This window comes from Engystomops pustulosus, chromosome 2 (assembly GCF_040894005.1).
Source record: "Engystomops pustulosus chromosome 2, aEngPut4.maternal, whole genome shotgun sequence".
In the NCBI taxonomy this organism is placed as follows: domain Eukaryota; kingdom Metazoa; phylum Chordata; class Amphibia; order Anura; family Leptodactylidae; genus Engystomops; species Engystomops pustulosus.
In genome coordinates, this window is record NC_092412.1 from 56,563,098 (window position 1) to 56,707,276 (window position 144,179).

Consider the following 144,179-nt stretch of genomic DNA (forward strand, 5'->3'; position numbering starts at 1 on the left):
TTTCTAAACTTGGGACAACGCCTTTAAGGTGGCAGTCATCACATTGATTTTGGTAGAGTGATCAGGTCAGAGTCATGGAATCATTTGGGGTGCAATATAAACCTGGGACAATTTCTTCACACTGTAGAAACACATGTCACCATGTTGAACATTGAGACTGGTAATAAGCAATTTTGCCTATTGAAAAATCTGGGTTCTTGTGCATTGATATTGTTTGTACCATGAAAAGTTATATAATTTTCCAATATACTTTCTATATCAATTCCTCACAGTTTTATAAAACTGTGCTTGCTGTCATATTACAGAAAGCACCATTGTTAATGCGAACCGGTTGCAGGGGCAGCCAAAAGGGGGAGGAGGGAGTAAGGCAGACCCCACGCGTATCGTCACCCGAACTGTGACTTCCTCAGGGGTAAGTGTCCACTTACCCCTGAGGAAGTGTACACTTACCCCTGAGAAAGTCACCAGTTCGGGTGACGATACGCGTGGGGTCTGCCTTACTCCCTCATCCCCCTTTTGGCTGCCTCTGCAACCGGTTCGCATTAACCTGTTCCTCTTCTACTCTGGGACCACCTTTGGTATTGTATGACCAGGTTCAGGGACAACTTCATTCATGCACCATATCTGCACAGGCCACTTTATGTACCTTGTTTACTGATTGTTTATACATGAATTATTATTGAGTATTGTACCTGTGTGCGGATATTAGATTGACCAACTTGGGATGGGGAGTATTTGGGCATCACTTGCCCTTGGTAGCTGTATACATCCGTTGGATGTATTTTTTAAGTGTTTTTAATCTTTTGATTGTCCTGTATGTATAGTTACTTTATGAATTAATAAACTTTGTTATTGTTATATCCTGTATACGCATCCACCTTTGTCTTTTGTTGTGGTTACATCATGGTCATATTTATGTCCACCAGAAGTTGTCATAGAAGCTTTCTATAGAAGCATAGCAAGCGGAGATCTTGAAATCTGTAAGGAATTGATACAGTATATTGGAAAATTGTATCCATTCAAGTCCCAGGGTCAACATCTGCAAAAAGTTTGTATGTTCTCTCTGTGTTTGCATGGGTTTCCTCCAGGTCCTCCGGTTTCCTCCCACACTCAAAAACCTACTGTTAGCTGTTTAGATAGGACTTGCTAAAAAACGATTTGGGAAACCGATCTATAAGGTCCTGTGGGTCTATTAGTGCCCCAAGTTATCTTTACAGGTCCTCTTATAGTATCTTAAATATTTAAACCAACAGAAATTTGTCAGAAAGAAATATGGTTTGTGCAAATATTTTATGCTTTAGCTTTCACATTCCATGAAAAAAACGAAGTAAAAATCCTTATTACATGTAAAGCTTTTCCAGAGATATTGGGGCACATTTACTAAGGGTCCGTGGAACGCATTTCCATCGGATTTCCCAATTTTTTCTTTTTTGCACCGCATTTAACTGGGGTTTTTGGTGCACGCAATCGGATTTTGGCGCATCGGCACAGGCTTTCACGAGATACAAATCGGGGGGCGAGGCCGTCGTACGATCCGATGGATTCGGACAACACACGGGATTTAGCAATTCAAATTGTGTCGAAAGCCATGCACTCACATACACCAGAAAGAAAAGGGTGAAACGACAGATGCAGCATCTCGGGCACACAATCTTGGTGAATCGCGCTGGACTTCATCCAGATAGAATGTAAATTACTTGTATTTATGGACAAATTTGTTGCATGGACTTTGTGTTGAAGTTGGACAATACCATTTTAAAATCACCCTCATAACCTTTGGTTTCCCACTTCTTTATTTTCATGGGGTGAAAAATTTGATCAATTACTAAAGAATTCCATTTCCTTTGGGGAATATCAACCTGAAGTGACCACTGGTCTCTTTAAAGGACATCTACCACCAAGATAAAGGATTGTAAACCAAGAACACTGACATACTGGTGTGTGTCCCCTCTGCCAGGATCTGCTCTTCTTTTAGCTTCTTAAGTCCTGTTTTTTTACAAAAAAAGGCTTTTAAAATTATGCAAACAAGTCTGAGATGCTCCAGGTTCCATAGGTGTTAAAGGAGCCTGGAGCCCCTCAGGCTCATTTCCATAACATTTAAAGAGCTTTTTTCCTTAAGCAAAAGGGCGTAACAAGCTATAAGAAGAGCACATCCGGCCAGAGGGGGCACACGCCAATATGTCAGTTTTCTTGGTTTACAACCCTTCATCCTGGTGGTAGATGTCCTTAATGCCAAAGACTTGTCTCACACACAATACGTTTTTCAGTATGTGAAACATGTCCCATTTGATGGGGTAGTTTCACAGACTAATCCATGTGTAGTATAGCTATATATGATGTGTGGAGTCCAATCCCATATCTACTGTTTTGTTCTGTGAATTGCATCCGCCACACGCTTCCTATTTCACAGAGAAGTCTTTGCCAGGAAATTTAGGATGAACCCTTTTACTACTCAAAGTTCGAAATGCTTGTTTCCTATACCCCCATTTAGGCAAACAGGATTTAACTATTTCGCTGGAGGATTTCGGAAGGTATACTTCCAATACATGCCTGTGTAGGCACATGGCGTATATAACCCAATGGTTCCTATGTACACAAATGATATTCTGCATGGTACTACAGTAGATACTAGGACAATATATTGGAGTGTGGTCACGATTATTAAGCATCATTGCTGCCATCCGCATGTCTAGGATGTTTACTACCTGTTTTTCATTCATATCCATTACATATTTTTACAGGGCACGGGAGCTCAGCGGTGTAATCCTCGCTGTATAAAGTAGCAGCAGATGAGTTGGAGCGGTATAGGAAGGCTTGCCGGCTTTGTGGGATTATGGCTGGGTTTAATCTTGTCGGAGCAGGGTTTTGGGGAGATTTTAATCAGAATTTCCACAGTAATAATCCTGTATAAACTCATCTGAAAAGCCTTCAATCCCTTGCAAAGTTGTAATCAGGCAGCAAAGAATCTGATTAAAAGTTACACTGTGGTTTTGTTAGCAGGGGAAGCACCACATTATCCATGTCCTGCTTATCTCTATCACCGCTGGACACAGCGCCATCACCGGAAGGGTCAGTCCACAAACAAAAGGGAGCCGGGATCTGATGTGCTTACTTATATTCATCATCAGTCAGTGAGGACAAATAACTTGTTATGTTCTATGTATAACGTATTACATTATACCTGTAGTTGATGGAATTATAGTCATAAATACAGTAGACGTAATACACTATGACTATACACAAGTATTCAGTAGGAATATAAAGTACAGGTAGTTCCCGGGTTTGGTGCAAGATAGGGTCTGGAGGTTTGTTCTTAAGATGAATTTGTATGTAAGTCAAAACTGTATATTTTATAATTGTATATCCAGACAAAAAAAATTTGGCCCAAGTAAAAATTGGAGTTTTTTACTGTAATGGGACCAAGTATTATCAATAAAGCTTCATTACACACACCTCACAGCTGATCATTGTAGTCTGGGACTATAGTAAAGCATTCAGAAAGCTTCACCAGAGGTCAGAGGGGTCTGTCTGTAACTATGTGTTGTCTGTAAGTCGGGTGTCCTTAAGTAGGGGACCGCCTGTATACTGACTACAAAATCCACACTGTACTCCACAGCTCTATATCTTATTATTCATGTTAGTACAATATCATCATTTGAAGGACATCTACCATTAAAATCCATCATGATAAACCAGTGTCACTCACTCACTGACCACCGCTGTAATCTGCCACATCAGTGAACTTCTGTCCTACTTACTACCAAGACAGTATTTGGCCAAAATTTCTGAGAAGTCAAGTTATCATGGGATACAGGGGCATAGAAAGTGAAAAGTAAGCAGAGAAAAAAAAGCACATTTCACTGATGGGATAAACCTATGGATAAAACGTAACTAAACATTTTTAAAAATTGCATACGTGAATAGTGCAGATCATAATAGTAAGCTTTGTAATATACTTTATTAAATAAATCTGTGTCCTTTTTTTTCCCCGTGCCTTTCATAAATATTTAAAGGAGTTGTCTTGAATTAGAAAAAAGTTGATATACTAGTGGGTGGTGTATGTAAACACTAAACTGCGTATACTCATTGCTATTCTAACTCCCATCCACCCGGGGTACTGCCTGTTACTAGTGTTGTTTGCGAACAAGCCGGCACAAAGACTAGGCTCTTGTTAATGAATGACCTGAACCGACACCCGTCAGTGAGCTGATGGCTCACTAAACCCCACCCCTAAATGGCTCACCACGACCCCTTTAACCTGATAAAATTGGGTTAAAAGTGGTGTGATGTGTGGTGACTGATTGGCCGTTCAGGAGCCAGAAGAGCCGGCTCTTTTTAGTGAGCAGAGCCTAATGAGCCAGTTCACTAAGAAGAGCCGTAATTCCCATCACTACCTGTTACCTCCAACCTCTGTAAACAAACTTCCATCCCAACCACTGCAGTAGTAATCAAGCAGAAGAAGGCGCATGGATGTGGTCAGGACAGTTCTGCCACCCTCTGTATAAAAACACAGACTGAGCAGTGATGGGTGGTGCCACGGCTGAAGTATAACAGTTTTAGTGTTATAATGCAGCCATATATAATCTTTATTCTAATCCAGGGGGACCCCAGAAAGCAGTTTGTGTAAATCAGTAAGTCTCTAATGACTAAACGCTTTACAGACAGCCCCTGGATAGATTGATCTCCTCCGAGAGCTGTATCAAGGGAAATATTCTCTATGGATGGAATAGATAATCTTTAGTCTCCTTTCTCTATGCTATGTACTGGACTTCAGATTACTCATTACAGGAGAAAGAAGGAGCAGAAAAAAATGTACATAGAATTTATTTATTCCTATTTATTCCTGCAACAAAAAAAATGGATTCAAATGTTTAGTTAAAATTTAATGAGCGAATATTGAAGTCTGCCATGTACTGTTTATACTCAAGTATGAGCTAAGGGTTTCAGTGCTTGCTTTGTGCTGAAAAATCCCCCTTGCCTTGTACTCTGTCGCTCCCACAGGTTATCTTCTCCCGGCTTTTTGTTCTCATGGCTCCCAGCGTGGGAAGATGCATGGCGAGGCACTCTGCCCCCACACATGTTATGACATCACATGGCAGAGACACCACCACGTCATACAATGTGTGCGCGGGCAGAGCACATACATGTGCCTCTACTTGCACTGCCAGAAAGACACTAGGAGCCATGAGAAGCAAGGAGAATATGAGCTGTTAAGAGCACCAGAGGGTTAGTAGTAAGTTTATTATGTTTAAGGGCATCATTTTACTGAGGGGGGTGTGCTGGGCATTTTATTACTGAGGGGGTGTGCTGGTCATTTTATTACTAAGGGGGGTTTGCTGGGCATTTTATTACTGAGGGGTGTGCTGGTCATTTTTTTTTACTGAGCGAGCTGTGCAGGACACCATTTTATTGAGGGTGGTTGTGCTGGGCATAATTTTACTGGGGGAGTCTGTGCTTGGCATCTTTTTTGTGGGGGCTGTGCTGGGAACTTGTTACTGAAGGGGGCTGTGTGGGTATTTTATTACTGAGGGAGCCTATGTGGGGCATTTTATTACCGAGGGTGGCTGTGCTGGGAACTTGTTACTGAGGGGGGCTGTGCTGGGCATTTTATTACTGAGGGTGCCTATGTGGGGCATTTTATTTCCGAGGGTGCCTATGTGGGGCATTTTATTTCCGAGGGTGGCTGTGCTGGGCATTTTATTACTGAGGGTGCCTATGTGGGGCATTTTATTTCCGAGGGTGCCTATGTGGGGCATTTTATTTCCGAGGGTGGCTGTGCTGGGCATTTTATTACTGAGGGTGCCTATGTGGGGCATTTTATTACCGAGGGTGGCTGTGCTGGGAATTTTATTACTGAGGGTGCCCATGTGGGGCATTTTATTACCGAGGGTGGCTGTGCTGGAAATTTTATTACTGAGGGGGGCTGTGCTGGGCATTTTTACTGAGGGGGGCTCTGCTGACCATCTTTTTACTGAGGGGGCTGTACTTTGTAACTTTTTACTGAAATGGCTGTGCTGGGCATTACTGAGGCGACTGTACTGGGCATTTTATTACTATGGGGGCTGTGCTTGGAATCTTTTTCCTGAAGGGGTTGTGCTGTGAATTTTATTACTGAGGGGGGCTCTGCTGGGCATTTATTAAATATTAGCAGCTGCATTTCCCATCCTAGGGATATACTGGAGTCAAAAGGTTTTCCAAGTTTATTGTGGTGAAAGTAGGGGCCTTTGCTTATACTCGAGTATATACTGCATACCGCCTGGTAGCTTCAGCTGCTTTTTTGTAACTACATATATACTGTACATAATGAACAATACCTTAGAGTTGTGGCACAAAGTTTTAGAACCATTCTTAGTTTTTCAGATTTATTACATTTTTTGAAGTGTAAGCACTGAGAAAATCTACAACTGAGAACAAGTGCACCAATGGCAATGAACTACAGTACATCCCGGCATCAGCAGCCAACGCATCCAGAGACCTTGTCTGCTCTTTAGTTTTTTCCATATACATCAGCTGCTTTTTGTTCTTGCTCTAAAGGAGACGTTGACCCTGAACAGAATACAAAAGCACCAGTCAACAGGCAAATCATGCGCTACGCCCCAATAGAATGCCTAAAGGGGATTGAATCGCAGAATAATGTAAATTCAATAGAAAGGCTTTTCCTCACACCCTCGTTGCTTTCTGTGGAGCTGTGGTCTGGCACTTGCTCTTGAGAAATAGCCATGGTGATACTTTCTATAGAAACATCTGTGGTACAACTGTCCATCACTGATGCATAGACCTTTTTTGTTGTGGGGGGGGGGGTCCTTATGATACACACTTTGGTGACTGCAGAGTCTCTTTTTAAAGAGCAACTTTTAAACTGCAATAAATGGATCTATATAAAATATCTTCATTTGTTTTCATTGATTTGTAAAGCGCTATGGAATTTTATGGCGCTATATAAATAAAGATTATTATTATTATGAGAAAGCTCATAATGAAAGATTTTCCCATGTTATATAAAACTGTACAAGCTGTAAAAAGAATTTGTATTTTTAAAGAGTTTCTGCAATTTCGTGATGTGTTTCTAGTGTATTTGCTGTGTTTCTGACACCTAAAGGTAGAATCTACAGAAGTTTTGTTTTATATTATTATGAGAAAGGTTAGGAAAGGCAGAGCTCTACAGAGGTCTTCATATATCAGTTCACCCATTATTCAATGTCCTGACACTTATTTTATATTGTATAGTACACGTAAAGACAGTAGCAGCCTCTGCATCTTCTGACACTGTGGGGCACATTTACTTTCTCGTCCTGATGCGTTCCCCGAAGGTGCATTGTCCGACCAGAGTGCACTCTCCCGTGATTCACTAAGATTGTGTGCCCGATATCCTGCATGTATCATTTCCCGCTCAGGTCTGCCGGAGTTCCCCTTCTTCTTCCTGGTGTATGTAAGTGCATTAGATTGTGACACAATTTGAAAGTTAAATCCCACGCTCAGTCCGAATCAGTTGGCACCCCCCCCTGATTTCGGTCGCATGAAAGCCAGCACAGCCACGCCACAATACGATTGTGTGCGACACAATCCCCAGTTAAATACCTGCCACAGCGGCGCAAATCCCAAAAACGTCAGAAAATCAGACAAAAGTGTGGCCGTGGACCCTTAGTAAATAAGCCCTGTGTGTCGAACATAGCATTGGATTATGTCATATGTAATATCAGGCATAGCCATACAAGAAGTCTCCACATGACTACACGGCGACTACACGACTACAATTGGTGAAGTCTCTGTAAGTCTCCCTGACCCTAGTCAAAAGCCTCTAAATCAGCTAAACCAGTTCCCTACACCAGTGATTTTCAATCTTTTATGAGCCGCGGCACACTTTTTATACTTAGAAAATCCTGGGGCACACCACCACCAAAATAGCACAAAATGACACAAAAATAGTCATATTATACATATAGTTAATATAGATTCTAAATTTATTTTACTCACTCAGTGTGAAACCTGGGTCTGTTTCGATAAACACAAAAGGGATATCCTGGCAGGAATGGTGGAAAGACACACACAAAGCTCTTCCTCAACAGTTCTCAGTTTCTCCCTGTTTTTAGTATATGGTGCTGATTATTATGTGGCTCATATACTGCAACATAAAGTGGTACAATGAGAAGTACTATGGCCATGAGGCCAGAGTACAAGTGCCAGCTCGTATACTCAGCAAATGAGCTGGTACTTGTAATACTCCAGCCTCATGACTATAGTATTTCTCATTTTACATTTCTCTGGGAAACAAAATACAGGGGGCACTATAGTTTGGGGAACTTACCCCGCGGCACACCCGAACATGTGTCGCGGCACACTAGTGTGCCACGGCACACTGGTTGAAAATCACTGCCCTACACTGTACTAAAGAGATGCAACCACATTGATACAGTGCTGTCTACAGCTGGAAATCTGTGGCTACTGGAATAGATCTACTGATCTGGCTTAAGTCCCACATCATGCCATTAGGCTTCCTGAAACTCTTGCTTGATGTTAAGGAGGCTTCCATACATGGTAACTAAGAGACAATGGGGCTTATTTACTAAGGGTCCGTGGATCGCACTTTTGTCGAATTTAACTGGGTGCTTAACTGGGGATTGTGTTGCAATTACGCTAGCTTTTATGGCCAGAAATCGGGGGAAGTGTCGTCCCGAGGATCCGACTGATTCGGACTGAGCACGGGATTTAAGATTACATACACCGGGAAGAAGATGGTGAACTCCGGGGGACCTGAGCGGGCAAGCAACACATGCAGGAAATCGGGCGCACAATCTTTGTGAATTGCGGCACAGTGCATTGATGACGGACAATGCACTTCGGGTGAACTCCGTCGGCCGGGAAAGTTAATGTGCCCCAATGTTTTCCTTATCCCATCCTGGAAAACATATTTGCATATTTCCCAGAATTCCCTAATGGAGCATATGACTATAAGTCTCCACACATTTTAACTCATGTAAGCTAAAATGAGAAAATGTGGTGCCCAGCAGTAATTAACCATAATATATATTTATATACCTACGGCATCAAATATAGAGAAAGATGTACAGCTTTAATTGCTACTAAGTGTAATATAAAGATGAGACACAGCACATTTTTTACTAAATGTCTAAGTCCGTGATTAAGTGCCTTTAAGTTGACAGAAAGAAAACAAGCAATTCTCTGCCATGTGAAATGCCATCTGGACGGTGGAGTCTTGAGGAATGCATACGGCTGAGAAGCAAATCCTAACTAGATAAATAGATGATGTCCTCACATATGACATTAATTAATGCTGGAGGCTTTACAGACTGCAGCGCATGAATGGCAGCAAATCCCAACATCTGTTTTAAGATATTCCATAGGTGAAGAGGAGAGCGGCACCCTGTTTGGTAAACACTGCACATTTTAACCATTTATTCAGCTGACAGATAATTGAAATATTGGGTAAAATCTCAGATAGTATTGCCAGAGATGACAGAATCTATTTACCAGGTCTAATATTTGTAAAAACTTTATTTCTTATTGGATTCTTAAAGGAAATCAACCATTTAAAAAAAACAAAAATACTTCTAAGGATACTCACCTACGCTCCTCTACATTCCGATCCTGGCGCTGGCCACCGCTAATCTTGACACACCGGGATCACCTAGAAAATAAAGTTATAAAAAGCAGCACGGGGATGTCCAGTGCTTTGGGCTGATAATTATGCATGCCCTCACCACCTCCCTCTACCATGCTGGGAGCATGGGAGAGCGAGGTGACGTCACGCGGCGTAATGTCATTAGCTGAATTCACATCTCTCATGTGCCGAGGACGGGCATAATTTTCAGCACAGAGTGCCGGTCATCATGCACTTCGTGCTGCTAACTATAAGTTTCTTTTCTAGGTCATGCCGGCGTGTCAAGCTTAGTGGAGGTCAGCACTGGGATTGGAATGAAGAGGAGCGGAGGTGAGTATCCTTAGATTGTTCTTTGCCTACTTTAATGGTTGATTTCCATTAATGATTTATGAACTGCTTATGAACTGCTCTACAGCCAAGGAAAGGCCATGGTAGGGCTACCCGCAGTCCATAGTAACTGGCCCAAGTGGCAAACTGGGACAGGAATAAGACCTCCTCCAAAATTTGTAGCTCAGAGTCGTCTTACACACAGAGACAAGTCGAAGGTAAACTGATGCTTGAATGAATTTTGTAGTTTTCTGTGGGCTCCATTCTGTCCCAATGGACACCCACCCAGCACACAATTCATTAGTTGTGTCTGGATCCATCATGAAACTGAAACAAAACAATGTGATCCATCCCTAAGACATGGTCAGCACAATATATAACATGGGGATCAAGATGTGGGGTGTCCATACCAAATCCGCACAAATGTATCCAAAAGAAATACTCACTATGTAATTGTAATAACAAGGGGCATTCGTGATCTACTCATGTGAAAGAGGGACCAACACATCAACGACAATGTTACAAATAAACAAATAAAATCCACACAAAGTCTGTGGTGAACCTGTGTGTACAAACTGAATAAAAACATCAATTTCTTCAAGATTTTGATGCCTATTTCTCTTCTCCCAAATTGACACATCGTGGATTGGTAAATGCCAATGTCAAGTGCCTAGCTGAGTGTCCTGACGAACAATCCATTCACTTCTATCCACTTAGTGATCTCCATCATTCCCATTGAAGTGAATAGACCAGCGGCTGGACATGCACACCACAACTCCATTCCCACCAGCAAGTCATTGTTATATTTTATAACTTTTATTATTCTGTGATTGTGGTGAATAGACTAGGACTTGATTTTATTATGATGTTTTTTACTTCTTCTTGAAGGTAAGAATGAAGCCTAGAAGAATCTGATATGGTGTGCATATTGCTCGAAATCTATATGAGCAATAATTATGGGTAGAAAAGAAGGGATGGATTTCATCAAAGGCCTGGGAAAACTAGAGACCCAGCCTGTGAAAATAGATGTGCCAGCCTGAGTATTCAACACACCATCTGTCTCTCTTCAGCCACAGTGACAGTCAGCTTTTGTTTCCCCGCACAGCCTGGGAGGGACTGACAAGACATCAGATACACAGTCCCAATCCCACCCCTCCTTTCCCTGCCACCTACATAACAAGGTTAATACCACACCTGAGGTGCAACCAATGGGGGAGGCCACTACTGATGCCCCAGCCTTATTTAAAATGATCATTTGCCACTCCCTCCCGATGTGAGACAGCTAATTATTAATTTTCTTAATTGCAATATCATATACGCCTGTGGCACTGCTGTCACTTGATCTCCTAATCTGCATAGAATTAGTCTGAGAGCTTTCTACTAGTTTAATGCATCATATTTTATTGGACAAGTTATTAAAACGGGGCAATAAGAAATATCAAATTAATCTAATTAGATATGGAAGTATTATTTTTATACAACCTGCTAATTACTTACATTGTATACAGATTCATGGTTTGACTGACTTGCCTGTAGTGAGACTAAGAACCTAGCAGCTTCAAAGTTTTTTACTGTTTTTTTTAATTATAATTTAACATCTTACCACTTTTTATAGCTTATAATACCCCCTTTAATGGGAATATACCAGTTCTGAAATCACTAAACAAGCAAAAACAGCATAGTGCTGAGAACCTTGTATGAGCACTTTCCAGTCATATTAGTGCACATTCAGGTTTTATAATTATGTAAATGATCTTCTTAGAGCACTATGGGAGGGGATGTTCTTTTTTCACAACCACCAGCAACACACAGCGCCACCCCCTAGTGCACTAAAAAGTCCATTTGCATAGAGATAAAAAAATGAATTTTTCTACGTATTCAGAGAGAACTTCAATAAAGCAATCATTTCTACATTTAAGAAAGCCTAGTGAAGTGACATTGGATAACAGCCAAACCAATACAACCAGTCTGCACGACCCCCTTTAGTCCCAAGTCCTGCTGCCTAGGATCATGTGACCAGTGGCTCCTGGCAGCAAAGGGGAAACTTTATCATGGTAAGTATAATATGGGTTGACCCTATTAGAGTATATTTACCCTTATTATTAACAGCATATTCAAGCATTAATGTTATTGGGATGAGTCCATACTCAAGAAACCCCCCCCCCCCCTATCTTCCAAATAACAAAATATTCCCAATGAATAATGTTCCTACACAATTTGAATCAATACTGCCATTATATAAAACTGGAAGTTATGGAGAAAATGGAACTGTAAGAGTGTTAAAAAGTGGCCACAGATCCCATTCACTACAAATTCCTCCAATATATACAAAAGTGTAGTGATATAGTTATTATGGTGGGCTTGTATTTAGCACAACATGACGTTATCCAATGTCATGGAGATGGTACACGCTCAGGAGGAGAGCCCGTGCGATCCATGCACAAGGCCGGCTGTATGTGACGATAGCTGTGATACCAGGTGTTTAACCTTTTGGGCGCCGTGGTCAAATATGACTGCGGCACCCAAAGGGGTCACTCAACTTTCCTCCTGGCGATCGGCACCCCCACACTGGGTAAGGGGATGCCGATTGTGTCCATGGCAATCCTGGGTTCCAATTAAGGACCCCAGTTCTGCCCAGCTGGACTGCCTGCTGCAAGCAGTGCCAGTGTCAGCTTATGCATGTGTATAGACTGACTGTTATAATACAATGCCATACATCAGTATAGACATGTATTAATTTGATAAAATTAAACTGATTAAATAATCGCTTGTTCAAGACCCACAGGGACAAAAAGAAAAGTGCAAAAATTCTGACTGTAAAAAGTCAAAATAGTGAAAAAAAAGTTTCAAAATCAAAAAATCAAAAGTCCCCAAATGCCCCATACAGTCTAAAACTCCCAAACACAATAAAAAGTGGAAATCACCACACAAACAACACATATAGGCTATTGCCAGGTCCGTAACAACCTGTACCATAAAATAAAATCATTACTGAACCTGTAAGGTAAACGCCTAAAAACAATAGAAATAAAAAACACAGCAAAAATCATGATTTTTGCTCATCCAACCAAACAAAAAACACCACAACCCTAATACCAATAAAAAGTACAACTCGTCCTGTAAAAAAATAAGCCCTAGAACAGGTAAATCAACAAAATTATACATTAAACCGCTTAGTAGACGGTAATGCAAAATGAAGGGATTTTTCTCCCCAAATGAGTTTTAATTCTATAGAACAAATCAAACATATAAATGTTTTATATAAAGCTATATAAATGGGATATCACCGTAACCATGCTGACCTATAAAACATAAGTAACATGTTGCTGTGCTATTTGTTGTGTTGAAGAGTTAACAAGCTTACCAAAGGCTGTTTTAAATTGTTTGAAGGGTACAGTTTTAAAATGAGGAGATTTGTTGGGAATTTTTAATAAACAGAACTTTGAAAACCCTTATGAATATGAATTGTGCTCCAAAAATTTTAAACTGAAGTTTACATAAAAAATTTGGAAAATCGCTGTTCGAACAGTAAGCCTCCTAACATCCTAATAAAATAAAATAACATAAAAAACTATGTCAAATTTATGTCAACATAAAGCAGACATATGGTTAAGGTTAGTTAACCAATTTGGGCATTTAGACTAACTGTATGATAAGCATAACATTTAGAAATCCAAAAATCGCTAATATTTTACAAATATTCACCAAATTTTCAACTAAAATTTTTATTATTGTGAAGTACAACATGTCATAAAAAATTCAAATAAACTTAGATAAACCGTTCCAAAGTTATTACTGCATATCATGACACAGACAGATTTAAAGAATAGGGCTGCGTACTAAAATTTGAAATGAGCTGTGTCCTTAAAGGGATTTTCCCATGAAAGAAAATTCTCAAATTTCAATCCCCTTGTGATGTTTACACAATAAAGATTATTTCTAACCTTTTACTTTAAAATTTTACTGTATTGCTGTTGTAGCTCCTATCACTCAGTGAGGGTCAGTGTAGGATTCCAGGGTGTCTCTAAGCAGACACTTCATGATTCCTCTGTGCTATAAGATGCTGTGTGCTGACAATGTGGTTAGATTATCAGGGTACATGTTTATCTACACCTTCATTTAGCTTCTAAACATTGTACTAGTATCTGGCACATAGAAAGACAGATGAGAAAGATCAGATATGACATGATGAGATCCATGAGATGCCTATTACACACAATGACACAGTCAGCTATCCTACATCTCTGTGTCTTCCTTCTCTGTCCCCCCTGATAAATAAGTTATCTGTCTGTAGCTTGTAGTTCTCCTCACGCTGCTGTTGGCAGAATGCCTTTGTCTGTGTCAGTGTGAGCTTTGAACTGGACTGCGGGGGACAGGGCTAGAGTGCAGAGAGCAGAGAGAGAGAAACTCAGCTCCAGGCCATCACAGAGAAATCCAAGATGGTGCCCGACCCTAAGTTTGAAGTTACAGGGTCGTGTGTAGGCCTATCTGTGTACACCAGGACTGATAGAGACAGGTTGGACTTATATCTGTAAAATGTTGCATTTTTGTTAATATAAGTGAATTAGACAATGGGGCAGATTTACTTACCTGGTCCATTCGCGATCCAGCGGCGCGTTCTCTGCGCCACAATCCGATCGCGTGTGCCAAAAACCCGGGACAATTCAGGGAAAAATTGTTGCAAAACGGAAAAATTTGGGTAAATTTGCCGTAAAAACGAGATTCAGGCCCTTAGTAAATGACCCCCAATGTGTTCTTTTGTTATCCTGAGTACATATAAGAAACTTCGTGGGAATACCCCTTTAAGAGGTTAATGTGGGTAAGGAAGAAATCATTCTCCTTATGGAGATCACCTTTGCAGGCACCTTAGCAAGATGCATAGTTCTTTGTCTAATCCTGGACAACTTTATTTCTTGCCTAGAATGCTCAGTGGAGTAACCTTGAACACTACTTATACGCATGTAAAATTGCCCTGTTGTGAGAAGTGGGGATTAGGCAATGTCCAAAGGCCTTGTAATATTGGAGCACATTTACTTAACCAGTCCCGTGGAGTTCACGAAAGTGCATTGTCTGAAGATAGTGTATCGCGGCACAGTGCATTAAGATCGTGCACCTGATATCCTGCATGTGTCGCTTCCCTGCTCAGGTCCGCCAGAGTTCACCTTCTTCTTCCTGGTGCATGTAAGTGCTTGAGCTTGCGACACAATTTGAAAGTTAAATCCCGTGCTCAGCCCGAATCGGCACCCATCCCCCCCTATTTCTGTCGCAATCCCCAGCTAAATACCTGTCCCAGCCGCGCAATCCCCAAAAATGTTGGAAAATCTGACGAAAGTGTGGCCACGGACCCTTAGTAGGGCAGGGACAGGGGCGACACCTCTGCTCTGCCTGCGGCTGCCGGGGTTGCTAGCTTGATCGCCTGACAAACCTCCTAAACAACATGAAGCCCTTATTCCACAGCATGGCTGCTTACTCCAGAGAGACAGCAGGTAGAGAGGAGACATGAAGTGTCTACACATTTAATGGATATTTGTGGATATTTTAGTTTTGATTCACCAGTTTTTAAAACCAAATTTAGCAGTACAGATTGGAAATGTTTGTAACTTTAGATATAATATGTGGGGTCTGTCTGATAGTGATGTAATATATGCACTCTGTCTGATTGCGGGCACACCAGTGCCCCTCTCGGTGCCGCGGTCCCCAGTGACGCTGTCCCGCTCCCAGTCCTATACTCACCATTCCACGCTCCCGCTCCGGATCCAACTAGGCCGTGTGCGTCCCCGCTCCTAGGGCACGTGTGCACAGGCTCTTTAAGACTTAAAGGGCCATTGTCCTCCTGATTGGCGCTGGTTAATTATGCCTTATAATCCACCACCGCCTTTCCTGCCTCGCCGAATCTTCAGCATCATTTCCTGCTAAGTAAAAGCCCTCCAGTGTTGCTGTTTCCAGTGTTCCTCCATGTTCCTGTGTTACCAGTATTCCTCTGTGTTTCATCTTCCGTTCCTGGCTGCCTGTTCTGTGTACCAGTTCCTGCCTTCCTGTACCGGGTGCCGGCTCTTATGTTCCTGCCGTAAGTCCCAGCTCATCCTTCCATGCTGTTCACCTGCTGTCATCCCAGGCTCGGACTGTGTCCTGCATCTCCCATCATACTATCTTGGCTGCCAAGTCGCACCCAGGGAACGACCTAGTGGTACCCCGCCACAGCAAGATCATCCTGCTTTGCAGCGGGCTCTGGTGAAGACCAGGTGCCACTTAAACTCTGTTCCCGGGTGTCGGCTAGTACCATGATCTCCCGCTGTGGTCCAGATGGTCCACAGACTCATTCTGACCTCTCCTGTGACTAGGTCTCCCGGTTATTGTGACATCACCTGTATGTCACCTTAAGCAACCCCGAAATATTGTCTATTGATCAGCCCAGAATCTGAAAGTGTGGTTAGACTCCATTGCTGTGTCTTGCTGTGGATTCTTGTGATGGCATACAATCATGTTAACGATCTGCTCCTGGACTGACATGTGCAAAAACTTATACAAACCCATGGCAGAAAGTTCCTCGCACAAGTGTGGGTCTCCTCGGAGACCCCATTGAAAAACGTATATGGCCCGTTTTTTTACTGTCCCATAGACTTTTATGAAAACAACGCGCAATAAAAACAACAAAAAATAGGACATGTTCTATCCCTTATGTTGCAGTCTCACATAACATTCATGGTACATTGAGAAATACAGTTATCATTTAAGTTGACATATTGCCATATATTTCTGCAATAAATCATCATATTTCCTATGGGTTGTAGGAGGATGGGCCATGGAACCCCAGCCTGGCACTGATGGACATTATGATATTATATTGCAATGTTCATACATCCCAAATTTGTGAAGGAGGAAAGATAGACAAATGTGGTTTGCATAGCCCCCCATAGTAAACTTATTTGCCCCTCACCCACTTCCTAGTATTCCCAAAAAGTATAATACCATCTTAATGCCCCCATGTGGTATAATACCCTCCTTCCTTCAGCCTCCACTCTTGATAAGGACCCCACTGTATATATCTCCCCTAAATTGTTGGCCCCACTTATAATGTCCCCATTCTGTGCTTTGGTCTTCCGCACCCACCACCACATTACACCAGCCAAAGAGCCCCAGACAGAAGCAGAGTTGAATTCAGGACACATCCCCTGCTGCCTAGTACAGCGAAATAGACCCCAAAATCTGGGACAGATATATGGTCAATTATAAGTACTCTAATACCTCTCATAAACCTTACTATCAGGGCTGGCACCAGCACTGGGCATACCTGGGCAAGTGCTAGGGACCAGGGCTCCTGTGGGGGGTCCACATAAGGCTGTACATAAGGAATGCATGGGGGGGAGGGTGCTGTATATAATGATTCCATAGGGTATGAGGGGGGCTTATATAAAATAACTATAACTATGTTTGGGATGACAAACTAGAGAATATTTTTGGGAACAGGAGACTGTTTTAGTTTCTGAATTTTGAATGCTGCCACGTGAGTTCACTGCAAAGGGGCCTACTGAGGCTCTGTCACCCAGGGGCCTACTGAAATCTGGAGCTGACGCTGCAAACTATACCAGGTCCTTAATCCTTTTTGTATTCAATAAAGAGAATCCTATATGTTTCATATAAACATGTTGAATTTGCTAATGTGGATATACAGGAGCTGTGAACGACTGTTGGATATGTTTTATCCAGAAATGTACAAATCTGGACTTCCTGTAGGTTATGTAAGAAACCGGTGGTAAACTTGTCTCTTTCTACATTATCAAGATCTGTTCACTGTAATGGTGCTGTAATTGGTGGCCGCAGGCAATGGCTGTGTGCTATTCCCAGTGGGAGGGGGCGTGAGCTTTCATGTTCAGTAGGGACTGAAACACCCCCTCCTCATTCAGATACATACACAAACACACTGCCTACAACTGATTTCACAGTGCACCTGTCCAGGAGGGTTAGGTTACAAGCTTTTTTTTAATGTTTTTTTTTTTATTGATTTACTTATTTCTTTAAATTTCTGAAGCAGGATAATACATTTATATAGTCAGATAAAACTATAGGAATGAGGGTCTTGCTCACAAGAGCTTACAATTGATAGACAGATATTTTAACCCCTTATCTGTTTTCCATGTTAATGCCCAGGCTATTGTTCTGCATTTTTTTTTTTGGCAATTCCTTTGACAAGTTATAACTTTTATATTCTTCTGTCACGACTTTTTTTTGTGGAGTGAAATGTAGTTATTAAAGCACAATTTTGGGTTTTATACACCTTACTGGTGAACAATTATTAACTCTTTCTGTGCAGTATATTTAAATAAGAACATAAATCTGACAAGTTTTTTTCTATTCCAAATTTTCTGCTTATATCATTGAACCTAAATACGGTAACATAATAACCTTTTTCACTGGGTCAATGCGCATACAATGATACCAAATTCATAGGTTTTAGTTTGTTTTTTTTTAACTTACCTTCTTTTGCATAGTTAACTTTTTTTTGGAGGGAAAATAACTTTTTGCCACGCCTTTGAAATTTTTTGTTAATGTAACTATGTGAGGGCTTAGTTTTTGCAAAAAGGACTGTCAATTTAATTTGTACACATTTTGGATTCAAAAGGCGTTTTGATTGCTATTGATGGAAGATTAAAAAATGTCAACTTGGGCACATATTTTCCTTTATTTTTCTTTATTTAAGTCCTACTGGATAAAAACAATTATAGTTTTGTAGCTTGGGTTGCTCTGGGTGTGGAGGTACAAAATTAGTGTTTTTACTGTTTTTTTTAAGGTAGGGCCATACTCGTGTGTTTGGGGTTTTTTTACAACTTTTTTTTGTCAAACATTTTTTTTAAGAATACAGTGGTCATTAAGAAGTTAAAAGTCACATGCTGCAATATGCAACAAAACTACTTTTATCTGACATCTAATAATTCAGCACGTTTGATAATCTGGCACTTGTTTCCAGAACAGAATTGTGGAAAACTATCAGACCAGAAGCAGAAGACAGAACAGATGCAACCAATCACAATTGTCCCTCAATTAAAAGAAAACATAATATAACAGCATATTACTGTGACTCATTTCATCTTGGATTATTTCCTTAAGGTTCGTAACTCTTGACAAATGAGCTGCATCTAATTTATTTGATTGAATGATTGTCTGGCCATTTAGGGAGCCACCCTCATTACAAGCATGTCAAGTATTGCTGCAAGTTCATACACAGATTGCAACGTTTGAACCTTGTGCCTGACAGGTTGTGGTTAAAGCCATGGAGAAGATCAGTCATTATTATGGCCAACACTGTGGACATTCCAGTACACATCCCTCCACCATAAGCAGGGGCATGACTACAGCGGTATCAGCCATAGCAGCTGCTATGGGGCCCACAGTGTCCACAGGGGCCCACAGATTGCGCAGCATAATACATATACTGTATAACAGTACCCATCTTCCACACTATGCAGAATGAATTGGCAGCTCTGATAAGAAATGTTGGGGGAGAGAGAAGGACAGCAGAACAATAGGACTAGGAATCTCTCATCTCTAATTATTGCCATCTACTTCCCCATGTGGTCAGCAGATAGTGGGACAGATCTGTATAAGTGTATAAATGTATTTGTGCGTAAATGTGTGCGCGTAAGTGTATAAATGTTTGTAATAGTGTATAAATGTGTGGATCAAATCGATGGGGATCAGAAATCTGGACATCTCACCAATTAGATATTGAAGAGACAGACACATTATAGAGAACACCCCGCCCACTTTCACGGTCATTATGGTGACATCATGGATTTCATATTGGTGACCTTTTATAAAGCCAGGTTTTCAGTATCTGTATTCAGATTAACCCCCGCACCTGCAGAAAGCCTGACTTTAGCTGACTGATAAATCACAGACTCGTCTTGCCGCACAATGATAAAGAAATTAACATTTTATGACTACTATCATTAAAGTTTTCCCCTACCCAAATTAATAATACTGGGGCAGATTTATCAAGCTGTCTAATAATAAGAATGTTTTTAGTTGCCCATGGCAACCAATCACAGATCCCCTTTAAAATATTCATGTGCACTGTTAAAATGAAAGCTGAGCTGTAATTAGTTGCCATGGGCAACTAAGAGCATTCTTACTGTATAGCATCCCAAACATGCTCTATAACATGGAATACATGGATTTAAACATTTATGTGCTCTCATCCATGTATGTTTTAAACATTTTCTTTGGGATTTAATTATGAAAACTTAAGATGAGCGATAACATAAAGCAGTTTGCACCATGTCGAGAGTTATTTAAAGGAATGCACCAGTCAAAGCTGATTCATTGAATTTTTGAAAACTTTTGAAACTTTGTGTGGGGCCTGGAGGGAGGAGCATGGCTTTAGGTTTTAGAAAGGTTCTAGGAATACATTGAAAGTCATGAGTCATGCTACTCCCTTTAAGCCCGCAACATGCATTATTCATCGAATTAAACAGAATCAAGTTAAAAATGCCAAAAGTTTGTGAAAAATTATTGACATCATCGGAATTATGAGGTAAAGTAAAATGATCTGGATTAACTGATTATGAGCAAGTGTGACCACCTCTATAAAGTTAAAATTTGTGTAAGTATGCTGGTCTGGAGAATTCAGACATATATTAAAACAATCAATAAAATGAACCTGTTACCAAAAATGTAATTTTTAGCTGGGGACAATAACCTATATTATGATGATTTAAAAAAAATGCCTTTGTCAACATTCTGGATCATTTCAGTAGTTTATATAAATTAAATTCACATGACCTGCCTTCCTGCAGCATGTGGTGAGTCCCTAGGGTTGGGCAGCTGCAGCCTGTTTTTGCCTGTGTCAGTCTTCTCTCCACCACAATCATCCAACTTCCTGCCTTCCCACTTCCTTTCATTTGCATTGAGCAGGCAGGGGAGGGAGGGGGATGGTGTGGAGGAGAGGAATAAAGTATGAGGAGACACAAAGACACACACAGGCTGCAGCTGCCCCCTCCCCTAGGACTCACCACATGCGACTGGCAAGGAGCCAGGTAATGTGAACCACATAGGCTATTGGAACTTGTCAGCAGCTAAACATGACATTCCTAGTGACAGGTTCACTTTTAAGTCCATCATTGAGAAAAAATTCCACAAATGGAAAACATTCAAGAAAATCTTCCTTGAAGTCGATGTCCCCGCAAATTCAATGTTAGCTCAGAGCATGAAATTGTAAAATACCAAAGATCTACATGTAATGCTCCACAGGACACAGTTAACATGTTAAAGGGAATCTATCACCATATTTTCCTAAAATACAGCTAGTGACAGGTTCCCAGTTAACTAACTGACACCATTCTTTTAGCTAAAAATTGTTTTCCTCACATCCCTATAAAATAAACTCCATTATTTTAGCTGTCATAAAGCCGATCTTGATCTAAGCTGCAAGTCATAGGGGGAATGTCCTGCTTAGCCGAGTCCAGTGGCTCCTTCTGAAACACCGAGCCTCCTTCTCACCATTCAGTACTAAGGTCCTTTACCCCCTAACATTTGCAAAACGTACCCCATGGATTTGTTCACATGAAATCACAGCAGGCCTCCATGGAGGCATTGGGAGGAGTAGAACTCTATGGTGGCCTACTGTGATTTCATGTGATCAGATACATACATCATTCTCATAGACTGTAAGCTCTTGCTTGCAAGGTCCTCACTCATATTATTACATATGACTGGCTGTACTCAGTAATGTAGTATTATATTTGTATATGTCCCCTATGATTTGTAAAGCGCTGCAGACTTTGATGCCACTATATAAGTAAAGATTATTATAGTTATTATACATACATGGGGTAACAAACAAATTTCAGCTGAAGCCTGCAGGTGATATGCAGCAACTAGAACAGAGGAGGGTAGGAGTAAGCTTCTTTCCCTTCTTTAGCACTTAAAGTAAAATTTTTAACTAGACAAAAACGGATCCTATTAGTGCGCTTGTGTAATACACATATTAACATACAATTAAGGTTTTGCTATAGGACTCTCTCATAAGCTGCGATGCCCCCAGATATTGCCTTAGTTTAAGATCTAATGTCCAGGTGCGCCCTTTTTACTATGTTTTTCTAGGCACATCAATTAACATGGTCTGATTTCTATAAGGTTATATAGGTATAACGTGCACTGAGGATAGGGCTGCCCTCAGATGCAGTGATGGCACTCATCCCATATTCACATGAAGGAAGAATACAGCGTCCCCTTTTCTCTTGGGGGTGTACAACAGTGCTCAGGTGTGGCCTATGCCGGGATATTTCCTGAGAGGTCTAAATCTCTCCCCTTATGATCGCAGCCATAGGTCTAGAGTTCTCCACTGAGTTTTAGAAAACTAGACAGATGGCAGAGAATCAGCTTGGTCCCACCTGACCCATCCTCTTAATGCTCTCCTCTCATAGTGAAGCGCACACATGCCCACATTTCTCTATTCCATGTAGACACCTTTGTATGCTTTATTTTCGTGTCATTAACACAAATTATTGTGTCTGCCGTACAGGGAATGTTTAGTCTTATGGAGATTGCTGTTTGAATGTACATGGGGCATCATGTGCACTTTATGCAGTAAGCATTTATAATATGAGAAGTATTATTTAGGCTTGATTTATTCCTTAGCTATGAATTTCACATTTGTTTAAATCAATAAATCAATGCTCAATAAACATTAACTGATGTATATATTGTTGTATATTGTTCCCCACTAGAGATGAGTGGAACCCAACTTCATATTTGGGTTTAGAGTTTGGGTGCGCCCCATGCAACCCAGACATATTGCCGTACAAATGATCCAGCAAATTAGCGCCCCTAGCTTGCCAATTAAAGCCATGGCTAGTTGCTAGCGAATCCTCCAATATGTCCTGGTGCGCACCTGAATCTAAACGGGTCCACTAATTTCTATTCTCCACCTCTCCGCAGGTGATCACTGTACTAACTAGTGTTATAATATATCTTGAAAATTAAATAAAAACTATTGTAAAAAGAAAAAAATGAATGAAAGAAGAATAGCAATGGTCCCTACTAGATCCCATTGAACTATAATAGGGCCCTTTGTTGCCTACCATGACTTCTGCAACGGATCCTCAGTCTATTGGAAGGAGCAAGAGCCTTAGAACAATGCCAACATACAGTAGTAAAGGGGATAAAACTGTAAGCTTAGTCATTGGTATTAGAATTAATGATGATTGCAAACCTCAGGGTTTAGATCAGCATCAAAGGAAAATGAGTTTGTAGAATAACTTGGGATAGGTGCAAGTTATTGAAATTGTCCAACCTTCCAAATTATTATTTTTCAAAAACGTATTTAACTGTTTAAAACTAACTGAGTAATACTTCTATTACTGATCCCCTGGTACCACTTCAGAAGTAACAACCCTCTTCCAATAGTCTCTGTATACCGTCCCTCAGCAATAAGGTTTCTACATGGTGTAACTACTGTAGGAATTTAAGGTCCACATTAAAACACCATCATTGGGGGCCAGTTGACCAACTGGGGACCTAGAAGTGGAAGCCTTAGGCTAAATTCCCACGAAGTGTGCCCGCTGTACCATAGCATGGTGGGCACACGACGACGGCCAGGAGAGGAGGGTGCTGCTCACCCCAGCCCCTCTTCATAGCGATATATATGGCCGCATCGCCATATTTCGTGGAAAGATAGGACATGCCCTATCTTTCCCCCCATATGGTCGTGTGAATATAGCTGAATATAGTGAATATATTTAGTTGGTCTACTGCCCTGAAATGATAATGCTTTAAATGGACCCTTAATTTGTGCAATAGTTACTTCCTTGCTGAAAATTTAAGGCGACTGCAAAATTTTGGCAAAAAAGGGAGCTTACGTGAAAAGCCTTGTCAGCAAAGCCCGGAGTATGTTCACCTTGTGGCTCCATCAGAAGCATCAGCCACCTATGTCATAAGGGGTAGCCAGAAAATGGTGTCCCACTGCCACCCTTACACACAAGAATGTTAATATTAATTTGATAAATATAATATGTATATATTGTGTAGACTATTATGTGACTGCTTTATTTATGGAGCTATTTCTTAAATGGCTGAACTTAGGTGCCCTAACATAGACAACCATTACTTACCTTTCTTTGCAATCACTGCACTGTATGTAAGAAAACAACAGGTTATCTGCTGAAGTGGAGTTTCACGACTGCTGTTGCTAAGTATCAGGCTCCATCTGATCTGATATTGATTACCTATAGACTGTAATTGGAGATGAGCTAATCATGCAGGATTCAATTTGCCGAAGCTTCACTAGAATTTATAATAAGATTCAATTCAGGTTCGGATCGAATCAGTCTTAACCGATGTTGTTCCATGTGTCCTGAATATTGCTACATAACCCCCTCTAGTCTTCTAAAACACAGACTTTTCTATCTTGTTTCATAAATTTTTTTACCATTTTTTTAAATGCTATTCACCATTTAAGAAGACTCATCCTAATTGAATGAGAAATTATTTGGATTTGATTCGGTGCTGGGAAAATGTCAGGTTTGTACCGAATCTATGAATTGCTAGTTTTGCTGATCTCTAAAAGTAATAGCACCCATTGTATTATAGTCTGAACACTCCATACAGAATACATATAAATACATGTGATAATAAATGACTTATTAATATACTATAAAGTTTTATTTCTTATAAAACATGCATAGACATCCACTTATTATTATTATTATTTTTATTATTATGGGTATTGAATTTTACGTTAAATGTTTTCATTAAAATATATTTGAGAAATACCATATAATCTATACATATTCACCAATCCTAGAAAATCACTTCAATATCCACAAAAGGAGTTGTACTATTAATTTCTTAGTTATATGGGAAAATATTAGTTTCTGCACCTCTTGACTATCACATCCCCTACGAGCCCGGCAGCCCTAACAGGACACACAGAACAGATGGCTTAGCTGCAACAGTTTGAGAGGGGGGTGGGCTCCCTGCCATCTGTCAGAGAGGAGGCACAGGTGACTGGGGGCTAGGTTCTGGGCAGGAGAAAGTTGAAGTGTAAATGCCAGAAGTTGATTTTATTTTATAACATCTAGTGACTCTTTGATGACTGTCCAGAATCACAGCCTAGCAGATCCAGAGCACATTACGCCAAGACCGCTCCTTTAAGAGTTTGGGTCAGTAGCTGAAGCAAAAATAGGGTTATATTGGGAGACAAAAGTGTAACATCCACAGAATACAGAGTATATACAGGGATGTTGCTAAAGGATATTGTATGTGTATTCTTCTCCATATAAAAGAGATGTGAATATACATCCATATACTGTATAGATAAGATCTGCCCCAAATGAACAGTAACTCATTCTAAGCAATGCGCTTTTTCATTTTTGTGCTCATTTTTTGCTCGTCCTTCTTTAAAAATCCATAACTTTTCATTGTAAGAAGCTTTATACGGACTTGTTTTCATGCACTTGTGCTTCCTAATGGCATATTTTATTTTCAATGCTGTGTACTGGGAACCGGGAAAAAATCCCAATTGAGGAGAATTTGATGAAAAATTTGTTGACGCCATTTTCTTGTGTGCTGTTTTTTATGGCTTTCTGTGTTACAAATGACACTTCCCCTTCCCATCTTTTGATTGGGAGGGTACCAAATAAATATAGGTTTTATTAGGTTTTAATAGATCTGAAGAAATAAAAACCTTTTGTATGAACAAAAATGTCTTCATTTTGCTATATTCCAATGCTTATAACTTTTTCATACTTTGGATATGGAGCTGTGTAAGGTGTCATTTTTTTGCAGGACTTGATGATTGTCAGGATCATTGGATCCTCTGTACCACCGCGGGAGATGGAACTAGCCGACACCTGGGACCGGAGCCCAAGCGGCACCTGGTTTTCACCAGAGCCCGCCGCAAAGCGGGTTGGACTTGCTGCGGCAGGATACCACTAGGTCGTTCCACAGGTGCGACCAGCCCGCGGTTGCAGCCGAGGTCGAGGTACCTTAGCGATTGACAGTCTCGTAGTCAGGTCCAGGCACAGGGTCAGGGCAGGCGGCAGAGATGCAACGTCAAGTCCAAGTCCAAGGTCAGCAACGGGAGGTCCAGGCAGGTGGGAACGGGAACACAGGCACACGGAACACAGCAACACGGAGGAACTCGGGTAACACAGGACACAGGAGCGGGAACACACAGGAATACACAGGAACGCAGGAATAATCGCTTGGAAGCTTTCTCTAAGGCTATGAGGCACAATGATCCGGCAAGGGTAACAGGAAGAGGCAGGCTTATGAAGAATTGGGCAATATGGCCAGCGCCAATTAATGGCGCGCTGGCCCTTTAAATTTGGAGAAGGTGCCGCACGCGCGCCCTAGCAGTCGGGGACGCGCCCGCACAGCGGAGGGGAGCGAGCCAGGAGCCGGGACGGTCGAGATGCGCTGGCGGCGGCAGGGCGGCATGGGTGAGCCCGCGATGTGGGTCGCGGGACCACCCGTGACAATGATGTTTACATTCATACCATATTGTTATATTGCTATATACCATTTGTAGAACTGTACAACCTTTCAATCACTTGTTTTTTAAATTTTGATTGTGTTGCAAAAAGACAAAAGTGGTGTTTTGAACATTTGTGCTCTATTTATCATCACCGGGAATAACTGTTTTTACATATTGATAGATGAGGATTATTCCACAGGCACATTGTAACATATCTACTTAAATGACAATGCCTGTAGTCTCATACAAACTCCAGGCTTTCATGGCCATGGAGGACATCAATCGGAACACTGATCACAGCCAAGATGGCGCCGCCGGCTGTTACATACTGCTGCCAGCTTTGCCAACAGCATGTAAAAGGTTTCAATTTTAAATACAATTGAAATTATATTTTTAACCTAAAATGTTCGCCACTTATCGGGCAGATTTAAAATTACTGCAAAAGCAATAGCATGATGAACAGCTCTGAACGTGAAGCTAATATCACAATCGGCGGTAGTTTTTTACCTGTTAGTAGAAGCTTTTCATCAATATATATTTGAATATACTATATATTCATGTACTGCAAAAAAATGACAAAAACTGACAAAAAATGTATTTCATTACCAACCCCAATCCATCAGTTATCAACCTGTGCACAATGCAATAAGAGGATAGAACCACAACTGCACAAATTTCCTGTACACATTGGAGGAGATGTTTTAATACGTTGGTTGTATTAATGCGACCAGTGCAGAGTAGAACTAGACCGTTCTCTGCTGCATCTGATTAATTCCAGTGTTTGATGCTAGATGACTAATCTGGTGCAGTATAAGACTGGCGAGTTCCACTGTCAAGATCAGTAGATCCTCTGGACCACTGCGGGAACTGGTACTAGCCGACACCTGGGACCGTAGTCTAAGTGGCACCTGGTTTTCACCAGAGCCTGCTGCAAAGCGGGATGGTCTGCAGCAGGATACCACCAGGTCGTTCGACAGGTGCAACTAGCCTGCGGTGGCAGCCCAGGTCGAGGTACCTTAGCGGAAGACAGTCTCGTGGTCAGTTCCAGGGACAGGGTCAGGGCAGGCGGCAGAGATGCAGACTCAAGTCCAATCCGGGATCAGCAATGGGAGGTCCAGGCACATGGGAACGGGAACACAGGAACACGGGATACAGGCATGCAGGAACACAGGAATGCAGGACACGGGAACCCAGGAGCAGGAACACAGAGGTACGCAGGAACACGGGAACCCAGGAGCAGGAACACAGAGGTACGCAGGAACACGGGAACACAGGAGCAGGAACACACAGGAACACGAGAACTCAGAAACACACAGGATCGCAGGGGAGCTTTATCTATGGTGTAGACACTCAAAGATTTGGCAAAGCAGGAAGGGAGGTGCCGGATTATAAGGAGATGAATTCAGGTAGCAAACCCATCGGTGGTGCGCTGGCCCTTTCTGACAGCCGACGTGAGCTCCCTAGGCAGACCACCGGGGAGAAGGAGCCGGGACAGGCGAGTCCATAGTGGCGGCCGGAGCAGGGGCACACAGAGGAACACGGGTTTGCCCGCGATCCGAGACAGGGATCAAGGGAGCACCCGTGACATCTTCTTTGCACCTCCTAATAGTTGGTTCAGTTTCCTGTTCAACAATAATGAATTTTTTGTCGCACTGACAGTTTTCCCACTAAATCACACCCCTGTTCCCCAGACCACAACCCTTTGTTTGCAAGTTTGAAAGTTGCCTTTAAAAAGTCTTAAAACCATTAATAAGTGGGGTAAAATTAATTTCAGACCGTTTTTTTTACTGCAGAATTCTGGTGCAGATCTCCCCCAAAGTTCTATACAGAAAGACAAGGTCCATCATGTTCTCTTTTTTTTTAGTTTTAAAGAATGTACTAAGACAAACAGGATAACAAAAAAAATGCCAAGTACTAACATGGTAGCATGTATATCGTCCAAAGCAGACTTTATATATGTATTTGTAGCTTAAGTCCATCTTCTGCTGTTGAGTGGTGTCCGCTTTAGAGAACTCGGAGTTATCTAGATTATTGAGCAATCTATTACAGGAATTGTGCCACAGAAATTCCGTGGTTCAAAACCAATAAAGAATACAAAGTAGAACATTGAAAACAGTTCAAACAACAGTTCACACAATGACCTGAGGCAGCCTTGGGGTTATGTAGTTTTACACTTGGTAGTTAGGGCTGTTAGGGCTATCCATGTGTCCCAAGCTAATTTAAATTTAGGGTACCTGTTTTCTTGTAGGGAGATATGCTTATGCAGTTAGTGTAAAGGTCCATCATGTTCAACCTTCTTGATTAGTCGTATGTAAGTCCTCGCTAGAATAATTGTCATTTATTATTAGGAAAGCATCATGCCCTCATTTTAAATTGTCATTGGATAATATCTCCCATAACTACCTGTAGGATGAGGAATTCTATAGTTTGACTGTTCTAAAGAACCATCAAGTAGAAATCATGTCCAAGTCAGGGACGTAACTTGAGGGAGTGCAGAGGTTGCGGTCGCACCAGGGCCCAAGAGGTTTAGGGGGCCCTTATGGTGTCGCTTTCCCATATTAGAAGACTATTACTATAAACCATACATTATATTCAGGGGCCTGGCACAGACTTTGCACTGGGGCCCATCAGCTTCTAGTTACGCCACTGGTCCAAGTCCTGGTCGTTTGTACTGACCACTACTATATTATGTCAATGATTCCCAATTACTTCTAGTTCTGCATAAGAAATCCCTTATATCTCACCTAATAACTGGATAACTTTTTTGCGGTGAACTAAAGATGTTGCAACCCAAACAAAATCTGGAATCATTTTATAAAATGTCAATATAAAATAAACCTGACCCATTTTGGGACATTAAACAGCCACAGGTTCTGCTTTAGAGTCCCAAATCGCACTATATGATCTCTGTAAGGGGTTACAATAGAAAAAACACTTGTTTTTAGCTGACAAGTTGGAAGCAGTTTGTGTGGTTATGCAACTATTGTGTTTGTAGATACTTTGCAGCACCCCAGTGATTTACTGCTCCGGTATATATGTTCATTTATTGCATCTAATGCTCAGGGTCCATACTGTACTGCACTGTACACTTTACTGCAGATTTCATATTTCCATTGAGAGGCTAGAGGACCCCCATGTACAATTTATAAAGACATGAATTGAAGGAAATCTACTATCAAAATCAAGCAAGATGAACCAGGGACATTTACTCATAGTCCCAGGCAGTGTGACCGTGGTAATCTTCTTATATTTGTTATCCATGGCCTTCCTTCCTTCCTTCTAAAATCAACCTTTAAATCTATTCTAATGAGCTACACGGGTTCAGAGTGGTGTTACCAGAGCCCCTCTGTGTTGAAGAGTCACAGATTGTTTCACTGTGCAGGAGCACTTTCCCCTCCCACTGTGTAATATTGTATCAGACAGAGGGATGGGGGAAGTGCAGAGCGGGTAGGGAGAGACAGTGTAATAGCCTGTAAAGCTGCAGCACGGAGGGGCTCAGGTAGGATTTCCATAGTCACAGTACCTGGAAGTATCCCTGGTTTATCATGCTACCATTTTGATGGTAGATTTCCTTTAAATGTGTAAACACATACATTATGTGGGTTCGTGGACATTGCCCTCCCAAGGTAAATTACATTTTATTTTTTATACTTTGTTGTAATTGGATGTTCATATTCATAGTGGGCAAAAAGTTATGCTCAAGTTTAAAAAAATCCATCTTTTTGAATACCAATAGTTTATCCATTGCATGTCATAAATAGATGAGAGATGTCCTACTGGGGGGGGGGGGGGGGTCAGGTTCTTCAATTTTTCTTGTCTGCATTGTAGGTGTGTTAGGGTGGCATGCCAGGTGGGAATTTCAATGATTTTGATGTTGGAATTTTGGCACCAACCACTATATAGCTCCACTTGTACAAGTTTTACGCCTTCAGTCCATTGATACATCACAAAGCTATAAATGTAGTCATTTCTGGTCGATTACTTATTTGTAATGCAGAGTAAATCTGTGAAGTCTGAATAAGGGCTAAGCTGTGATCCTCTGTGAGCTAAACAGCCTATAATCCAAGAGGTGCATTAAAGCAGGAAAGAAAGATTTTTTGGTTGAAATCTACTCATCTGAGGATTCCATACAATGGATATAGTCATTTCCTCCTCTCTACTGTGAGATGCTCTTTAGGAGTTTTTAGCTTCTGGTTATTATAAACTATTTCCTTTATTCACTGACAGCAAGAAGGTTTAGTGACGGAATGAAAATATTTAAAAAATCCCCTAAAAACTTTTTCACTATTATGAAGCTACCGGTACCAATATTTAGCACTAGCCAAAGCATTTGGGAGAGTCACAGATCTGCTACATAGGAGAATCAGGTCTAAAAGTTTGGAGAGACATAAATTATGGTTTTCACAAAGTTTGCTTCTTCAGTGGTTTTTTCATTTGATTTATATTGAAGTACAATTATAAAAAGTTTACATTCTAAAAAAAAAAATCTGCAAAATTAATTTATTTATGCCGTGTTGACCCTTCTTATTTAGGATGTTGGCAAATTGCCTTGGCATGCTGAATGTGAGCCTCTGGGCTAAATCCTGACTGTCAGCAACCCATCATTTCCTTATCGCTGCTTGGAGTGTAGCAGTTTCTTATATCATGAATATTACTATGGTAGAACCACATTGAAGGACATACTGATACGCTGAAAACCATCAAAATTTCACTTATAAAATCTTACTTCTACAAGGATTAGAGCTACAGCGACACCTAGTGGAAATGATGTAATAATAAAACCTGGGATATAGGTTTTCTCTACGTTGAAAGATTGAAAGATTTGTGAGCAGCAACTTTACAATGTAATTACTGTTGTGTGTCCAAAAATGTAATATTCCTAAGTATTTAACCAAAATCCTACAATAAGATATAACGATATCATTATAACGATTATGAAAGCAAAAGAAAAATTTAGTTCACACAGAATGTAGATTTTTTTGTTTATCTATACTGGGCAGATAATTGTTCCCACTATTAAAGACATTTGTGATTTTAGGGCTCCACCAGCTTAAAGAGCTTAATGTAAAAATTGTACATTAAAAAGGCCTGCATATATTTCAAGCATACTTCACAATTTAACAACCTTTGCAGAACTTTGTAGTCCAGTATGTGAACATGAGGAATAACACCTTTTATGACTTGCACATTACATTTTCTCTCAGCTCTATGAGGTCTGTGGAGAGGTGGGCAGAGACCTAGCTGCTGTGACTCACTGCTAGATTTCATCAGACAGCTCAGAGTTTATGTCCCTCTTGGTAGAAAGACCAAATTCAGGTAGAAAGAAAGGAGAAAGCAGGAGAATTAAGAACTAAAAGTAGAGAGGACTTTTAATGTTAAGATAATAGTTTTTTTTCAGTGTTGGATTAAGGCAGCCAAGGACCCTGGGTAGTGTAAACACTAGCTGGTCTTTGAGTGTTATATACATAGATACAGTCCATTACTCCTGATCCCTTGCCACATTTAGTCCTCTTAATTTATAGGGAAATCTTAAAAAAGTGAACACACTGATTAGAAAAAGCTGACAACATTGCTAACAAGTGATAAAAGCTCCGCTCCGTGTCGCCAGTGCACATTCAGATGGCAGTCCTGTCTCATTGTCACTTACTGGATAACAACACTGTGCTCCTAAATAACATATATCCCACACAATACAACTGACTACTCTCATCCCCATGTATAAAACATGCACAGGGTGGCTGTAATGTATTATAATACACACTATATACCCCCTGAATAAATCATACAGTATAATAGCCCCACTAATATGAGTTATATTTATAGGGCTTCATACATTTATTATCCTATATACAGTCCTTCAATATAAACTGCAGTTACTACAAGCGCATGAACTCGCACCAATCTGATATTAAAAAATGAAAGGAAAGATCTCCCAGTGGCTGCACATTTCTCCAGAGAGGACCGCACTATGGAAGACTCGCAGATTACTATTTTAATGGAACATTTTAAGACAGAGGGATAGGAAAGAATGGGAGTATAAATTAATGAGGAGATTCAACACCTTACAAAGTGGCCTTAACATTCATGCCAGCTTCATGACCTCATACCTCTGACCTGGAGGCCACAAGCAGATAAGAGCCAGGTCTCTCTTGTCTCGCCTCACAGATTTTTAGTGTGTTTATTGCTGTCCTGTCATAAATAAGATGTCCCTGTATTTATCAATCTAAAAAAAATTTAATATCCTTTAATGATCACCGTTTAGTGTCTATAAAATGCTGTACATTTTCAGTTTCATGCATAACATCATGTCTGACGAAGAGAACTAGTATTCTCAAAAGCTCACCATCAAATATAATCAGCCTGAAAAAGGTATCGCCTGATTTCTTCACTCTTCTTCTGCCCTCCATGGCTAACACAGTACAAATCTACACTACTAGCCAGGGGAGTTGCTAAAGTGGAAAAAGATCCGGGGCACGGGCCCCAATGTATGTCTATCGCACTTTCAGTAATGGCCCCCCCTGTACATAACCCCTCACATGTGGCTGTGCCAATAACAAGGTTACTGAGGGTGTATACAGCTACAGACAACACAGGAGAAATCCCTACTTGTTACATCCAGTGACTGCTGGTGACATGTCCACTTCACTATTAGGGTGGTGGCACACGTGCCGTTTTGAACCTGCTGTTAGTCCGGTTTTAGTCATGCGTTTTCAGTCCATTACTTAAAAACGGGCCAAAAACGTGTTTAAAACGCTACGTGTAACATCACCCTAAGGTTGCGCTCACACCAGACGCTCGTTATCCATCACATAACCATCACTGGAAACTCATGTGAGATCAAACCTAGGCCCTTCCTGCTGCCACGTGTGAACACACCCCAAGGAATGTGCCCCACACAGATCACCCCCCCCCCCCTGTAATGTGCCCCACACAGATCACCCCCCCCCCTGTAATGTGCCCCACACAGATCACCCCCCCCCCCTGTAATGTGCCCCACACAGATCACCCCCCCCCCTGTAATGTGCCCCACACAGATCACCCCCCCCCCTGTAATGTGCCCCACACAGATCACCCCCCCCCCCCCCTGTAATGTGCCCCACACAGATCACCCCCCCCTGTAATGTGCCCCACACAGATCACCCCCCCCTGTAATGTGCCCCACACAGATCCCCCTGCTATGTGCCCATATAGATCTTCCCATGTTCTCCCTCTCACCTCACTCCTGCAGATCCGTGCACTGCCGCTCCCTGCAGGTCATGTGATCGTGACATCATCACAGGTCCTGCAGGGAAAGCAGTGAACACTGTGCCTGTCTCATCACGATCTATGTCCGGAGGACTTGGATCGTGAAGAGAGAGGAGATCCGGGGCACGGGCCCCGGATCTTTTGACCTAGCAACGCCCCTGCTACTAGCATCATGCATGTGCAGTCAAGAGTGCTGCTGCCCACATGTGTTAACAGCACCACTGACTTAACCCCTTAACGCTCTGCGCCGTAGCTCTACGGCGCAGAGGTATAAGGGATGTATGAAGAGGGCTCACGGGCTGAGTCCTCTTCATACAGAGGTGGGGGTTTTTGCATTTTGCACAAAACCCCCACCGCTAATAACCGCGGTCGGTGCTTGCACCGATCGCGGCTATTAACCCTCTAAACGCCGCCCGCAAAGTCGCGGGCGGCGTTTAAAAGACGGCGGCGCGCGGGCGCCGCCATCTTTTTTTCGATCGCCACGCCCCCGAACGTCATCGGGGGGGCGGCGATCGGTTACCATGGTAGCCTCGGGTCTTCTCTTGACACGAGGCTACATGGTTTATGCAGGTTCGTTACAATGAGCCAGTGGCTCATTGTAATGTAAGACCTGCAAAAACGCCATATATTGCAATACTGTAGCATTGCAGTATATGGTAGGAGCGATCTGATCATCTAGGGTTAATGTACCCTAGATGGTCTAAAAAATAGTGAAAAAAAAAAGAAAAAAAAAGTTTAAAAAATAAAAAAAATTAATAAAATATTAAAAGTTCAAATCACCCCCCTTTCCCTAGAACGGATATAAAACATAACAAACAGTAAAAATCACAGACATATTAGGTATCGCCGCGTCCCAAAATGCCCGATCTATCAAAATATAAAAACGGTTACGGCCGGCGGTGACCTCCGAGGCGGGAAATGGCGCCCAAATGTCCGAAATGCGACTTTTACACCTTTTTACATAACATAAAAAATGAAATAAAAAATGATCAAAATGTCGCACAGACCTCAAAATGGTAGCAATGAAAACGTCGCCTCATTTCGCAAAAAATGACCCCTCACACATTTCCGTGCGCCAAAGTATGAAAAAGTTATTAGCGTCAGAAGATGGCAAAAAAATTTTTTTCTTTTTTGTACACATTCGTTTAATTTTTGAAAATGTATTAAAACACAATAAAACCTATATAAATTTGGTATCACCGCGATCGCACCGAACCAAAGAATAAAGTAGGCGTGTTATTTGGAGCGAAGAGTGAAAGTCGTAAAAACTGAGCCCACAAGAACGTGACGCACGTGCGGGTTTTTTTTCAATTTTTCCACATTTGGAATTTTTTTTCAGCTTCGCAGTACACGGCATGTTAAAATAAATAACATTACGGGAAAGTAAAATTTGTTACGCACAAAATAAGCCCTCACACAGGTCTGTACACGTAAAAATGAAAAAGTTATGGATTTTTGAAGTTGGAGAGCGAGAAATTAGCCGAAAAACCCTCCGTCCTTAAGGGGTTAAATACCAGAACCAAGAGTCTCAAGTGCTGGATAATGGTAATGCAGCCGATAATACTCTGCCGATAAAGGAATAGGTAATATTGTTGACCAATAGAATGTGTTTTAACACTTGTAAAAGAGGAGCGAGAGAGATTGTTGGATAACAAGCTGCCAGCTCAAAATGAGTTTATAAAACCCATTGTGGCAGGAAAGTGTCTGTGGCATGTTGCCCGGACACACCAAGCCTGTGAGAAAACACCAGGCCCAGACAGACCTCAATGATCAGGAAACTGTCCTACCTGCTGCTGAAGCAGCCAACCATTTCCTCCAGCTACCTTACCTGTGACAGTGCTCCCGAGAACCAAGATCCAACTAGCCATCAGCTGAAGTTTTCTGCTGCTATAGCCGTTGCTCAGTCTACAATAAAAGGATCAAGTTGAATGTTTAACTAAACATTGCCTCTGAGTGATCCCTGAGCCAGGCTGTATACCACCAAGGGCACCCCATCCTCCATCACCAGGGATCCCCATCTACACATTGGGTTGCCCCAGGGAGAAACCTGCGCTGGAGAGCTGCACTCCATGATACAAAGTAACAGCGCAAGCCACCCACTAACGTATTCAGGGCTAGGATTCAAAAAAAAAAAAAAAAGTGGGAGACTAAGAATACTCCTCAGTACTTGTATTTTAAGTGCATCAAAAAAGCAAAGAACAGTTTTTTTGATTCTACTTATCTCTATGAAAAATGTGGACATTTGGTTGGAGCTCCTTGATTACTACACCATTAAATAGAAAAACCATTTGGGATTACTGTATCAAATATTTAGTTGCTTTTGCACCATTGCCCCAGACTTGTGATGACTACAATTCATGGTCTAAACACTGCCCCAGAGATGGGACTCCAGACATCCTAGTTATAGATCTGCCCCATTTTTTTCAGTACACTGCAGATGTGCCATAGCAATGTGGAGACTCCCTGCATCATCAGCTACAACAGTATGAAGCTTGGAGTCCCCTCCCATGGGTCTACAGTCTGTGGAATGTAGCCACCACCTAATTTTTCATGGAATAAACACTCATCTGGGATTAGCATTACTTGCAGTTGCAAAAACTACCAGTTATGCAGCTTGGCCTGTTACAGGTAACCAATCCTTCTTGTACTGACTCCACCTACAACATGGGGCCACTTTTAAAGTGGCTCTGCGTAAGAGATACAAGTGGCCAGTACACCCCTGTTGATGTAGAGAATGATTGAAAAGACTAAATACCTATAAAAAAGGTGAAACCCTTTTTGGGTTTTGCAGATAAATGGTACAAGAATCAGCTTCTTGGAGAATGCAGCCCTTCCACAGTTCCCCCCCCCCCCCATCTACGGTTTCAGGGCCTTTGGAGGACCTTCCAATGTTCTGAAATGGCTCTTGTGTACACAAGAGCAGGAATAAGTGTATGGGGATTTTATGGGCAAAGATCCCTCTCTATAAAATTTGGTTTGTGGTTTGAGTGGCCATGGGCCACCACATATAATATAGTCTATTGAGAGCCATTGATGTTCAAGTAGGGAATTCTGGGAAATATGCAAATGAGTCATTTTACCTTTCCGGAAGCCCAAATACAGAACTAATAAGAAATACACTTGATATTTTGAAAAAATAAGTTTATTAATCATCTGCTTTTTATAAGTTATTCCAATAAGAACATTTGAACGATCAAAAATTAAAAGCATCTAGTTAAGACAAAACCCACATTTTCTGAGAAACTAAATCCTCAGCGTTCCAAATCCATTTCTAGAGAACAGTTGTGTTGATTGGCAAAGTATTCCACAAGTCTCCTGGTCGTAGCAGTCATTTCCTCATCTAGATACTCTGCAACAACGGTGGAAAACTTGCGCTAGGGAAAAAAAAAAAAAGTAAAAATATTTTATCCATTTATAATACCAATTATTACTTATCTCTGCAAGACAATTTTATATATGGGAACGTGCAAGGGTCCTTACATAGAACGTCTTAATGCGGAAAACTTCCAACCGCAGGAACTCTTCCATGGTCAGCTCATCCGTGTTCTTATTCAATGAGAGGAAGCCACAGGTAACAGAACGTTTGGAGTGTTCAGTCCTATAGAAAATATAGAAACTTGTACAATACAAAGCCCTATAATTTGGAGCAAGATTTGGGGTTTACAACTTAAAATTAAGTTTGACAGGACTCCTAGGAGGGACTGCAAGTGCTCCATTTGCTCCACCCACACACAGTGATTGACAGCTCTCCATGTATCAGTGCAATTACACAGCAAAAATAAAAATTTAGGAAGTGTTAAGCAAATATATTCCTCTATAAGTGCTTCAAATACAAAATCCAGTAAGATTTGCTACTAGTTGATACCACTCAAATCCAAATGCCTCATTCATGCCTGTGCTCTCATCTGGACCAGATCCAGGGTAGAAGCACATAGCTGGTTGAAGAAGAGGGGGAAGTGTGCGCTCCTCACCCCTCCCTTCTCATTGACAGCCAAGCTTCAAAGCAAGAGAAATATAGACATGTCAGATTTCTTGCGGCATGGCCTCTCTGCTCTGACTGAGTGCCATAGACTGTGGGTTACGGTAGACTACAACACTTCTTACCCAGTGTTTGGATAATTGTAGATATAAAATTATATCTGTATGTGACAAGTAACCACCCAATTGATAAACTCACAAGGGGTCATCTTCCGGCTCCCAGCCCTCCAGCTCCTTCAGGCAGAAGAAACAGCAGGCGACATCAGGCTCATTCTCTGTCGGGCAGTGCACAAAACCAGCTTTGGCCATCTAGACAGACAGTGATAAAACCACAGGGTAACAGGAAAGAAGTTTGCCATGTTCCATAGAACATTTTCAGTACAAACCATTTCTGGCAAATAGCAAGGAGTCACTGTGCCTGGTGCATCATAATGGATTTTGATGGTAGAATTATTTTAACTAGGTCCCCAAGAAGCATATTGTATTGCTGTAAAAGCATGTCAAGAAAAAAAATAAAATAAAATTAATATTATTATATGTATCTTTTGTATGTATTATAGGGTATGAAGAGGATCCAAACATTTCTTTCCTTTCTCTGAAACTGGAAAAGTCGCTGGCTTTGTAACAACCACAGTTCGGATCACATTCAGCATTTGTCTCGCATTAAGACACCTGGTTTTAACACCCTGCTTTTGCCCACTCGTGTGCCTGCACCCAAAGTATGAGTCTCCTAGCATCATAGAAATATATACGTAGTCCCTGCTTCTCCACAAAACATTGACTAATGTCTATCATAGCCTCGCTTCATGCAAAATCCCACATGCCTAAGAACGCATTCACACGGGTTTACATTGCTAAATTTAACGCACACACTTTTCCTACAATCACCTATTGAAGTAACATTGTATTTGCAAACTCATGTGAACACGGCCTAAGGGTGATGCCACACATGGAGTTTTTGTCCGTTTTTCCGAAATTGCGCAATGAAAAACCGACAAAAACGCATGCGTTTTCAAAAAACGGATGCATTTAACAATCTGAAAACGCACTTAGTAAAAACGGACCAAAAACGCCATGTGTGTCTTCACCCTAAGGGTGATGCCACAAATGGCATTTTGAACCCGTTTTTTTAAGCAAAACACATGCTTTTTCTGGATTCAAAACACACACCAAAGTGGCGCCCACCGGGCGGGCCTCGGCGTTTCTATGGAACCAATCCGCCGGTGTTTTGCGTTAGGCGTTTCCATAGAAGTATGCGATCGGGCCGAGGCCCACCCCGGTGGGCGCCACTTTGTCTGCATTTGCAAGCGCAGACAAAGCGCTACGTGTGGCACCAGCCTAAGGCTTGGATCCATAATATGGGCACAATATCATCTGCATTTTTATACACCAGGTACAAATATCCAGCATTGTCCCAAGCGTTGACACAGATTCAGAGTACATGGAAGCGATACCACGGTCCGAAAAAATTATTTTTCAGCCACAATACCACAGGTAAAAACTTAAAATCTAATTATAATATGTAGGGTGTCATTCATGAAGGATTGTGAGAAAAGAGACCAGACCGGCTACTACTATCGCTATCCTGCGCTCCCTTTCTCACATAATCCACTCCATTCCAGTTTTTAACCTTAAACACAACAATGGCTCCCCCCAGCACACACTCACGTTCTCCGGCGTGCACTTGCAGTTCTCTGTGAAGGGCCAGTCCGTGAATGAACTCAGACGTTTGTTATAGTCGTACATTATCCGGAAGTCCATCAGATGCTGCACTACTTGCATAAACCTTTTCTTGGAGCCATGCATGACTGCTACCACAACCCTCAACTTCCTAGACGGATTTTATGGGGATGGTCACCTGATGCAGCTTAAGTAAAGAAGCTGACAATTAACCCTTGTAGTGGCTCACACCCTGCTATCATGACTGCATCCTGGGGGTACGTTCACACGTTCAGTTTTTCAGATGCAGTGTTTGATGTCCAAACAAGGAGTGGAGTTAAAAAAGAGGAGGAGCAGCATCTCAACCATTATGATCCACACCTGCTTTTGGCTACAAAAGCTGCAACTGATGTAAACACTTATGTTAATACGATGTAAACACAATTAACCCCTTATCACCGACACTACTTTTCAGCTCAATGACCAGACTCGATTTTTCAAATCTGACGTGTCTCACGATAATTGGTTATAAGTTCGGAACGCTTTAACATATCCCGGTGATTTTGAGAATGTTTTCTCGTGACACATTGTACTTCATGTTAGTTATAAAATTTAAGTGATACGTTTTGCGATTCGTTCTGAAAAAAAGAGAAAATTTGGCAAAAGTTTGTAAAAATTCTTCATTTTCCAAGTTTGAAACGTTCTGCTTTCCAGACAGGAAGTAAAACTACCCAAAAAGCTTGATAAATTACATTTCCGGAATGTCTGCTTTATGTTGGGATGATATTTTATGCATCCTCTCATTTTTCTAGGATGTTATGAGGTGCAGAACTTTAGGTGCCATTTGTCTCATTTTCATGAAAATCCCCAAAACTCACATTTTGAGGGACAAGTCAGCTTCCAAGTGACTTTGAGGGCGCTGTCACACGTTGCGTTTGCAAACGCAGACGCAGACCAAACCGCGCCCACCGGGGCGGTCCGCGGTCCAATCGCATCGGCGTTTCTCTATGTTTCTATGGAAATCGCCGATGCGATCGGACCGCGGACCGCCCCAGTGGGCGTGGTTTGGTCTGCGTCTGCGTCTGCAAACGCAACGTGGGACAGCGCCCTCAAAGGCCTAAATAATAGTAAAACCCCATAAATTACCCCACTATAGAAACTTCACCCCTCAACGTATGTAAAACAACTTCTATTAAGTCCATTAACCCTTTAAGTGTTTCACATGGGTTAAAACAATATGGACCTGCGATTTAGAAACTATGGAATTTTTTTGGAAAATACATTCATTTTGGCCAAACTGACAGTTTCAGAATAAATTAAATGATGAAACGCACTGCAACGTTTGATGCCCAATTCCTCCCGAGTGTACTGGTTGCGTTTTTATTGTGTTTTGCAATGCATTACAACAGCTGAGATGTGGTGATTTGCCTAATTAGCTTACTGTTGACATTTGCATTTACAAAACGCAGTGTAAACATGATGTTAACGCATGCGCTAACAATGTATTTACATTTGTGTTTTGTTAACGTAATATTTACACTGCGTTTTGTAAACGCAAATCTCAGGGCGCGTTCACACGTTGCGTTTTGACCTGCGTTTTCATTGCGTTTCAAATGCATATACAACAGCTGAGGAGGGGTGATTTTCCTAATTACATCACTGTTATCATTTCCATTTACAAAACGCATCGTAAATGCGCGGTCTGTAAACGCAATGTTAACGCATGTGTTAACAGAACGCATGCGTAAGGCCGCGGTCACATGTACCGCTTGACGTCCGTTCATAACGCGACGCTAGCGCACAGGGAGAGGTCCTCGGCCCGAACGCACATCAGCTTAAGGCCGGCGCCACACAGGGCGCTTTGTCTGCGCTTGCAAACGCAAACGCAGACAAAGTCGCGCCCACCGGGGCGGGCCTCGGCCCGATCGCATCGGCGTTTCTATGGAAACGCCTGCGATCGGGAACGAGCCGCCGGTGTTTCGCGTTAATTTAACACGAAACACCGGCATCTCGTTCCCGTTCCCATAGAAACGCCGATGCGATCGGGCCGAGGCCCGCCCCGGTGGGCGCGACTTTGTCTGCGTTTGCGTTTGCAAGCGCAGACAAAGCGCCCTGTGTGGCGCCGGCCTAACAATCGCATGCGTTTCCCTGGAAACGCATGTGCGTTCGGGCCGAGGACCTCCCCCTGTGCGCTAGCATCGCGTTATGACGGACGCTTAGCGGTACGTGTGACCGCGGCCTAACAAAGCGTTAACGTATGCGTTTTGTTAACACATGCGTTAACATGGTGTTTACAGACGTAAACGGTAATGTAATTAGGCAAATTACCTCTCATCAGCTGTTGTATATGCGTTTCAAACGCAATGAAAACGCAACCAAAACGCAACGTGTGAACGCGCCCTCAATATTAATGTAATTACGCAAATCACCTCATCTCAGCTGCATTTCAAAACGCAATGGAAACGCAACCAAAACGCACCATGCGACCGCGCCCTCATTGTGTTTTTGCATCCTTGAAAAACGCTTTGTATTTTCCTATTGGTTTTTTAAATGGGCTTTAGGTTAAAGTGTCTAAACTTGGTGTTTTCTCCCCTGTGTTTTATCTTTGTGTGCGTTTTTTTTAGGTGAATTTTCATTGCGTTTTTTTCAAAGTGGTTGCGTTTTTTGAAAACACATGCATTTGTGGTCTGCGTTTTGAAATGCATGTGATTACTTGCACAAACAGCAGGGAGAAGAGCACTGTGTTTTAACAAATTCCAAGAGACACCGCTGCCTGCAATTACCACACATCAAGTGTTGCGTTTTTTAAAACGCAAACGCAAGCAAACATTTGAAAAATGCACGCGTTTTCAATGCGTTTTGAAATTGCAGCAGTAAAAAGCCACGTGTGTCACCAGCATTAAATGGTTTTTTGGATAAAGTGTTTAACTTTGCATTTTGTTCCTTGCGTTTTTTTATGTCTGCGCATTTGTGTTTACAAAACGCAATCTTTTCAGCCCAAGAAGTCACTTCTTATGGACGCTTATATCAGACGGGCCACAAGCAACGTTCGTGTGCATGAAGCCTTAAACCGTAACTGTAAAGTTATAATGATTTCACCAAATTATTATATGTGAGCCTGTCTTTGAAAACAAACAGAGCAATGCCCATATGGTGCTGCTCATACTTTTCTTTCCAAAGTTATGAAAATTTCTGTTCTGAAAGTGTCACAAAAATCTTTCTTGCCAGAGGTGAAGTGGGTGGAGACTAATGTCTGTCAGTCTATGCCCTCAAGCTGAGGCCAGTTAGCTTGCCCACAGATCCCATGATGCCTTGTCTTCTCTCTCAAAGTAATTTAGCATTAAAGGGGTTATCCGAGTTCCGGAATAACTTAGGGCTGGGGAACACTATTTAAAAATAATAAACGTGTACTTACCTCCTCCGACGCTGCTAATGTCCCGCACCACTGTCCGTCTGAACTGTGCACCAGTTTGATTACACGGGTGCACAGGGGGCCTCTGGCCGTCCGGAAGCTCCCATCTGACACTATCTCCCAGAGCTTACAATGCTGAGAGATAGGAACGGATGGGAGTAGCTGGCTGTGCGCGGCTTCTGTGCCCCTGTAAACAAACAGGGGCACGGATCAGATGGACCACGGCATGGGACCTCAGCGGCGCCGGAGGAGGTAAGTACAAGTTTATTATTTTTAAATAGCCCGTCCCAGCTCAGACCTAAGTTATTCAGGAACTCAGATAACCCCTTTAAATCTATGTAGTTTCCCACAATTAAATCCACTGAACACTGCACTTACAGGATGTAAATGATGACAGTCTGACAGCTTCCATCACACGGAGGAGCAGGGAACATGTAATGAGCTGTAGAAATCATTAGTACATGAAGTTTCTGCCTGTGATGTGTGAGCACTAAGGGTTAATAGCTCATCTGCACAGAGCTGATGCCGATGACAAGGTAGGGGAAGGGAGCAACATGAGAAGAGGAGAGAGACAGATAAAGTTCTGAAGAAGCACAGATTGGGGTGGAGGGATCTTTTACCTCACTATTCTGTGCAGGAGAAATCTGTATTCACAGTCTGGAACACATACAGCTCTGCTACATACATAGAGAGAGCTCTGTCACATGACCTCCCCCTCTATGAGCAGGGAACAGAAGCCCCTCCCCTCCCAGGAGTCCCTAATGTTTGCAGAGTTTGTTTATAATACAGACTCCAGGACTTATCAGCACATGGAGAGGAAGCAGCTACTGCAGCACTGAGATAATCTGAGGTGGATAGCAAAGGAACTGCTGGATATAGGCAACACAGATAATAGGAAAAGTTGTTTTGCATCCCAAGAGCTATTGTTTTGTGGCGTGAAAAAAAACTTTACAGTTGCTCTTTAAACTTAAAGTTATAGAATTGTAGAGTTGTAGAATTTAGCTTTGAATTATTACAACTTTCTAGATGATAATGATAATACGTTTGTCAGGCCATGGTCCTATCATCCATAGTACATACAGTCTTTGGAAATAAATTGTGAAAGTATTAGAAAATGCCAAAAAACTTACAGCATTTTATGCCTTCTTGAAGCGAGTACAGAGGAACCAAAGGAAAAACATGAGGTGGTACAAGAAGCCCGGGTGGGTGGATCCACGAAGTATCTCTTCTCTATAGAAGAAGACTATTATTATAAACAATACATTACATAGTTGGGAGCTTGGTACAGATTTTACATTGGGGTCCGGCGGCTTTAAATTACGCCTCTGGCAGGGCTGATGGGTGTAAGATGTCCTTTCATTTCATATTCAATTGTTGAGTGTTATGGATTTGGAGCTGATGAGACTTTACTTTTGTCACCAGGTGTCCAATCCATTTAGGTCACTACTAAGATGCAAAAAGTGTTTTTTTTAAAGCTGTGTCCGTGGATTTTTGCCTTTCCTGTGTTAAGAGGGCAAAGTGATAGTAACTTGAGCCTATACGCAGCCATCTGGAGAACAACAGAGCCCCCCAGGCCTAATATCATTGTGGCCTTCCCACCGTCATCAGGTGGTCAGACATATGTCATTCACTGCCAGACAATCTGCTCGCACCAAGTCCTGGAGCTCCCTCAGGTTCTGTATGTGGAAAATGATCCAGTTGCTCTCCAGAACGGTCTGAGCACCAGATAATGTGCTCTTATGGAGTTTGTAATATTTCTGAAATGTTTTATACAGAAACCTAACTTGGCTGCTGGATTTTCCCAAGTACAGCAAGAAAAGATGTGATCAGTATCAGTAAGTACCGGAACGTATGAATATCTGTCATTGTATGTGGGACATATTGAGTGAAATGGGACATATTAATGAGGATTGTGTTTAGAGTAATGATGATTGATTTGGCATGTATTGTCTATATACCATATATCTGTATAATATATATATATATGACTGAATAGTGAAAAATAAATAAATGTATTTGATATTTGTTTCCATGCGTATTCCATCAAATTTATGTAATGGACTACACGACATTTAGGGTTTATTCCGATGGCCGTATCCTGGTCAGGAGACAAGATCTGTGTCTTCTGCCCCAATTACAATTTTGCTGCAGGGATTGAGCAAAACCTTTTGTACTGGAAAGAATAATTATTTTTTTTTAGATCATGTGGTTGAAATTGTATAGATACAATACATTTTCGGCCACTGTAAATTTCAGCAGGTTAGCCAAAGACATTTCCGCTGTGGCTTAGCCTCAGATTTCAGCTTGTGTATACCAGGCTTTAAGGGGACTTGTCAGGACAATTTGGGACACTATACACCACCTACAGGACCGGTTTAGTGTCCAAAATTGCCCTGATGGATCGGTTTAGTGTCCAAATAGAATGGGTTAGCAAAAATATTGTCCTCGTCACTGATGGTCACTGACTGTCACCGTCAGTCTCAGTCACTGATTTTCTACATCAGTCTCTGTCACTGTCTCCCTGCCTCTATCCATATTACCTCACACATAAGAGTCTTATATTCAATGCCTATAGTAGCCAATCACAGCTCAGAGCTCATATTAATAACCTGTGGCAGAACAGCAACCAATCACTGCTCAGCCTCTAACTGCCACAGAAGCGGCAGCCGACAATGGCTCCTGGATATGTTGATTAATTACTGTATTTTGGGAAGCGCAGGATGAAAATTTTGGCTCAAAACCTATGACGTTCCCTAAGTCATAAAGAGTTACTGTGCAAACTGTCAGACTGTCTCTGTGTCTCTGTGTCTCTGATTGTCACTGTGAACGTCTCTGACCGTCTGTCACTGACCATCTCTGTCTGTGACTGTCTCTAACCATCTCTGTCAGTAACTGTCTCTGACTGTCACCGTGATTATCTCTGACCGTCTTTGTTTATGACTGTCTCTGATTGTCTCTGTGATTGGTTCTGTCACTGACAGTCTCTATTATACACCAAAAAAAGGAGGGCGGGAGTGTAGTAATCATACAAACAAAATATAAAATTTCAAAATTTTATTTGATATAAAGACATAAAAAATATATAAATGTACAAATTCCAAAGACAAATTATCATATGGAGAAACCAGAAGACATATCACATATAAGTATGACTGGCTACAAAGTGGGTAGATATAGAAGCTGCCGCAGCGTGAGTGTGCACCAGGCAAGGGACTGATGTCAGAAAAACCTATGAGGACAATACCAGTTATAACATGTCCTCATAGGTGTGCTAATGGTATTATTGAACACAAGGAATATGAATATATTATAGTGCTACTCGGGATGAGGATATAAGTGATCACTAAAAAGTTAAATACAAAGGTTGGTGAGCTGAGAATCAAACAGTGGCGGAGGATCGCATAGTAAGAGAATCTCCCCCACAAATAAATGCGTTAGTCAGACCCTTGTATACCTTGTGTCATCTTGCCAGGAAAAACACAGACACGCCGCGGTCCAAGAACCTCGACGTACGTTTCACCCTGCGGCTTCGTCAGGAGGCGCCTCCTGACGAAGCCGCAGGGTGAAACGTACGTCGAGGTTCTTGGACCGCGGCGTGTCTGTGTTTTTCCTGGCAAGATGACACAAGGTATACAAGGGTCTGACTAACGCATTTATTTGTGGGGGAGATTCTCTTACTATGCGATCCTCCGCCACTGTTTGATTCTCAGCTCACCAACCTTTGTATTTAACTTTTTAGTGATCACTTATATCCTCATCCCGAGTAGCACTATAATATATTCATATTCCTTGTGTTCAATAATACCATTAGCACACCTATGAGGACATGTTATAACTGGTATTGTCCTCATAGGTTTTTCTGACATCAGTCCCTTGCCTGGTGCACACTCACGCTGCGGCAGCTTCTATATCTACCCACTTTGTAGCCAGTCATACTTATATGTGATATGTCTTCTGGTTTCTCCATATGATAATTTGTCTTTGGAATTTGTACATTTATATATTTTTTATGTCTTTATATCAAATAAAATTTTGAAATTTTATATTTTGTTTGTATGATTACTACACTCCCGCCCTCCTTTTTTTGGTGTATAGCAGTGGCTCTTTGAGTCGAGTGAGTGGGGACATTGGGTGATGACCCCCTATTTTTTTGAGGTTCTCTTTTGGTTAACTGACAGTCTCTATCTCTGAGCATCTATGTCAGTGAATGTCTCAGACGGTCTTTATCTGTCTCTGACTGTCACTGTGATTGTCTCTGTCACTGACCGTCTCTGACCTTCTCTGTCACTGACCGTTTCCGACTGTCTCTGTTGAACAACAAAAAGAGTAGTAGCTTCTCACAGTGATATGTTCTCATCCATTATGATCCCTTCCTGATTTTGGCTTAAAGGGGTATTCTCGTCTGGGCACTCACATTCAGTTTCACTAATCTTCCATACATAAACATTTCTTCAATTGGATGTTATTAAAAAAAATGTTCCTGTGTGAAGATAATTTCGCATAAATGTAGTCATGTTGTCCAATAGAAACCAGATAGCTTCCTCGGTTACGACCACGTCACATTTTGGCAGCGGTGGCCAGACATGCGGTATGGAGCCCTGCCTGACCCCCTGGATTCAGCAATCATTACCACAGGACGGCTGTGGGACATGTAGTAACTCCCGGACATTTCATATACAAAAACTTTTTGTTTATTTGTGAAATCCCTCCAGTAGAGGTGGCCGTATCGTAGGAAGCTATCCCGTTTCTAAGGGATAAAATGACTATATTTATAAGGAATTATCTTCACACAGGAACATTTTTTTTAATAACATCTAATTGAAGAAATGTTTACATATGGCAGATTTATCAAACTAATTGTGAATGCCCAGACGAGAATACCCCTTTAAGGGTGGTGGCACACATGCCGTTTTGTCTGCGTTTGCAGAGAATGTGTGAACGCGGCCTCATAACACATAGATCTTGTTCCCCCTTCTGTTTATGCATGTAATCGAATGTGTTTTAAAACGCAGACCACAAATGCATGTGTTTTGAAAAACACAATCACTTTGAAAAACACAATGAAAACGCACCTCAAAAATGCAGACACAAAAATTGCAAAGGAGAAAACCTAAAGTTTATCCACTTTATCCAAAAACCATTTAAAGAGTTGATGTGGAAAACTGATACCATTTAGGGCGCATTAGCATGTTGCGTTTTGGCCTGCGGTTTCATTGCGTTTGAAACTTATAACATTAGTGTTTACATTTGTGAACATAATGTTAAATTATGTGTTAACAAAACCCACGCTTTAATGCATTGTTATAATGTGTTAACATTGTGTTTACAATGCGTTTTGTAAATGCAAATGTTAACAGTATTGTAATTAGGCACCTCTCCTCAGCTGTTATAATGCGTTTGCAATGAAACCCAAAATGTGAATGCGCCCTAAAGTAGCATCCACACGTTCAGTTTATCAGATGCAGTTTTTGAAGCCAAAAGCAGATTATAGGCAGCGATCACACGTACCGCTAGGCGTCCATCATAACGCGACGCTAGCGCACAGGGGGAGGTCCTCGGCCCGAACGCACATGCGTTTCCATGGAAACGCATGTGATTGATAAGCCGATCGCATGCGTTTCTCTGGAAACGCATGTTCGTTCGGGCCGAGGACTGCCCCCTGTGCGCTAGCGTCGCGTTATGAACGGACGCCTAGCGGTATACGTGTGACCGCGGCCATAATGGTTGAGAACATATCATTGAGAGATGTTGCTCCTCTTCTTTTTTCACTTCACTCCTGGTTTGGACATCAAAAACTGCATCTGTCAGCGGTCACATGCACTGCTAGGTGTCCGTTCATAACGCGACGCTAGTGCACTGGGGGCGGTCCTCTGAGAAACGCATGCGATTGGCTTATCAATCGCATGCGTTTCTCTGGAAACGCATGTGCTTTCGGGTCGAGGACCGCCCCCCTGTGCGCTAGCATCGCGTTATGAAAGGGCACCTAGCGGTACGTGTGACCGCGGCCTGTGGAAAACTGAACGTGTGGACAAGGATGCAAAAACACAATGAAAAATCTGCATTAACTGGCCTCATATGGAGCACAGAAGCCATTCCACAATTCCAGGCCGCTTCTTATCCACAGTTTCTTCCTCCTACTGCAGCTAATTAAGTCATCTTGGTGGTGGCCGGAGAGTCAGTGGCTGCAGGCTGGAGGGTGAAGGAGAGGTATGTGCACGGATCAGTCCACCCTGACTTGTTAATTCACAACATAACACTGCAAAACCAAGGAAAAAAAAAATACAAATACGCACATTTACTGTGCTGTTTAATATTTTCAGGCAGGAAATAGTCATGTGACCGTATCCCACGGACCTGTGAATTTAGCACCAGCAGCAACTTACATGTGCAACAAGGTGGATGGGACAGGTCCCTTTCACAAGCTGCGCAAAATAATAATGCACTGTTGCTTTCTGCTACCTGGAAGGCCGGCAGCACACGTGGCGTTTTGAACACGTTTTTAAGGCCGCGGTGAGACGTACCCCTAGGCGTCCGTTCATAACGCGACGCTAGCGCACTGGGGGAGGTCCTCGGTCTGAACGCACTTGCGTTTCCAGAGAAACGCATGTGATCGGCTTATCAATCGCATGCGTTTCTCTGGAAATGCATGTGCGTTTGAGCCGAGGACCTCCCCCTGTGCGCTAGTGTCGCGTTATGAACGGACGCCTAGCGGTACATGTGACCGCGACCTAAGCAGTCCATTGGTTTTACTAATTATCTTAATTAAAACGGGTTTTCAAAAAATAGATGCGTTTTTTAACGGACTGCTTAAAACCGGCCCAAAAACGGGTTGGAGATGTTAAGCTGCAAGTCTGCAACAACTCGCCTAGAGTCAACTCTGACTGTAAAAATTGTGTTGAAAATGTCATGTTTTAAATATTTGTGTGCAATTGTAACACTTTTTGTGATCTTCCAATATTCATGGTTTTATTTTGACTATGCGTTTAGAAGAACATGTACCTTCCCTTCATGTGTCTTCCCTTCATATTCTGTATTACATGTTAGACCGCATTCATATGGTGCGTTTGAAGACGCTATCCAAGGGCTTTCTCATGATCATATGTTGAGGTAATATTGTGTCCGAAGCTAAGGGCGCGTTCACACGTTGCGTTTTGGTTGAATTTTCATTGCATTTAAAACGCATAACACCAGCTATGGAGAGGTGATTTGCCTAATTCCATTACTATTTACATTTTTAACGCATGTGTTAATGTGTGACCGCGCCCTTAGGGTGATGCCACACGTGGTGTTTTTATTCCGTTTTCAAGCATATGTTTTCAGTCCGTTTAAAAATTAATGCGTTTTTGACCGTTTTGTCCATTTTACCCAATTATCTTAAAAGATATAGAGGTTGTAAGCAGCCAAACACATGGTAAATGGTCAAAACGCATGCGTTTTTAAACGGAATGAAAATGCATGCTTAAAAACTGACCAAAAAACGCCATGTGTGGCAACTCTAATCCCACAAGCGCATGAAACAAGTTTGATAGACTGAAGCCAAAGGTTGCGGTCACACATACTGCTAGGCGTCCGTTCATAAAGCGACGCTAGTGCACAGGGGAGGTCTTTGGCCCGAAGCGATTGATATGCCGATCCCATGCGTTTCTCTGGAAACGCATGTGTGTTCATGCCGAGGACCGCCCCCTGTGCGCTAGCGTTGCTTTATGAACGGACGCCTAGCGGTATGTGTGACTGCGGCCAAAGTTTATTCCACTGTTTATGGTGCAGCTGGAGGCCTTTATTATTACTGCTATTTTCTTATGATTCAGTGTTTTTCTTTGGCCTTGATAAATATTATAATTTATTTAAATGTCTTGATATTTTTTTTCCAGGAAATTTCCACATCCAAAAATATCTATAACCTTATAAAATGGACCCAGGACACCACACTGCATACTTACTGGCCATTCTCATCTGCATCCTCCTGCTGCTTCTTGCTGTGTCTGTCCTGCTCATGTGCTACTTTAGGTAAGTTAATAATAAGAGGGGGGGTAGGGGTCTTGTGGATAATTTTTTGCATTCAGAAAGGATTCACAAAGGGTATAATGCTAAGGCAGGTGCCACACGTAGCGCTTTGTCTGCGCTTGCAAACGCAAGCGCAGACAAAGCACTACGTGTGTCATCACCCTAAGATGTTTTGGTGAAGGATCGATGCAAAAGACAAGAGTAGGGCAAGGTTAGATGTCATATCTGCTTTTGCACAATTTTTAATAAGTTTCATTGTGAGTCGAAATGAAAAGTGGTTTGTGCAATTTTTGGCAGTATTTTCACCAGCTTTGTAATTTTTTTTTTTTTTCTTTTAAGCAAAAAAAATTCATGCCAAGGTTCACATCAAATGTAGCTAACAAACATGTGATGTTTATCTGTATCTTTTCATTTGAGTGAAACAGAACTTTTGATATATGGATGCACATTCTGTTACAGGAGGATTGGCTTTAATATAACAAAAAGAAAATCTTCCATTCGGCTTGAATCTGCCATGAGAGATCAATCAACTTCCATGACCAACTGTGCTTGGAATTTTGTAGACCAGAAACCTCCCATCTACACTGACCTCAATGACCCTCAACCAACGTCCTTTCTGATATCAGTGGATAAAAGCAAACACCCAACATCTCCTTTATCCCTTGACAGTCATATAGTGTACATAAGTGATGATGAGGAAGGTACTCGGACTTCAGGTCTTCATGGCAAATCTCAGAGGAAGAAAAGTAACACCTCAGCTCTTAAGTTAATGTTGTCTTCTGGAGCTTCCATTCTGGGTAGTGTGTTGGAGAGAAGTTCAATGTTCAATCTGAAGGCCAAAAGGCGTAGTTCTTCCCTGAAAAGCGGTATTAACACAGATATACTGATGGTCCCTTTGGATGTTTCTTGTTTGGATACCAGAGAATTTCATGCAACAAATTTACCTGCAAACATGAGCAGGAGCAGTACTCTACTTTGTGATAACTCCTGTGACCAGCAATTTACATGGGACACTGCTGGCTTGTCTGTTCAGAGTATCCACTTGACTCAAAAAGAATCATGTGCCGGGGAAAGGGAACAGGAAGAAGGGCCTAACAAAAAGGCCATGGTTCAGTTCCGTAATCCCGAGTCTCTACAACCAAAGTCTTGGTTTGTATCTATTGAAAACCGTCCAGTATCAGATGGAGTTCAACTTAACAATGAAGGAAGAAAGGAACTTAACAATGTGGCAAGTCTAGACTCCGGGGTGGATACTGCAGAGGGACTCTTGAGACCTGGATCTGGTGGCTTCAATGTGATACCAAAAGTATTATCAACACACAGATCTGAAAACTATGTTCCCTTCAGTAGTTCCATAGAAAGTAATAGAAGAGGAGAAACACATGAAGTAGAACTGGCACATGAAGATAATCAAAATTTACATATGACCCATCAAGAGGCGGCTCGAAAGCTTAACCCAGGATATTCTGGTAGAAGCCTGTGGGAGAAAAGGGAAGAGCGGCCACTAATAGGCGTTAACTAAAGTCGCACCAAAATGTATGTGCTCTTAAATGATACGGTTAGAGATGACTTCCACGCCAGCATTTTAGATAATCTTTTTGATGTCAACATATTTCTGTTGAGAATTTGTATTTTATCTTGTACGTTTTAAAACTGACTAACACCTATTTATTTTGTGTTTTGTTTTTTTCTGTGTTGATATGTGACCATTTTATTGGACAAAGCAATAACCTGTATAAAGTGTATTTATAGAGTTTCACATCAGACCTAGGTAGTGAACTTTTGTGATACTTTGTCATTATGAACTTTTATTTATGTTACAAATACTGGTCATGGTATGCTTTCTGTTTATGTTCTTATTTATGATAATAAATCTAAATTCTGCAACTTTTTTTGTGTCTTTTTGGTGAAAAGTGTCAAGGTCCCTTGCAGGGTTGGCTCCATGTTTCAGGAGGCCCCTGGGTGACAGAGCCTCAGTAGGCCCCTTTGCAGTGAAATTGAGAAACTAGAACAGGATCCTGTTCCCTAAAAAATTCCCTAGTTTATTGTACCAAACAGCCCCCTCCTGATTATTTTATAAAAGCCCCCCTCACACTCTATGGATTCATTAGATACAGCCCCCCTCTCCTCCATGGATTTCTTTTGTACAGCCTTATGTGTGCAATTGCCCAGTGCTGGTGCCAACCCTGGTCCTTTGTGTAGCACCCATAAACGGTGCTTTTTAGTGAAGTTTATTAATGTTATTTCTATTATTGCTGTCACTAATTCATATAAAAATAACTTCTCTTGCATTCTGAATATAAAGTGAAGGATGCAGGGTAGCTCCCCTCTTCCCTCTCTCTTACTCACATGCATTGTGCGTCCATGAAGCAGGCCAGCACCAGTCGTGGTCGCATAGGGTCGGCACCAAGCTCAAGGGCTAAATGCACATGCATGAGAACTTGGCCAGAGAGGGGGATGGTTAAGCAGTGTGATTGGCCAAGAGAATGTGATGCTCCAGTAGCTCCCCACCCCCTTGACTTTATATTGCAAGAAGATGTTTTATTTTTATGACAGCAATAATAGAAATAAATCAATGGAACACTGTGAAACTCCAGTAAAAGGTAATGTTTGGAAATTTTTATGGGAAAAATCGGTAACAGGATTCCTCTATGGATAATTATTTTGTAGGTGCTTTTTCATACAGCATCACATACATCTTATGTTTCTTTCAGCCCTTTCATTCTGCTGTATACCACTGCTCTCTCGTACTGTACTTTTTTCAGTGTATCATCACACAACAAAAAATGGATGGCAAAGTTTTTAAGGCCCGTACTGACAGTTTTCCATTATATACATAAATGTGAAGGCGAAGCTAAGAAAAGCTAACCCTGTATTAAGTTATCAAGATAAAATATATAAAAAATGACAATTTTCAGTTTGGTAAAAGTAAAATTCTGACTACACAAGTTCATCCTCTTCTATAATCCATGAATCGGAGGTAAGAGTTTTGTTCAACATTTGTGTTCATCCTCAGTCTATACATTTCCCTGATCTATGACCATCATAAAGGCTGGTAATTCTTCTTTCTTAGTCATTTAGGAATGCATATTAGTTACAGTATCAGTGGAGGGTATGGTAGATGGGACACTAGTGTGTACACAGTCTACAACTGAAGAGTCCAAATATTGGACTAGCTTGTGGTCCATGGATGGCCTCTGTCCCTGATGCAGGGATTTAATCTCTGACCGATCTGTAGTCGCTCTCCCATATACAGAACATGCTCAATATTTCCATATTTAGAGGTTGAGATGTATCAGGATGGCTCTAAGCTTCGTGACAACTCCATTAATCTCTTTTGATTGTCGATCACCTTCATATTCTGGATATAAGCCCATGTGGCTGTTGGGCTTCTGAAATTCACTGAATACTCGGAACCTGGGGTAAATGACAATAATTTTTTTAGAATTTGGAACTGAAATTATATCTTTATATGATTGATATGTAAATCTATGCATTACACAGACGGTATTATTATTGATACTCTAGAAAAGACATGGATAAGTTCATTGAGAAACCTCAAAGCGGTTCTGCTTGCTGTCATGCAACAGGAATCTTTACTGTTTACTTCCCGTAGATAAACAGCGGTCCATTGTCATGTGATATCACACATGTGCATGGCTCGTTATAACACAGTGTAATCACAGCTATGTAATGTTAACGAGCCGTGACATCACATGGCCGTGGACCGGTGTTTATATACATAGAAGCTTTCTATAGGATGACAGCAATCTATAAAACTGAGTAATTGATACAGAAAGAATATTGAAAATTTGAAACCGGATGTACCTTAATAGGTAGGTACGTAATGGTAGGTTTCCTTTAACCCCATACCTACATGTGATGTAATAGTGCATCACATGCCAGGTGTGGGTGCATGGAGAGGGCTCACGGGCTGAGCCCTCTCCATAGCTGGTAAGTCTTTGCTGCATATTGCAGCAAAGGCTTACCCGTAACACCCGCGGTCGGTGTCGATCGCAGGTGATAACCCACTGATCGGTGCCGCCATCTTGCCGAGGATCGTCGCTCCCCATGACATCATCGGGGAGTGGACAATGGAGAGGTAGGACAGCAATCCTTCTTGCAGTGTGGATCCTCCTTCAAGATCATCGGGGAGTGGCGATCCATCGCCATGAAAGCCTTGGGTCTTCTGAAGATCTGAGGCTGCTTCATTTTAACTTTCATTACATTTCATTAACTCTTTCATTTAATACCGTACTATATTATGGCAGTATATAATAGGATCGATCAGACGACCTATGGTTAAAGTACCCTAGGGAGTCTGAAAAATAGTAAAAATAAAAATTGGACAGGGACCAATTTGACATGCTTTGTGCAGCGCTGTGTAATCTGTGAGCACTATATAAATTATTTATTTAGGTATCACCGCGTCCGATAATGCCCAATGTGTCAAAATATAATAACTGTTTTTTGCTGCGTCTAACCCCGTAACAGAAAAATAGTGGCCAAAGTCGAAAATGGCACTTTTTGCCATTTTTAAAAATATCAAATTCTATAAAAAGTGATCAAAATGTCATACAGTCCTAAAAATAGATAGCTTTAAAAATGTCATCAAAAGTCGCAAAAAATTACACCACCCACAGCTCGCTACACCAAAGTATAAAAAGTTATTAGCGCCAGAAGATGGCAAAATTAATTTTAATTTTTGTAAATGTATGAAAACATTATAAAACCTATACAAATTTGGTATCCCCGTAATTGTAACGACCCAAATAATAAAGAAAACATGTCAATTGGAGCATACAGTTAAATCCGTAAAATCCAAGCCCACAAGAAAATGGCTCAAATGCATTTTTTCACCAATTTCACTGCATTTGAAGTGCAATTTGTTAAATAAAAAAGTTATTGATTTTTGAAGGTGGGGAGTGGAAATGAAAACGCAAAAACAAAAAAGGCTGCGACGGGAAAGGGTTAAATGCATGTTCAAGCTCCGAAGACCTTTTCTTTCAGTGCAATATTAGAAAACTGGCTCAGCCAGAATAATAGATTTGGGCCAATGTTTTTGAACTTGATATATCTCAAGATAATACTCATCCATAGGCTAGGGTGGATTGGGTTTATATACTATGGGGGACATATATCATTATTTCTGCTAGTCAAATTGTCCTGTTTTTGCGACTTTTCACCCGTTGTTTTTCAAGTGCCTTATGTATCTTTGTTTCCCAGTTGTTCCGTGGGACTTTTCACTTATGTATCACATTTTTTTGCTTATTTTTGCGACTTTTTAGGCGCAAGTCTGCACCTGGTCCAGGGCAGGTGCAAAGGAAGGGTTTTTTTTCATGGATCCTATTTTAACATGCAAATTTGAATAATTTCACATGCTTTAAATGTTTAAAATTTTGCACAGTAACCTGTTTTTTGAAAATTCAGAAGTATTTTTTTTCTTTAATTCATTGTTCCTTCTAAGGGTGAGGTCACCCGTTGCGTTTTAATTGCGTTTTGAAACCCATAACAACGCAAACAACTACAAAACGCAATATAAACGCAGTGTTAATGCATTTGTTAACATCACGTTTACTATACGTTTTGTAAATGCAAATGTTAACAGTAATGTAATTAGGCAAATCACCTAATCTCAGCTGTTGTAGTAGGTTTCAAAATGCAATTAAAGCGCAACGTGTGACCGCAGCCTCATATGTCGTCATCTCCCTGGGTTGTGACTAGAGTGCTTAAAAATGCAGGCTACGGCCTCAAACCCAAAAATTAACAGTAGTGTCCACTCCTACATATAACCCCCTCACGTGGCTTGTGTCCATGTGGATTTGAGACATTTGCAACAAAAAGTCTCAAAAAGAAGCCAAAAATTGGGGCCGCCAGGATAGGAAAAACTGAACATGTATCACAAGTAAAAAGACAGGATCATACATAAGGTGCAAAAACTAGCCACCAAATGTCTCAAATTCACCAAAGAGAAAAAAAAACTATGATACATGTTTCATCTTTGTGATTCTATTATAGCTTTATGAATGTATTGATTATGCGAAATCTTTACGGTTTTTAACTTTTGTAATACACAAGATATTTAAATTAAAAAAATATATAGGGAAAGAGGGAAAAAACTAAAATATTTATGAAACCTTAATTCCAAAAAGCACAATTGACCCCCATTTATTTTAGACAATACTGAAATGAAAGCCTGTGGTCCAATATTCTGTCTAAGGAACACAACGATACTAAAATCTAATTCACAACTAATAAAAAAAAAAAAAAAAAAAATTTCAGAGCAGAATATACAGAGGAAATGAACAGGTAAAATTTTTCAATGCTATTAAATATTGGCAGACTCACAAGTGGACATCCGAACATGAGTGGCTTCTTCAAGGATATGTAATGATCGCGACCGCAGGGGCGACAGGGGAACTGCAAAGAGAGAACATTTATTCCAGCAAGGAACAGTTTTTGTTTGTTCTGCTTTTGTTATACCATGTTGGTATAGTGATTATTTTATTACGGTTTTAAGACCATTACTAATATCTTATATCCAATTATTTTAAATTATATTATATATAATGGGGTCTGCCTGTTAAAGCTGCTATTCTTCTTGGCCATCTTCTTAACTGGAGCCGACTTATTGAGGTCTATGGGAAAGTTTTCTATGCATGCTCTGGTCAGATATAGATGTAGCTAAGTTTTGATGACATCTATTGTCAGTAGTGATGTAATGATGGGTCAGTGGTATCTATATAGAGGTCATTATACAGGGAGGGGGAGGAGATGAGCTGTGACATCATCTATTAGCAGTAATGATGGGTCAATATTATCTACATAGAGGTCATTGTACGAGGAGTGGGAGGAGATAAGCTGTGACATCTATTGTCAGTAGTGATGGGTCAGTATTATCTATATAGAGGTCATTGTACAGGGAGGAGGAGGAGATAAGCTGTGACATCATCTATTGTCAGTGATGTAATGATGGGTCAGTATTATCTATATAGAGGTCATTGTACGAGGGGTGGGAGGAGATAGCTGTGACATCTATCAGTAATGGTAGGTCAGTGTTATCTATATAGAGGTCATTGTACAGGGAGGGGGAGGAGATGAGCTTTGACATCAAATATTGTCAGTAGTGATGTAATGATGGGTTAGTGTCATCTATATAGAGGTCATTGTACAGGGAGGAGGAGAATCTGTGACATCATCTATTGTCAGTAGTGATGTAATGATGGGTTAGTGTTATCCATATAGAGGTCATTGTACCGGGGTGGGAAGGAGATAAGCTGTGACATCGTCTATTGTCAGTTGTGATGTAATGATGGGTCAGTGTTATCCATATAGAGGTCATTGTACCGGGGTGGGGAGGAGATAAGCTGTGACATCGTCTATTGTCAGTAATGAGGTAATGCTGGCACAGTGGTTTTCTGTAGACTTTCTTTTATTGTAATCCTAACTTTTATATAAATAAGGTGATTGAAAACCCCTACATAATTACCATTTGTTACATAATTACTTAACCCTCCCAGAGTACCAGAACCCTAAGCTTGAACACAAGATCACTCAATCCTAGGCGTTGATGGTGGGACCTAAAAATAATATTTTATCTGATGGAACCAAGGAATTCCAAACCTTCATTGGCTGTATTATGACTGCACTATTATCCCATTACACTATAGGAGTACTAAGATGACAGAACAGGACGTCTTCATAAGGCTCCAGGCCGTCATGGAAACCCTACAGCTCCTCCTGTTTGCACATGTGTCTAAATGCTTCTTACATACTGAAATACTTATTAGCCGCTGCATATGTCTATAGCAAGAATTACCATTGTCTGTGTTTCAGCATTTTTTTTTTTATCTGCTGTATATCCTTATTATGAAATGGTTCAGTGTAGAGATTATCTGCTGATAGCGTAGACATTAGAGTAGCATTAGTGGCATCCAAATGGGCCTGAACATGTTCTACATGAAAAGATTATTGTGGACAGTAAAAAACATAGGAATAAATGGACGTACTGTAGCTCTGGCTGCGATAATTGTGAAACATCTGGATAGTCTTTGCAATCATTCTCTGCGAAAAAAGAGATTATACAGCATAAAGATATTACAACACTGGTTGGCCAGGGATTATTATTTTACATGTGTATTCTTACATTTGTTAAAGGACATCTACCACCAGGATTAAAGACTGTATGCGAATTAGCCCGAGGGGCTCCATTCTCCATTAACACCTAGGGAGCATGGAGCCCCCCAGGCAGGTCATACAGTCATTCATCCTGGTGGTAGATGCCCTTAAAGTTTACCTGGTGTAGTTTTGTAAGGCCACACCACCCAACACATACATCAAGAGGCCTAGGCCTATCATACACTGGTGCACGATAAATTTCCCCATATGATATTATGATAATAAAATTGCTGTGGAATGATTGCAGGGGATATTCTGTAGTGAACCACCCAAAAAAGATTGTTTTGACTGGCAGTTTTCAATCATTTTGAGCTGCAGGTTTGTTACATTGCATGTGCATGGGATATGTGTACTGTATATGTGTGTTTTTTTTTATTTTATTAACTTACCATTTTCTCAAAGTTGACCAGATTGTCCAATGTACTTCTGTTGCCCTCATGGATAAACGTAAGGTCTGTGAAATAACAATAAATACCAATGCCCTCCTGATTAGTGTAAAACTCTGCAGATGTATGGCATAGATCATAGAAAATAAATCATTTTTGTAGTGGATGTATTCTGCAGTGCAGTCTGTATTGCGCAGTTTTCCCCATGTAATACTAAGCATTGCTTTAGAGGGTAACACAATCCATTATATGTTTCATTATTATGCATGCTTAGCAGGGCCGGCGCCAGCACTGGGTATAACAGGGCAATTGCTGGGTTCCAGGGATGCTGGAGGCCCCAGTTAACTCTGTGTGTAAGGAGTCCATGGGGGCAAGTGGGGCTGTTTCTGATGTATCCACAGGGTGTGAGGGGCTGTATATAAAATATCCATGAGGGGGCTGTTTGGAATGATAAACTAGGGAATATTTTAGGAAACAGGAGACTGTTATAGTTTCTGAATTTGTTAATTCCCCAGGTGAGTTCACTGCAAAGGGGCCTACTGAGGCTCTGTCACCCAGGGGCCTTCTGAAACTCAGAGCTGACCCTGATGCTTAGGATTAGAGATTCATAGAATTTTTCAAAATATTCAGTTCGGGTCCAAATCGGACTGAGCTGATGTTGTTCCAATTCTCCTAGAAATTGGTATAAGATTCAATCTAGTCCTTGTTTAAATCTTTTACATATCCAACTTTATCGTTTGTCCCAAGATAAAAAAACCAAGACAACATATCTAATACGAAAGAATATGAGTGACATTCTAAACTCTTTACCATTGCATTTCTATATTTTAAAAATAGTAATATCTTTGGAGGAAAAACCCATCACAGAGTCCCAATGTCCCGCGTACACCAACTACCTAATTTGCATAACATTTCAAACAATTTTCTTTAAAATGAGCCACCACTTTCTAAACCAAAAGGTATACTGTAAGGTGGCTGTAACACTGTGACATGAGTTCTGTATCGGTGGTGATGGGGGTACAGTACACCACTGTACCCCCAAAAATACTAGAATACAGCCTTTAGACCCATAGTCTATAATTTCTTGAAGAAAAATCATAGCCATTTTTTAATGCCTTGAAAACTCTGTTATAGGATTATTATTATTATTATTATTATTATTATTATTATTATTTTATTTATTGTTCTACCTTTTAGAGTTAGAGGAAGAAATGGGATGAGCGGAGGACTGAGCTTGGCTACAGCAAGTCTATAGGCTCTATGATTCCAGGAGGGGTCCTGTAACAACAAAAATATATACTATACATTAGTCACTAAAAGATAATATTTAATGTCCATATGTGTGTCTCTCTCATATTATCATTTACATAATATAGCTCAGAGCGGAATTTACAATTTTGCACTATTTGACTCTTGTACAGTGGGATAAGTTGTAGTATTCCATCTAAAGTATATAATGACACATCCACCTTCAATGTTAGCTCTCAGCATAATGTGAACAGAGGCTTATTCACCAAAGTATAGTCTTTATATTGATCCTGTAGAGAAATGTGCTATGAGTTAAGCTAAGATATTATGAATTTTTGTAAAAAAAAATGCTGAATTTCTTTGATATAATAGCATTTTATCTTAAAGAGCAATTCTGATTTTTTTTATCTTCAAATCAATAGGGTGCCAAACAACTTTTCTTATTATCTTGATTACCTATGAGCAGCAGTTACTTTGCCACCTCAATGAAACCTGTCTCCTGGCTGTGGGTATTTCTCCTGTGATTCTGTAGAGTTGTTCAGCTTAGTGCTCACACAACACAGGCAATAAATTTCATGTAACTGTTTCACTGCTGGTTTATACTACTTATAACATTCTACATGCTCCTCCAGGTGATGAAAGCTACTAGGCTAGTCACAATATGGATCTTGCATGTACACTATGTATAGTTGTAGGACGCTCACTGTATTTACTGCCAAAATAACTTAATGAGAAAACACAAGGCATCATGGGAACTTGGCAGCTGATATTTGACTTCACTTCAGGACAGATACAGGAAGAAGTTAGACTCCACCCACTTCACTGATGCTGAGAGAGAGAGCAAAATAGACTTTGTTCTGTTTATTTTTAAAGGAGGAATCACATATGACAATTTGGTAAAAAATCATTATGACTTCAGAGTTCCAATATCCGTCTCGCTTAGTATAAACATATAAAGGAATTCTGCAGTGGAAAGATGAATTTTCAGCACTTTCGTACAGTTTAACAGTGGTTCCATGCTTATTAAAATTTACTTAAGGCGTAACTGTAAAGTTACAGACAAAAAAGTTTTAGTACAGCTGGAGAGAACCTTTGACAACAATTCCAACGATACCTGTATCATGCTACTTGCTTCTTCCTATTCTGATATATAGCCTTGTATATCTATTATTCCTTCTTATAAATCATATTCAGCTATTCCTGAAGTGGGTGGGATTTTCCGGTTGTGAAATCAGCTAAGGGCATTCATATAAATCAGGACAGCATGTTCATAATTGGCTGACCTGAAGCATGTGATGAGTCTCTCTCTTCTTGCAGTACTCTACTACTGCTCATCCTAGCAAGCTCCTTTCATCCTATACAGTTTCCCATGGTTACCCAAGAGCATGGAAAATGGAGATTAGCGTGGGGGGGGGGGGCAAAGTAAAGCTTCTACTAGCAGCTAAACCCCTGCAGACAGCTAATTATAGTAAATTAGAGAACTACTTATTTTTGCTTAGTGCAGAGTTGGGTAAAAGTTTTTACACTTTACAGTTGTTCGTTAAGCTGCATTGGGAGTCATCCATGCACTACATGTACACACTACAAGGGGTTGGTGAGCTGGTTAAACATATTTTATCTATAATGCAGTTCTGAGCTATATAATAAAATATTAATACTTACCATAAGCCTTTCAAAAATGGAATGTAACTTTCTGGTTTTGTTGGGTAACCGCTAAAATAAACCAACATATAATTAATAGTTTTTTTGTATATTATATCTAAATGACTGAAACAGACCTAGTTCCTGTAAAATGTTGCTTAATTAGTACACATTACCCCAACTATAGTGGGAACTGGTAAAAAAAAAAAACATTCATAGAAACGTAAAACTTGCTATCCCCATTTTAAAAAAAAATGTGCAAATATACAGTAGTTGTAAATTAAGATTTCTTGTGTCTTTGTGACAGTGTCTTACCTGCCAGGTCCTGGACATACGGCTCACTGCTGTGTTACTGAGGCCAAACATAACAGCAAAGAAAGAATTGAGATTTTTCTGCTCTTTGAGACTATAAACAAACAAACATGTTTGGTAATTATTATTACAATTTGGAAAATTGGGGAGCACACATCTTCAATTCTCATACCATTTGCAAATCAATTTCTTGTGGACAATGGTCCATACTATACATAGAGTAGGTAAGGACTCTCATTTTATGCATTTGTGATATGTGATATATTTCTGATAGATACAAGGTTCCAACTCTTGTGAATAGAGGTCTCCTTGTCTTCTTAAATGGAGAAGGTGTCTAAACTGACTGTGCACTCTCCATTCAAGTCAACGGGAGAGAGCTAATAGCCAAGCAAGCAGCCTCGCCATGCCTCTAGCGAATAGGTACTCCATGTGCCCATTACAGCATCCATACACATGGCTTTAAGCCCTTACTACATAGACAGAATCTTCACAATAACATTGGGTTCAGGCAGTAAGAGAAACGGTTGGAAACGGCAACTTACTGTGCTGCCAGTTTGATGAATTTGCGCAAGAGCAGCGCTCTCCTCTCATCATCTTGGCACAGACAGACTTCAGTTGCCACCCAGAACTGTACCTCATTGAATCGTCTTATGAACCTCTCCAGATTTGCAGTCGTGCTGTTACGGAAGCGTTGTTTCCCAAATGTGTGATAAAGCAGCTCTACCTAAGTAAATAAGTTAAGAAGGTTATAATGAGGACCCTACACATATGGATGGTAATAATCCATGAAACTGGCTCCATAGTCATCTCACTCTTGGGGAGATAATTAGCTGATATGTAAAAGAGGCAACTTAGACTAATGATCCTCAAGGAGGGGGTGAACAACATTTCAATGGTTTCCCCATAGGGAGACCTAACTGTTTGCAATCAAGTCAAGGGCACTGTGCCTCTGATCTTGTGAACTGCAGAGTTTAAGGAGCCTAGAACTTTACTTCTGAAGAACTTTATGGCATAGAATCATCAAGTCCTTGAAGCGTTCTTAACATGTAGTTCTAGCGCCATTCCCTGATGATGACAACACTAGAATTACTAGACTTGATACAATTAAGGACACCTGACTTACAGACGACCCCTAGTTACAGATGGACCTCTACCCACTGTGACCTCTGGTGAAGCTCTCTGGGTGCTGATAATTTACTGATCTTTAATCCCAGGCTGCTATGATCAGCTGTAACGTGGATGTAATGAAGTTTTATTGATAATCCTTGTTCCCATGATAGCAAAAAATGTTGAAAATCCAATTGTCACTGGGATAAAACTGCATAAGGTGTCTGTATTTTCTTTTTTTTTTTAAAGTACACACCACCAAGTACAAAATGATAAATTACTTGCTTTAATTTCATGGATATTTTCTTCTAAATGTTGGTAAATCATTGAATTGTCATTGCGCACATGGGTGGATTTTACTGGTTGCAAGGGGAGTGTCACTTTAGAAGCCCCCATCTTATATTAGTTTATATAGTACCTAGAAATGTGCTTTTGTGTATTAGAGATAAGAATCTCATATTTTAGATCACATCTGGCTTGTAGATCTGTGAGATACAGCACAGTGCTTACCACCATTTTTTAACTGCTTGTATCTGGATCTATATTTGCCGCCTGCATTTTCAAATATGCATTTTGCTATTTTCTCTGATTCTGTATCTCACAGGAGATGGGGGCTTCTAAAGTGACACTCCCCCTGCAATCACTATAACTAAATCACAATCACTAAAATTGACTCATCTCATGTGAAATGAGGCGACAAGTCAAATTTACGTAACTTTGGGGGAATTTTTTTGTTGGTAAACGAGATGTAAATGAGATTTCATATAAAAGAGGGAATTAGCTTTTTATAGTATTATGATCAACAGTATAATTGAGTGCTGTATGTAAATTCAGTAGGATGCTCTTTATAGAAATTAGAGAGGGGATGCTCTACTCCAGGACAGGTCATCTTAAAGCAATGCAATTGATCTTGGTCTAAACAGAATTTCTGTATCTACATGGAAATGAGTTACACAATGTGAATGTACAATATTCAGTACCTGGTGGACACTCTTAAAGAGGTTCCAGTCATTTTCTGTCATGTGATGTGCAAGGTCCTTGGAGCTGATGAGGTCTAATATATCACAGCTACTGCTGCTTGGCCCCATTTGCTCGGATAAAGGAGTCTAAAAGAGAAAAAACCCTTCATTAGCTGTGCAAAATCTAAAATTGGAAACATGGGAAGGAGGGCAGATTATGATTTAGCATTGCTTCAAATTGTGGGTTGTGATACGGCCAATTGTCATGATCAGAGCGAGGCAGGTTTCTTTGTACACAGCCACATGAAGGGGAAGGATTCGCTCATGGCCATTAGTGACAACACAAGAACAGAAATCTAGGGGAGCATACTCACCAGTGCAGCCATTTCTTGAGCATTGCAGATAAATAGTCGTTCATTTACTCCTAGTGAAGTGAAGACCCCAATGTCCTCATGTTTTAAACATACTTTTTCTGCAGTACAAAAGAGAGTAGATGAAGCAATGATACATATACAATACGATATGAGAGGATGGATTGGTTTCTACTCACCTCCACATGAGTTCACTTTCACAATAATCAGGTCTTTGTGACAACCATTCATTGATGCAATCGATGAGATTACTTCTTGAACGGTAGCATTTACAGCAAACATAGAGGTAAGGCAAGAATGGTCTGGTAGATATATGTCATAAGGGACTGTAAGATAAAGTCATATATTCAAGATGTATGTATAAAAATAGCTCGTTGGTATACCTAAAACAGCAGATCATGTTTGTATAGTGTGTAACCAATGTTTCTTGGGCCAAAAAGTTGAAGTTACTCTGGGGACCTTCATCATCTCCTAGGAAATAGACCTTAGTAGCCTCCAAACTTGGTTTCCTTTTGATGGAACTATGGGAACATTATTGTGTTTTAATTCCATTAAATTCTTACATATCCCAGACAGAGTTGCAATGATTTGGGGGTGATTTTTTTTTTTCTAATCTAATTCCAGAAAACTGTGTGGACTAAAATCTTGCATTACCAGAATGACAGTTCAATGTTTTATAGACACATACAGAAGCTGATGGGCCCCATAACTTGAAGCTGATGGGCCCCAGTGCAAAGTCTGTGCCAGGCCTCTGACTACAATTTATGGTTTAAAGTACTAGTCTTCTCATATGGTAAAGTGACAAATGATGGGCCCCATAAGCCTCTTGAAGGCACCCTCTGCATCCCCTCAAGTTACGCCCCTGGTAGTAGTCGTAACACTCAATGCATCGGAATCTACCTCAACTGCCTTCTACAGAAACCTAAAAAGATTGCATTTTTACACATCTCACGCACTATATTGACAAGTTGACTTTCTCATACCTTTATCATGGCCCTGGATAGTGTATGAATTACCAGGCTGATCTTCATCTGGGATTGACAGAAGACTCCCATAGTTGGAAATCTGGCAAAGTAAAATAAAAATCTATACCAGACATTGCGGTAAACACTGATCTTATATACTGTCCATATTGGAGGACTAACACAATGGGAATTATGGGAACTAAACCCTAGTCAGATGATCATCAAAAAGTCCACATTCTTACCTTAATTTGAGGAGAGATGTTTCCGCTACTAATTTCTATTCTGTAATGAGAATTTTTTTTTAGATTTTATTATACTGCTTGAATACTTGTTAATTTTTTCAAAAATATATTAACAAATCCAGCACCGACTATTTATTTGTCTCAGCTGTTCTTTAATTCAGTGACTACCACCATTGCAACAAATAAATTCCAGGTGTTTTTTATCTGGTACAACTTGTTAGTTTCAATTCCAAACTAAGCGACTGCTGCGACTCACAGTATTCAACCATAATCTGTGGGAAATCTGGTGGTAAGTGCTCTACGGATTTATTTCCCAACAAGATAATCCTATTCTATTCTACCCTATTCTAAGATATTTCCCATTAAAATCAATAAGTTGAGGGTCCTCCAAAGAGTAAGGCCTCATTCACAGGATGCATTTGCCAGGAGACAGGAAAGCCAAGCAGCCACAATGCAAATCTGGCAAAATGTAGGCCACTTCCTATATTTTGCAGAACAGCTGCCCGGCCCAGTCATGGTGATGTGAGGTATTATAATATCACTGCACTGTGACTGGATGCCAAAGTCCGCTATTGTGGCCGTGATCTTCCTGCAATTTGTACAGCCGGATCATGGTCATGTGGATGGGACCTAAGGGACACTCTTTGTAACTACTAAGATACTATAGATCCCTATATATTACCTTTCAAAATAAAAGCTACTTACGTTCTTGTCTTTCTTCTATCCTGAAAATTATCTTTAGTATGTGCAAGCAAGCGAGGATCCCTGCTGATGTATTCCGAGATTTTCTAAGGAATAAAAAGCAGATAAACTGATATAATAAAATCTACCGTATTATTTAGTTGCATAAATGGTATCCCTCAAGGCAGAACCATGGGGGAAAGGAGGAACAACTACTACAGAGAGTGGAGATATATAAAAGTTTTTTTATTTCAACCAATGATAATCATAAAAACAAACAAAAAAACATATAGACATAGTACATACGGTGCGGTAAGACACAAGGAAAGAACGGCATACAGAGCCCAAGACAATGTAGAAACATAGAACTGTACGTTGTTGTACAGAGCCTAGGTGGACCGTGTATGGTGGGGAAACCTCTGGAGTATTAGGCTACACAGAATTAGCATAACAAATCATATAACACCAGTGTGTGGGTCTGCCCTGGAGTAACACTAGTCCTTACCAATTGAAGATGGAAATAGGGTGTTCTACTGGCTGGGATGACTGCCTGCCCCGACGCGCGATAGAGCACCCCCAGACGAAGGCTCTATCCCGAGCCGAAACGCGCGTCGGGGCAGGCAGTCATCCCAGCCAGTAGAACACCCTATTTCCATCTTCAATTGGTAAGGACTAGTGTTACTCCAGGGCAGACCCACACACTGGTGTTATATGATTTGTTATGCTAATTCTGTGTAGCCTAATACTCCAGAGGTTTCCCCACCATACACGGTCCACCTAGGCTCTGTACAACAACGTACAGTTCTATGTTTCTACATTGTCTTGGGCTCTGTATGCCGTTCTTTCCTTGTGTCTTACCGCACCGTATGTACTATGTCTATATGTTTTTTTGTTTGTTTTTATGATTATCATTGGTTGAAATAAAAAAACTTTTATATATCTCCACTCTCTGTAGTAGTTGTTCCTCCTTTCCCCCATGGTTCTGCCTTGAGGGATACCATTTATGCATATTTTGTCTGAGGACTCTAGCCTCATGCGTAGATTACACGAGGGGGGCCACTTTGGCCATGATTAAAAGGATCCAGTATTATGTATCATTGATCATTCCTTGGTCCCTATCCCCTCCCTCTGATCTTTCTTTTTGGAACAAACGTATTATTTAGTTGTAAATATTATATATGGACAGAGTAGGATATTCAGTATATATTCGTTAGTGTTAACTGTCTTAAAGTAAAGCTACCATCCAAATCAAGCACTGTGGTAATCTTCCTATATTTGTTATCCATGGCCGCCTCAATTCGAAAATCAACTTTTATAATTGTACTTAAAGGACACCTGTCATCAGGTCTCTGCCACTAGTCCTGTCACCTCTACCTGTTGGAGCAGCTCACAAGGATCCCATCCCAGCCTTTATCTAGTTATTTCATACATTAATCATTATAAAATCATCTATTCTTTATCATGTAAATGAGGCTGGTCACATGGTCAGAGGCAGTGATGTCACCCCTGTTCCCCCTCCACTCTCCTCCCCCTGCTCATGTCTGTGTGTAATGTATAGTAAAGCATGGCTAGTGTATGCTGCATCTGCTGACATGCTGCATCCTCCTAATATACAGGTAAGACACAGACATCAGCTACACAAGTACCTGACATGTTCTGCTGTAACATGGCTGCCTGGAGCTGCTGTATCTCTCCTAAACACACACACATGCACACACAGGCTGCAGGGGGCGTGGCCACCAGCACCAGGAAGTACATTATTATACAGCCTCACATCATTATACAGGCTGTCAGTCAAGCACTGGGGGTGTGGCTGTGCCTCCCACTCATGAATAGAGTGGACAGCTTGAATATGCTAATGCTTCATTGGACATTTCACAGGTCATTTGCATACAGCTTTAGGACCTCATTGCTTAGGTTTACAGGCATGTAGAGGGACAATGAAGGGATAGAGACAATGCTCTCTAATGGCAGTTTATGAAAATATATTTAGTTTAGGGGGGTTATTTTGCATGACGGGTTCTCTTTAAGAACCAAAAGATATTTGGTCTTTGAAGCATATCCAGAATCCCTCTGTGCTGTAGCCTTACAGGCTGTTATACTGTGCAGTGACATGCCAATGTGCAGTGTAACAGCTCTGGTAACGCCACCCACAGCCTTTCTAGCTCATAAGTATAATTTTAAAGTTGATATTAGAAGGAAAGGGGCCATGGTTAACCCATATAAGAAGATTACCACAGTCACAGTGCCTGGATCGATGAGGGAAGTGACCGTGTTTCATAATCCTTGACTTTGATGGTAGATTTGGTTTTAGGCTCTACCCTTCATATGCATTAAATTAGCATTGGCTGAATCATACAATTTCTGATGGGTATACGGCCTCCAGATTCTCTTTGACGGCAAATATTCAGAGAGTAAGGACTGCTGTCCTGCCGTGGCTCTCCAATAATTTCACATGTAGAAAATTTTACCTCTAGAAAACTTTTTGCACTTGGTTCTGCTTCCAGGAGTCGGCCGTAGAGCTCTACCCACAGACTGACTAGTCGCACTATATTTTGCTTCTTGTGGAGGGAATAGGTGACCTTCTCTGGCTCATTCACTTCAGATGGCTCCACATTGAATCTGAGGAGCTGTTAAGGGTCCACAATAAAGCATACAGCTGTTCTACTACATATAGTTATGTAAGAAGTGTTCACAAAGGCAGACTTCAGGGTTTCCATATTGCCCCAGTAAACACATACATTAATAACAAAAATCTAACGGATAATATAATTTCCATCAATTTCAATGAACTTTAATCGTTTCTATTAGTGTAGATTTTCACTACTTCCATTAAGCTTCAATTATTCATACCTATTGTTCCATTCTGTATGACTGTAATTTTGTATTTTATTTGTATATGTCCCTTACGATTTGTAAAGTGCTACGGAATATGATGGCGCTATATAAATAAAGATTGTTATTCAAGATAGAAGAAAAAAAAAACTAAACTAAAAAGTCCTTTGAAATCACTGTTCATTTTAAAGGATCTGTTAGACTTCTGCTATTATAATTTTAGTAACAGGAGATAATACCGGAGGTCTGAACGCAGGGGTGAACAGGGCCTTACATTTACATGACCTAGAATTGTGTCCTAGAATGGAAATATTTGGATCTAATTTCTAACAAACTCACTTTCACTTGATCACTTTTTGAACTTTATGTATATAATTGTCTTCACACCTCATAAGAATTTTTCTTTGAACAGAAGTATAACTAAAAGTGTTTTCTGCTACATAAGATGATATCCATGTATACGGCACATCGGCCTTTCTTTTTACAGGTTTTGCAGTTCTGCCAAGTTGAATCTCTCTGAAAAGCTGCCAGTCTACTTTCTTATTAGTTGTCCAGACATTAGTTTTTTAGCATTTCTATCTTGGGCCAACAAAATGGAGACGCCGCGGACAGCCAGAAAATTCAAGCAATAGTAATGTAAGGATACTGATGGAGGAGCGCTTGGCACAGCTGATGTGTTGGCATGAATACGCTGTGCGTCAGAAGGAATTCACCAGCAAATGAGTCTGGAGAAAGAAAATACACATTTGATATACAATTCATCTGCTAGTAAATTATGTGAAAGCTTTGAAAATTTTAAATCATTATTTCAACTATCACCAAAACAACAATTATGTTTACAATCCACAGATCCATGGTCTTCATATCCAGGGAAATCTCTTGAAATGATCATCCAAAAACACAATACAAATGGTATCCATGGGAGGTTGGTACATCTACAGGTCAATACATACATTTACAGGCAGTCCCCGTAGTTCCGTAGGCTTGTTCTTAAGTTAAATTTGTATGTAAGTCAGAACTGTATATTTTATAATTTTAACAGCAGCCAAAAATTTTTTGGTCTCTGTGACAATTGAATTTTAAAAATGTTGGATTGTCATAAGAACCAGGATTAACAATAACGCTTAATTGTAGACACCTTTAATAACTGTTATAACTGTTTCTTGTAGTCTAGGGCTAAAGTACAGTAAATTACCAACATCCAGAGGTCTGTTTGTAACTAGGGGTCATCTGTAAGTCAGCTGTTCTTAAGTAGGGGACCTCCTGTATTAACAATTAAATTTATCGGGATACACTGTTACCTTCTGGGTTATTGAGAGATGAATCCAGCCTCATTGTCTCAAGCAAATGCTCCAAAATTTTATCAGCAGTTCCAGACATAACAGTATACCTTAAGACATACATGACAAAGTTAGCAGTAGCTCCATTTATCCTGCTTCTCCTGGTTGCAGGAAATAAACTTGTTAGATACTCACTTATGATTTCCAGGCACTGTTGTTGGTAAGTTGTTCCCAGATATCTGAGAACTTTTCTCCAGGACTAAAACCACTTTACCATGTTCCTTCAGGCGCACTGTGTTGGCTTCTACGTCCTTTAGACATGATCATTAACTTATGGTTATACTTGGCATATATCACACTGATGGATAAAGAACATACAAGTATATATCAGATATACTGACCCTAAGAATCCGGTTGAAGTCATGCTTGTCAACTCGTAAGAAGTGGCAATTGTCCTCTCTCAGTACTATGGTTGCAGCTCTTGGGGCATCATTGACAAGAGCCAGCTGTCCAAAGTCATCTCCTTCATGAAGAGTAGTGACCAAACCCTGATGTATAAAACACAATTTTCATGGAGTCAGATCATTGTCCATTCCTGCATTAAAAAGACTCCAACAACTAAGGCTTTTTCATAGGCTCCACTCGATTGATTCCAGCACAGTTGGAATTTTTTCTCTAGCCCTCACCATTCCCAAAAAACTAATTATAATTAATATCCACTGTCAAGTGGGTGGTTCTAGGTCAGTACCTGACAGCAACAGTCAATTCACCGAACAATCACTTGTATATCATATTTTAGTTTCAATCGCAAGGGGACAAAATATTAGTGGACATACATTTGGTTGCCGCAATGTTGAGAACTGATAAGCCCTAAGAAAAATACTTGTGAGTAGCTTTAGCGTAAGTAGTGCATTACATTTTCCACAGATTTATAATACGTTGATACTGACCTTGCCATGGGTAACCACATTCACAGAACCTTTCCATATAATATACCATGAAGTGCCTTTATCTCCTTGGCTAAATACTGCATAAAGAAAAAGAATGAGAGATAAGGAATAAGGAATCCATGGGTTGAGGGGGTCTGTATCTAATTCTAATGAATCCATAAGGGGTAAGGGGGGCTTTATGTAAAATAACCATGAGGGGGCTGTTTGGTATGATAAACTAGGGAATATTTCAGGGAACAGGAGACTGCTTTAGTTTCCAAATTTTTAATACTGCCATGAGTTCACTGCAAAGGGGCCCACGAAGGTTCTGTCGCACAGGGACCCACTAAAACCTGGAGCTGACTCTGCGTCTGAGGACTGCTACTAGGTCTTACTTTCAGGAAAGGTTTACGCTTGAATGTAGGTCTCAGCTTGAATCAATTGTACTAGGTTTTATTTATTTTTGGGGGTGTCTTATTTTAGGAGAAACAGGTTTTAAATTCAGTGCCAGGGACAACAATAATCATCTATTAAGTAGGGGTCCAGGGTAGAGACCCAACATTAGCGTTCGGGTTGCCGGATCAACACTTCTTGCCATGGCTATGATAGTCATCACTGTGCGGGACAATCTCAAATATCGAGTGCGCTCAACTGTAGTCTAAGGTGTTAGATCCTTTAGAATCACCCTTTAATTCCTGGATTGGGTAAAAGTTCCACTGCAGAAACTTACAGACTGTTCCAGCTTTTGCATGAGATTCAAACACCAGCACTGATGCCAACTCCTTCTTTACCTGAAAGAAAAAATATATAAGGGCATTTATTAGACTTATTAGACTTAACCATTATAACTATATTTTACTGGTGCTTTCTTAGGTATCAATAATTATTGTTTATTACAATTCTTGGAAACAACAATGGATACTGACCGAGTTAGAAAGATGGGACACTGCCTTTATATGAAGTAGTTCTTCAAAGATGACTTCCAGTTCTTCTTCAGTGCGCTGATAAGGGCTAAAAATAAAAGCAAATATCCAATGTGAATATGTCAGATGGACAATAACTACTTTAGTCTGTAAGGTTCCCATTGAAGTTACATCAATCGGTCTATTCTGCAGTATTATCCATGCCATCAAATATACCAGACCAGTGAATATAGAAGCCCCAACTATGCAGGAGAAGGACTTTGCAGGATATTACATCCATTGTCGCTATAATGATTGCTCTATAGACTTCAGTAAGTTACCGTACTTCTCTTCAGCCCTATATTGGGCATTGAGGGCTGAGCTGCAGTACAGGAGAGAATCTTTTTATTCCTTTCTAGTTTACAACAATTACTACTTACTGTAAGGGTCCATTGACATTTAGCAAATCACAATTGATTACCATTTAGCTGTTGTTTTTTAGTTTTTTATATTTTTTTCCTGAAGCACTCCGACAGGGGAAAGTAAGGCCTCTTACACATGCGTCCAACTCGCATCACATTTGCAGCATGTGCTGGCTGGGAAGTCCGGTCCAAGTGCTGACAACCAGAACTGGAACTGACATAATGGGTCACATTTACTTACCTGTCCTGACGCGATCCCCAAAAGTGCATTACCAACCGGAATGCACTATGGCGCGATTCACTAAGATTGTGCGCCCAATATCCTGCATGTGTCGCTTCCCCGCTCATGTCCGCTGGAGTTCACCTTCTTCTTCCTGGTGCATGTAAGTGCATTGTATTGCGACACAATTTGAATCTTCAATCCAAATCAGTCAGATCGTTTGACGGCACGCCTCCCGATTTTTGTCGCATGAAAGTTAGCCCAGTTGCGCCACAATCCAATTGCGTGCGTCACAAACCCAAGTTAAATACCTGTCACAACGGCGCAAATCCCGAAAACTTTGAAAATCCGATGAAAGTGCGATACGTGCACCCGAAGTAAATAAGCCCCACTGAGTTCAGTTCCGGTTGCTCAGTGTTCAGGCTAGACTTTCCAGCCAGCACATGCTGCGAGCGTGATGCGAGTTGGACGCATCACAATAACTCGTGTGAAGGTGGCTAAGTATTACACAGTGCCAATTCACTTCCGCATATTGTCTAAGTATAGAAAAGATCCTCCAGAATGAGAAGCGTTTGTATAAGAGGTTGGTGTGTAGTGAACTTACGGCTTACGAAGAATCATTGTGAGTAAAGCTGCAGGTCCGAGCTGAGCAAGAAACACCAGAGACTCCTGTAGTTCATCCTCTGTATCTCTGTCATGGAGAGTAGGCTCTAAAAACAAGTCAACTTTAAAGAATCTGTAAAACTGTGAATCCTTGTCCTGGAAATTTGGTTCTTGTCTCACTGAAAGATAATAATGGATGTGGGTTACAGCAGTCAGAATTTTGTCATACGCATTGGATCAGGCCATCATTTTAATAACCTACAAAATAATAGCTGTGACATGAGATAAGCTCCCTGCTAAAAGCGCTTGACGTGATATTGATGACCTATCCATAGGATATTAGATTGGCGGGGGTCCAACACTTGAGAGACTCCCCCCATCAATGACTTCTGATGCACTGCAGCTGAGTAACAAATCTAGAACAGATCAAGACTTCAGCTACAAATGCAGCATTTATGTTGCGTTTTGAAATGCAGGAGATTTGAGGAGTTATGGAGATTTGCCTAATTACATTGCTGTTAACATATGAGTTTACAAAATACAACCTTTAAGGAAATGTTAACACATGATTTAAACCAAGTTAACAAAATGCAAACGTTAATGCAATGTGTTTTGTTAACGTGTTAACAGCAACGTAATTAGGTAAATGTCCTCTTCTCAGCTGTTGTATTGCGTTTCAAGAGGCAATGTAAACGCCATGTGTTAACGCAGCCCTATCTGATCTCCATCGATCAGAAATTGATAACTATTCTATAAAACTCCTATAAGCCAAGGATGCATGTTGAAATCGAGATCAAGGGAGATAATGGGGGTCATTTACTAAGGGCCCGAATAGCTTTCGTCGGGTTTCCAGAATTTTTCCGATTTGCGCCGAATTGCCCCTGTTTTTTGGCGCACGCGATCGGATTGTGGCGTTTCGGCGCCGGCATGCATGCGACGGAAATCCCGACGGATTCGGAAAAAAAACGCAGCTTCATCGCGACTGGACCGGTTTAAGTAAATCTGCCCCAAAATCTGCATGGTCACCATTTGTATGTATTCTTCATCTGATCTACAACATTTCATGTTCTTGACTTTAAAGGAAAACTGATGATTCTGAACAGCTATCTAGGAAAATTCCTGTGAAAATCCGAGTGTGTGACATGCATATGGACATTGATTAGGAAATGTTGTATTGCTCACCATGTACCAGGGCTCCTTCATCCACCAGCACCTGCCATATTCCTACAGCCTGGGTGCGGGACTGCAAACCTGGGCTGATGCCGATTAACCAGTCCACCAGATCTTTCCCAGAACAGCACTGCCTATGGGGAAGAGGAACAAGATCATCTTTAAGAAAATTCTATCTGAGCTAAAAAGAAATCTAATTGTACAATTCAAATATCATCAAGGAATCATATGTATATTCTGATATCAACAAGAAAAAGGGTTATTTTACCTAATTATCATTTTTTCAATGTGGTAAATTGCACTATTATGAATGCAAATTATATTTAAAAGGATAAGTGACTAAATGCTGAAGGTCTGAACATTGGGACTCCAAGCAATAAGAGGCGGTTACCGACTTAAGGACACCTGACTTACAGACTACCCATAGTTACAGACCCCTCTGGCCCTCGTGATCTCTGGTGAAGCTCTCTGGATACATTACTTTAGTCCCAGGTTGCAATGATCATCTGTAAGGTGTCTGTAATGAAGCTTTATTGATAATCCTTGGTCCATTCACAGCATTAAACTTTGAAAATCCAATTCTCACAGGGGCAAAAAAAATTGTCTGGTGCTACAATTGTAAAATATACCAGTTCCGACTTACATATAAATTCAACTTAAGTACAAATCTAAAGAACCTAACTTGTGCATAATCCGGGGACTGCCTGTAGAAGAAATGCACAAGTCTGACCTCTGCTCCATTTACATTTCCAAAACGGCTGAAATTGATATCTAAGTGAATGAAGTAATGGTCATGTATTTATTTTGGGTGCTGGGGGTCCCAGTGGTAGGATCCCATGCAATAAGACACTAAGATGTATCCCTTAGCGGATATGTGTAATTACATCTGGAGTCTGGATCATATGAACCATATGATCTAGCTATAGTTAGCTAAAGTTATAACAACTATTTCTGTGCCCAATATAAAACCATAGTTTAACTTTGCCTCCAAAATGAAAGATAATCACTAATGTGTTTCGTCTTAGGAAAACCCTTCCTATCAATGGATTGTTGTGAGAAAATGACTTACTCTACCACTAGATGGGGCTCTATACACTAGCAATGACAGGCTGCGAGGACTATTAGCTGAATAACAAGAGAACATTATTATCAATAACTACCACATTCTAGGGATGAGCATTATTCACACCTTTTTCATAATTTTGGTGAAAACAAAAAAAATATTCCCTAAAATGTATAATATATGGAATTTTCTAAAATGTGTTCAAGCAGTTTCTTAAATATAGGTGAATTTGCTATAGTAGGTTTGAAAAAGGAATTTCAATTTCACATTGTCAAAAATACTTATGGTCAGTTCTGCAGATTTTGAAAGTTAATATGTATGTGAACTTTTGGATGTTACCCCGTCCAAGGGCCACCAGGACTGGATCCGCGTCTATAAATTGTATAGCATCCAATGTAAGAAGGAGAAGTAAGTTTGTAAGGTTCAGCTCACCTCCCTTGAGACCAGTGCATTAAATCCATAATGTTGATGTATGGAGGGCTATGTGGGTATCAGCCTTTACAGTGCAAATTGAAAATTCCAACGATGGGAAACTACAGCATTCCAGACTAAATACTAATACTAACATTCCATTCTATTTTGGCCATCATAAAAGAATGGACAGCTAGCTTTAGACCCATGTGACATTATGTATATGCTTTAACTATTTTCTGTTAATAGCTGTCCTGATGGCCATTTCACAGGGGCTGTAGTTGAAGGAATAAGCAAAAAGTTTATCTTTCCTCTGTTTGTTCCCTCTCCCTTTCCTCGCTCTAAATAGATCCTCCTGTGGTATCATCTTTGTCCTCTCCAAGGCATTATTCAATAAGGGTAAACCTCGGTCTCTCAATCTGGACTTAATTACATCAACCACCAAGATGAAGGATTGTAAACCAAGCACGCTGACATACTGGTGTGTGCCCCCTCTGACAGGATCCACTCTTCTTTAAGCTTCCGATGCCCTTGTTTTTAAGATAATAAGGCTTTAAACATTATACAAATGAGCCTGAGGGGCTCTAGTCTCCATTAACACCTATTGAACTTGGAGCACTTCAGACTGATTTGCATAATTTTAACTTTTTTTGTAAAAACCAGGGCATAAGAAGCTTAGAGAAGAGCAGATTCTGCCACACCAGTATGTCAGTGTGCTTGGTTTACAATCCTTCATTCTGGTGGTAGATGTCCTTAAACTCCTCCGCCTATACAATTTTGTAAGCTTATATATGCATATAGCACATTGTAATGTGTGGTATCTTTCATGTGTCGGCTATATTTGGCTGAATTAATGGTCTCAGTAGCTAAAAATGTTTAAAAATTGTTTGTGTCCATGGTGACACATGCCTGTGCCCCCGTCTATATCAGGCGGGACGCACGCACACAGTTTCACTGCCTTGAGAAAGTGCCATATGGCACGAAACAGCCTGTCGGCTTTGCGGCACTGCCTATCCCCCTGTATATGCTTCTCTTTAATAAAGAAGTTTTTTACACTGTTGGGTGAGTGCCACTTCTCCTGTTACTTTGACTGCATTCATGTTTGCCCTATGGAGATGAGCACAAGAATAAGTGAATGTGGCTTCCACTTCCCCTGTCCCATAGGCCATATAGAATAGACCCATCCCGATAAGTAGCAGTGCCCATGCATCCTTCAACGTTACTGATTGTATAAAATTGTATAGTTATAGTTTTCAGAGGTAGGTGCTATGTTAGCTAATGTACCTATAGTATGCCACATAGATGTTTTCATTGTATAAAGCTTAATTATATACAATTATATATTTGTTTAATTGCATATAATTATACACTCACCGGCCACTTTATTAGGTACACCTGTCCAGCTGCTCATTAACACTTAATTTCTAATCAACCAATCACATGGCGGCAACTCAGTGCATTTAGGCATGTAGACATGGTCAAGACAGTCTCCTGCAGTTCAAACCGAGCATCAGTATGGGGAAGAAAGGTGATTTGAGTGCCTTTGAACGTGGCATGGTTGTTGGTGCCAGAAGGGCTGGTCTGAGTATTTCAGAAACTGCTGATCTACTGGGATTTTCACGCACAACCATCTCTAGGGTTTACAGAGAATGGTCCGAAAAAGAAAAAACATCCAGTGAGCGGCAGTACTGTGGGAGGAAATGCCTTGTTGATGCCAGAGGTCAGAGGAGAATGGGCAGACTGGTTCGGTTTGAGCTGATAGAAAGGCAACAGTGACTCAAATCGCCACCCGTTACAAAAAAGGTAGGCAGAAGAGCATCTCTGAACGCACAGTACGTCGAACTTTGAGGCAGATGGGCTACAGCAACAGAAGACCACACCGGGTGCCACTCCTTTCAGCTAAGAACAGGAAACTGAGGCTACAATTTGCACCAGCTCATCGAAATTGGACAGTAGAAGATTGGAAAAACGTTGCCTGGACTGATGAGTCTTGATTTCTGCTGCGACATTCAGATGGTAGGGTCAGAATTTGGCGTCAACAACATGAAAGCATGGATCCATCCTGCCTGTATCAACGGTTCAGGCTGGTGGTGGTGGTGTCATGGTGTGGGGAATATTTTCTTGGCACTCTTTGGGCCCCTTGGTACCAATTGAGCATGGTTGCAACGCCACAGCCTACCTGAGTATTGTTGCTGACCATGTCCATCCCTTTATGACCACAATGTACCCTGTAACATCTGATGGCTACTTTCAGCAGGATAATGCGCCATGTCATAAAGCTGGAATCATCTCAGACTGGTTTCTTGAACATGACAATGAGGTCACTGTACTCAAATGGCCTCCACAGTCACCAGATCTCAATACAATAGAGCATCTTTGGGATGTGGTGGAACGGGAGATTCGCATCATGGATGTGCAGCCGACAAATCTGCGGCAACTGTGTGATGCCATCATGTCAATATGGACCAAAATCTCTGAGGAATGCTTCCAGCACCTTGTTGAATCTATGCCACGAAGAATTGAGGCAGTTCTGAAGGCAAAAGGGGGTCCAACCCGTTACTAGCATGGTGTACCTAATAAAGGGGCCGGTGAGTGTATATGATGTCATATATGTCCATAGGTATAAATTGGAAGCAAATTGATTATTCTAACACTGGTAAATTGTATGTACATATCAGCTCAAAAAAATTACATAATACATGGATTAAAATGTTATTTAAATGTTGGTGCCATATTAATATCAATCAAGAAATGAATAAAAACATTATACAAATATGACAAATGGTTTAACATAGGATCGGGATGTACAAGGATTATACCTGTGATTCCGAAAATGGTGTTTTCTATCACGCATCAGAGCAGGTGACATGGTAAGCAGGTAAGTACGCAGGACTTTAGCCGCTCTCCAAACCTTGTGTGATACCACCTAGAGGAACAGGAGAGGATACCATCTTCAGGACAAGTCTGGCCACATCATAAATAAGAGGATATGATCTGGAATTATTCATCACATTGTTATGCAGAAAACTACATGTTCAATGTTTACATCCTGATAACTGATACCGATACTGTGTGCAGCAATTTATCACATGGAGATGAGAATGATACATTGTAAGTTCTTCTATAAGTCACAATGAAGTACAGGGCTGGGTTTGTCATTAGGTATCTAAAGTAATGTGCCTAGGGTGTCAATTAAAGGAGGGTTGTCCTCAGGAGAATGACTTCTTTCCACATTTATTCATTTTTTTACTGCTACAGACGGAAGAAAAACTGATGGAGAGGTGGTCCAAAATGTCTTAAGGGACCTCATTTTCACTAAATACAGGTTACAGAAGCCCATTACAGCTGCAGTGCAAATATGCCTTTCTGCCTTCCATAAGCATTTGCATTACAATATAATTGTGTGTTATACCTTACCTTGCACCCTGACAGAATCCTCTCTGTAGTCCCAGGGGTTGGGTTTTGGTTTGTTTGGATGCATTTCAAAAAATATCATGTGCCTTGTCTGTGCTGCAGATTCTCAGCTCTTGGCCCCCACTTTGTGCTCCTGTACAGCTCCTCCCTCCCCTACTGATATCAGCTCTCCAGGCTGTGAGCTCTGTGAAGGAGATGGAGCTGTACAGGAGCACAAAGGTGGGGGCTGAGGAGTCTGCAGCACAGACAAGTGACATGTTGTTTGCATCCAAACTAAAGCCGAACCCATAGGACTCCACAGAGGATTCTGTCAGGGTGCAAAGTAAGTTATAACACACAATTATATTGTAATGCAAATGCTTAGAGAAAGCACAAAAGCATATTTGCAACACAGCTGTAATGGGCTTCTATAACCTGTCTTTAGTGAAAATGAGATCATTTAAGGAGTCTTATTACGTATAGGTACATAGGGGAGTGGTAGTCTATCGAAGTGGAGGCAGAGTCATAGTATTGATGACTGCAAACACAGGTGGTAATTCTATGGAAGTGATCGAGGGAAGTGGGTAATAATCTAGTTTATCAATATAATAATATCATTATAGAAACAAGCATATCTTAATAGGAGTAGTCAAGTGTAAACAGATCCCTAGTTTGGCGAGCCCAGACTCAGTGCCTAGGGCAGTGTGAGCATACAGCCCTGATTTAGTTCAATGAATAGCTGCTATCAATAAGTAGGAAAGAATTACATTTTGGTCAAAAACACTTTAAATTCAATTATTCATTGTTTACAGAATAATGTCTCTACAGCTCCTTAGTGGAGTATAAAAGATTGCTAAAATCGTCCTCCACCATACTCCTCCACTTTCATCTATTAGTAACATTATGTTATTTCCAAATCCAAAGTCAAAATTAACATCAATCACTCCACAAAAAGATTGCCTCGTTGGCAGTGGCCAGTGAGAATTTGACAGCTAAATCTTGTTGGTTTCAGGACAAAGAGACGAAGAACATATTGTGATGTTATATTGGGAAAGTTTGTCAATGCAAAGCAAACCCTGGAGACCGGTTCCAATAGCCTGTGCTATTCTGATTTTTAAAATGCCTTTGTCAGCATTCTGAATCATTTAAATACTTTATAATTGTTTATTTTATGTTACCTGGGTCCCGGGACATACCACATGATCCTGGCAGGGAACCAGGTAATGTAAAATAAACTATTATAAAGTACTGAAATGATTCAGAATGATGATAAAGGAATTTTTAAAATCAGCATAGCATAGGTTTCTGGAACCTGTCACCAACTAAAAATGACATTTCTGGAGACAAGTTACTTTTGAATACCAAATATCTTCTTTATGTATGTAAAGAAGAAGATAGTTGGTATAAAATATATAAAATATATTTATGTACCGTATATATTTATAAATGGGTTTTATACCTTCAAAATCTTTATGACTTATCCATTGAATAGATCATCAATATAAGATTTATGAAGAAGATCCAGTCCCCGCTGATCAACTGATTCTGGCACACAGAGAACGGAAGCAGAAGTCCAGCTCCCTTATCTGTGTAGCGAATGGTCTTGGGAACTGCAGCTTCCATTCACATCTCCTGATACTTTAACTTGGTTCTCTTCTCTATAACATGTACTGGCAAGAAAATCTCCACTAATAAATGCTCTTCTTTGCCATCAACTTTTTGGACAGTGCTTAACCCTTTGCCTCCAACCATGCATAGGAGCTCAGAAGTCCAGCTCTATAAGTAATGCAGTTCTAGCACCCTTAAATCTGACAGTGTAGAGATGTACACACAGACCTGGCGTTTTTTTTTTTAGCAATAAAAAAAACTGCTGCCAATGACATAAAATAAAAGACTAATAAAGACCACTTACTCAAGTTCAACACAGATGCTCAGACAGATCCACAGTGCTGTTTATTCCAAGGCTGTACTGCTGACACCATACCTCAATGGTGTGGACAATGAGACCAGTGGTACAACATGTGACCACTAAGACCACATAGTAGCTAGTAAACAGAGACCACAGCACCACAGAACATTGGTGCCAAATGGAGCAATATTTTTTTTTTATTATTTTATAGCAATAGGTATTATTTTATTTTTGTATGATTTTATCTGTTTATAGAAAAGTGTTAGCTCATGCATGAATTTCTAAATGCTGAAGAAATAAAGTAGTGAAATGCTGAAGAAATGCTGAAGAAATAAAGTAGTGAAAAACAAATAAACCTGTCCTCGCTGCCAACTTAATAATAGAATTTTCTAGGACAATTTTTGGTTGGTTTACCTCAATTATCCCAGGAAATTCTATTACTTACTATTCCAAATTTAGATAAAAAGCCATATGTAAGCCTATCTTTTTCTCGTAGTTACCCCAAGCAGAACAGAATAGCTTTATACAGAACAAGCTTTTGTATAGTCCTCGCTGTTACCTGTTTCACGGTTTGGCTGTATTCCTCTTGAGATTCAATATCAGGAAGCGGAGTCTGAAAAAAAAACAGAAAATAATCTCCATTATATTAAAGAAAAGGAAAATAAAGGACTACTGTTCCAAAAAGGGGACACAGGGGGATTTGTGAGGAACAGTTTCATCTCCTCTGGGATGTTCTTTAGAGCAGTACTGATTGTTAACTTGTGCTAACTTGTATCACTTATACAGGCACAAAGGTGACACAACTATCTCCTTACCTTACTGAAAAACATGACCCCCATCTCAACACTGAAGTAAAGTAAAGAAGAAAACAGGAACTGAGCCACAATGAAACAGAAATTTTACACTATGCAAAGGTTTAATGCAATACAAGAAGTCTACAGACATGATGTGAGATAATAGCATAACAAGTATATGTGTTCTATAAGGAACAGACCCCCAACTGTGTACAGTGCTGTTATGATGTGTTTGCATCTCATCAGCACAGTGTAGGGAACTGATATGGCTAGGTCAGTGAGTGCATAAATCATCAGTAAAACTGATGGTAGATAGATTGTAGGGGCATTAGAGTCTTAGCTGTGGAACAGCTAAAATATTGCAGTAAAGTGTCATTAAAAGCCAAATCAGTTCCCTACACTGTTCTGATGAGATGCAAATACACATGAACAGTGCTGTCCACAGATTCTTTAGGAAAATATTTTACAGACATAGGGTGATTTAGTCTTCTCCAATAAGTTTAACTTTTTAGCCTTTCACAAACATAGTACAGCCTTTATAGAATCCGCTAATATGACGGCTCCCCTCTCAATCCTGTCAATTTCTCATCCCTGATTTAGTGGTTTTGCTTGTAGAGGAATGTCTGTGGTCTTTCCTTGACTTAAAGTGTAGATATAGCCATCATTCAACACCTGCAACTGATCCGCTACATGTCTGTGCTTAATCCGTGGAGGTTTGGAGAGACAAGTATTTCCTTTATTACCTTTATTTTTGGGGTTTTGTATTTTCTTTACTTTTAGCTGTCCTTAGCAGGACACTAATACTAGTTTATCCGATGCTAGACTCCCTGCTCTGCCTTTCGGAGGGGAGCCATGTATGAAAAATGCTGAATCATTGAAGAAATGATTACAGACACAGCAGATGAATTGTCCCTCTTTATTTACTAGGACACTGATGCACCTTCACCTTACACCAGCTGTCAGCTGAAGAGTGACTTCTACCTGAGTGACTGTGTTTGCAGAACAAACATGTAAACTGCTTCATCATGACAGATAACACATAGCTGTCATAGTCCAATCAATTCAAATAAATGTTGCTGCTTTCAAAGATACTGCTTGTCTAGCGCACAATATTTGTGTCCCTCTAAACCAGGGGTCTCAAACTCGCGGCCCGCGGGCCAACTGCGGCCCGCGGGACAATATTTTGCGGCCCCCACCTGCATGGAGAGGGCAGGTCGCGCTGCATGGAGAGGGCTCACGGGCTGAGCCCTCTCCATAGCCGGTAAGTCTTTGCTGCATATTGCAGCAAAGGCTTACCGGTAACACCCGCGATCGGTGCTAGTACCGATCGCGGGTGTTTTCACAGCGATGGCTGCCGGCAAAGCTGCCGGCAGCCTCAAACAGAAAGCGGCGCATGGGCGCCGCCATCTTACCTGGGATCGCCGCTCCCCATGACGTCATGGGGGGGCGGCGATCTGTCTCCATGGTAGCCTCGGGTCTTCCGAAGACCCGAGGCTATTTCGTTTTAACCCCTTCATTACAATGTGCTGATAGCACATTGTAATGAATGAGGAGGAAAATCCCCATATATTGCCATACTGTAGTATGGCAGTATATGATAGGATCGATCAGACAACCTAGGGTTAAAGTACCCTAGGGAGTCTGAAAAATAGTATAAATAAAAATACAAAAAAGTTAAAAAAAAAAAAATGATAATAAAAAAACCTAAAATTTCAAATCACCCCCCTTTCCCTAGAACTGACATAAATATAAATAAACAGTAAAAATCATAAACACATCAGGTATCGACGCGTCCGAAAATGCCCGATCTATCAAAATATGATAACGTTTTTTCAATGCGTTTAACCCCGTAACGGAAAATAGCGCCCAAAGTCGAAAATGGCACTTTTTTGCCATTTTGAAAAATATAAAAAATCTATAAAAAGTGATCAAAAGGTCGTACAGTCCTAAAAATGATATCATTGAAAATATTATCAAATTTCGCAAAAAATGACACCACCCACAGCTCCGTACACCAAAGTATAAAAAAGTTATTAGCGCCAGAAGTTGGCAAAATCAAAAAAATTATTTTTGTACAGGAGGTTTTAATTTTTGTAAAAAACATTATAAACCTATAACAAATTTGGTATCCCCTTAATCGTACCGACCCAAAGAATAAAGTAGACATGTCATTTGGGGCGCTCAGTGAAAGACGTAATATCCAAGCCCACAAGAAAATGGCGCAAATGCGTTTTTTTCACCATTTTCATTGCATTTGGAATTTTTTTCCCGCTTCCAAGTACATGGCATGGAATATTAAATACCATCACTATGAATTGCAATTTGTTACGCAGAAAACAAGCCGTCACACAGCTCTTTACGTGTAAAAATAAAAAAGTTATAGATTTTTGAAGGTGGGGAGTGAAAAATGGACATGAAAAAACAGGAAAGGGCCCGTAACCGGTTAATCCCCTTCCCTCCGGTACTTGAAGAAGATGAAGTCGCCGCTCTGAACGCACTTGGTGCAGGTCAGAGCGGCGACTTCATCTTCTTCGATGGGAGGCAAGTACCGGGGGGGAGGGGGGGATGGAGTGTCCTGGGCTCAGTGCGGTAGGAGCTTGGGACCCCTCGGAGCACAGGACGCGTTCATAGAGAAAACACGTCTCCCCGCTCGGGGCTTTCCTTGCGCTGGGAGACGCCATGACATTTGAATCTGAATAATGATATTTTGTAAGCGCATTTTGTGTGGAAAACTTGATGCGGCCCAGCCTTACCCAGAATCTACCTCCAGCGGCCCCCAGGTAAATTGAGTTTGAGACCCCTGCTCTAAACCCAGAGATGAACTTTAGATAGCTATTGGGCACGCTGGCTTTCTTAAAACTCCTCCATATACGTGCATACTCGGCTTGGCTGAGTAATGTGTGGGTAGTGAAATGAGCGAGTAATTTATCTCTCTGGGAACAAAGGATCAGGAATATTGAAATCCAACCTCCTGATGCTTATCTTGGTTGATATCAGGTGCTAGGAGAACTATTTTCAAGCTGTACTTAAAACCATAATATCCATCATAGACCTGAAGCATGATATTATATTTAGAGATGAGCGAGCTCGAAAATGAGCTTTTACTTAAAGGGAACCTACCACCACGAATCTACCTATAAAGGTAGATCGGGTGGTAGGTGGATGTAAGGGACGTGAGGATAGCTCTTTTTAGAGCTAATCCTCACGTCCCCGCTAACTTTAGGTACACTTTATTCCCCTAATATGTAGATTTCGTTATGCGGCTACTGGGGCGTGGAGTAGCCGGCATGAGGCTACACAGCGCGGCTACTCCACGCCCCAGTAGCCACATTACTCCTCCTACCCGGTTGCTTGCGACGCGCAGCTCCTCGTAGCTGCGCGCCCTCGTCCGACAAGCCGGCTACTGCGCATGCGCAGTAGCTCCGGCCTCGGAGCTGGGACTGCTCAGCCGTCGGCCGGCGTTCTGCGCACGCAACCGGGTAGGAGGAGTAATGTGGCTACTGGGGCGTGGAGTAGCCGCGCTGTGTAGCCTCGTGCCGGCTACTCCACACCCCAGTAGCCGCATAACAAAATTTACATATTAGGGGAATAAAGTGTACCTAAAGTTAGCGGGGACGTGAGGATTAGCTGTAAAAAGAGCTATCCTCACGTCCCTTACATCCACCTACCACCCGATCTACCGTTATAGGTAGATTCGTGGTGGTAGGTTCTCTTTAATGAAACACAGTGAAGAACATTGAAGAACACAATGAAAACAGTGAACACAGGATCATTTAAGTGAAGAACACAGTGAACAGAGTGAAGAATACATTGCAGAATCTTCACACATATTGTTCCTCACATACTATTGTGAAGAACACCGTTCTGCACTCGTGTCTTCCGATAAATTAGCAGATGTACGGAAACATCTGCAATGTGTTCTTCAGTGAAGAACACAATGCAGATGTTTCCATACATTTGCTAACTTATCAGAAGACATGAGTACATAACAGTGTTCTTCACAATAGTATGTGAAGAACAATATGTGTGAAGAACACATTGCAGATGTTTAACACGGGTGATTCTCCTTTTTGAAGTTCCACGAATATTCCAATGAATTAAAAAAATAAAGAAACAGGACTGACTTCCTTATTTCTCAATAAAATGACACATTTTATTGGTCCCCTTGAAAAATGCTTGAGTCTCCCATTGACTTCAATTGGGTTCGTTATTCGATACGAGCACTCGAGCATCGGGAAAAGTTCAACTCGAGTAACAAGAACTCGAGCATCGGAAAAATTTTGATTCGAGTAACGAGCACTCGAGCATTTTAGTGCTCGCTCATCTCTAATTATATTCTTTGTGATCTCAGCCTGACCTTAAATTTACACTGACATCTATACCAGCAGTCCACTAAACTTTAACTAAAAGGATAAGAAGTATTATTTTCTTTAACATATTATTTGATAACAAAAAAATCTAAGTAGAACAATCATCTTCCATTTTTTCCTTCTGTAACACAACAGGGTCATTCATCGACGGTGACATAAGTGGCACATTGATATTCTATGGCAAAAATATACTAGACCGGGAAGAGGGAGATGGATGAAGTTTATTATCGCATGTCCCCCACTCCGACTTCCCAGGTTTCAATATAATTAATTTACTTGTATTGGTTCAACAGGAGAAAACAATGGCTCATATTTAGAGATGAGCGAGCACTAAAATGCTCGGGTACTCGTTATTCGAGACGAACTTTTCCCGATGCTCGAGTGCTCGTTTCGAGTAACGAGCCCCATTGAAGTCAATGGGAGACTCGAGCATTTTTCAAGGGGACCAAGGCTCTGCACAGGGAAGCTTGGCCAAACACCTGGGAACCTCAGAAAAGGATGGAAACACCACGGAAATGGACAGGAAACAGCAGGGGCAGCATGCATGGATGCCTCTGAGGCTGCTTAATCGCACCATTATGCCAAAATTATGGGCAACAGCATGGCCATGACAGAGTGACAGAATGAAGCTAGACTTGAGGAAGCTGACTGACCTGACTACCAGTTCTGGTGGAAGTTGACATCTGGCAGTCTACAATCGCTCGGCGCTGCTGGTAAACTCTGGATAACATGGTCAGTGTTGAATTCCACCTCGTGGGCACGTCGCACAACAGTCGGTGAGCGGGCAGTTGGAGGCGGCGCTGCGCTGCCCTGAGAGTGGCAGCATCTGTGCTGGACTTCCTGAAATGCGCACAGATGCGGCGCACCTTCGTGAGCAAATCAGACAGATTGGGGTATGTCTTGAGGAAACGCTGAACTATCAGATTTAACACATGGGCCAGGCATGGCACATGTGTCAGTCTGCCGAGTTGCAGAGCCGCCACCAGGTTACGGCCGTTGTCACACACAACCATGCCTGGCTTCAGGTTCAGCGGTGCCAGCCACAGATCAGTCTGCGCCGTGATGCCCTGTAATAGTTCTTGGGCGGTGTGCCTTTTATCGCCTAGGCTCAGCAGTTTGAGCACCGCCTGCTGTCGCTTAGCGACGGCACTGCTGCTGTGCCTAGAGCTACCGACTGATGGCGCCATGCCCACGGATGGTCGTTCGGAGGAGGAGGTGGAGGAGGGGTGGGAGGAGGAGGAGGCATAGTAGGCCTCAAACACCTGGACCGAGGTAGGCCCCGCAATCCTCGGCGTCGGCAGTATATGACCAGCCGCAGGGTCACACTCGGTCCCAGCCTCCACCAAGTTAACCCAATGTGCCGTCAGAGATATATAGTGGCCCTGCCCGGCAGCACTCGTCCACGTGTCCGTGGTCAGGTGGACCTTGTCAGAAACGGCGTTGGTCAGGGCACGGATTATGTTGTCTGACACGTGCTGGTGCAGGGCTGGGACGGCACATCGGGAAAAGTAGTGGCGGCTGGGGACCGAATACCGAGGGGCGGCCGCCGCCATGAGGCTGCGAAAGGCCTCGGTCTCTACTAGCCTATAGGGCAGCATCTCCAGGCTTAGCAATCTGGAGATGTGCACATTAAGGGCTTGGGCGTGCGGGTGGGTTGCACTATATTTGCGTTTCCGCTCCAGCGTCTGGGGTATGGAGAGCTGAACGCTGGTGGATGCTGTGGAGGATCGTGGAGGTGACGATGGGGTTTTTGTGGCAGGGTCCTGGGCAGGGGGCTGACTATCAGCTGACACAGGGGAAGGAGCAGTGGTGTGCACGGCCGGAGGTGAACGCGCTTGTAGCCACTGAGTGGGGTGTTTAGCATTCATATGCCTGCGCATACTGGTGGTAGTTAAGCTAGTAGTGGTGGAACCCCTGCTGATCCTGGTTTGGCAAATGTGGCACACCACAGTCCGTCGGTCATCCGGTGTTTCCTTAAAGAACCTCCAGACTTCTGAAAATCTAGCCCTCGCCGCAGGAGCCCTCGCCACGGGAGCTTCACTAGTTGACACATTTGGCGCTGATGCACCAGCTCTGGCCCTGCCTCTCCGTCTGGCCCCACCACTGCCTCTTCCAACCTGTTCTGGTCGAGGACTCTCCTCCGTCTCAGAAGCACTGTGTTCACCCGGCCTCTCAACCCAGCTTGGGTCTGTCACCTCATCATCCTCCGATCCCTCAGTCTGCTCCCCCCTCGGACTTCCTGCCCTGACAACAACTTCCCCACTGTCTGACAACCGTGTCTCCTCATCGTCGGACACCTCTTTACACACTTCTTCCACTACGTCAACAAGGTCATCATCACCCACAGACTGCGACTGGTGGAAAACCTGGGCATCGGAAAATTGCTCATCAGCAACCGGACAAGTGGTTTGTGACTGTGGGAAGGGTCCAGAAAACAGTTCCTCAGAGTATGCCGGTTCAAATGGCAAATTTTGCTGGGAGGGGGCAGACTGGGGGGGAGGAGGCTGAGGTGCAGTAGCTGGAGGAGTGCCGATTTCGGTGACATGGGTGGACTGCGTGGAAGACTGACTGGTGGACAAATTGCTCGAAGCATTGTCGGCAATCCACGACATCACCTGTTCGCACTGTTCTGGCCTCAACAGTGCTCTACCACGATTCCCAGTAACTTCAGACATGAACCTAGGGAGTGTAGCTCTGCGGCGTTCTCCTGCTCCCTCATAAGCAGGTGGTGTCTCACCCCGCCCAGGACCACGGCCTCTGACCCCTGCAGTAATTGGACACCCACGTCCCCGCCCTCGTCCTCTACCCCTAGCCCTCGGGTTAAACATTTTGAAAATGAGAGTTATAACTTGTATTTTTTTTTTAACTTTTTTTTTTTTTTTTGTTTTTTTTTTGTGTTTTTTAGTTTTTAAAACCAAACGATGCTATCCTATTGCTATGGCTATTTTCTAGCCAAGTATTACAGCACACTACTATGCCAGATGAGATGACGCTGAGTTATGAAAAAAATAAACGTAAAATAAAAAAGGAAATGGCAGACTGTGCCTAATTGAAATACAACCCCGGGCCCTAATAAATTTTCCCACTTCGGTCTTTGCGATGGATATGTGCGTCACTAAAACACAGTGGTCGCAAGTCTGACTCCAAATTGCTCCCAATTTGATAGTAGATGCACTGCAGCAAGTACAGCCACCAGCAGATCAACCAGAAATCAAATATATATAACGCTACTGTAGGCGTAAGTAAGCCGTTTGTATTCTCCTATGGCTATTTTCTAGCCAAGTATTACAGCACACTACTATGCCAGATGAGATGACGCTGAGTTATGAAAAAAATAAACGTAAAATAAAAAGAAACTGGCAGACTGTGCCTAATTGAAATACAACCCCGGGCCCTAATAAATTTTCCCACTTCGGTCTTTGCGATGGATATGTGCGTCACTAAAACACAGTGGTCGCAAGTCTGACTCCAAATTGCTCCCAATTTGATAGTAGATGCACTGCAGCAAGTACAGCCACCAGCAGATCAACCAGAAATCAAATATATATAACGCTACTGTAGGCGTAATTAAGACGTTTGTATTCTCCTATGGCTATTTTCTAGCCAAGTATGAAAGCACACTACTATGCCAGATGAGATGACGCTGAGTTATGAAAAAAATAAACGTAAAATAAAAAGAAACTGGCAGACTGTGCCTAATTCTACTCAAACCCCTAATAAATTTTCCCACTTTGGTGTTTGAGGTGGATATGTGTGTCACTAAGAGCTAAACACAATGGTAGCAAGTCCCCCTGCTAATTCCTCACAATATGGTACTAGCTGCAAATAAAAAAAAAAAATATATATAACGTTATTGTAGCCCTAAGAAGGGCTGTTGGGTTCTTTTAGAATCACTCCTGCCTAACAGTAAGCTAATAGAACACCCTAACGCTTTCCCTGAGCAGCAGCAGCTCTCTCCCTAGCGGCATCCAGACAGAGAATGATCCGAGCAGCGCGGGCAGCGGCTAGTCTATCCCAGGGTCACCTGATCTGGCCAGCCAACCACTGCTATCTACGTGTAAGGGTACCACGTCATGCTGGGTGGAGTGCAGAGTCTCCTGGCTTGTGATTGGCTCTGTTTCTGGCCGCCAAAAAGCAAAACGGCGGGAGCTGCCATTTTCTCGAGCGGGCGAAATACTCGTCCGAGCAACGAGCAGTTACGAGTACGCTAATGCTCGATCGAGCATCAAGCTCGGACGAGTATGTTCGCTCATCTCTACTCATATTTATTAAAGTGTTTGCACCAGTTTTCTGTCTGACGTTGCCCTGAAAAGAACATGCAAACTGTTTGTGCATGTATTTCTAAAGTGTCTGCGCCAGTTTTGAGTTGCGGCTGCACTGTGTGCAGGGGGTGTTAGGCCCATTCCACACTTGCGAATGTGATGCGATCAACTCGCATCACACTCGCAACGCAAGCTGCCGGGAATGCACGGCCCGAACGCTGCACACCAGGAGGGAACTGACATGCTGAGTTCACTCCCGCGGTGCAGTATTCGGGGCGTGCATTCCCGGCAGCATGTGTTGCGAGTGTGATGCGAGTTCATCGCATCACACTTGCAACTGTGGAACGGGCCTTAATGCTTAGTCAGAACGTGCACCACATTTGTTACTAACGTGTGCAACAATTCTGTCTGAACCACAATTCTGCAGCATGAACAAAGTGCACCAAAAAACATGATGCACACTTCCCGAGCAGTGCAGGGGGCGCCAGATTCATGAAGACCATGCACCAGTTTTGATTAATCTGACACATTGGGGCAGATATACTTACCAGTCCCTGCGCGATCCCCGAGATTCGTTCCCCGACGAGAATGCACAGCTGCCGCAATTCACTACCAGCGTGCGCCCGATATCGTGCATGTGTCGCTCCCCACTCAGGTCAGCCGGAGCTCACCTTCTTCTTCCCGATGCATGTAAGTGCTTGGCTCGAAATGTTAAAACACACGGTTTGTCCGAATCCGTTGGATCGTACGATAGCCCCCCCCCCGATTTCTGTCGCGTGAAAGCCGGCGCGATTGCGACACAATCCGATCACATGCAACACAATCCCCGGCGCGATCCCTGAAAATTAGGGAAACCCGACGAAAATGCGGCCGCAGGACCCTTAGTTAATAAGCCCCATAGGGGCACATTTACTCACTGGAGTTCATTGAAAGTGCTATTTCCTTGTACAATGCTGGTTGCGGCGAATCACTAAAAACGTGTGCCAGAAATCATGAATCTGTATCTTCCCCATCGCACTGGTCCGACAGAGTTCACCATCTTTTTTGTGGTGCACCTTTAACGTAGCAGCTGTGCCACAAAAGGGTCACGTGCGACACAATCTCAGCGCACACTCTTCTTAAATACCTGTGCAAGTGTAGCCATTAAGAACGTGCACAGTCCGACAAAAGTGCAGCACACGACCCATAGTAAATTTTCCCCCGTTGGGTGTCATTTATCTGTTTTGTGTAGTTTTTGCCTTTTTTTCCCCATCGTCTCCTTTGGTAATTTATCAATCTCACTTTTTCCATTTGTTAATTTTTTTTTTTTTTCAGATCTCTTTTTGAGACATTTGTTACAAATGTCACACACATGTCTGAAGTCACTTCTTTCCATTTTCCAGTTTTCCTTAAGCATGGTTTCTTCTGGGGTGTTTTTGCGCCAAAAAATGTTGCAAATTTTAGACAATTAGAAATGATAAATGTCATTTGTTACATTTAGCACACCTGGAATAGCAGATAAATGTGTCTTACTGATGATAAACAAATTACCGGCGAACATTTCAAAATGTCCCCAAAAAGGCACAAAAATTGCACCAAAAAATGTCTCAATGACAAAAGATCAATGACCCCCATTCTGCACACTCCACAGGCTAACGGCAGTTTGCACTAGTATTGATAAATGTGGGCCTATGTGATGGAGTAACGCTTTATCACTACATCCATGTAAATGAAACCCATGGGGACTACTGAGCTGTTGATGGCATTGGTGAATGGAAATCTAAGAGTATAGCACTTACAGGCGTCCCCTACTTAAAGACACTCGACTTACAGACGACCCCTAGTTTCAGATGGAGCTCTCTGCCCAATGTGACCTCCGTTGAAGATCTCTGGGTTTTTTTACTCCCAGGCTGCAATTGTCAGCTGTAAAGTGTCTGTAATGACATTTAATTGATAACCCTTGTTCCCATTACAGCTAAAAATTTTGAAAATACAACTGTCACTGGGACAAAACAAAAAATTGCCTGGAGCTACAATTATAAACTACAAAGATCCGACTTGCATACAAATTCAACTTAAGAACAAATCTAAAGAACCTATCTTGTACATAAACCGGGGACTGCCTGTATTCCTGTGCTTTTCCTAGGGATATTCATATCTGCAGATCACAAGATATCCTATAAAAGCTTGTTATGACCAGGTCACTTTCCCTTATTGGGTAACCACAGTTAGTCTGTGACATTTTTCATAAGGAGAGCAATGAAAATATGTCATCAATATGAAACTGTTAGGAATCTAACAACCGGCGTGTGCTTTAAATGGATATAAAAATGTCTGCCATTGGCCTGCCCTTGTAGTGTAATGCAGCAGTAATATCTATGTAATGTACCTGTTGTACCAGATGTTTGGGTTTAGTAAGCGATTACCTGATGTAATCAGGCGTACAGCAGAATAATCAGGAAAGAGCAATACAAACATGTACTCAGGTATTTGAGAACACACCCTGACTCTGATGTAACAGCCACAGGGCTCTGTCACCTTCATTAGGCTTCTAAATATAAGTTTAGGCTCCGTAACCTACAGCTTCACCTTCCCATCTGGTCAATGTGCTGCCGCTCCTATAGTATCTTTTTTTGGTTCTTTTAGGATGTCTTTCAGTTTTTATCTGAACAATATTAAAAGACCACTTGGGTTTTATCAAATTTTTTACTCCGCCAGAATTAGGAATAACAGGGGCGAATTGGCCGACCAAAATTGGACATCCTGAGAAATTCAGCATGCCTAGATATAAAACCAAAGTGATAGAAAGGTATTGTACAGGAACCATTAACAAAATTCTTTAAACAATATTTCCATATGGAATGGTTATGTTACAGAGACAATTACTACCCACCAATTAAAATTAAAACTGTGCTTGTTAATGGAACATACGGGAGGATTTAGCCCCTGTTTTTGTATATATTTCTGTGCCGTTGGTTTTTGTGCCATTGGTGGATACTGTAGCACATAGACTGCCTTCACACCCCAACCCTGTGTGCAATCTGTATACAAGCGGTCCCCTACTTAAGGACACCCGACTTACAGATGACTCATACTTACAGACGGACCCCTCTGCCCACTGTGACCTTTGGTGAAGCCCTCTGGATGCTTTATTATAGTCCCAGACTGCAGTAATCAGCTTTAAGGTGTCTGTAATGAAGCTTTATTAATAATCCTTGGTCCAGTTACAGCAAAAGATTTTGAAACTCCAATTGTCACTGGGGCAAAAAAGTTTTTTGTCTAGATCTACCATTATAAAATATACAGTTTCGACTTATATACAATTTCAACTTAAGTACAAACCTACGGACCCTATCTTGTATGTAACCTGGGGACTGCCTGTATAATATAAGGCTCTCTGCTTCATTTTAGTAGTTTCGACATATCTAAGAATCAGAAAACAGACACAAGATAAGTTGACATTTTTTCAAAATAATCTTTTTAGTTCAGTTATCCATAGCCTTTATTGTATAATCTAGAACAACAACAACAGCATTGTGCACCCCATAGCGTTGGTATGTATTTGCATCCCAACATCAGCCATCACAGCTAGAAAACTAAGCAAATCCGGCTTCTAGGTCACAGTAAACCTTGACCCAAGGACATGGTTGACTCAAGTATCGTAGATCTAAAGCTCCGCAGCTGGATAAACAGCTGATCCCATACCGAAAGAACTAAACTGAATTCTTTTAAGAAGTAAATCATATTACATGATATACTGGTATGTTCAAGAGGAACCTGTCCCCTCTTCATGAATTGCATCACCTTTTCTTATATCAATGCATTGTGTTCCCCCAGAACGTCATAATTGGGTGGTGTTTGAGGTGTTCTATAACATAGTAATTGTCCAATTAGTGTTAAGAGTACAGGCGGTCCCCTACTTAAGAACACTCGACTTACATACGACCCATAGTTACAAACGGACCTCTGGATATTGGTAATTTATTGTTCTTTAGTCCCAGGCTACAATGATCAGCTATAACAGTTATCACAGGTGTCTGTAATGAAGATTTATTGTTAATATTGATTCTTATGACAACCCAGCATTTTTAAAATCCAATTGTCACAGAGACCAAAAAAGTTCTGGCTGGGATTACAATGTTAAAATATACAGTTCCCACTTACATACAAACTCAACTTAAGAACAAACCTACAGACCCTATCTTGTATGTAACCCGGGGACTGCCTGTATTGGAATTTTTAAAAAAGGGATTGGTAGAGCTCCTTAAAGAAAATCTACCACCAGGATGAAGAATTGCAAGGGCAGCATGGTGGCTTAGTGGTTAGCATTACATCCTTGCAGTGCTTGCGACCTGGGTTCATGTCCCATCTGCAAAGAGTTTGTATGTCCTCTCCGTGTTTGCGTGGGTTTCCTCCGGGTCCTCTGGTTTCCTCCCACACTCCAAAACATACTGGTAGGTTGATTAGATTGTGAGCCCCATGGGGACAGGGGCCGATTTGACATGCTCTGTTTAGTGCTGCATAATCTGTAGGCATTATATAAATAAAGGAGTTATTATATTAAATAAAATGAAAGGAATTATTATTATTATTGTAAACCAAGCACACTGACATACTGGTGAGTGTCCCCTCTGAGAGGAATCGCTCTTCTTTTAGCTTCTTTAACCCTTGTTTTTACCAATTATTGTTTTAAAATTATGCAAATGAGCCAGAGGAGCTCCAAGCTCCATTGGAATATATGGAGTCCAGAGCCCCTCAGGCTCATTTACATGATTGTTAAAACCTTTTTTTTTTTTTTTAAATTAGTCCTCCCAGAGGGGGCACACACCTGCATGAACGTGCGCTTGGCTTACAATCCTTCATCCTGGTGGTGGATGTCCTTTAATGGTTCTTTAATAGCAACAAAGGAGAAAGATCAGTCCCTGACTACATTTACAAATCTCAGCATAAGTGTATTTTACACTAACTACAAATTTGTCCCCAAAATAGTAAGGTAGCTCACTGGTCAGCATGAATCCATCATGTATGCTAGCAGGCACATTACAGAAGACGTTAGCTATAAATGACCAAACTTGCGTTGCTAATATAGAATACCCCCTTTAGTTATTGCATAATGCAAGTACTTTAAACAGACTGTGAGCTGGTCACCTGACCCCATCATGGCTGATTTTGGAACATCCTGTGGTGTCCCCTTGAGAATTTCCAGCCAAACCAAACAGGACAAGCACCCATACAGCTGTGTGGGGGATGTTCCTGGAATGGGTTATCTCCCCTTGCAGTCACTTTGCATCAACTACTCCTATCTTTCTTCATAGAGCGGGGCATAACTTGAGTAGTGGGCTGGATGGGATTGTAGAGAACTGATGGTTTAGGCAGGTGCCATAAACTTCCAGGATGGCAAGTGCAAACAAATATTTTGACTTATGACTATGTTAATCAATTGAAGTAAAGAGATGAACAGTACAGAACCATGAAATGTATGCGCTTGGCACAGTATCATGAGTTTTTCTATATGGTATGAGCAAAACAATTCCATTTGCATTCTATTACCTTAAAAGCATTACTATCTATCCTACGTATTGTTATGGACATTGACTTGTGGACCCCCTGTAAATTGCCACCATTGGAATTAGTTAGCTAGAGAACCTTGTGCACAATGGGTTAATACCAAGTATCAGTATAAAAAGCAAAATGTGACCAATCACACACATACTCAATTATGAGGCATAACACCGCAGCCAAAACCACCTGGCAGGGAACGGTATACTTACTTATGGTTAATTATTAGTGATTTAATTGTCAATATTATTCGAGAACTGCTCAGTGGCGTCATAGGACAATCTGATCTGTGGCATTCGGAATGATACACATCTCTGGACATGCTGCTTTTCGGTTGGCATGCAAGAAATTGATGTTTTATTAGTTCAGTCTGAAGTAGTTTTACTAGCTGTGAGGTACTGGTAGGTTCTATTAAGGACAAGTAGCTGGGATGTGGTGGGATCCAGGAGCTAGGATTTACTAAAGAGAACAAGTTCAAATTCCTGGGTATGAGATCCATGAAAATATGTTTTCCAGGGAGGGATAAATCCATCTTGAAGGCAGCTCCTTAACATCAAACATGACTTATGACATGATGCTGGATAAAAGCCAAACCAGTGTACATCTATCTCGTAAGGAACTGTGAACAGCAACGTTTTTCTATCTCATCAGCAGAGTGTAGGGAACTGATTTAACTAGTAGAGGCAGATCAGAAGCTATTCTGCTTATGGATAGTTTGCCATTAAAGTCCATCATTGAATGTGTATGAAGTATGAGAGCCAGAAGTGTTACTAGCAAAAGCTGGGATCCCTTTGTTGGGTTGTCACACCACATCCTTCACCTCTGTACTGAGACTGGTTGGCACTTGAATTGCAAAAACACTCTAATGGCTTTCTAGTGTAAGCTGCAATGTGTGTATGCTTGAGGATTTAAACTATTTCTGACAAATATATGACTTATATTCTCCTCTCTGCGTGCTCTTTTCCTGAGCTGGTGGTTGAGACTAGTTCCTTAAATGTCCCCATAGATATTGCATGGAGAAAAGCTCTGAATAAAGTAACATGTTTCTATCTCTGTCTGCTTATATCTCTGCTTCCTCCCACTCAACTCTTCCTTCCTCCGTCCCCTCTCCATAGACTTCTATGGTGAGCTGTAATATGACACTTCAGTGGATTAAAAATTGTATTTTTTGTAAACAACTTTCCCTCCATGTGATTATTGAATTATAATCCTTTTACTAGTGTTGGAATGATGGGGCTTATTAAATTTGGCATTTACCACTGAACATCACTGCCTTCAATATATTCTGTGTAGAGTGAGAACTATCGAACGTGTCAGAAAAATTAGGCAAAAATAGGAAATTCAATTTATAGCAGACAATGAGGAGATTACAGAAGACATAGAAGGAAGTTATACTGTGCAGCTGTGTTTTTAGTGCTCGCAGTATCTTTCAGCTTCAGAACTGTCCTCAGGATATCTCATTGCTCCCTGCTGGTCAATAGTACCTGAATATTATTCTATGAGTGATTCCCAGGAATGTGAAATAAACTGCATTCCAAGAATTAGAAATATGCATCAGTTATTACAAAACCATTGAGTGTATGGAGCAATATTTCACCGGACATATGTAGCTATATGTGCAGTGTTTATATTCAAGGTAATGCTATTCCTGAAATATTTCAAGTCTTGAACCAGTACAAGATTTAATAGATTCTAAGTAATACATATAGCGCTTGTGTTCATGCACATTCTGAAAAGCCTAATACTGCAGGGCTGTGATACCTTTCACTGCAGAAGATTTATAAAGACCAGTGCTTCCTGTCCCAGTCGTGATCTACCTTTGCAGCAAAGAAGTTCATAAGGAGGCAAACCCCTCTTACAGGACATCTACCATCAGACTACAGATCAAGGGGGGGGGGGATTAACCAAAGCCCAACCCCTGGGACTACACAGAGGATTCTGCCAGGGTGCAAGGTAAGTTATAATACACAATTACATTGTAAAGCAAATGCTTGGAGAAAGACATATTTGCGCTGCAGGTGTAATGGGCTTCTGCAACCTGTCTGTAGTGAAAATGAGGTCCCTGGTGACAGGTTCCCTTTTAATATGCATGTCCCCCACTTACTTTATATTCTCTGCTGGTCCCTCCTGCTTATCACAGACAGTCGCTGATGTTGGCCGGCTGTCTGCAAATCTCACGCATGCATGAGAAGTTTATACTTGCGCAGCCGGCAGGTACACATAGCACTACAAACTAGCAATCTAGCCAGACCTTTGTCCAAGTGATTCCCGCTGTAGACTATGACAATATTCGGATGAGTAAAAGGAACACACACCCCAATTACAATCATTAGATGTAAAATCAGTGTGTCGCATGACCAAAGTTGCCCTGTAGCCCGAGCTTAAGGTGATTCTTCTCTGTAATTACTAGAACATCAGGGACACTTACTTATTTTTAGATAAATGGAGCCACGCTGTTTAGTTTAACCTGCACTACTGAGGCATTATTAAGCAGTAATTGTGTTCTCAGCCTCACACCCTTAGGGTGATGCCACACATGGCACTTTGAACCCCTTTTTGGTCCGTTTTTAAGCAGTCCATTAAAAATCGCATGCGTTTTTTGAAAACGCAGCCGTTTTTGATAGGTTTTACCAATTATCTTAATTAAAACTGTTCAAAAACAGATGCGCTTTCAAAAAACACATGCGTTTTTGGGCGGACTGCTTAAAAACGGACCAAAAACAGGTTCAAAACGCCATGTGTGGCATCACCCTTACTCATCTTTTCTTCTAATAGACTGTGAAGTTTTTCATTTCAACTATTGTCATAGATACACTCGAGTATATACTTATTGGCAGTTTTATTAATAATAAAGGACACTTACACAGAATTGTGGTGCAGGGTCCGACTCAGCAGTCACGCCCCTTTAGGTGTCTTGTCGGACACAGTGCAGCCACGACACAAAACTGGAGCAGACACTTTATAAATACATGTACAAGCAGTTTGCACATTTTTTTCTAGTGGATAGTCAGACAGAAAACTTGCGCAAACACTTTGATAAATGTGCGCCAATGTGTCAGGACTTACACTATGTAGAACTATAAATTTGGAGATTATAGTTATCTAATGCTGTATTGTATCCATAGATATATACTGGCAGACAAAGGAATCCTTTTTGCCTCCGTCTGTCCAGGATATGTCCTATATAGTGGAAAACACAGCAATCTACGCCTTTCCATCCTGCATCTTCCAATTGAGCTACTTATACGCTCAACGGAGGCCATAATACCCTATGGGGGATGGATGTAACTGTATTTCATGGGGAGAGGGGCAGTTCTAACTTGAGAAGCTGTTTACATGTAAATTTCCTCCTCATTTCTGTCTCCGCCTTCCTCGGCCTCTCCCCAGCTCCACACCCTCCTTCACTTAGGTCAGCTCACCACCGCAAGCAGTTCTCTTTCAGTCATATTCGATGAGAAGTGAAGACAGAGTGACCTGTTCTCACTTCTAACTGTGCATGCGCCACATACTCTGGCCATTGCCAGGCAGTGAACAGTACGCAAACTCAATAGTGAGTTGAGTACCACTCACTACTAACAACAAAGGGGGGCTGTAAGCTGATGGAATCGGAGTGGTGCCATGACATGAGGTCAATGATTGGGATGGGGAGCGGCTGAGGCAGAGATGGATTTGAGGGAGATGGTAGAAGACAGTCGCAGACCATAATAAGTTCACAAGCGTGGGTAGGAACACCGAAGCACTCTGCCACCAGCCCTCTTCTTGTCCCTCCATTTCACTTAGTGTGAAATTGGTGTAAAGGAGTTAATAATCGCAATGCCTGGCAGTTTGAGAGACATTGCTGGTGTACAAGCCCTGACAAATGTCCCCCGATATTTCTATTTTGAAGTCCTCTCAGATCTAGAGTGCGGAGACCTAGATTCTGTGACTTAATACATCTCCCTTCCCTCTGTATACTGATTCTATTCAATGTCACACCGTGTTAGCAAGATGGATTTCAACAAAGATTTTAGAAAGTTCCTGAAAGAAGATGTTGGCAGAAAGAATATTTTGACATTCCAATTCCAATTATTTTAGTGAAGATATGTAACCACCAGAGCAATAGGCAGTGGCTTACTCACATCTTCGCAGTGGCTTTGGAGTAAACTGCATCTGTTGTTGGTTCAATGGGCTTGAGACCCCTACTCTAGGAGACATTGCTGGTCTCAGCTATTTCTAGAGTATGGGCAGAATTAATTTAAGAGATGAATGTGTTTTATTCCAATAATATCAAAGTAATTTCTGTTAATCTTAATAAAAAGTTATACACATTTCCCAATATACTTTCTTTCTTCACTGTTTTCTAGATCTCTGCTTGCTTTCATTCTATAGAAAGCTTCACGGTTTACTTCCCATTACATAGAAATCTGTTCCTGGTCATGTGATATCACACAGGTGCACGGCTCGTTAGAACACACAGCTCTGATTACTCTAACAAGCCATGCACTTGTGTGATATCACATGACCAGGAACAGATTTCTATGTACTGGGATGTAAACAGTGAAGCTTTCTATAGAGTGAAAGCAAGCAGAGATCTAGAAAACAGTGAAGAAAGAAAGTATATAGTAAAATGTGTATAACTTTTCATTAAGATTAACATCTCATGTCATCACATGATCGTGGACTGGTTTCTATCCAACTAGAACTATACTATGAAGTTTCCTATAAAATGACAGCAAGCAGAGATCTAAAAAACCATGAGGAACTGGTACAGAATAAATTTTTTTTCATAATACAAACAATAACATTTATTAGCTGAAATGGGACCACCCCTTTAAGTATAAGGCAGTAAAATGTACCATATTATTCAGAAGGAGTTTCCTTTCCCCATACAATGCAGCGCACCCCTCCTTTCCTCCCCTCTCATTGCACAGGGTTTCCTGCCCTATTCTGATCCAGAAATCCTGAATTACAGGACACATCCGGCAGGAGTTTGGCCTTTCTCCAGGCCTCACCGCTCAGGTCCCGAGTGGATTTGGCAACAGTTTGCTGTTGCTATGGATATACACGGTGTACTTTGGAGAACCCCGCCTTGCCCTTCGTTCTAAGGGAATATTTGCAAAGCTTTTCCCATTATATATCATTTCAAGCTCTGACGTGCTCTTTTAACCATTTGCCCAGAAGCTTCTCAGACCTCAGGGATAATATACGTCGTAGAATAGCTTTACCGCTAGGGGTTTTCTAAGGCCTCTATTTAGGATGTGTCCCGCTGTTTGGAATAAGCATCTTCTTTCAAATAAAAAGAACTAAAAGTTCATGAAGCTTATAGCTCAGCGGCAGATAATATGTGCCAGTCACACAACAATAGGCCGTTCAGCAGGTTATTCTGCCCTGTGTGGGCTTGTATACTCCCTAGAAGAAAACTAGAATAGCCCAGGCATATATATGCACCGCAGGAGCCCATCTGACTCTTGTTATATGGTGGTTAAGAATATTAATGAGATCTCTTCATTATTGTAATTTGGAGGTACACCCTAGGACAGTGATGGCAAACCTTTTAGAGGCCGAGTGCCCAAAATGCAACCCAAACCCTTCTGACTTGAAGCGAAGTGCCAACACAAAAATTTAACTAGAATAACAAGGTTTTAATTGAGAAAACATAGCTCAAACGTTACAATCTTTTGTATTACAATAAAAACACTATCAACAGAGCTCAAAGGTTTGCATTTTCTGTGCTTTTGAACAATTAAAATGGAGCATCTTTGGGATGTGGTGGAACGGGAGATTCGCATCATGGATGTGCAGCCGACAAATCTGCGGCAACTGTGTGATGCCATCATGTCAATATGGACCAAAATCTCTGAGGAATGCTTCCAGCACCTTGTTGTATCTATGCCACGAAGAATTGAGGCAGTTCTGAAGGCAAAAGGGGGTCCAACCCGTTACTAGCATGGTGTACCTAATAAAGTGGCCGGTGAGTGTATATATATATATATATATATGTATACACATATAAACACCTACATATACACATCACATACATATGCACCCACATATACACATCACATACATATACACATACATACATATACACATACATGCATATACACATACATATACTCATTACATACATATACATATACACATTACATACATATACACATACATATACTCATTACATACATATACACATTACATACATATACATATACACAGATAAACTTACTTTATTTTCTTTTATTCTACAGGAAGGTTCTCCAGGAATGCATGCAGGTTACGCTGTATGCATTCTCCACTCCCACCTGGAGCGGAGGAGAGGGGGGCACGGAGCGGAGCAGAGGGGGGCTACGGAGCAGAGGAGAGGGGGGCTATGGAGCGGAACGGGACAGAGGGAGCAGAGCAGTGCAGAGCGGACCGGGACAGAGCAGAGCGGACAGGGAGGGAGCAGAGCAGTGTGGAGCAGACCGGGACAGAGCAGAGCGGACAGGGAGGGAGCAGAGCAGTGTGGAGCAGACCGGGACAGAGCAGGGCGGAGCGAACCGGGAGGGAGCAGAGCAGAGTGAAGCGGAGAGGACCAGAGTGGAGCGGACCGGGAGGGAGCAGAGAGGAGCCGACTGGGAGGCAGCAGAGCGGACCGGGAGGGAGCAGAGCAGAGCGTAGCAGACAGGTGCTCAGGGGGATGTGGCGGCCAGTGGGTAAAAGGATGTGCCGGCTGGCGGGAAAGAGGATTTGCCAGCCGGCATGCATGGGGTGTCAGCCATGGCGGCGGCACAGGCTGGCGGGCGCATGGTAGTACGGGCGGAGGTTCCGGCGTCAGAATAGGCGGACTGGCGGGAGGCAGCAAGTACGGCGGGCACAGGTGCCCCCCGGGTTCTATTGGAGGGGCAATTCAGTCAACGCTCCCTGTCAGTGTGCGAAAACTCTGCGGTTCTGTCTATGGAGCGGCGCGTAGTTCCGCCGCTCGCATAGACAAAAATTAAGGGCAGCGGGCATAGGCTTACCGGCGACGTTACGCGTGCCAACAGAAACGGCTTTGCGTGCCGTCTGTGGCACGTGTGCCATAGGTTCACCATCACTGCCCTAGGACATATGACAACCAATCACAGCTCCCCTTTAAAATATTCATTAGTACTGGTAAAATGAAAGCTGAGCTGTAATTGGTTGGCATGGGCAACTAAGAATATTCTGACTTTTAGACAGCTTGATAAATCTGCCCCAATATCTAATCTATTAGTTTTTGGTATTTCGCTCCACACTTCTGTTATCACAGGTGCTCTGGAAGGGACCCAGCCCCTTAAAAGACATGAGATAAGAATCCAGTGACACTGGATGAAAGTGTATTCTTTATTATACTACAGAAATGAAATCTCCCTCTAGTAAATTATAAGACACGGGGTCTGTATGCTGCACATATGCAAACAATCAAATTAGAAAAACACGAGGAACATATGTCAAGCAGCCAACAAAAATAGTAATGAACAATAATTTTATTGAAATGCGAATACAAACGAAAACTCAAAAGGACAAAAATTAAAAACATTTAAAACACGATAGTACAGGTCAACTGACTTCGTGACTATACATAGCCGGTGATGCCATACGATAGTGGCAAACCACCTGCAAAAGGACCCCCCAGAATACACCAAAAGTGTTTAGAACCAAGTGGTACTGCACTCAAGTGATGACAAAAAGTATGTATATTGTAGAAATCTACACCAGAGAAGACCAGGTATAGGTCAGCTCCATGGAGCGCCACCAGGGCAAAGGGACAATAAGTCCAAACAATGTGGAGTCCGCAAAGTGGACAATCGCTAAACAATAGCCCAAATCAAATAAGACGCCCAGATGGCTGCAAATAACACTGAGGCAAGAAATTACCTAGTCGTGTAGAGGTGGTACCAGGGGACCCAGGAAATGCTCCCACGCGTATCGCCGCGGAACGCGGCTTCCTCAGGGATGCCCTAATGATGGAGCGTCTGTGTTTAAGTACCTGATAGGGTGATGTAATCCCGCGCTGCCGGTGTGTTGGCCCAAGCGTCATGGCGGCGCCCATGCGGTCATGTGATCGGAAACGACACATGACCCCATAACGTCACTTCCGGTGACGTGTGTCCGCGCATGCGTACTCGCATTATGCGATCGGTCACGGAGGTGGAGGGATGAATGATATAAAAATATATATTTTCTCAACAGGATATCCTACCATGTGGTAAAGATTCATAAAGTGCATAGTGGTTGTATATAGTAAAGTGCCCATAATAAAGTGCATATGTGGTTTTGGGGTGAATTATGTGAATAAGTTCCCAGTCAAATAACTGAGTAAATTGACCGTGAAACAGCATACAATATACAATACAATAGACCTATAAAAAATTTTTTTAAACAAAAGAAGAATTATATATGTATATGTAACTATACATGAGTACATTGACCGTGCAACAGCATCCAATACAATAGACCTAAAAAAGTTTTTTGACAGAAAAAGGAGAATTATATATGTATATGTGACTATACATGGTATCCTATTATTTAAACCAATCCTCATTCATCCAACACATGCACGCATGGGCCCATGCTCAGACACACAAACCAATCACACCAAGCAGACCAGAGTGCGGGCAGGTGCCACAAAATAGCTATGTGACCGGACGCCAAAATCCCGTTAGATGCAGTCTTCTTTCTTTTTCTTTTTCTTTTTCTTTTTCTTTTCTTCTTCTTCCTGTATATGGCCCCAAGGGGCCGGATGAACGGAACAGAGGGTGGAGGAACAGAAGCATGGAATAATGAAAGGAGGCTGGAAAGTGAATGGGAACACGGTACATGTTAAAAAGTGTATGCCAAAAGGTAAGTGAACCATAATGAATATGGGAAAAGGAACTGAGAAGGAGGATGGACAGAAGATGAGAGGAAGCAAAGAGAGAAGGACAACCATGGTGGGAGTGTCAGTGAACCTGTGAGAATAGACACGTGCAGGTATGCAGCGTGCAGTGGGGCTGCCTGTGAGGGGGGGGGTGGGGGAGGGGGGGGGAGGGAAGAAGTGATGATGGTGCCTAGTGATAAGGTGGGTGACAGGCAAGAGTGTCAGGTGGCAAGCATGGTCTCTATGACCAGTTGTGGTAAAGTGGAGGAAGTGATGAAGGAAGTGGAAAAGGGGGAAGTGATGCCCCGTAGTAAGGGGTGTGAGGGCGTGTGGGTGAGTGCTCCATTAGAAGGTTTTAAGGGCCAATGAAAAACAACATAGGATGACCGAGAGTGAAAAAAGTGAAGAAAATCAAGTGAAAAATGTGCCAAATGAGGTACCTGATGAGTGAGAAGGTAGGGTTATGTACACGTTCACTTCTTGTAAAAGCCAGAGAATAACATGTCCTCGTTCATCCCATGTGGCGCTAAGGAGACCAAATCAAAGATCCACTTTGCTTCCAAACGTAGAAGGGCTGGTGTGATCTCACCACCGCGTATATTCTGTTGGACCCTGTCCAGGCCCACAATCCGTAGGCCTGTCAGGTTTCCCCGATGGGTATGCAAGAAATGTTTTGCCACGGTGGAGAGTTGTTTGCCATTAGACAAGTCTTGTGCTGCATTATTAATGGTAGAGATGTGTTTCTGAATTCTCTTCCGCAGCTCTTGACCAGTTTGCCCCACATAAAGTTTTGGGCACGAGCAGAGTAGGCCATAGATGACATTACGGGTTCGGCAGTTAATGTATGACCGTAATTGTATAATCCTAGAGTTTGCTGGGTTTACGAAATTTGTCCCACGTGAGATCAGGGGACATATTGTGCAGTCACCACACGGGTACGTACCCACCAGCCGCTGACCTCGTCCCAATGGTGTACTTGGTCTCTGAAAATGGCTTCTGGTCAGACTATCCCGTAGGTTCCTAGCCCGTCTAGCAATCATTTTGGGGCCAGAGGGAATGTGGAACTCCAGTCTCGGATCGCTTTTGAGAATACCCCAATTCTTCTGTAGCAATTTGTAAATGTCTGACCACTGATTGTGGTATGCTGTAATAATGCAAGGTTTGCCATCTGAGGTCCTGGGCTTTGGTACGAAGGTGTCTTTTCTGGAGGTTTGCTTGGCCCGCATATAGGCTCTGGAGATTACTGTTTTGGGGTAAGCCCGTTCCCTAAAACGCCGAGTGAGCTCCTCCGAATGTTGAAGGAATTCTTTTTGTGTGGAACAATTCCTCTTGACCCGTAGAAATTGTCCAATGGGGATCCCATTCTTCAAGTGGCGGGGATGGAAGCTCTGATAATGTAATAGGCTATTCGTTGCAGTCTCTTTTCGATACAATGTTGTCTCCACATTTGGAGGATTGGTTTAAATAATAGGATACCATGTATAGTCACATATACATATATAATTCTCCTTTTTCTGTCAAAAAACTTTTTTAGGTCTATTGTATTGGATGCTGTTGCACGGTCAATGTACTCATGTATAGTTACATATACATATATAATTCTTCTTTTGTTTAAAAAAATTTTTTTTAGGTCTATTGTATTGTATATTGTATGCTGTTTCACGGTCAATTTACTCAGTTATTTGACTGGGAACTTATTCACATAATTCACCCCAAAACCACATATGCACTTTATTATGGGCACTTTACTATATACAACCACTATGCACTTTATGAATCTTTACCACATGGTAGGATATCCTGTTGAGAAAATATATATTTTTATATCATTCATCCCTCCACCTCCGTGACCGATCGCATAATGCGAGTACGCATGCGCGGACACACGTCACCGGAAGTGACGTTATGGGGTCATGTGTCGTTTCCGATCACATGACCGCATGGGCGCCGCCATGACGCTTGGGCCAACACACCGGCAGCGCGGGATTACATCACCCTATCAGGTACTTAAACACAGACGCTCCATCATTAGGGCATCCCTGAGGAAGCCGCGTTCCGCGGCGATACGCGTGGGAGCATTTCCTGGGTCCCCTGGTACCACCTCTACACGACTAGGTAATTTCTTGCCTCAGTGTTATTTGCAGCCATCTGGGCGTCTTATTTGATTTGGGCTATTGTTTAGCGATTGTCCACTTTGCGGACTCCACATTGTTTGGACTTATTGTCCCTTTGCCCTGGTGGCGCTCCATGGAGCTGACCTATACCTGGTCTTCTCTGGTGTAGATTTCTACAATATACATACTTTTTGTCATCACTTGAGTGCAGTACCACTTGGTTCTAAACACTTTTGGTGTATTCTGGGGGGTCCTTTTGCAGGTGGTTTGCCACTATCGTATGGCATCACCGGCTATGTATAGTCACGAAGTCAGTTGACCTGTACTATCGTGTTTTAAATGTTTTTAATTTTTGTCCTTTTGAGTTTTCGTTTGTATTCGCATTTCAATAAAATTATTGTTCATTACTATTTTTGTTGGCTGCTTGACATATGTTCCTCGTGTTTTTCTATTCTTTATTATAGACAATTCCTCTCAGCAAACAAAACAGGACTTTTGTGCCAATAGTCAGGGTCGTAACTTGAGGGCGTGCAGAGGTTGCGGTCGCACCGGGGCCCAAGAGGTTTAGGGGGCCCTTATGGTGTCACTTTACCATATAAGAGACTTTTACTATAAACCATACATTATATTTGGAGGCATGGCACAGACTTTGCACTGGGGCCCATCAGCTTCTAGTTACCCCACTGCCAATAGTCCTTCTTCAGACACAGTTTGCTTAAACAGGGCATTGCATATCAGCAGTGTGTGGCCTGTGAATGAGCGCCACTCTACAGCTAGAGCAGCTGAAGCTGCACTCCGTAATCCATAGGGGCCACACACCACTATATGCGATCCAAAGAAGCCCTGTGAAAGAAAACTGTGTCTGAAGAATCGCAAACCCATTAAAGAGTGCCGATTGTCTATAATAAAGTTTACACTTTCACCAAATACAGTGTGGCTGGATCCTTATCTCAGTCCTATATCTAATCTACTATCTCCAAATGCAATGGTAGGGTAAAGGATTTGTTGAGTACCACTTATGTGCTGGGAAGTTTATGTGTGGATATAGTTTACTGCCCCTAAAGCGCAGCATGATTGGGTACAATTATGAGCTGGGCACCAAACTAGTAACAGGGGTCATTGTTGGCCTTCATACTGACCACCGTAACTACACTAGCGATGAAAAGTGCCTTCACAAGTTATTGCAGAACAAATGTAATGTGGAAGGAATTTCATCTCCATCAACACATAATATGGCTGGGTGGCACATGTTCCCACAAGTTTCTGATACTGATAGTTCTGGTTCTTGGCCAAGGTCATGTCACCTAATTATAATCTGTGGCTTATGTGACGTCTGGAACTCTGTTCCTGTAGTTTATGACACCTAAACGGCTTAAAATACACTCACACTTCCTACTGTGGTAAAAATAGCTGGAACTTTTTATTGTGCAGACGCTCACAATGGAGAAGCAGATACTTGTGTGTATTTTTATATACATAATGTTTATATCTAGCCTGTAAAAGCCTATTAGGGAGTAGTGCCAATGGAATGATTACTGTGGGGTGACAGCAAATCCCTTTCTCTACAATTATTCTTTTACATAAGGTCCTACATGAAGCCTTGGATAGTCGCTTCTTGGGAAAAAAATTTTTTGATTTATGTTTCAGTGACAAAGATGAAGAAAAGAAGCAATTTTTCAGGACAAACACTACCGTTCAATCCTCTGTTCCTTACCACCGTTAAAAAAAAGAACAGAGGTTTAACATATCGATTTATCCCATTGACAACAATATAAATTTGATGTCATCCGATATATTCCGTTTCTGCAGGGATCCGTTATCCATGCATTTTTTTAACATAAAAAATGACGGTGGCTGCAGTACTTTTCCTCAGTTTAAAAAAAACGGAAGAAACATAACAGAGGACATTAAACTTCCATTGATGTCAATGGACTTTTTTTTAACCAATACGTTCTTTACCTTTTTTTTTAATGGGGTTAAGGAACAGAGATTTAAATGGTAGTGTGAACTTAACCTAATACAAACACAAAAATACACTCTTCTTTTTTCAATTGGTGGACATTTATGCGGACTTGTACATCAGATTTGGAGATACAAGCCACCCTCATGAATAGTGAATGGGTGTGAAGGAGGGTATACCCAGGGGCGCTTGCACACTCACTATAGTCTGTGTCTGTTCAGGCCTGATCAGTCGCAGGTAATAGCACAATTTTATGCTGAGTAGAGATTACTACACATTGCATCTGCTGCCAGGTATACCTAAAGGCCAGAACTCTTGATTGATCTGACAGATGGGTGGTGCTTCCATCTTACCCGATGTCCGATAAAGGTCCTCCACTGATTCAAATCAGGGTCAGAGACACTTCCAAGGGGGCTCATAGAGAAAAAAATCACACCACAGGCACCTCCTCATGTACACAGCTGTATAGAGCTATGAGACTATTGTACACTATGAGGACATTTATTATTTTGGTGCAGGGTGGCACTAGAACTGTGCTATATTTTTCAGTGGGATGTAAGTTTGTGGCGCAAGGGATTAACAACCTTGCCCTTTTTTGTTTTTTTACATTTCCATTTTTCACTCCCCACCTTCAAAAATCTATAACTATATTTTTTTTACACATAAAGAGCTCTTTGAGGGCTAGTTTTCTGAGTAACAAATTGCACTTCATATTGACGGTATTTAATATTTCATGCCATACACGGGGAGGCAGGAAAAAAATTCCAAATGCAGTGAAAATGGTGAAAAAACGCATTTGCGCCATTTTCTTGTGGGCTCGGATATTCCGGCTTTCACTGTGCACCACAAATGACATGGCTACTTTATTTTTTGGGTCGGTGCTATCACGGGAGACCAATTTGTATAGGTTTTATAATGTTTTCATACAAAAATTTAAAAAAATTTTGAGGGCATTTTGCCATTTTCTGGGGTTAATAACTTTTTTATACTTTGGTGTATGGAGACGTGGGTTGAGTCATTTTTTGCGAATTTTCATGACGTTTTTAATGCTGCTATTTTTTGGACTGCACAACCTTTTGATCACTTTTTATTGAATTATTTTATATTTTTCAAAATGGCAAAAAAGGGCCATTTCCAACTGGGCTATTTTCTATTACAGGTTTAAACCATTACTATATTTTCATAGATCTGGAATTTTTGGACGTGGCGATACCAAATGTGTTTATGATTTTTTTCTGTATATTTATATTAGTTCTAGGGAAAGAGGGGGGATTTGAATTTTTAGGTTTTTTTATTATTTATTTATTTTTTTACTTTTTTTATTTTTACTTTTACTATTTTTCAGACCCCTGGGGTACTTTAACCCTAGGTTGTCTGATTGATCCTAGATCCTACCATATACTGCCATACTACAAATCGCACATTGTAATGAAATGGTTAAACAAGACAGCCTCGGGTCCTCTGAAGACCCGAGGCTCTCATGGTGATCGATTGCCGCTCCCCAATGACGTAATGTGGAACAACGATCGTCACCAAGATGGCGCAAAATTCATAAATTCAGGAGCCAGAGGCACAGAAAGGGAAAAAAAACACAGCTAGTTTTCCGTTTGAAAGGCCATAATAAATGACCCCCCCCCCCCCCCCTATGAGCACAGCCAGAAGACGAATGAGAGAACAGGATTTATGATATTTTCCCTTATAGCAGCAGAATAGTGCTATGACCTGTAGTATTCTGAACTAATACATATCTACATACAAACATTGTGTGACCTATGTTGAGTCCTACAAAGGTCTTAAAACTCATTAAAAAAACTACCACAGATGAAGAATAACACAAAGAACAATGTGTACTTACGTATTTACTTAACCCTTAGGCTATGTTCACATGACATTTTAAAGATACGTTGGGCAGATTCCCGACATGTCCTTACAACAGACGGCTAGGATGTATACGCTCATACAGTGGAAGGTGTTCCCATGTTCCATCTAGAATGTACACTCAGCAGAGGTCAGGGATGGATGCAATACTGTTGTGTCTGTGCCCCATAGGCTATTATGGCCTCTGCTGTACCTGCTGGAGAGGATGTATACTATGCAGAAGGAGGCAAAAAGTATACTGTATGTCTCAAGAGCTTTACTTGCAATTTTTGTTTATGTTTAGCGTTGTTTTGGCGCAGTTGTGTTGCAAATGGTGTTGGTCAAAGCTGCTATAATGAGTCTGACAGCAGAGGAGCTCTAAAGACTGACATAGCACTGTTGTAAGAAGCCGGTTTAATGATATATTACCCCCAATGTTTCCATCAATGTGAATGTAGCCTTACTGCATCTATAGGAATTAGAAGGGTAAGTAGTAGCCAGGTGCAGCATCTGCAACTGATCATGAGCAAGTGTATTCACCCCCGTAAGAGTAGGGTAGCTTCCACACCAGCTTTCAATGTTGGAGAGTTCAGCCCCAAAGAGAAGCCTAGAGCATTGCTCATTCCTCCGGTGCACAGAGCACTTTCTGTTCCCCATTCTCCTGATTGTTGAGGGTTCCAGCAGCTGGATCCCCAGTGATCTGATAACACATCCCGCATGATCTTCATGAACTCTTTATTCGTAGCTGTCCCATTCCTAGGTAATTCTCTGACGTCTCCATGTAATCTTAATTATGATCTTGAACAGAGATGGGTCAGCAATTTCCAAAAGTATGTGAAAGAGATAAGAATCTGTAAGCACTCTGCCCCAATCTGATGAATGTCCGCATCTAATTCAGCTGAATAATTCTTCCATTCTTAACCTATTGACCCATTTTTGTTAATACAACCTAGTAGCCATGTTGGAGGAAGCAATTTTCTCATTCTAACACAACATTAGCTATGATAAACCTCATTGCTATAAACAATATTAATATCTGCACAACTCCCTTGTGTTATCAGGAAACGTGATTCCTATCCACTTGCTAATGTAACCCCATTTCAAGAAAAGGTAATGCAATGATGCAATCTAAACACAGCTACCATAGCCATACATAGCACACCAATATTTTCAGAAATCTGATTTTAGGGGGTCCAACTCACAGAACCAATACAGGAAATTGGTATCACAGGCAAACTAAGGAGGACCGCCAGTCCCCCATACTGCTGATCGCAGGTAGTCCTAGAGTCCTAGCAGTCAAATCTCCTACAATCAGAAATGTATCCCTAATGCTATGGAAAAGATAAATGTATTTCATGGGAAAAGTAGGTGTAACCCACTGGAAAACTGCAGAATGCAATTTTAAAGTATTCAAATATCAAAAACATCCATGTGTTGTCCCTATTTTTCATAGGGACAACCTATTGGGGGAACGATTATCAAGGCTTGTAAAAGACCCTGAAATAATTGTAATTAATTACCAGGAATTGCGATTATTTTCCCCTTTGTGCAACCTCCAAGTCAAGTGGGCGTGGAAGTGAGTGGATGGGATGCTCCACGTCCGCACACTCACTATAACCTGCACTTGTTAAAGCCTGAACCGTCACTGGTAATGGTGCATTACTAGATTAATCTATAGCACAGCCGTCCACGTGCCCGAGTCTCCTGATATAGCCGGCATGGCAGAAGAGCCAGGGCTTTCAACACACACTGGTGCAGGATGGGCCAGTGTATAATACATGTCCCCAATTGACAATTTTGTCAATGTTTCGCCAAAAAGAAGCAGTAGGACGTTTGTTTCTATAGAACAGTCAATGAAAGTATGAAAGATAGAAAAAGCATACAGAAATCAATGGATCCATTTGCTATCCATGAAAAAAAAAGGCAGAAAGTAAATGGGAATAATACCCCTGGCCAATCACAGCCATGGCTAGTTGATGGGGGCATTAATATGCCTCATTTGCTGTTCGGCAGCCAATCTGGCAATATGTCCGTATCGTGCTGTGCGCCCCCGAAATCGAACATCGAAATCGGTCTGCTTATCTTTAGCCCTAACCCTACAGTGCCTTAGTTTTTACACATTTTCTGAAAATATTGTATGGGATTGTAAAGAAAGTGATCAATCAATGTTTTCAAAATATGAGGCATATTGAAAATCATTGACATTCATGTAATAGTTTAAAACTATTTTTTAGAATTCAGAATATTAGTGACAACATATATACTTTCACTAATTCCACCAAGATTCCACAATTCTGCAACTTTTTAAATAAAAAGAAAAATTAGCAAATGTGTAAAAGTAAGATTTATTATTACACTTGTCAAGTGCAAAATATCCATTTTTTATTGCTACCAGGAGATTTATTACTGTATCTACTCCAGTTTTCTGGTGTAGAAGCAGTGCACTAATCGCAAATTTCTGGCGGCTGCCCCGTGCCTGTGTTCTGTTGCAAAACCAGTAAAGTTTCTTTCACTGTTTTTTTTAACTAAAATTCACCAGGTACGACCTGGCGTAGTTTTTCTCGACGCCCGCGCCGCCTGCCAGATACGAGCCTAAGCCTCTTAATGTATCCGGAGCGACAAAGGGGTTGTGGCCACTATCATGCGATAAATCGCCACCCAAAAATTTTATTTGAGAGGGGGTAAAGCTGCAGGCCCAGGAGCAATAGGGGACCCATAAGGTGTCTCCAAACACTACAAAGTTGGGGAGTCTGCTACAGATTTTACATTGGAGCCTAATAACTTAATGTAACCCCTGGATATTACTATGTAAATGAATCTACCAAATATTCACAGATAGCAATGGGTACTCACATCCTAAAGAGAGCAGCGGATTACAAAAAAGATTACAAAAAAACAAAAAGAGAGCAGCAGAGCCACAACATTATACAAGAAGTCATATGATCCCAGCAGCTAGACTTAACCTATACTGCATTAGCTATAGGGGCTATAAGGGGCTGTCATCCTTATAATTATGCCTCTGTAGTAATAGGCCGTGAACTCCTGCAAATAAAAGCCACTTTGGAGCAGATCAGTTCATGAATTACAAAAATCTTATTCTAGACGCACAGAAGTTTTAAACACACTATGAACCATCTGTGAACAGACAGATAATTCAGTATCTGCTAAAAATTTCATTCATCTTTATTGAATCTTCATGTTAAAATCCTGTAAAACATCAGCAGTTAACTTGTTTCAGGACTATAAAGTAGTCCTTAGTTACAGCTAGTTCCTAAGTCATGGCTGATGTTTAGGTGGACTTTCCAACGCCGTAGCAGTTTCCAATTCCAAGCCTGCATTTACCTTCTCCGCCATTAAGCCGGTGCCGCAGCTTTGGGTGGCGGAGGCCTTGCAGGTTTGATGTAATAATATCATGGCACCTGCCAGCTTCAGATCCAAGCAAAGCACGAGCAGAGAAGAAAATAAGACTGCTGAAGGGGAATCTGACTGTAAAATCCATGGGGGTTACAGAGAAGTGGGCAGAATTTTGGTGGGGTAGTTATCAAAAGGATTGGGGCTGACTACAGAAAAGGAGGCATAAAGTAGAGGGCCAAAAAAAGGGGACATGATAAGATGTGGGCGTATAAGAAAAAAGTTAGGGAACATCTCGTATGACAATCCCTTCCAGACACTAAAATGAAAACTATAACTACATAAGGTCTACCGGACTTTAGATCTTGTGACACTGCTATGTGATGGCACAGGAAAGCTCACTTTCTTGTCATGACTCAGTGGTTACGGAGAGACAAGCGTTGTGTGCTTAATATTTACCTGGTTTGGCTCCTTATGTCACGGTTCCTTCGTCTGTGAACGTCAGCAGCACCTTGAACAAATATTTCCACTCGGCTCCTTCCATGCTGACACTCTCAACTCTCTTCACTCTTCCACTAATATGCTCCTCTAAATATTTGACATTGCCACATAGCATAGCCGTGACTTTGATATCACCTCATATGCTGAATGAAAAGTCAGCGCTGACTGATATTTCATCAGATGAAATGAAGGATTTATAATGTACAATAGGATAAACGGCAAAATGGAAGACAATCCAAAAATGTCTATACCCAGGAGCATTGAGTAACACCTCAGTGCCTCTGCTATCTGTATGTATAGTATATTCTGCGGAATGGCAATGACGGACGCAGAGGTGGAAGTCGCACCTGAGCTTCTAATCTTGGGGATTCATTTACTCTTCTACAGCATCAGAAGTGTTAGGCTAGAAGCACTCACCATGTATTGATCGGATTTACGGCCCAACCACTGTGTAAAGGAAGGGAGGTGGTGATAAATATCTAAGAGACAATTTCCTAGATATCTGGATTGAATGTGATGTATATGGCAGAGCCGCCTGTGGCTATCCTGCTGCATTGTACTGTAATACCAGCCTAGCAAATGACATATTGCCAAATCGTGACCTTCAATGCAAATGTCCATTTATGCAGAGTGTACACCCAACGCAAAGGCTAAAAGAAGTAGAAAACCCAATGTGATTCCTGCAAAATCCAGATGCTAAATAAAATTCAATAGCAAAGGCATCTTAAATGAGTGGACAACAATGATAGAAATATTGCTTAAAATCATAATGGGTTACAAAATAAAAGTTTTTCACACTGATCCCCTTCTATTCAGATTCACTGTTGACTAGATTCCTGGCGGTCTTTACTTCCTAACAAATAGGAACCTTCTAATAAAGTAAATAAAATTATTGGATGTATCAGACAGGAATAGATTCTCATGATAAGGACATAGTTTTGTCCTTCTACTAATCACCGGTCAGACCACACATGGAATATTGTGCACAGTTATGGGTACCAGTGTATAAAAAGGACATGGTCTTTAGGAATCAGAACTTGGATTGAAATCTGATTTATTATACAATACTTGCCATTTATGAATATCTATTAAATGTATGCATACCAGACAATTATAACAACAATCCTTGGAAATCACTTTTACTTTTTTTAATAATACATAGTAGCGGCCCTGGATTAGTGGAGTATAGAAAATGCCTGTATACACTAGCGGAAAGTTGTCTGGATTGTATAGGCTGGATAAAATTGTCTACTGATTGGCTGAGAGGGAAACCTCTACCACTTCCTGTATGTTGGGAGACACCAGGAAGTAGAGTGGAGTGAGAAATCTGGAAGCATCTGCGCTATAGCAGTGGGGTAACCAGAACAGGGGAGAAAAGTTATGTTAAGTAAGGCTCCATGTTCAGCAATAATAGTGTTAGTTTTAATCTGATAAACGCCTTTAAGAATGGGAAGAGTTTATCAGAGTTTATTATTATTATTATAAATTATAGAGAATGGAAGAGGAAGAAGACAGCTCCATTCTCTGTGCAGTGGTTAGACCATGCTACTGCAGTTTAGCTCCTATACATTTGAACAGGGTGCTTAACTGCAGTGACTTAATTTAGCCACTTCACTAAGAGTGGAGCTGTTTGCTTCGTGTTCCCTTCTCTATTTATTAGCTGCTGAGAAAAACTGACCTGTGGGGATGTACACAGAGAAATAGATAGACAGATTGATAGAAAGACAGATAGAAAGAAAGATAGATAACCACAATCACTAAAGTCAATTCTTAATATAATTTATTTTTTCCAGGACTATTCACAAGCCCCCAATGTAGACTCTTCCCTTGTGCATCCTCTTTGGAATTAACCTTATTTAGGTACTTAGGAATATGTCTCCAGGTCTCTGATTTATGCTGTACTTTTTGTTACCTGGGATTATGTTAGACACAGATCTATTCCTGTTGCATGTGTATACACTGCTTATATAATCCCAGGTGTGTTATACCTTCCTTGTTGGATGCCACTCTGCTTGAATATTCCTACTCCTTAGGCTACACACAACATTTTTTTGTTATTTTTGCATTTGGCACATTGATCTGGGTGGAGACTGTATAAAAGTTAAAGTGGGTCCTATTCCTACCTATAGAAGTCTATGGGAATGTGAAAAATAGGGATAGCACACAGGTATCGTGCACAAGTGGTCCAACAATTTGACCCTTCAAGGAGTTGGAAGAAATCATTTGCCAGCCTTCCGCTTGTTTTGTTGATCCACAAAAACAGATGACACAGAACATTTTGCGAACATGTGGCTCAGAAACGGATCACACACTGATGGAACATGGACCATAAAAATGTACATACATATGAGTTTAGTTAGTCTGATGGTAGCTGATGGTGGCTTACTTAGGCATGTTAATTCCGACATTGTTTTGCTTTGTCTGGTGGGGTCAAGACATCACCATACACATCAGAATTATCCTAGTCAAAAGCCTCAGCTACACCATTTCCCTACACTGTACTGAAGAGGTGGAAACACAGTGAAACAGTCTACAGTTGGGAATCTGTTCCTTCTGGAATAGTTATACTGGTTTGTCTTTTATTCCACGCCATGTAATTAGGCTTCCTGAAAATTCTGCACCCAAAGGGGCGTTTCGGTGTGTATTCTGTCTATGCCCCACATTTATTACAGCAAATGGACATTGTGTTGCACGCTTTATGTTAAAGATGCACCTAAAAAAGGTGGTGCACACTTCCCAAGCAGTGCAGGGTGTGCTTGATTATTGAAGGCTGTGCGCCAGTATTCAGTAATCTGCCGCACCATGCACATTAGTGAGGAAAACTATACATAATGCAGTTTGCACTGCTTTTGATAAATCTGGGCCAATGTTTTCATTATATTTCCTTATAAACCATATTGGCATATTGACCAAAATCATGACATTTAGCAGAAACTATTTTGTTTATGGCAGCCTTTAGTCCTTAAGTACACTGCCGCACAGATGCATATCGCCTGCTTATTATACTGTGCCATGTACATCTTATATAGAGGAATGCAAAGGTGTGAGAATATATGGTGCCTCACAGCAGCACCATGGTGGGACACATGTATATTTAATGGGTCTTTGCCTATAGGCACTCTTGTCTCTATAGAGGACCAATATGCAGCGACTCCATGTCCTATGACTTTCTATCAAGAAATGGCATAATTTGACTTTTCCATAAAAGAATAAAACCTGTATACAGAAGGACCCTTGAAAGCAAATCTTCAAACGTTCTTCCAAGGGTGGATAGTGATGTATTTAGGTCTCACCTTTACGTAGGTAAGCCTTACTCAAAACATAGTGTAGCCAGAGACAAAACGTTACAGCATACATTGTTCTTGGAAACAACTAGTTTCTGAAACACAATCTCTTCCCTGTAGAAGTATCTGTCTGTGCAGAACGGGCATGATGTGCCAATGCCACTGCAACCTGTTCAGAGCCTCACATCTATCTATTACATTCTTGGAATACAAATCATAATTGTGCTTTCCTAATATAGGTCCGAGCACATAATAAAGGTGTAGCTACAGTACAAGGAAGGGTAACTATTAGTAAACACGCGTGTTATTATGACAACCGATTATATGGTGACAGTAAATCTCATGGCAAACATACATACCCATCTGATCCCTTGAATGCTGCTGGCAAGGTCCTCACTTCTCTGGTCCACTTGAATCTCATAGGAATAGCTCCTGAAAAAATGCATCTTGCTTCTGTGCCTCATGTCACATAGATGTGAAATCTGCTGCGGAATGAAGGAGACCCCAGTGGTCAGGACAGGCATGAGACAAGCGGTGTATGAACAGTCCTTAGTATCTCAGGACCTCAATGTTCTCCCATCTTCTTGTAGACTCCAGGTTGACCGATCTCAATGTTGTTTTCTTTGGAAGACAAATTGACTTTGACACTGATAAACCAATGTGATTAGGTTAGAATAACCTCTTAAGAAGAAGAAGAATGTTAGTCCCAATGGATGCAGATCCAATCCCTTTCTTTTCAAGTGGACAATCTTGCCATAGGTTTATAAAAAGTTGTAAAATATAGTTGTATCCAGCCTTGAAGATGGGTTCAGTATTGAGCCCCTGTTTAGAATTTTATGTAGATTTGGTTAATTGTCCCAACTTCATCCCAATGTTCTGCTGGTATCGGATCTCAAAAATCGGTGTCATTTAACCCCAACCTTGTCTTGTTGTGTCCTGTTCCTCTAATTAACAATAAAATCTCAAACCGTCTTGAAAAGCATCTGTTCACATATCCATATCGATGTCTCCACAAAGCTCATGAGTTTAGCTCGGCATGCTTTAGCCCTTTCACTTTCCACAATAACCGCAGCTTGTTGCTAGACAAACTTCTTTAAAAGCTTGTACCTACCACAACAATGCCTGGGGCACCTGTATGGAAGCAGTCAGGCGGGTTATCAGAGCAGTGATGGGTCCCCTTTGTAGGAGCAGGTGTGAATTGTCCTTGATCCCTTATGTCCAGGTTGAGCAGAGTTGATGTTACAATGAGAGCAGTGGAGAGGAAGCAATGCACTCATACACACACACAGCCTCTCACTGCTACAACTACACAAACACTTGGCAGGTCACCTAAGACGCTGTGAAGACATGAACACTCCCAAGAAAGCTAAAAGAAGGAGGGACGTGAGCGGGGAGGGAGATAGTGCACAAGTGTTGGGGAACGGAGAGAGAATGTGGGAGGTATAAGATAAAAAGCAGAAGGCAGACGGAGACTAAAAGACATGTAACATGTAACTGTACAATACATGACATGTCTCGTTCTGCGGTACATACACATAAATACAAGCTCATAGCCACAGCGCAGAGTCCTGATTTACACAGAATTAGAATATAAGCTTTGAGGGGTTTATAAAAAAAATGATATGTAGAGAGAGATGAGCAAATCTGTTCTTTGGTTCGTCAATTTGGTACAAATCGGGCATTTTTCATGCACCGAATCAAATCCGAATCTTTTCTGATTTGTTTCAGATAAAGCTTATTAAATACTGTTGGCAAAGATAGGCGAAGGAAGATTAAAAAAAGAATATTATTTCTTTATGTATATAACGCACAAGGATTACGCAGCGCTGCACAGAGCCTGCCAAATCAGTCCCTGTCCCCATAGAGCACAATCAGCCTAACAGTATATTTTGGAGTGTGGGAGGAAACCCACACAAACAAGGAGTGAACATACAAACTCTTTGCAGATGTTGACCTGGGTGGGACTTGAATCAAGGACCCCGGCACTGCAAGGCTGTAGTGCTAACCATTGAGCCACCTTGAAGATTTCTGTTAAAAAAAACTGTGTTATAGAGGATTAGAGGGGGTTATACACTCATTTCCAGGGCAATTGGGGTAACATCAGTTTGGACCATTTTGATTTTGACCGAAACCAAAATTCAATGAAGATTTATATTAATATTAGAAGTTAGTGGGTAGAGTTACAGCCTTGGCACTTTTGGATATGACTCTCCCATGGTATGCTTCTTCCTCATTTGCATATTTATAAAAATATCTTAGGATGGCGCTCAAAGGTTAGGAAGGACTAGTTTTCCAATTTTGAACTTTTTATACTCCCTTAAACTATTATTGTAGTTGTATTGCTATCCCATTGCTATTGTATGCCATAACTTTGTGATTAGAAGCGGTCCAACATCTGAGCCCCCATCAGACCTTAGAATAAAGTAGCTGGCAGGTCGTACCAAAGACCAGTTCTGATCTGGTAGAGTTTTCTGCTATAATCTCCGAGACTATAGTAAATCTGTCGGGCGTTTCCGCTCCTGCTCTTCCCACTTCCTGACACCCCCAAAGTGGTGTGGGGGTCGGAGAAGCCAGGAAACTGGCAGGGAAGGGGAGATTTATGTGCCTTCTCTACCTAAAACTGTCGGAAAAGGAGTAACGAATCCCCCTCCTTCAGCGAGATCTTCTAGGTAAAAGATCATCATCTAAGCACCAGATAAACATTTCCCATTAACTTCAACTCATCAATAGTCTGACAACTGTAAATCCCTTATCTGAGATATCCTAGAGACGGATGTAGAGCCCCCTGGAGTCTAACGCTGATAGTCTACCTACAATCCAGACAGTCAATCTTATTACTTCTTATCTCCATTAGATAACAGCCGCTGAAGTAGAGGAGGTGATAACGGTTTTCTTCTGGTGCCAAAAAGAGCAAAAGTTGAAAGGGTAAACAGAATGATCAATTATCCAAATTAGTTGTTTCTCTGTGACAAGTACCAATAACCAGGCAGACACAATTACACTTAAAGGGGATGTCCACTTTCAGCAAATAATAGATATTTTTTGTGAAATGAAAAGTTATACAATTTTTCAATGTACTTATAAGTTACTATATTAATAACTCAGATCTGTGCTTGCTGTCTTTCTATAGGAAGCTTCATTGTTCATGTGGATAACCTCTCAATTTCTTGTTTGAAGAAAGAGGGACTGTAAGAGTTGTGCGCATTGCACTCCACAATTTTTTTTTGCATAATAAACCTCTTAGGGCCCATTCACACTGCCGTTGCCCGCTGTACCATAGCACTGGGGGCACATTGCGGCGCCAGGGAGAGGAGGAGGAGAGTGCTGCTCACCCCCGCAATTCTCCATAGGATTACACAGTGTAGTATTCCGTAGAAAGATAGGACATGCTCCCGTAAGGCACCGCAAGGCCACTGAAGTGTATGAGGGACGTATATACGCAGTACATACTGCTTCCATTCTTATTATGGCCGCCCTCTATAAGGGCCAGCATCTGCCATGAGGTGGGATGAAAATTCCGCCTCAGGTGGCAAATGCAGAGCCCTAAAGGAGGCGGAAAACCAGCTGTGGGTGACTTGGATAGTGGTTAATGCCGCTGGCAGTCCAAACTTCCCAATCACAATCACTATCCTACGTGTCACGGAAGCAAGCGACACAGTGGGAGGAGGTATGTAAAACCTTTATTATTTTTAAACTGTCCACATTATTAATAGAATAATCATTTGTGGGGGGACTGTATATAATAAAAAAGGAAAGGGAGATTTAAATATTGAGGCTGAATACTAACTGAATTGGAGGGGGGTATTATTGGACTCTATATATGACAAAACCGGTGTGGGGGGGGGTCCAATCTTAAATAAAAGGGGGGCATTTATGGGGATGGCTGTTATTGGATTCTGTATATAATTAAAGTGGGAGATTCCAGCTATGGGACAGATTTTAATTACTGGGGGGGGGGCTGTATATGTGGCTCTGTATATAATTTTATTGGGGGCTGTATATAAGTTCATTAGGGTGGTCATAGGGTGTCCGTGGTCTTTGGTGCTGTGCGAGGATATTATTAGTACTGCTGTGGGCATACTTATCAGGATTTAGATCCTTTTATGATGCACATGTCATTTGGAAGTAAACAATGAATGACAGCAAACAAATCTAGAAAACAGTGAGGAACGGATGTAGAATGTATATGGAAAATTGAAAAACTTTTCATTACACAAACAATGTCAGTAGCGGATAACCCCTTTAATGCTCCCCTCATCTGATTGAAGAAGTGTGAGAGTATGAGGGAGCATGAGACACTTTATGACTGTTAGATTTCTTTCACTTTGTGCTGTTTTCTATATTACCCATGACACATCAGCTAGAGGTGTGTCCCATACACTGTCCAATATACTGTAGATTGTAAGCTCTCACTTTTTCCAGTTTAATGTAGTTTTGTAGTTTTATACTTCCATTTGTTTTCATCTTTTGTATTGCATGTATGTTAATCACTTGTTGAATTTACAACACCATGGAATGAATCATTGGCCTAACTCCAGTAGAACAGAGTTGTGCCCAAGCATAATAAAAGAGATGTGTTGTTCTTTTTTATAATATTAGGCCACTGTGGTATTTCCTCCCACTCTTTTATATAATATATATAATTTTTTTTACTATTTATTTATTTATCTATTTTTTAACTTTTGTAGCAATCTTATAACAATTATTTCTACCCCATATAGATTGGGTTGGCCAATCAACATGTGATATTGTTGTTTATTGATCATTTTATGTGTATGGTGAGGTAGGGCCATCCTAAAAATGGCAAGATTTTAAGCAGTCAAGTGTTTTCTTATTTCCTTTCATTGAGGACATCTGATACAAAATACTTAGAAGTGTTTATACTTAGCACAATGAAGAGTAACCTCCTTATGTCTCTTCTGAACTTCTTGCCCTGACTAATCCTATTGTGTGACTGCTTTCCATAGGGCATGTTAACGTACGGATGCTGAGGAACGGCACCATATACAATACACACTTTATTGATGCACACTTTATTTGCACAGTGTCTGATATATGTACAATATCTATGTGCAATATGAATGCATGTACAGAGAAGGTTTTGAACAGGGGTCGGGAATCTATGGCTCGCGAGCCAGATGTGGCTCTTTTGATGGCCGCATCTGGCTCGCAGCAAGGGCTCCTATACAGGCCATAAGGCCAGGGACCGGTCTGGGACTGTTGGGGCCAGTGGAGAAATAAAAAACCATGTACTCACCTCTCCGCTACTTGATGCAGTCCGGCCCGGCGGTGACAGCTCCGTGCGCGCTGTTGTCACACAGACTATGATGTCGGCAAGCGACTGATGTCATAGTCTGTGAAGTAGCGGAGCTGCGGGGGAGCTTCGGAAAGGTGAGTACAGGGTTTTTTATTTGTATGTACTGGGGTGGGGGACTGGCTGGCAGGCTGTATACAGGAGCGGGGGCTGACTGTATTTAGGGGTGAGGGGGGCTGGCTATATACAGGGGGGCTATCTGTATACAAGGGAGGGATTGGCTGGCTGTATACTGGGGCGATGGCTATATATACTGGGGAGCTGGATGGATATATACAGGGGACTGCAGGCTGTATACAGGGGGGTTGTCTGGCTATATACTAGGAGACCTGCTGGCTATATACTGTGGAGATTGGATGGCTGTATACTGGGGGTAGGCTATATACACTGGAGGCTTGTGTATACTGGGGGAGCTATCGGGCTATATACAGGGGATCAGGCTGTCTGCATACTTGGAAGGGGCTGGCTGTCAATATACAGGGGGGGTGGTTGTATACTGGGGGGCTCTATGGCTATATACAGGTGGTCAGGCTGACTGTATACTAGGAGGGGCTGGCTGGCAATATACTAGGGAGACTGGCTGGCTGTATACTGGGGGGGTGGCTATATACTTGGGGGTCTGGCTGGCTATATACCTGGGAGCTGGCTGGATATATACAGGGGGCTGCAGGCTGTATACTGGGGGGGGGTGGCTGTACACTGGGGGGCTGGCTATATACTTGGGGGCTGGCTAGCTATATAATGGGAGGCTGGCTGGTCATATACTGGGGGGCTGGCTAGCTATATACTGGGGGGCTGGCTAGCTATATACTGGGGGGCTGGCTGTTTATATACTGGATAACTAGCTATACACTGGGGGGCTGGCTATATACTGGAGGGCTGGCTGGCTATATACTGTATAAACATATTGTACACCTCTCACAGAATTATATTTTAAAATGTGTGCTGCTTGTGTGTGCTCTCAGCCAAAAAGGTTCCTGACCCCTGGTTTAGAAGATGATGAGGAGCGGCACTTTATGGGATATGATTTTTTACATATGCCTAATATGTAATTGGGACAACTGCTGATTCGGAGAGGTTCTCAAACCCCAAATCCACCATAATAGCAGGCCCCATTGATCCAACATTATGGAGGTCCATCTGATCAACCACCATAGCAGGCCCTCCCTGTTCTGCCACTTTAATGAGCCATCCTCAAAAGATGAAACTGAATAGAAAATCCCATTAACCATCCCCCTTCCCTCAAAAAACTGTCAAATCGGTCTGTAAATAGGTTTCCTCACTAAATAAACAGATCATTATGTAATAATCGGGTGTTTAAGAGGTTCTATTTATCTGCCTCCTCCAAGCCCAGTAATCTTCTATCATCATGTGTACCTGTTTGATCAGGGCTGAGATGTCATGTTTCACAATGAATGTTGAGCAGTTCAGACACGTTGAGTGTCATTATGGAGCTGCTACTCCCTGCCATGTGGGCTTTCATATACCAAGGTGGCACCACAAACACACTGGCAGCTCTTTCATCATAAGGGATTCTGTTTTGTTCAGGGAGTGAATCGGTTTGCCTAGAAGAATCTGTATCATCACAGTTTGCCAACTTGTCATTGCATTGGCGGGTGTGCCACGGGCAATCATTTGCATGTGGATAAAGAATAAGCTAGCGAACTTTGTGGAATGTTGTCTATGGATTTTGGGACTATTTCTAAATGTTCTTAATCTAAATTAATTTCCATATATTAACTTGGCAGAGTCATGGCAGAATATTACAGTGACAAATCTCTGGCAAATCAGTCTGAGAAAGGCAGAAGCTTGCCTCGGATGTTTCTGATGTCTACCTCCCGTGGACTTCAGTGAAGCTAATACCTGCAAATAATCGGAATAGTCGTATTTTCTAACATGTCTTCCTGATGTGCAAGTAGATAGTTTTGTAGCGTGTTAGCCAGTTGAAGAAATTGCTGTTGCTTTTGACTGGTCAAATAAAATAACCTTCTTGAGATTAGCTTGGAGCTGCACATGCAACGAAGATAGAAGGTAAGCAGAAGGTAGGCAGAAGGTAGGAGGTCAAGGCAAGTACATCATTTATTTCACCAACCAGGGGTGTAACTACAGCGGTAGCAGCCATAGCAGCCGCTATGGGGCCTGCAGTGTCAGGGGGCCCTGTCATCCGACCTGACACAATAAAGAACGGAGGATGTGCACCATTATATCTATATTGTACTGCACATTGTCCAGCATAATATATATAACATATACCGTGATGTACCGATCGCGTGCGCCAAAATCCCGGGGCAATTCAGGGAAAATCGGCGCAAATCGGAAAAATTCGGGTAACACGTCGGGAAAACGCGAATCGGGCCCTTAGTAAATGACCCCCTGTATGTGAGTATGTTGCATATGGCACTGTATGTATGTGTATATGCACATGAGTGTATTTATATGTGATTGTAACTCGCATGTGTGTATACTAATATGTACAATTTTTTAAGCAGGAACGGGGGCCCCATGCAGTAGCCTGCTAGGGGGCCCCGTCTCTCTTAGTTACGCCATGTCATGCAGCAAAACCTTACACCCTCTCCATGAGAGCATTTTCAAGCCAAGACACAAGACAATATTGGTGTGCTTCTTTAGATTGTGATGTCTTGTAATGGCTCACTAAAATGTAAGATGTTACAAGCTTTTGGGACTTTTATCAGGTATGATAGAGAAATAACTTAGAACCTCTCTATCACTGAAAATAGCTCAGTTAGGACTTGCCACCCTAAATGCCTTCTCTTATATGTACCACTGCAGCAAAAACAAAGAAACAAAACCTAAATGGAGAGAGATGACATCACAATAATGAGAGCACCACCTGCTATCACATGGAGACATTACAACCACCAGGCTGCAGAAGCTATGCTAGGCACATTCCTGGTCCAGGTTGATATCACAAGGTCACCAAGGACGCGTCTGTTTTTCGCATTCTGTATCTTTAGATGGTGAGATAATCCACACTCACAGACAATAAGGTCATGTGGGATAAGACACAATATACATTACTTGGATTGCCAGAGACAATCTTGTCTTAGTATACACCAATAACTCAACAGGATATGCAAGAGTATATGTTACATTACAACAAAATTGTTACACAGCCGGTCTGTGGTAATTATCGCTGAATCCAGGTGGTCAGGCAACTGAATAAAGCATGTATGGTCATCACTGCCAGAGTGTGGAGGTGGTCGCATCCAAGGACATCTAATTTATAAGGGACAACATTTATGGTAATTTATCTACACACAGGTCCATTTTTTAGCAACACCCAATAGAAGAAATGTTTGTACATTTAGGCAGGATCCCGGAGGCACTCACCGCTTCGTGGGAGAGTTAATACCATTCCATATCTACCACCAAGATGGTTCCCTGTCCCCATGGGGCTCACAATCTAAACAGCCTAACAGTATGTTTTGGAAACCCACGCAAACACGGAGAGAACATACAAACTCTTTGCAGATGTTGACCCGAGTGGGACTAGAACCCAGGACCCCAGCGCTACAAGGCAGAAGTGCTACCCACTCAGCCACCGTGCTGCCCTATTCATGCCCAAAAGATCTCATAATTTGCACTGAAACTCGCTTTAAAATATTCAGGCAATTTACATTCAGGGAGTTTTTGAAGGAAGGAGCAATTGTGTGAGAGAATTGTTGACTAGATTCTGTACATATATTTTAGGTGGGGTTCTTTGTGCCAATCGGTCAATGCATTTTTGACCCCTCCCCAAGGCATAGCTTTGCAATTCAGCCTCTGATGACATAGTGAGTGACAGCTTTCTGTGTATACAGTATATACACCGAGAACCATCCTGCGAGTACAGGTTAACGAGGACCAGTTTTAGTTATTATATAATACAGCACATGCCGGCCCATCACCACCACCAGAACAGGTTCCTACTGTGACTATAAGTAAAACCCTTTATTCTAGATGAATCACTGACCATCTGTAAGAGACTGTTCTGTCCTGTATGTTCTGTCTCCAAACAAATTCAGAACACTGCAGCACACAGATGGTCAATAATGACAGCAAGGGTCTCATCCAGGGACATGTTTTGGGTCCAGTTGGCAATTTTAATGCTGCATTGAACAGATAATTATATTAATGATTAAAAGGACTCTGTCACCAGATTTTACCCCAGTAAACTACTAGCCCCTCAGGTAGAGTATGGAATGTCCTTTCTACAATGCTTTTTTTCTAACCAGTTTTCCTATTAAAAAAATCTGTTCCAAAGTCATGTGAAAGTGAGCAGAGAAGAGTCATATTTTTCTGAGATGAGTCAAATTTAGAGGCTGCAGAGGGAGTGTCATCTGAGAGATCAGGGGCATAACTAGGAAAGAGAGGGTCCCATAGCAGACTTCTGAATGGGGCCCCCCGTCCCACTTTAAAATATGCATATTACATTACATATGCATATATATATATATATACATTTATATACATAAACATACAGTTCTTCACTCATACACACATTTATACACCCTTACAACATATAGAGCAGTGATTTTCAACCTGTGTGCCGCGGCACACTAGTGTGCCGCGACACATGGTTGAGTGTGCCGCGGGGAAAGTTCTCCGAACTATGATGCCCCTGTGTAGCGCTGCCGGCGCGCCCCCCGTGTTTCTGCGCCCATACTTACCTACCAGCCCGCGTCGGCGATCCGCCCATCTTCTGTAGCTCCTGCACCGCGCGGCCCATGTCACGTGACTGACGCGACCTGACGTCAGAGGCGCGGATCGCCATAAGGAGTGAAGGTACGCGGAAGAAGACATCAAGGGTAAGTATATAAGGTTATTATTTGTAATGGGAAGGAAGCTAGGGTCTTTTTTTTTTTATTATTAGTAAAGGGAGGCCTGTGGGGCCTTTTAATTAGTAAAGGGGGGCCTCTGGGGCCTTTTAATTAGGAAAGGGGGGCCTCTGGGGCCTTTTAATTAGTAAAGGGGGGCCTCTAGGACCTTTTAATTAGTAAAGGGGGGCCTCTTAATTAGTAAAGTGGGGCCTCTTAATTAGTAAAGTGGGGCCTCTTAATTAGTAAAGGGGGGCCTCTTAATTAGTAAAGTGGGGCCTCTTAATTAGTAAAGTGGGGCCTCTTAATTAGTAAAGGGGGGGCCCCTTAATTAGTAAAGGGGGCCTTTTAATTAGTAAAGGGGGGCCTTTTAATTAGTAAAGGGGGGCCTCTTAATTAGTAAAGGGGGGCCTCTTAATTAGTAAAGTGGGGCCTCTTAATTAGTAAAGTGGGGCCTCTTAATTAGTAAAGTGGGGCCTCTTAATTAGTAAAGTGGGGCCTCTTAATTAGTAAAGGGGGGCCTTTTAATTAGTAAAGGGGGGCCTTTTAATTAGTAAAGGGGGGTCTTTTAATTAGTAAAGGGGGGCCTTTTAATTAGTAAAGGCGGGCCTTTTAATTAGTAAAGGCGGGCCTTTTAATTAGTAAAGGGGGGCCTTTTAATTAGTAAAGGGGGGCCTTTTAATTAGTAAAGGGGGGCCTTTTAATTAGTAAAGGGGGGCCTTTTAATTAGTAAAGGCGGGCCTTTTAATTAGTAAAGGGGGGCCTTTTAATTAGTAAAGGGGGGCCTTTTAATTAGTAAAGGGGGGCCTTTTAATTAGTAAAGGGGGGCCTTTTAATTAGTAAAGGGGGGCCTCTGGGGCCTTTTAATTAGTAAAGGGGGGCCTTTTATGACTGTTTTAGTGTCATTTTGTGCTATTTTGGTTGGTGGAGTGCCCCAGGATTTTCTAAGTGTAAAAAGTGTGCCGCGGCTCAAAAAAGGTTGAAAATCACTGATATAAAGCATTTACATATCACATATGTATCCAAATATAGTACCATGTACAGGCTTACAGCAAATATACACACCAACACACCATACATACAAAGTATATATACATCACACATATGTTATATACATATTATGCTATACAATGTGCAGCAAAATATGTATATAATGGTGTACATCCTCCATTCTTTATTGTTAGGTTGGATGATGGGGCCCCCTGACACTGTGGGCCCCATAGCAGTTGCTATGGCTGCTACCACTGTAGTTACACCCCTGTCTCAGATTCTATATTACCTAGAAACACAAAGTTTGTGACATATAAAAGATATCATGTTTCAGTTCATGTGGTTCTTTGAGATACAGAACTGGAGATACATAAAGTTAAACACAACGCTGAAAATGTGAGCTGCGGATAAAAATTTGATCCTTGTTTTTTAAATGTCACAGAATCACAAGCCTGACAAGATCTGAAGGTTCTTGTCTTTGAAATTACACCAGAACCCTGTTTCTAGGTACTATAGTGAAGTAAAGTGATGCCCCACTGCAGCCTCTAAACTGGATTCTTCTCACTCATGACTTTGTAGGAGATTTAGTATAGGTAAACGTAAGATTTCACATAAAAGTGCGATTTCTAGGTAGGAAATTTCATAATTTACCTGAGGGGCAGATTCATTTTGTTGGTGCATGTTTGGTCAGGGCGCTTTCCATTTTTAACCCATTAATTCATTATTTTGGCACAGATTCCTACATTAATGTGTTGTTGTTTCCTGGAGTAGTCAGAAATTTAAACCTTTTACCTGGTGTAAACTCAAAATTTGCCAAAAAAAGGTCAATTCCACAAATTTTAATGCAGTAGCCAGGCTTGTCTTTCAGACCAAACACTACACAGATCTCCAGTCTGTACCCGTCATTACACTGGTTGCCTGTCTCTTTCCGAAAACAGTTTAACCCTTTCACTGCAACGCATTTCTGGAAATGATGTTGCATTATTGGCCAAAGCAATTTTTACAATTTTAAATACCGTATTTTTCGGACTATAAGGTGCACCAGATTATAAGGTGCACCAGATTATAAGGATGAATGACCAGCAGGTGGCAATCCTGTGCACAGTACAAGGCAGCTGTTGTCTGTATGTATGGTTAATATATAAGGCGCACTGGACTATAAGGCGCACCTTTGATTTCTGAGAAAATCAAAGGATTTTTGTGCGCCTTATAGTCCGAAAAATACGGTAGTACAAACAAAACGAAAATTACAGCATAAAGAAGTATACTAAACCTTAACAAACCATGTATTTTTTGAAAGCAGACACTGTCCCCATTTTCAAAATTGCATTAAAGTTTTTATAGACTTAGGCACCTTCAGGCAATTTTGATTCAAAGTGTAAAATTTTATCTAAAAGGCATAAAAATTGATTTTGGTTGCAAAACAATCTGTCCCAAACAGCTCCTAAATGTAATAAATGAACATGCATAGATTTCCAAATACATCATATTCATATGTTCATATGAATTAATAATCAAATATCACTAAAACAGAAATAACCAAAACTCATTTTTTTCAGCTAGAAATTTTAAGACAGTCACAACCTGCAAAATAGAGCAATATAACAGCTTTAAAAGTAAAGGCACCCCTAAAATCTATGTACTTTTAGAAGCAGACAACGTGGCGATTGCATTTATTTTGATTAACAGTTCACAGCCTGTACCACCATCATGCAACTTTATGACAAACACTAATTATTCAAAATAAAATGCATTGAAAAAGGAATAAAAATATTTTTACATAAAACTCACATCAAAGTGGCGGTTTATGCACAAAAAGGGATTTGAAAATAATAACACAAAGTGAGCAAATTTATATATATATCAACAGGAATTTACACTCCCAGGAATGCTAAATCACAAACCATGCAATATTTGGTTGCAATCCACAAATATAACACAAAGTTAAAAGCTTCTATTCTGTCAAAATCATATTTTTTTCAGAAATCACCGCCTAGCATGTATACAAAAATACACACTACCACCTTCATGCAACTTTGCAGCAAATACTGATACAATTACATAAAAATTCTAAATTTCCACTAAACTATGTACAAATAACTACTTATATAAAGAAAATGTATTTACCTAAAAACAGTAAGACGTGAGGAGCTCATACATACCCCACATGTGTACACTCACCATAATCTGCAGCAAAGATCCACAGGGGACACCAAATATTATTGAACTCCCCCTTACACAGCAGTAACCAAAATAAAAAAAAAACAATTTACATAAACCATGCTAATGAGATAACACATTATGATTACACTGGTAGCACATTGTAAAGATAGAGTTAAAACGAGACAGACTCGGGTCCGCGGAAGACCCGAGGCTGTCATGGTGACGGATCGCCGCTCCCGATGACGTCACAGGGAGCGTCAATCCTCGGCAAGATGGCAGCGCCCATGCTCGGTAAGAAAAAACATTGCTCAATATATGAGAATCAGAGAGCAAGTGTGTTCTCAGATATTTCTGGTTGGAAAGGGTTAATAACATGAACATTGGTTAATATTATCACTTTATCAAAATGTTGCAACATATAAAGCCAATATTGACATTATCCGAGCAGCTCCTGTGTGCACCCTCCTCCAAATTCTGCCTGCAGCCTTCTGGCGGAGAAGCTGGAGGGGACACTTACTTCAGAGGGCCATGATTTCAGATCTGTGGCACCTAGAATCTCCTTTTTACATATGAAATAGGAGAATCTCTTCTTTCATATGAATCTGACTTTGTGTTTCTAAGTGCCAGAAACAGGAGATATTAACTGTTAAAGTGAAGTTGGGAGTTATTTTTATATATAAAAATCGCACCCAAAATATCTTCGGTTGGATGGCACCTAGAAACACATTTCTAAATTCATATGAAAGGGGAGATTCTTCTCTATAAGAGGAAAAGAGGTGAGATTATAGGTGTCACAGATCCGGAATTATAGCCTTCTGAAGATAGGATGTATCACATAAGTCCTTGGCCATACATATGCCACCCTTTGAGGATGTATGAGATACGTCCTTGGCAGGGAAATGGTTAACATAATCCCCCTTATTCACAAAGCTCTGCACAATGCTGCACCTCCCTACCTGTCCTCTCTCATCTGAGTCTATGGCCCACCTGTGCTGTTTGATCTGCCAGTGATCTTAGATTATTCTCTACCATAATTCTCCCGAGCTGTGCTAAATTCTCTGGAATACCCTTCCCCGGTCTATCAGACTAATACCCAACCTACAAAGTTTCATGCTCTTAAATGCATCTCTTTAGGCAAACCTATCACACTTATATAAAGCCCCATAATAAATCATATAACATATATTGCCCTTGGAAATTATATTTATTACAATGTCTACATTATATTGCACATAGACATTGCCCTCATAATTGTCACTGGCGCCCCTGCGACCCATGTCTCAAGTCACAGGCGCACCCATGTGCCCCTTCATGTCCCTGCAGCCCGGCCGCAGCGTCTCTCAACTCTTCCGGCTCCAGAAGCATCTCCTGTGCTTCGGGCGCGTGTCCTCACTCACTAGTGCGTGGACGCCAGCTCAGAGAGATTTAATGGGCCAGCGCACCGCTAATTGGTGCTGTCGGCCACCTGTCCCAATAATTGGACTGCCTCTTCCTCTGCCCCCTGCCGGATCTTTGTGCTTCTATGTCTGAGAGAAAGCTGTGTTCCTTGCGCTGTGTATTTATCTTGTTTTCCCGTTGTGACCTCGATTCCGTTCCCGACTCTGATCCTGTGCTGCCTGTCCTGACCTACCACTACGTCCCGACCACGGTATTACCTTCCTTACGACTCTGTAATACGCCTTGACGCCACCGCGGACAAAGTCGCGAGGGTGGAGCAACCTGGTGGTACCATGCCGCAGCAAGTCCATCCTGCTTTGAGGCGAAAACCGGGTGACACTCGCAGGTGTCAGCTTACGTCATCATCCGTGGTGGTCCAGTGGGTCCATTACCCCTGGTGCCTCACAAAAATGTTTTAATTAATGGTCTATAATAAAAATTACCAGAGGAAATAGGTATACTTACCGATGTTCCCATGTCCTCCATATACAGCCCTTCGTTGTACAGCCAGACAACAAGGTCATAGCAATAGCATCATCGACACTGCACTCTCATTATCAACTGTAGCTGCTTCATAGAGACACAGATACAATTGATAATTGAAGTTCTATAGTAATAGGAGAACTATTGCCTGAACAACTCACCAAATACTCCCAAAACACTGACAAACTCTACAGATGTAAATTAATAATAATAATAATAATAATAATAATAATAATAATAATAATCTATAGCTAGTTGTCTCCATTTTTACTGACTGCAAACCTTTTGTGTGGTGGGATCCTCTTTCACATCGACATTGATCAGTATGGGGCATTAAGGCAAAAGCTTTAAGGAAAAATCAGTAATGTCCCAGGAAAACCTTTCCAGTACATTATCCCTCTATTTTAGTTTTACTAATGGTATTGGATTACAAATACTGATTTAAAATACTAACCAAATACTCATTGTGAGAAAACGGCTGTGATCCATTCTTCCTGCCCCTTGGTGCAGAAAATAGAAGTAATCTGGAGGTAGACCTGGGGTAGATTTCTTAGTGCAGGTTACCTGTTTTTCTTTTCATGTTGCAAAACAACAAACTCAAAATGCTAATTATTGTAAAACTGTAATAGAGTTTAATGCCGGCAATTTAATTAGATCTACAGAAGAGATGTGTTATGTAGATAACCTGGAAGGCTGCAGAACTGTTAATCCTTCACCATTCACTATAACAAAATTATAGAGCCGTGAGCTTGACGCCAAAAGGACATACACATACACACCTTACACCACATTTGTTAACTGTGTAAGTTTATTTGTGCATGATTGTCACCTAGCTATCCATCTGTCATCCATCTCTTGGGGCTCATTTACTTACCCGTCTGACAGAGTTCACCGAAAAGTGCATTGTCCAACAATAATGCATTCTGCCACGATTCACGATCTGCCATGATCCTGCGCCCAATATCCTGCATGTGTCGCTTCCCAGCTCAGATCAGACGGAGTTCACCTTCTTCTTCCTGGTGCATGTAAGTGCATTGTCTTGTGACACAATTTGAATGTTAAATCCCGCGCTTAGTCCGAATTAGTCGGATCGTCCTACGGCACACACCCCAATTTCTGTTGCATGAAAGCCAACACCAGAGCCGGATCTTCATTGGCGCTATTGGAGCTCTAGCGCCGGGCCCCCGGATCCGGATTTATAGGTTTGGGGCCCCGGGCTGGCGCTCCAATAGCGCTAATGCTCAGTCTCCAGCTGGGCCCCGAACCTCGCCTCGGCAGTCGGGCAGGGGCCTCCGTCCGTCCGGACAGGAAGCTCCTGCCCGTCACTGCATAGTGCTCGGTGCGGCCGGAAACGGCCGCTCGAGCACTATTACTGGAGCGATGTGGCCGGAAGACAACCCCGGCGCACATCGCTCCATGCACTAGGATGCGCGGCCGCGCGATGACGTCATCACGCGGCCGCGCACCCTTTCCTGTCCGGACGCAGGACGAAGAAAGAAGACGCGGGAGCCAGAGGTGAGTATGAGGTTGTTTTTTTTTTCTTTCATCAAACAGCAGTAAAAACATGGTGGGGGCTTATTGTATAAAATCATTCATTGGTGGAGAGAGGGGATCGGTGGGCAGAACATGAAGTAATTTATTGTGGGGGGCAGCATATTATATAATTTATTGTGGGGGGGATATTATATAATTAATTGTGGGGGAGGGTATAATATAATTCATTGTGGGGGGATATGATATAATTCATTGTGGGGGAGGATATAATATAATTCATTGTGGGGGAGGATATCATATAAGTCATTGTGGGGGGGGGGTGTAATATAATTCATTGTGGGGGAAGCATATTATATAATTCATTGTGGGGGAGGATATAATATAATTCATTGTGGGGGGAAAGCATATGAAATAATTAACTGGTTCACGGCGCGCAGCGGGTCCTACTGCATGGAGAGGGCTCACGGGCTGAACCCTCTCCATAGCCGGTAAGTCTTTGCTGCATATTGCAGCAAAGACTTAGGGTGATGTCAGACGTGGCGCTTTGTCTGCGCTTGCAAACGCAGACAAAGCCATGCCCCCCGGGGCGGCCTGCGGACCAATCGCATTGGCATTTCTATGGAAACGCCTGCGATCGGGAATGAGTCGCCGGTGGTTTGCGTAAATTTAATAGAAACGCAGATGCGATTGGGGCGCGGCTTTGTCTGCGTTTGCAAGCGCAGACAAAGCGCCACGTCTGACATCACCCTTCCCAGTAACACCCGCAATCTGTGCTAACACCAATCGCGGGTGTTTTCACAGTGATCGCTGCCGGCAAAGCAACCAGCAACTTCAAAAAGATGGCGGCGCCAATGCCTAGGATCGTCGCTCCCCATGACGTCATCGAGGAGCGGCGATCCGTCGCTATTTCGTTTTAACCCCTTCATTACAATGTGCTGATAGCACATTGTAATGAATGAGGAGGAAAATCCCCACATACTGCCATACTGTAGTATGGCAGTATATGATAGGATCGATCAGACAACCTAGGGTTAAAGTACCCTAGGGAGTCTGAAAAATAGTAAAAATAAAAAGTTTAAAAAAAATTATAATAAAAAACCCTAAAAATTCTAATCACCCCGCTTTCCCTAGAACTGATATAAATATAAACAGTAAAAATCATATACACATTAGGTATCGACGCATCCGAAAATGCCCGATCTATAAAAATATATTAACGGTTTTTCACTGCGCTTAACCCGTAACAGAAAATAGCGCCCAAAATTGAAAATGGCACTTTTTTGCCATTTTGAAAAACATTTTAAAAAATCTATAAAAAGTGATCAAAAGGTCGCACAGTCCTAAAAATGATATCATTGAAAATATTATCAAATGTCGCAAAAAATGACACCACCCACAGCTGTAATTTCCAAGCCCACAAGAATACGGCACAAATGCGTGTTTTCACCATTTTCACTGCATTTGGAATTTATTTCCCACTTCCGAGTACATGGCATGGAATATTAAATACCATCACCATGAAGTGCAATTTGTTACGCAGAAAACAAGCCGTCACACAAAAATAATTGTTATAATTGTGTGGGGGCAGCATATCAAATAATGTATTATTAGTATTCCAACAGTCATTCTAGCATATTAAATTCTTAACTCTCCACGCTGTACCATTACGGCATGGAGCTGTTTCTAAGTGAGAGACCTACCTAATGAAGCTCTATGGGGAACTCTTTGTGTAGCATTATAGGTGCACAGTGTGGACAGTTGTGGTGTGAGGGGTATATATGATATATGCGGGCTACAGTGTGGTCAGTTGTGGTGTGAGGGGTATATATGATATATGTGGGGGCACAGTGTGGACAGTTGTGGTGTGAGGGGTATATATGATATATGTGGGGGCACAGTGTGGACAGTTGTGGTGTGAGGGGTATATATGATATATGTGGGGGGCACAGTGTGGTCAGTTGTGATGTGAGGAGTATATATGATATATGTGGGGGTACAGTGTGGTCAGTTGTGGTGTGAGGGGTATATATGATATATGTGGGGGCACAGTGTGATCAGTTATGTGAGGGGTATATATGATATATGTGGGGGCACAGTGTGATCAGTTGTGGTGTGAGGGGTATATATGATATATGTGGGGGCACAGTGTGGTCAGTTGTGGTGTGAGGGGTATATATATGATATATGTGGGGCACAGTGTGGTCAGTTGTGGTGTGAGGGGTATATATATGATATATGTGGGGCACAGTGTGGTCAGTTGTGGTGTGAGGGGTGTATATGATGTATGTGAGAGCAGTGTGGTCAGTTGTTGTGTGAGGAGTATATATGATATATGTGGTGGCACAGTGTGGTTAGTGGTGTTGTGAGGGGTATATATAATATATTTGGAGGCACAGTGTGATCAGTTGTGGTGTGAGGGGTATATATGATATATGTGGGGGCACAGTGTGATCACTTGTGTGAGGGGTATATATGATATATGTGGGGGGTACAGTGTGGTCAGTTGTGGTGTGAGGGGTATATATGATATATGTGGAGGGCACAGTATGGTCAGTTGTGGTGTGAGAGGTATATATAATATATGTGGAGGCACAGTGTGATCAGTTGTGGTGTGAGGGGTATATATGATATATGTGGGGCACAGTGTGTACAGTTGTGGTGTGAGGGGTATATATGATATATGTGGGGGCACAGTGTGGTCAGTTGTGGTGTGAGGGGTATATATATGATATATGTGGGGCACAGTGTGATCAGTTGTGGTGTGAGGGGTACATATGATATATGTAGGAGCACAGTGTGGTCAGTTGTGGTGTGAAAGGTATATATGATATATGTGAGGGTACAGTGTAGTCAGTTCTGGTGTGAGGGGTATATATGATATGTGGGGGCACAGTGTAGTCAGTTGTAGTGTGAGGGGTATATATGATATATGTGGGGGTACAGTGCGGTCAGTTGTGGTGTGAGGGGTATATGTGATATATGTGGGGCACAGTGTGGTCAGTTGTGGTGTGAGGGGTATATATGATATATGTGGGGACACAAAGTGGTCAGTTGTGGTGTGACCGTCAGGTGTGAGGAGTACATAGGATGATGTCAACCATGTTTGTTTTATAAACCCGCAGAGATAGAGTCATGGATGGAAGAAGTCTCCTGAAAGATCAGACAGGAGGGAAGAGACAACGTCAGGGACGTCAATAGGTAAGTGATTGGATCACACTGCGGCCTCTGTGCAGGACTGGTATATACTACTATATGGTCACTATATGGTGGTACATACTGGTCTGTGTGTAGGTTATCATATAGTATTGCAGTATTATCCAGTTATTATGTAGGGGTGATAATCATGATTTAATGTTATTATATGGGCCCTGTACAGAGGTGTCATTAGTGATATTGTCCTGTGCTGGTTGGGGTTTGTATAATAATAATATGGCGGTAAAGATCATCAGTAAATGGAGTATATACTTGGTAAATTATTGGTAATTCTGGTCTGTGTATAGAGTTTGTGCACATTATCAGGATGTTGGTATTATCTTTATGTCGTGGTGATGCTGTGTGCTGCATTTTGGAGGGATCATTTATAAATAGCGGCGCTATTGTTTGGAATATTGGTCTTATGGTAGTTTTAATTGGTTACAGTATTGTGGTATCATTATTTTATAATAGTATGGCGGGAGTATTTTTTGGTTTCTAATATCTCTAGAGCTTTTTAACAGTATAACTATGTGGTATCTTTTTTACTTATATTGTTGTGGGAGGGGGCCCCGCATTGGCTGCCGAGCTGGGGGGGCCCCATCCTAAATGAGGTGCTCCATACCGCTGGGACCCTTAATCTGGCCCTGGCCAACACAGCTGCGTTAAAATCCATTCGCAAGTGACACAATCCTAGCACAGACAACTGTTAAATACCTGACCAAAAGTGCGATCTGTGACCCTCAGTAAATAAGCCCCATTGTTGCCATTGTTAGGAATTAATTTTTTATTATTATTCTTTTGCTTATTATCATCATCATTTTCATTATTGGTTTTCTCTAATTCTCTTTATTTGTGATTTTATCTTTTATGTTTATGTGAATGAACTTTTTAGGTCTGGAAAATTCATTTGAGACAACATCTCTTTGGTTATATCTATGGTGATGAACATCATGCGCACTTGTACAGTGCATGCTGAAATAATGATACATTTAATAACTATTCACACTTTTCTGATGGAGATATTGTAGGTTTGTATGTGTGTAGTGCAGATTTTACATCAGCTCCTGGATATTTCAGCAGATACATAATTTCTGGCATTAAATGCCTGTATTTATTCATTATGAAAGTAAAGTCTGTCCACTACTTAAGGACCCCCCGACTTACAGACAACCCCCTAGTTAAAGACGGACCCCACTGCCCATTGTGACCTTTAGTGAAGCTCTTTGGATACTTTACTTTCGTCCCAGACTGCAATGATCAACTGTAGGATGTCTGTAATGATGTTAAATTGATAATCCACGCAATTTTGAAAAATCCTCTGGCACTTCCAATTCTTTGCAAAATGTATGTTTATTGGAGCTTTACTGGAACTTCTTTATTAAAGCTCCAATAAAGATACATTTTGCAAAGAATTGGAAGTGTCGGAGGATTTTTCGAAATTGCATCTATCTAGGTGAGCCTACCGTGCACACATCTTTTGCATTATTGGTGATTTGAGCTGGCTTGGGAGTAAACACTCCATCAGCTTTGATAATCCATGTTCCCATGTCCGCACATAATTGTGAAAATCCAATTGTCAATGGGAAAAAAAATTTTTGTCTGGAGATACAATTATAAATTACATCTGTTCCGACTTACATACAAATTAAACTGAAGAACAAACCTAAAACCTTATTTTGAACATAACCCGGGGGCTGCTTGTACTGAGATTTTACTATTGTACTACTATAGTACTACTATAGTTACTATTGTTCTTTGTATTCTTCTACCTTTAGAGTTTTCTAAAACTTATGCTGGACTCCAGACAAAATGCTACCTCCCATGTTTCTAACATATTTGTCACCTTATCAGTTCTAGCACAATTCCCCCATATCAGACAAATAGATCAGCACAAGTTTGTGTTAATGACTCAACACAAAGCTTTTAACAGTTTAAAGACACAGACATGTGTATGCTGTTGTGCCCATAGCACATGTAAATCCCATTTTTCACAAATTTTTCCTGATGCGCTTAAAAAGAATGACCTTTATACATAATTGTAAAATGATTATAAAAAATATAATAGCATTTCCTACTATTACATCTTCTACAATAGGGGGAATGGAGCCGCCCTATAACAGAAAAAGTAAGAGATTTAGAAAATAGACTGTAATAGATATTATAATTGATAAAAGAAAAAATGTCACCGCCATTGACTGGAAAGCGGGAAATCTCTTGGTTCCCTGTAAATAGCATTGCTATTTTCAGCTTTATGTAACAAAAGCCTCCTTTACATGTTATTTTCTTGGATCTCAGATTACAATTGGTGGAGACAGAATCAAATACAACAAAGAAAATAGCAGTATTACTGCGTCACTAAACTTTATAGACACAGCTTCAGGTATAATGAACTTTCCAGTATGACAGTCACAGATCTACCATCAATATACATCTATACAATCTTCCTATATTTGTTATCCATGGCCTCCTTCCTTCTAAAATAGTGTGCTAATGAGCCATAAGGGATCTGGGGGGCCTTATCAGAGCCCCTCCGTGCTGTAGCTTCACAGGCCTTTATACTGTGCAGGAGCACTTCCCCCACCCCTTTCTTCCCTTGGCAATTCCAACCTCTTTCTGTCGGCTGTAATTGCACACAGTGGGGGTCATTTACTAAGGGCCCGATTCGCGTTTTCCCGTCGTGGTACCCGAATATTTCCGATTTGTGCCGATTTTTCCTGAATTGCCCCGGGATTTTGGTGCATTGGCGCATGCGGCGGAGATCGGGGGCGTGGTCGAGTGAAAACCCGACGGATTCGGAAAAAAACGCTGCATTTGAAAAAAAAAAAAAAAAAGTGTCGCTGGACACGCACTTACCTGCACGCAGCAATGGATTGTGTACTCCGGCGGACTTCAGCGCACCTGGTGGACGTCGAAGGAACTGCCTTAGTGAATCGCCAGAAGAACCTGAATCCACCGCAGAGAACGCGCCGCTGGATCGCGAATGGACCGGGTAAGTAAATCTGCCCCACTGAGATGTGATAACCTCTTAGTCAATGGGAATACATGCAATGCTTTCCATAATTGTACCCCACAGAAGGTGACATAAAAGTAGCTATATTATTATTACCATTTTTAATGGGAAATTGTAATAGAAAGACATAATTTAACTGATGAGCACTTCAGATTCAACCATCACAATGAGAATGGCTTTGTATTATACAAGTGCATGTTATAGTCCCTGGTTGAGTTTGCAGAGCTGCCCACCACTGCATTAGATTAAAGGGGCTGCCGAGGAATTAAAATTGATGACATTAATTAAAGACTCTGTGATATCTGTAGTGGCCCGGTAGTGACAATAGCAGCTGTGGCTCTCACTCACTTCTATGGGAGGGCCGTCAATGGTCACTTCTGGACAATAAGGTATTTGTGAATAACTAGTGATGTCATTAGAAGGAAGGATCTTATGGTGAAAACTTTCACATCTTGTCTTTTGTGTACACACAGAATATAGATAGGGAAAGCTCCCGACAGATAAGTTGAGCGTATACATTGACATAAATTAGCATTTTGGCTCCATCTGACCACTATATGTTGTAGCCACTGAAAAAGTGAGTATGGAAAGACATAGCAAGCTATGGGGCTTATTTACTAAGGGTCCCACGGCCGCATTTCCGTCGGGTTTTCTGACGTTTTTGTGGATCATGCCACTGGGACAGGGATTTATAAGGGCATTGTGTTGCATGTGATCGGATTTTGGTGCATCAGCGCCGGCTTTTATGCGGCAGAAATCGGGGGACGGGCTGTCGCAAGCCATGCACTTACATACACCGGGAAGAAGAACTCCGGCGGACCTTAGCGGGGAGCGACACATGCAGGATATAGGGGGCACGATGCAAGTGAATCGCGGCACAGTGCATTCTCGTCGGAGACTCTGGATCGGGGAACGCGCTGGACCGGGTAAGTAAATGTGCCCCTGTGTCTTTCTATCCTGCTCCCTCCTGCTGAGTGACATTTGCGCTCAGCGGAGGCAATAGAAGCCTATAGTGAGCGGATGCAGCGTATTGCATCTCTGCTCAGGGCGTCCTGAGAGTGTACGTCTCTCAACAGGTCGGAGTGGATCCGGTCATGTCACTGTCCATGCAAGGTCAGTGACATCATTGGGGAAACACCCCCATACATCAGGGGGTGGAGGGGATCCCCAGGCGAAGTATCCCACTGTATAGGCAAAGAGTGGGATAAGAAATCCCCCTGTCCTTACAGCGTATGGCAAAAAAACATAATGTGATCCCAGCCTTAATTAAAAAATGTAAAAAAAGCATCAAACTTGAATTTCATGTACCCCAAAATGGTGCCATTAAAAAATTCTACTCATCATGCAAAAAAACAAGTCCTTAAAAATGACAAAAAGTGTTTGGACATCTTGAACATCTGTTCCTCAGAGTTAGTAAATCTGAACATTAATGTCTATTTCCAGGATAATAAGATGTCCATTTGCTGATCTTTAAAACTTTGCATAAAGTTTGAGTAAAAATACAAGTTTTAGATTCTAGACTATTTCTGTCTTTGGCTTAAAAATACTGATGTGATACACAACCCAAACTATGAAAGTGTGAATGGAATCTAAAAACACATTGGGGCCACCAGTTGGCGCAGCTGCGCTGAAGAGCATCGGAACGCACTCAAGTTCACCGGCCTATTCCTAGTGAAGGTAAGTGCCGATTGCGATTTCCGTTGCGTGCATGCCAGCGCCGATGCGCCACAATCCGATCGCGTGCACCAAAATCCCAGGGCAATTCAGGGGAAATTGGCGCAAATCAGAAATATTCAGGTAACACGTCGGGGAAAACGCAAATCGGGCCCTTAGTAAATGACCCCCATTGAATGTAATTTAGAAGCTTTTTACTGGATTTTGAGGGTTTATAGATTGTCTTGCTGGTATCACATACTGTATGGAGCATAAACATACCAAACCTAAGAAGCAGAACTAAGAGTTTATGGATGAGATCATAACCCCCATGGTCTAATGCTCTGGAACTGAACGCTGTGCCTCAGCGATACTGCATCATTGCATTAGTACATGAGTCACCTTCATCTCGCCATCACACACCAACAATGCAAATCACGTACATTACATTGGGAGAACATTATTATTGTGCCTTGATGCATTTTTTGAGGTCAAATAAAATTGATAGAAAAAGAGACAGACATTCAAGGCCCTGATCTCTATGCCAGCTCTATGTAACTATAGTGAATGCAGATATTTTAGTTGTATTAGATCCCCAAGATAATAATAATAATAATAATTCTTTATTTATATAGCGCACACAGATTACGCAGCGCAAGATCTGTGAAGCTCACAGGGTTCTTCTACCTCTCAGAGATAAAGGAGTTTATTCTGTGTATTGTTATCAGAGGATAAAATGCATAGCTCTACACTGTACATGGTACATTGGAAGTTTACTTTAATAACTCACTGATATCTCTATGGAAATTTA

At 41.6% G+C, this 144,179-nt stretch overlaps 3 protein-coding genes across 3 annotated transcripts; 1 reads left to right on the forward strand and 2 right to left on the reverse strand.

The window, feature by feature from the left end:
• Positions 1–36,789: 36,789 nt before the first annotated feature.
• LOC140116503 (baculoviral IAP repeat-containing protein 5.1-like) lies at positions 36,790–39,503 on the reverse strand. Its single transcript, XM_072133020.1, has 4 exons — positions 39,312–39,503; positions 37,843–37,952; positions 37,146–37,263; positions 36,790–37,039 (listed from the first exon to the last, which is right to left on the reverse strand). The coding sequence occupies exons 1-4, from the start codon at positions 39,447–39,449 to the stop codon at positions 36,917–36,919; spliced, it is 489 nt and encodes a 162-aa protein (XP_071989121.1). The 5' UTR covers positions 39,450–39,503; the 3' UTR covers positions 36,790–36,916.
• Positions 39,504–48,793: 9,290 nt separating this feature from the next.
• Positions 48,794–52,605, forward strand: LOC140117719 (uncharacterized). The gene is made up of 3 exons (XM_072134708.1): positions 48,794–48,921; positions 50,586–50,721; positions 51,178–52,605. The coding sequence occupies exons 2-3, from the start codon at positions 50,624–50,626 to the stop codon at positions 52,238–52,240; spliced, it is 1,161 nt and encodes a 386-aa protein (XP_071990809.1). The 5' UTR covers positions 48,794–48,921; positions 50,586–50,623; the 3' UTR covers positions 52,241–52,605.
• Positions 52,280–120,157, reverse strand: RAPGEF3 (Rap guanine nucleotide exchange factor 3). The gene is made up of 27 exons (XM_072134707.1): positions 119,172–120,157; positions 82,505–82,558; positions 79,463–79,569; positions 75,182–75,303; positions 74,001–74,178; positions 72,779–72,863; positions 72,583–72,643; positions 71,874–71,950; positions 71,325–71,471; positions 71,119–71,234; positions 70,945–71,033; positions 70,290–70,368; positions 69,280–69,430; positions 66,833–66,915; positions 66,128–66,167; positions 65,904–65,985; positions 65,100–65,246; positions 64,924–65,021; positions 64,571–64,696; positions 63,026–63,207; positions 62,487–62,577; positions 62,193–62,243; positions 60,473–60,560; positions 59,286–59,350; positions 58,728–58,782; positions 57,067–57,138; positions 52,280–54,135 (listed from the first exon to the last, which is right to left on the reverse strand). The coding sequence occupies exons 1-27, from the start codon at positions 119,334–119,336 to the stop codon at positions 54,014–54,016; spliced, it is 2,733 nt and encodes a 910-aa protein (XP_071990808.1). The 5' UTR covers positions 119,337–120,157; the 3' UTR covers positions 52,280–54,013.
• Positions 120,158–144,179: the final 24,022 nt, after the last annotated feature.

What these genes read in the sequence shown, in the direction of transcription:
- LOC140116503 (XM_072133020.1), bottom strand. Translation starts at nt 39,449, where the DNA reads ATGCATGGCTCCAAGAAAAGGTTTATGCAAGTAGTGCAGCATCTGATG. An exon ending in GCAAGTGCACGCCGGAGAAC is followed by an intron (nt 37,953 to 39,311) that starts GTGAGTGTGTGC and finishes CTGTCTGTCTAG; the next exon opens with ATGGCCAAAGCTGGTTTTGT. An exon ending in GAGCCGGAAGATGACCCCTT is followed by an intron (nt 37,264 to 37,842) that starts GTGAGTTTATCA and finishes TATTTTCTATAG; the next exon opens with GACTGAACACTCCAAACGTT.
- LOC140117719 (XM_072134708.1), top strand. Translation starts at nt 50,624, where the DNA reads ATGGACCCAGGACACCACACTGCATACTTACTGGCCATTCTCATCTGC. An exon ending in CTGCTCATGTGCTACTTTAG is followed by an intron (nt 50,722 to 51,177) that starts GTAAGTTAATAA and finishes ATTCTGTTACAG; the next exon opens with GAGGATTGGCTTTAATATAA.
- RAPGEF3 (XM_072134707.1), bottom strand. Translation starts at nt 119,336, where the DNA reads ATGCCTGTCCTGACCACTGGGGTCTCCTTCATTCCGCAGCAGATTTCA. An exon ending in GTGCAAAAAGTTTTCTAGAG is followed by an intron (nt 66,916 to 69,279) that starts GTAAAATTTTCT and finishes TTTATTCCTTAG; the next exon opens with AAAATCTCGGAATACATCAG. An exon ending in CTCAAGAAATGGCTGCACTG is followed by an intron (nt 64,697 to 64,923) that starts GTGAGTATGCTC and finishes TTTCTCTTTTAG; the next exon opens with ACTCCTTTATCCGAGCAAAT.